General features: G+C 51.6%; 1 protein-coding gene and 1 long non-coding RNA gene across 2 annotated transcripts; both read left to right on the forward strand.

The window, feature by feature from the left end:
- Positions 1-25,502: 25,502 nt before the first annotated feature.
- On the forward strand, positions 25,503-83,984 carry PCDH19 (protocadherin 19). Its single transcript, XM_069015021.1, has 5 exons — positions 25,503-27,643; positions 30,617-30,944; positions 52,145-52,203; positions 55,613-55,782; positions 79,169-83,984. Exons 1-5 carry the CDS (start codon positions 25,503-25,505, stop codon positions 79,756-79,758), a joined length of 3,288 nt encoding a protein of 1,095 aa, XP_068871122.1. The 3' UTR covers positions 79,759-83,984.
- Positions 83,985-84,874: 890 nt separating this feature from the next.
- Positions 84,875-110,257, forward strand: LOC138110296 (uncharacterized). The gene is made up of 3 exons (XR_011150858.1): positions 84,875-85,038; positions 109,669-109,778; positions 109,876-110,257. It is a non-coding gene; the product is annotated as an uncharacterized lncRNA (long non-coding RNA).
- The last annotated feature ends 2,004 nt before the right edge of the window (positions 110,258-112,261 follow it).

Below are 112,261 nucleotides of genomic sequence, written 5' to 3' on the forward strand. Positions count from 1 at the left end.
TGGGGACAGCGACACTGCTGCACTGTTCATGCGTGTGTGGGAACAGCCCAGGAGCTGCCAGTGGGGTCCCTGCACGGCGGGGGGACAGGGCAAGGCGGGGGGACACGGGCAGGGCTGGGGGACACGGGCAGGGCTGGGGGACACGGGCAAGGCGGGGGGACACGGGCACGGCTGGGGGACACGGGCATGGCAGGGGGACACGGGCATGGCAGGGGGACACGGGCATGGCAAGGGGACACGGGCAGGGCTGGGGGACACGGGCAGGGCGGGGGGACACGGGCATGGCAGGGGGACACGGGCAGGGCGGGGGGACACGGGCAGGGCAGGGGGACACGGCAGGGCGGGGGGACACGGGCAGGGCAGGGGGACACGGATAAGGCGGGGGGACACGGGCAGGACAGGGGGACACGGGCAGGGCAGGGGGACACGGCAGGGCAGGGGGACACGGATAAGGCGGGGGGACACGGGCAGGGCAGGGGGACACGGGCAGGGCAGGGGACACGGGCACGGCTGGGGGACAGGGCAAGGCGGGGGGACACGGCAGGGCAGGGGGACACGGCAGGGCAGGGGGACATGGACACGGCAGGGGGGACACGGGCAGGGCAGGGGGACACGGGCACGGCGGGGGACACGGGCAGGACAGGGGGGACACGGCAGGGCAGGGGGACACGGCAGGGCGGGGGGACACGGACACGGCAGGGGGGACACGGGCAGGGCAGGGGGACACGGGCACGGCGGGGGACACGGCAGGGCGGGGGGACACGGATAAGGCGGGGGACACGGGCAGGGCAGGGGGACACGGCAGGGCAGGGGGACACGGCAGGGCGGGGGGACACGGCAGGGCGGGGGGACACGGATAAGGCGGGGGACACGGGCAGGGCAGGGGGACACGGCAGGGCAGGGGGACACGGCAGGGCGGGGGGACACGGGCAGGGCAGGGGGACACGGGCAGGGCAGGGGGACACGGGCACGGCTGGGGGACAGGGCAAGGCGGGGGGACACGGGCATGGCAGGGGGACACGGGCAGGGCAGGGGGACACGGGCAGGGCAGGGGGACACGCGTGTGCGTACGTGTGTGTGTAACGCATGTGCAGACACGTGAGCAGGGTGTGCGTGGGTGTGCACGCACTTGCAGTGTGCCCATGTGTGCAGGGCGTGTGTGAGGCCTGAGCGCTCTCCCTGGAGAGCACAGCCTTACCCCAAAGTCGGCCTAGCCAGGAATTTCCTGACTAATTTTTTTTTTCTTTTTCTATGTTCAAAAATTTCCATTTGTTGAAATCGTAGCATTTCTTCATGGAAATGAACCCATCTTAAGAAAGGCTTTCAGGAATCAGGCGTGAGGTTTCTAGTCTGAACAGGATGAGGCTCCCTGGTGTAGAAGAGCTGGCATGGACTCTTTTTCCAAGCTGTTTACTCTAATAAAAACCCAAAGTGCATCATGCACTAATTAAAATTGCACTGAAAAAAAGAAAATCCACATCGAGTTTTGCTCAGGATGAGAAATGGAGAAAGAAATTGCTTTTAGCAGGTCTGGCACTGGCTTTGGGATGTTGCTGCCTGCAACCTGGGATAAATCCTGGAGGGACAGAAGTGGAGATGCTGAATAGCTTGGGGAGAGCAGCGTGCCCATGTGTGTGCCCTGGTGTGTGCCCTGGTGTGTATCTGCTCCCTGAAAAGGGGTTTGGGCTCCCTGAAAAGGGGTTTGGGCTCCCTGGCCCTGGAGCAGCAAGAGCTGCTCACCCCACAGCCCCTCAGCAGTGCTGGGGGTGTAAAACACACTGTGGGGGTTTAATATTTGAGATAGTAATAGCAGAAGGGAATCATACTGATGAGGTTATTTGGAGGAGAAAAAACCCCTTTTTAATGGAAAGCAATTGCAGGCAGCCTTTGAAAACATCTGAGAGGTTTTGGAAATCTAAATGCAGCCAATCTGTGCAGACACCAGGTTTGCCTGTCTCCACTTCCCAACAGAAAGTTCCATCTCGGAAGCTTTTGTTATTCACTGGAAACTCAAGTATTTGAAAACATTTTCTTTTCTTGTCAAAATTAGAGTTTCAGAGGAAAACTTTGGAGCAGCTCTACTGAAAGATGGTTCTGATTACAGGAAAGAATTACAGCAGTGCTGCTAAGCAGACATAATTGATCAGCAGATCTTCACCATATCCCCCACTCAAGGCACAGGAAACACTGCAAATACCACTCATAAACCAAATTAGGCATTATTATTTTATTACTGTTGTAAGGTAAATGTCAAGCTTTTTAATGGCAATCACTGTAACCCCATCAGGAGCCGGGTGTCTGAATTAGTTGCAAGAGGTGAGAACCTCCCAGGGCTGGGAGTTAATAAAACTCAATAAATATCACAGGTCCCTTCCAGCGCTGGCAGTGCTGCGGATGGAGAGGCTGGGGTGGGTGGTGGGGCTGTGGGGGATACTGTGGCTGGGCTGGAGCCCTTGACCTGCTGGTCCTGCAAAAACTGGGCACTGCTGCCCGTGAGGGCTGGGGGCAGTGGGAGTGAGCACAGGCACCACATGCACAGCCGTGGGCACGCAGCCTCACGGCCAGCTCAGCCCAGAGTGTCCTGGCCCATGCAGGGCAGGGAGGAGAATGAGAGCCCTCCACACTGCTGCTCTCCACAGAGAGTGTTGTGTATGAATACCCAGCCTTGGATGGGGGGTTTGACAGCAGCAAACCCCTGTGCAACCCCAGGTGTCCTCCCCTCAGCACCTGTGGCTGTGTTACAGCCACTGCATCCTGACAAGGAGACAGATAGTTGGGATGCAGAGAAGGACAGAATCTGCAGGATGACAGTCACCAAAAGTGTTGGGGTTTTTTCCCCAATTCCCCAATGCTCTGGCTCAGACTTCAGGGTTTCAGAGGAAAAAAAAAAGGTATTTTTTATGAAAAGACAACAAGTCTGGGGGGAAACCCCTTAGTGTCCTTAAGATGACAACCAGGTTCTCTGTATAAAAAGCAGTTCTGATGAAAATCTCCCATCAGTGCCAATGGAGAGGGAACAATCACTAATTTTCCATGAAGCTAATGAGAGCGAGGGTATATGAGAGGGGAGAATTTAATCTGATATGAACTGAGGAAGAGAAGCAATACTGATATTAATGTGTGACTAATTGATACCCAGAAGAACATTTGAAATGATTAAAAGGCATTTGATTTTTATACAGGACAGTGAGAGGCTCATTGCCTATGACTGGTGCATCCTTTCAGTTTTCTACTCCTTGTTCCAATTTGTCCAGAAAAATCTATCACATCTGCAGCATAGCTTGACTGCTGCATAAAACCTCTGTGCCTGGAAATGTTATACCAAGAAATTCCTCCTGGACAGCACAAAGGATTGTACATGGTGTGAACGGGGGTGAGCAGCCTGGCAGAAATAAAATAGGTCCCCAAACCACTAAAAAGCAGCTCCCCAAAGCAGTGGAGCTTGGGCAGCAACCTTCAGCTGAAACCCCCTGTGATTAATATCGTGCTCTTCGTTATAATGAAAAACCCATTAAGGTCAGTGGCAGCATCTCTGAGCAGCACTAAATTGGAACAATGGAGACAGTAAAGTTAAAAATGAGCCATAATATTAATGTGGATAGTGAATTAATTGGGCAATTCCATAGGTAGTAAGTAAATCATACCATTTGCTGTGGGATGTGGTGCCATGCAGCTCTCATGGCTGGCAGTGGTGTCAGTGGTGACACCTGCTCCTGGATAGAGCCAGAGGAGCAACACAGAGCCACAGCACCCGGGGGACCCCACTGTGCCCACCTCCCCTGTGGCCCTTCTCCTTGCCTGCCAATGGGAGATCTCTCGGTAGGGAAAATGCCTCTTGCTTTGCTCTTTTCGGTGCTTCAGCCCCGAACATGTCCAGAATGCTGACTGACAGCATGGCTGAGGTGCTGCATCCCTGCTCCGAGGTGCTTTTCCCTCATCCTCAGCTGTGGTGTCTGTATCCCTTTGCAGTTGCACCCACAAAGTTTTACCAGACTGCTGGTAGACTTATGGAATGGCTGTTCCCCTCGTTTGGGTGGCTCCCTCAGGAAAGGCTTCCTTACCCCCAGGAGATGTGCAGGACCACCAGACAGGCCTTGGCTCTCTCCTGCTGCTTTTGTGCTTTGTGCTGGGGCGCACTGTGGGGGACAAGGACAGGGATTTGTACCATGGAGAAGCATTTGCACCATGTGGCTCGGGCTGATGGCTCCCTCTCCACCTCCAGCATCATGGACAGCAAACAGAGAAAGGGAAAAATCACGTATAAAAGAAAGTTGCTCATTAGCCAGTGCCTGATTACCCAGAACTGTCTTTGCTTCAAACCATCCAATTTTCAGTAACATTTGCCAGATGAGAGGACATGTACCTCCTCTTATCAACCAGCCACATACAGCCTCAGCTGAAGGTTTCAGTAAGGGAGGTTTCAGTAATTGGCCTATTCATCATTCATTGTTTATCTTAAGTTCACATCATCGTAGGGAACTCCAGAGACATCCTTGATTCAAGTTAAGGAACTTAATCATTATGATAAAACTGCTCAGGGAGCTGGAGTTCATGCTGAAGACGCACGTGGCCATGTGGCACTCCAGCAGCTGCTACTCACAGCAAATTACTCAAAACTGACAAAGCTTTGGGAGAGAACAGAAAAAGATAAATTCGTGGTGGCCGTTCTGACGGAGGCACTCAGAAAGTTATTACAGCAGACACGCGCTTCCCTTGCTCACAGCCCATGAAAAATCCCGCTCCTCCGAGCTCCGGGGACAGCTGCCTCATCGCTGCTCTTGCAACTCCCTCATCAACAGAAGTTATTAACAGCGCTGGAGAATTTTATCCAAATGCCAGTTTCATCTTGATAAATAACAATTTCATGTCTCTGTTCTACCAGATGACTACACAGTTTTATTTCAAACACTTAACTTCTTCCGAAATGCTTCCCCATGCATGAGGCTTAGCTATGGAATGTGTGCTGAGCAGTTTTTATTTTCACCAGGCTTTGAATACCTGTAATGCAAAGACCAAACCCATAATCCTGCACTATCGTAAGTCACTTTTCTCAATAAAGAGCTGCTTCCTACTGGGACAGCTAAAATGTAATTGAAAGCTATGTGTGTGTTGGTGTCACACCGAAATGCCTTTTATTAAAAATAGTTTGAGGGTTGTTAAGGAACAGTCTGCAGCTCCTCTGGGATGTGCAAGAAGGGAAAGCAAGAAGGGGACAACCTGGGGGCCATAGGTTGGTGTCTCCCCCTGCCCTGCAGTGATCTCCCCCCTGTTGCCCATCACCCAAAACCACCACAGAGTTATTGGGTTCCCTGCTCACGGCAGCAGACGGATGCTCGGAGTGATGCCAATGCTCTGCTGGCAGCAGTTAATTGCCAGCCTGCTTCATTAGGAGCAGGCAATTTTGTGATGACTGTGTCTGAGGGAAGGAGGTTGCTCAGAGAGGTGCAGGTGTGGTGCTGCAGGTGTGGGGGTGCGATGCAGGATGCAGGGATGCTCTGGGTACCAGCAACAAACTCATCAGCACGTGGAGAGGCACCAGGGTCCCCTCTGAGGACCTGCTAGGTCAGTATCTAACCTCAGCTGGGAACTTGGCTGTGGAAAACCTATAGGGAGAAGAAAAAAATTGGTAAAAGGGGCTTCATTGCACCAGGATTGTGTGAAGAGAATACCCAGCATTTTATCACTGCTTAGCAAACCTAAAGTATTTAATATTAACATATTGAACACTTCCTACTGAATCAGTGCAGTACCACAGTGTCTCCTGCCTTCTTCTACTGTCACCTGATACATGCATTAATGTTGTTTACTTCTACAGCAAGTAAAGAAAGAGTTGAGATTACTCCTACGTGCTATTAATCAAGAAAGGATCCATTAAACTGAAGAATTTCAACACAGTTAATTTTTCTTTGATTGTCATTAACTCTCCTATTGATGGCCTTTACCATTAATTGCCCAGTGACAATGCAAACAATATTTTCCCTTGTCCCTTGAGACCACATGCAGCTGCAGCCCAGTGATGGGAGCATGAATTCTCAGGTCTCCTGGGTGCACCGAGGTTCCTGGGGAGATTCTGAGCTCAGGAGATGAGGGTTTGCCTGGTTCTTTCCCTGTGTTGTCTCCATGCAGCCTCACCTGTTTCCCTGTGCCTCCAGCTCTGCTGCTGCCTCCTTCCCAGCTCTCATATGTACAGTCAAGCTGTTCACAGCCCCGGGGCCCTTTTGGAAAAAAGCAGCTATTTTAAAAATCAATAAAATAAATAAAATGAACCAAAGTCAGCAGAATTGCCCATGTCTGCCTCAAATACAAATAAGTGGTGGAAAGCTCTGTAACCCCATGAGTTTTGGGGCTCATCAGCTGATGCTGGCTCCCCTCTGGATGTTCCCTGGCAGCTGGGGGTGCCCAGACTGGGGGCACTCCTGACAGCCACGCTTCTTCTTTGGGCATGAGGTGTTCCCAATGAGCAAAGGCGGTTGGAGCCAAGGCTGCTCAGCTGCCTGGGAGGGTATATAGGGGATGGGGTGGCTGCAGGGGCGTTTGGGCTGTGCCCTTGGCTGGCAGAGTGGGGCTGCAGGGCTCCCAGCAGCAAGGTGTGCTGAGAGCTGAGCATCAGCAAGGGGAAATATAGACTGGAAAGGGAGGAAAGAGAGGTGGGAGCTGTGAGGGCAGCGAGGTGTGCACTGACCAGCCCTGCTGCTGTCGGGCAGAGGCACCTGCAGCTGGCTGGGCTGTGTGCCCATGGGGCAGGGATGGGAGGGGATGGTCTCCTCCTCCTGCTCTGCTTTCCCTCCTCCTCAGCCATGTGTGATGGCAGATGGGCTGCCAAGGGGGTGCAGAGGGGGCATGATGAGCACACCGGTGCTGCTGTACCGGGGCACATGCTGCCAGGGTGGGCTGGCTGCCGGGGCCATGGGCACGGTGCTGCTGCTGGGCTCTCCCTGCCCAGCTTTGGGGGCACCCACCTCCAGAGGCTGCTGCAGGGGGCTGGTGTCAGGCCAGAGGGCTCCCAGTGCTCCTGGCTCTGGGACAGGGAGATGCTGAGGGTTGTTCCAGGAGCTGGTGTCCCGCAGTGACTGGGGGTGTTGTTGGAACCTGGGTGACTCAGCTATTGCCCGCTGAGGGGGTGCCAGAGTCCCAGGGCACTGGCCCTGGGTGAGGGTCTCCTAGCACCCCTGCTGGAGTCTGCAGGAGGGCTGGCTTGCATCCCTGTGGTGCTGGGCCCCGTTCTGTGCCCCATGAGCTCCTTCCCCTGCAGCTGGGCTGGCTGCAGCTCTGCCCTTTCCTTGACGCAGCGAGTCTTTGCCTTTGGGGTCACACTCTCACCCACTTCTGCTGTGTGTGGTGTGTCTGCCCTCGCCTTCCACCCCGTGCACCCCCGAGGGGCTGCTCTGGGGGGTCAGCTCGCTGTCACAGCCCGGCTGTGCCTCACAAAGCCCTCTGAGACAGCCCCTGTGCCTCTGGAGCAGCCTGGGAATGCAGAGAGCATCTGCAGTGCCCTCTCTCAGATAACACCTCCCTCTCGCCTCTCTCGTTTTTTCCTTGACATTAAGGCTTGAAGCTCCATCTCACCCTCTTTCTCTCCTACTGCTCTGCTCTCCCCTTGCTATACCTGGCAGGTTCTTTTTTTTTTCCTCCCTCCCTGCCAAAGTGCTTCCCTTCTGTTGGATTTTTCCCTCTGCTGTTGCTTTGTTCCCACTCTCCCTCCTGGTTCCTGCTGCCTCCTCCTTGCTCTTTCCCTCTCTATGCCCCCTGCTGTGATCTTCTCTTCCCATTGCACCTCCAGCATCTTCCCTGCTCCCTGGTTCTGCAACCCCTGGCACTGGGGTCTGCACCCTGGGTCTGTCCCTGGTGATGTCTTGGCTGGGATGTGGAAATTCCCAGGAGAATCTGCTTTACTTTGCTGTCACCTACAGTGATTGGTTTCTACCTTTTTACAATTTTTTTCTGTCCTGTGAGAAACTGCTCGCTAAAGAAAGCACATTTTTCTTGCTTACTGGGAGTTCCTGTTTGTCATTTTTATAAATCAGTGTTTATTGGCCTAATTATTGTAAATGCAGAGCCCAATAAAGGTGACTGTGATTGCAATATCTGATAATGAATTTTATAACAAACCTGCTGAGCCTGAAAGCTGCCAGCAGGAAAGACATTATGTCAGGTTAATGACAGAGAGGAGAAATCCTCCTCGCTAAGCTTTTTTCCAAAGCATGAAGGATCTCTGCTGGAGGGTGCTGAGGGTCCTGCTGGGCTGGAGCTTCTCAGGCTGGTGGGGTCTGATGCTCCAATGCTTCATCCCAAAGCTTTTGGGGCTCCTTAGCTGCTCCCCTGCTGGGGGGATGCTTTAGGCATGCAGGATGGAGGGCTGTGAGGAGGTTCAGACCCTGCTCTGGGTGTGCAGGTTTCAGACACCCAGAGGTGCTTGTGCCTCTGCTCTCACCCCCCCCCCATCTGATTTAATCCCACCATGCAAATGATGAACACGAGGCACAGGGAAAGCAGCTTAAATAGCACCTAAAGCTAGCTCAACTCCAACTCTGTAAATAGATTAATTAAAAAAAAGAAAGAATTTTGCCCTGCAGGGGTGGTTACCCACAGAGATGTTGGTGCCTGCTCTAACCTCATGCCCTTATGGGTGCCCTCGGGGGGTCAGAATCCCCTCCCTGTCAAGCGTGGGAAGCAGCTCCCCTGCCTTTACTCAGCTGTGTGAGGGGCTGCCCCTCTGTCCCCCAGCCTCTCCTGCCCATGGTATCTGCAGGGGCGGTGTAGGTGAGGAGCTGCTTTTCTGGGAAATGTGATGCTGCTCCTGCAAGGCCCTGGTGTGGGGGATTTGTGGGCTCCCTCTGGGCTGTCTACCCAGGCTGGTGTGATGGCACTGCAAGTGCTCCAGACCCACCTCAGCTCGAGCGAGGGCCTGGGGCTGTGCTGGTGTGTGGTGCCTGCCCTGGCTCCAAATGCCGCCTGCCATGGGGGCCCCAGGCTCGTGCTTTGTCTCATGATGGTCCCAGGCAGAGTCAGTGACAGCTGCCCATGTGTCTGCTCCCAGGGCATGGCTCTTTCCCCCAGTCTGGCCCTGGATCTGCAGTTCCAAGCTGCAGGTGTTGGGCTCTGGGCTTTCAGTCCATGTGTGGCAGCCGTGGGCTCTGCCCAGACCGGGTCTGCCTGATCCCAGAGCTGGCTGTGGCCTGCTACAGGAACAGGGGTGGCTTTCCAGACCTATGTTAAACCCAGAGTGTGATCAGAAAGGCTTCATGAAACCTGGGCTTGGAGCATTTGATTTAGTTCACTTGCCCACAGCAGGAATTGAGCGCAAAAGGGAAAGAATAAAGACTAGAAGAGAACGTGTTTTCTCTTAAATAATGCAGAGGAATGTGGTGGAGGAGGATGTACAAATGTGATTTAGTCCTTTGCCCCTGTGTTATTTGCTGCCCGACACCAGTGCACCCCAGCTGTGCCTCGGGGGACCAAGGGAATTGTTTGCCCTCTGCAATGTGTGACGCCCACACGGAGCCTCTTCTCCCAAACCGTGAGCAAGGGGCTGGAGCTGCTTTTTTTGTATCTTTAAAATTTGGTTGGCAGCCACTGTGTTTGATGCGACTCAATACGAGAGCAAATTGGATTAACTGAAACATATTTACTGGGATAAGCGGGAGAAGAAAAACCTGCACAGGGCTTGTTTGCAGAAACTGGTGTCTGCAGATGTGGCTGAACCCTCCAGGGACTCCCAGCGCATGACAAAGCAGGACCCCGGGGTGGAAAAGGAAAATGGGGACAGAGGGGGGTCAAGAGGGCCACAAGCTAGGTGGCCCATCAGGGTCTGCCTGGCAGCAGTGTGACCCAGTGATTTATTGGTGTCACCTGCCACACTTACAGAAATGCTTGTCTTTAGCAGGTGACCCTTTCAATAGTGCAGTCAGCAAGAGGAGAACAGGGATACTTAGGAGGTGTTTGCTTGGATAGCTAAAAATCAAGCACTGGACTCATCACACTGAACAAATCAAGCTGGGTTCAGCGCTCCTGGTCAGAGTTACTGTGGTCTCTGCACCTGGAAATGACCCTCCCTTGAGCAGGAGGGGACAAGGCAGAGGAAAGATGCAGACAGAAGTCCTTGCTGCTGGAGGGAAAAGTTTGGGGCAGAAGGCTGGTGCCTGTAGTTTCCCTGCTTGGTGCTCAGCTTGCTGCCAGGAGCATTGCCAGGGCAATACCCTGCCCTGCTCCCTGCTCAGCCCACGGAGAATGATTATTTCATTAATCTCATGTCATCTCCTCCTTGGTTGATCCAGCTGCAATATTGCAGAAATAACTTCCCACTGCTCCCTGAGGAGAAGCAGACTTCAGAGGCCAGCAGAGCTCTTCCCTCGCCTCCCTGCTTGCAGTGGGCTGTGGGCCCCAGAGCTGCCAGACGGTTTGAAAGTCTTTGATTCCTTCTAACTCCTACAGTCAGGGATGCATAAAAAGCAGCTGATGCAAAAAAAAAAAAACAAAACCAACCAGTTATTGTAATCATCAAACCCTTCAAAATCCCAGGGGAGCTTATCAAGATCTAGATGAAGCCACGTCCCTATCCCAGGCACCAAAATGTCACCTGTGCCAGCAGATGCCGTCAGGCAGTGGTGCTGTGGGTCATTCCCCATTGTCTTTGTGTACCTGGCTGCCTTCTGCCCAGCCTCCCTCCCAGGCCTCGCGCTGCCCCTCTGTGTGCCATTGCTCTGCCGCCGTCCCTCTGGCTCGGCTGGGAGCACTCCTGGGCTGCTGGTTGGTAGAGCTGCAGATAAATGACGAGCCAGGTGAATCCTTACTCCAACTCTTAAAGTACGGTTTTAATGCATAATATATGTCTGGGTGTAAATCTCTGTTTCTATTTAAATGTGGGGAGGAGCGCACTGCTGAATTTTAAGTACGTTATCACAGAAAACAATGACAATGCTGACTGAGTGACATGTCTGATGAACGTGGCGAGGGGAGCAGGGCTGGCATTGCCACCCCCTCGTGCCAGGGCAGCCTCTGTCATCTGCACGGGGTGAGTTTTTCCCAAGCATAGTAGTGACAAATTATATGATCAATATGGAGGCTGATTGTGGTCTAATCTTGCTTAGCCCCAGTAAGCCTGGGATTGATCCAGATCTAATCTTGCTTATCCTGGACAAACCCAGGAGCAGATCCAGATCCTAAGGTAATGCATCCTATGCAAATCCAGAATGGCTCTATTGATTTGCTGGCGTGGTCGCTCTGTTTTGGCCTCCCTGCAGAGAGGTTTATCGGCATTATCTGCCCCTTGATGTGTAATGCAATCAGAGCGGTTGATGAATCTTGATGAATCTTGATTAACTGTTGGCAGTGAGTGTCAGCAGCTCTGGCTGCAGCACTGTGGTGCCTGCTCCAGCTGTGAGGCCCCAGCACTTCCTACGTAACTGCAGTACAATAGAGGGGGGAGGTTAAGTGCTGGCTGGGAACCAAGGCACCCTCTGCTCCTGTTTCACCTGAGCTGAGGGAGATTTTCTTTGCCGTGAGAGGTGGCCATGGAGCCATGCATGCCTGCAAGAGGCGCAGTCTGTGTCAGTGAGGCTCCTGCTCCCACCTAGAGTGCTCCTTGGCCTCCTCTTTGACCCTGGAGGTTTCTACCTGTGACTTTAGTGGGCAGAAGGGTTGTGACATCTGATTGTCCCCTCACTTTGCTGCATTGCCCTGCAAAGACTGGTACCTGCAGCCCATGCAGTGAGCTCCAGCACACACAGGGCTGCTGCTCCTGTGATCCAAGGTGCTTCTGTTGCAAGGCCTTCCTGCAACTCTAATAACTCCAGGAAGAGAAAAAAAAAAAGAAAGTAATTACCTTCTGGGTGGAATTTCTCCAGGCTTTACTCAGCCCACTGGGGAATTTGTCAGGAACATGGACTGTGGTTTTGTTTAGCGATTCTTGAGTTATACCAGCACAGGGAAAATGGCATGTCTTGCAGCTTGATGTTTTTGTGATGTCTTTCTTTGCTCTCAGGTTTGAAAGAAAAATACCAGACCCAAAAAAATCTCTCTTCAAAACGTAAAACTTGCCCTTAGCTTAATTCAGTGGAGACTTGAGCAGCTGCTCCTGCATCTCAGAGAAAAAAGGCCTTGTGCTATTAACATGTCTAAAGAAATTGGATGTAGAAATATGAAGGTCCCTCGTCTTTTAAGAGCTGCACTCCCTGCCTCCGGCTCCCGGCTTCTGCCTGAGCGGAGTGGCACTGTGGGATGCAAATAGGTTCCAGGAGCTGACCCTGCTGGGCTCAAAGGGGCAATGTTGTACCCCAGCGCTTTGAGGAGAGGTGCCGGGAGGTGATGAGGGGCTCTGTTCCATCCTACAGCTTTTGCAGCCCCATGCCAGGTGTATTGTCAGAGGCTGTGGGACTGAATCCTTGGTGCCAAAGCTGAGCTACAGCTGCATCTGCAGCCTGGACCCATATTTTTCAGAGTGCTTTGATCTGAAAAGTGCTTTAGCAGTGTAAATAGAACCTAGAAGGTTCTCAAATGCCCCAGAAATGTTCTCCAAGAAAATATGTTGCCTTTACCCTTCCTTTCCCTTGAACAGGAAATAATTCCAAATTCATCCAAATGTGCTTTTCTAATCAAAGGGGCCACTTTGTACTTCTGAATCCAAGGGGAGGGGATCAGAACACGAATAAAACAAAACTCCTTCTCAGTGCTGTGTTTGTGAGATTGATCTCCTGTGGCTAAATCCATCTGTGTTTCTCCTTTGACGGGAGCAGGAGGATCTTCCCACTGCAGCTGGGCACTTCACTTCAGAGGCTGAGCTGGTGCACAGGGAGGAGGAAGAAGTGCTGGAGTAGCCCAGGTTTCTATGGCACTGTGTGTAGCAGCCGCTCTCCTTATCTTTCTAACTTGATCGGGAGAAATTGCTTTTGTCAATTTTAATTTCAGCTGAGCTGAGCAGGATAAACAGAGGGAGGTGCAGGAGAAGCAGATGGTTTGTCACAGAGCACAGAGCAGTCAGGAAGACTGTGCAGCTTTTTATAGCCTATAATGGCCTTTCCTTACATCTAGCTATCCATCACCATGTAATTCCCGAAATAAACTGGGATTGTGCAACGTACGTGAAGTAACCCGAATGTCACAGCAGGTCTGGAATATTCAGCCTGCAGAAGTTTTGGCAGTGGCCGGGAGCATTCACACAAAACCCTTTTGCTGGTCAGTGTCGGCTCCTAGTTTGGAAACTCCCTGTGGTGGTGCTCGTCCCCCAGCTGGGGCAGGGTAGCTCTGCTAAGTCTGGTGGGACCTTCTGCAGTTTGGGAGGCGTGGCAGCGGCACCAACAGTTCTTGGTGTAACAGGATTAACAAGGGGTTTGTGTCTTACCCCACAGTTCTCTCTTCTGATCACACCAGCCAGGGGCACCTCAGACCTCCTGGCCCAGGTCAGGGATGGCTGAAGCAGCAGGGGAAGGAGAGATCTCATGGCCCTGCTCTGCCTTTCCTTACCTGTGCAGTAGGCTCACATTCATGGAGCTTTGTTACCCATACAGGAATTGTTGTGAGGGTGGAGAATGTGCGCTTGACCTTCTCCCTGGGCTTGGGTGCTCCCACCACAGGGAACATTTTGGTCATGGGGTGTGTCCCCTCTTGCCCTGTGGCACAGGCAGGATTGGCAGGAGGCTGCCTGTGGCCAGGCTGCTCCAAGGCTGCTGCCATGACACCGTGCCCAAATCAGCTGGGGAGCCGTGATCTTTCCCAGAGCTGGTGCTGCTGGATTGTGACGCAGATTGGTGGATATTTGTTTCAATAAGAACCATGCTGGTGTTTGCAAACCCTTTTAAATTGCTCTCAGCAAGCGCTGCTGCGTCTGGAGCAAAGTCTGCTTGCAGCAAAGCCTGCGGAAGAGGAGGTCTGGGGGGCGGTGGTAGGAGCCTGAATCCTTGCCAGGTTTCCATCCCGCGGAGCGTGTCGGGGCTGGAGCAGGGACGTGCTGCGGCTGCTGCCTGCCTTGGAACAACGGGCAGGCTGTCCCCACTCCAGAACATCCCCATTAAAGCATCCCTGTGCAATTTCAAATAATGAGCAAATATGAAGAAAATCAAAGTACGTTTGAACTTCATTAACGAACAGAAAGAGGGCTAAATGTTTCCAATAAACTGTTTGCTGCAAATTTGCTGAATACCTAAACCAGCTCTGTCCGTTCCAGCTCAGGTTCTGCGGTGCCCAAAGCCATGAAAATCTCAGTGCCGGAATGACAGGAGCAGCCAGAGCCTGCTGGGCAGAGCTGCTGGGGGTGGCTGTGATTTCTGGAGATAGGGGTCTTAGTCAAAATCCCAGGGAGACTGTTCCACTTCCAGGTGCGGGCAGGAACATCCCCTCGGGGAGGGCAGCAGGGAACAGCCGCCTGTTGCTGCTGGCCTCGGCAGCAGCCAGGAAAGGGAAGATACCGTCCTGGGCTTGGGAGAAAACAGAGTTTAAAGGAGGCTCCCTGAGGGGTGGGGAACCAGCTCGTATTAAAGAGGATGGTCCCCACGGCATTTGCATGCACTGCAAAAGACCTGATTAGCATTTATTTGGTTTAATTTGTTGTTTACAGGAGGCTGAGCGGGGCTGTCGCCGGCTGTGTGCGGTCCGCCCGGGTGCCCGGCTGTGCGGGCAGAGCTGGGACACCCAGCCCGGAGCAGCAGCCGGCTTGGTTTGCAAAGGCAGGCGGAATTTCAGCGAGCTGTGTTTTCGTTCTCCTGGAATCATTCTGCTGGAAATCCGATCTTGGTCACGGGCTGGCTGCTCAGGCCTTCAGCGGTGGGCAGACGGGTGGGGAAGGACGGCCGAGTCCCGCACCCGCACGCTCCGAGCTCTGCAGCGGCTGAGGGTGCCCGGCGAGGGGCTGCGCGGGTCTCCGGCCGGTGGCTGTCTCCGCTGGGACCCTCAGCTGTCACCCAGTGCCATCCCTGGCTCCACAGCGCCGACAGCTGATTAGCTCGCTAATTAAAGTGCATAATGCTGGCAGGGTAGGGGTATGCATTAGATCCCTACCGTGAAGGGCGTGTTTCACGTAGTGTATCACGTAACTGGCACAGGGGCTCGGCTGTAATTGCTGCCTTTCCCTTTGAACGTGGTGCCTGCCTTAACTTTAATGGGTGTTTGTTCCCTGGCTGCAGGAGAGCTCGGTGCCCTGAGTGACAGTCACGGCTCAGCTGCAGGAGGGCCCTGGACGGTGTGTGGAGAACCAGGGAATCACAGAAAGGCTTGGGTTGGAAACCAAAGGCCATGGGCAGGGACGCCTTCCACTGGGCGATTTTGCCCACTGCCACTTCCAACCAGGTCTTGGACCTTTCCAGGGATGGGGCAGCCACAGCTTCTCTGGGCAACCTGTGCCAGGGCCTCCCCACCCTCTGAGTAAAGAAATTCTTCCTTACATCTAATCTAAATCTTTCCTCTCCGTTTAAAACCATTTTCTCTTGTCTCAGTACTATCTGCCCAGGGAAGAGAAGTGTCAGGCGGATGTACAGGGAGAGCTGTGGGCAGTGGCTTTCTCTGGGATCCTTCAGTGTTCCCCATTAGTCCCAAGCCTGGGTCTGTGATCCCAGCTCTGCCCAGAGCCTGGGTGTCTGTTCCCAGGCTGCTGCCCGCCTCTGCTCCTTCACCAGAGCTGGGGTGATGGCAGTGATGTCTCCTTGCTCCTCCTGGCTGGCTGGCTCCAAGTGGCACTCCTGGGTGTGTCACATACAGGAGCAGGTCTCGCTTTAAAGGCAGCTCCTCCATCAGGTGGGGTGCTGTCCCTCCCCAAGTGCCACCCTTGCTTTCAGGGGTGACTCATGTCTGCAGAAATACAAAATTTCCCCAAATGCCCTCAAACAGGAGACAAGTCTCTTGGTCTTGCTTACATCACCTGTAAACGAGATGAACCCAGGGAACAGATGCACCTTTTACTGTTAATAGATTAAAATTACAGATGATCACAAAATAACAGTGTACTGAATACTTAGCTGATGTAAATTACTTTTTCCTCTATTTCCTTCCATTAGCCACCAACCATTTACCCCAGGCAGAGCTCTGTCCCAGGGAAACACCTGAGCTGGATGTGGAGCAGCAGGCTGGGTAAGTGCTGGGTAAGATAGCACTGCTGATGGACTGAGATGAGATGAAGGGTGAAAATCAGAGGGACTGGGAGATGGAAGATGCTACCTGTCATATTATCTCTATTTCTTAAAAAGAAACCCAGAAAGCTGTTTCTGTCTGATTTGTAGTCTTCTGTTCAGACTATTGCTTGCTCTAGGACAGAATTTGGCCTGCAGAGCAGTGAGGAAAGTTTGCAGCATTGGCAACAACACTGTGTGATCCAGGAGCGAGCCCTTAAACAAGATTATTACTCATTTTACCAGGCACAGCTATCCATTATGGTTAATAAAATACTGCATAAGTGATTCTCAGCCTGATCCATACAATATATCTTGTGGCCCAGCTGGGCTCACTTTTATTCTGAGCCTCACGATCAGGATATGTTGGCATCAGCAGACACTGAGAGATTGGTACCTGATGGCATGGACAGCCAAGATCTGCCTCTTCCTTTCCAAAGGGATGAATGATGTGAAATGCTGGATGAGTACTGCTGCCACCTCCCTACCACGTCCTTCTCTGAAGGACAGGGTCCATGTTGGCTGTGGTGGCACGTTTGCCCAGGGTTCTGGGGAGAAGGAAGGTCCTCCCCAGTCTGGGCACCCTGTACTCCTGCTCCAGGGCAGGTGGGTGGCCTCTCAAGGGACTGTGCTTTGTGCTTTTGCCCTGCTGGAGCTGCAGCTGCTGTTTTGTCTGCCCAGATGGGGATGTCTCATCATCCTAGAGCAAATGAGTTCTGCAGGCTGGGGAAGGGGAAGAAGACCAGCCTGGGCTGCAGAAGAAAGGCTTGGTCATGGCACTCCTGTTGGGAATGAGGCCCAGGAACTTGTTATGGAGGAGGACCTGATGCAGGGATGGTGACAAGGCTGCCTCCACCTGCCTGTGCTGCTCAGCAGCCTGTGCTGCAGTAGGACAGAGCCAGCAACCCTGCCTGCACGCTCCCCTTTGCATCCAGCATTCCACCTGCTCTGCCAGGCGCTGGGAACAGCTCGAGGAGTGCCGGGGCAGCAGCAGGAGCTGGTCCCTGCCAGGATGCTGTTATCCCACAAATAAGGAGCAAGCCCTTGCTCTGCAGCGTGCTGGTGGCTGGCTGGGGGGCTCTGCTCCAGGCCATCCATCTGGCATCTTTTTGAGACACTGTACTCATTTTTCTACCATGCCAAAACAAATCCTTGCAGACTATTAATCACTGGCTTGGAACAGCATCCACCCAGGTTCAGTTGTGATAAGATATGCCAGCCCTTGTCTGACATCATGTAGCCATTTCAAGAGGACATAATTACAGCAATTGTTAGGCATTTTTCTAGCTTTTTCTGCCTTCTCTCACAGGTAATGTTATGTGACGAATCACTTTCCCTGACATCCCCAGCTCAGCTCAAACATCTCTGCTCGCCCGGCTGTGCTGTGGTGCAGGAACATCAGGCTCACTGCAGACAGTGCAGGTGGGGAGCCATACCCTGTGACTCTCAGTGTGATGGGTGAAAATGACCCACGTGGCAATGCTGGGGGAGAGCTGAGGCTTTGATGGGTGCATTCTGCAGCTTCCCTGCGTCTGCAGTTGCAGAAGTGGCAGGGGATGCTGGGGAGGAGGGAAGTGCCAACTGTTGGGTGTGGGATATGGGCAGGCAGTGTGGAAATGCCAAAGCACGGGATGCTGTGAAGTCACAACCAGCGAGGAACCAGAGCCAGATTCCCTGCTGTGGGCACCTTGGTGGGATGGAGCTGGAGCCTGGTCTCAGCACCGTGGCTGCTTCTCAGCTGGTGTTGGATCTCCATCACCAGCTCCGGAGCCAGGACAAATTGCACCAGCTGAGGAATGCTGCCACAGTCCCCCAGCTGACGTTCAGTGCTGCAGCAGGAGGCTGTATATCCCAGAAATGTATCCTGCCTGTTGGCGCGCTGGGCGGGAAGCTTGTGGCTCAGGGGTAAAGGCAGATGAATGTCTGGGAGCTGTCAACATTCTGCCAGTGCCAGGGATCCAGTTTGTGCCAGAAGATGGAAGAATTGCAGCGTCTCCGACCCCTTGCATGGGGTCAGCAGCAGACTAAGTAGCATGCAGGAAAAAAGGGGGAGAAAAGTAGAAAGAGAAATGCAGAACACGTGATTTAGCTTTGTTCATGACTGTTTTGAAGGATGGGATGGGTGTTGCTGGAGTGGCTGTGCAGAGTTGGCTGGGCTCTCTGTGTTATCTGTGGAGCCGTTCAGACTCAGACACTGCACTGCTCTGTTTCACTAAATCACTGTCTTTCCCCAGGTGTCTTTATTCCCCGACCTTCACAATCTGTTTGTCCATGCGGGGACCTGGAGACTGAATTAAGACGTGCTCTCTGTAAGCAGGCTAGAAAGTGCAGAGATCGTCCCATCACCTGGGATAACCTTCCCCAGCAGGCGGGTCTCCTGCAGAGAGAGGTTTGGTTGCCTCTTAATTCATCCGTGGCATCGCTGCCTTGTAAAGCCTGAGGCCGTCTGTTCCTGCCCTGCGAGGGGACAGCCCGCAGGGTCTGCACCGCGGGCAGGCGGCCAACGCCGTGCGGAGGGCAGGTCCAGCAGGAACTGCCCGAGAGCTGCTCCCCGCGCTCCCTGCTCGTGTGCCAATGTCACACGTTCCAGTCTCCTTGTGCTCCATTTTCCACCCTCCCTCTTCTCTCCCCCTCGCTTTTAATCTTTGCTTAACTTGTTGTGCAGGCAATTGCAGGGCGTTTAGCACATGGTGATGTGTGTTTGGGGCCTGAGCTGGAAATATGGCTCATTATCTGGAGTGGGTAATATTAAGCACTTTTCTCTGTTGGCCATTTGATCACAAGGTTATCCTGTTTGATGGTTTTATACCCTGGAATTGATTGCTTGGGAAATATTTAGCCAGCATGGCTGGAATGTGTGTCTCCCCACAGGCTGCCAGGTGCAGGTGAGCTACTGCACTGCGGGGAGCCACTCAGGGGGTGATCAGCAGCCCTCTTCAGACCTTCAGGTCATCTTTTCTTACAAGATATGGGATTAAATCAAGCAAGCTGCACAGTGTTTTGGTGTGATCCTGCAGCAGCCAGCGGGACACAGCCCAGTGAGGTGGGGAAAAAGGCTGTATCACTTACTGCAGCCCCCTGAATTGTGCAGCATATTTTGCTTCATGTCTCAGATCCAGGGAGACCTTAGAGCACCTTCCAGTACCTAAAGGGGCTAAAGGAGAGCTGGAGAGGGGTTTGGACAAGGGCATGGAATGACAGAGCAAGGGGAAATGGCTTCACACTGACAGAGGGTAGATTTGGGTTAGAAATTAGAAAGACATTCCTCCCTGTGAGGGAGGTGAGGCCCTGGCACAGGTTGCCCAGAGAAGCCATGGATGCCTCATTCCCATGAGTGTTGAAGGACAGGTTGGTCAGGGCTTGGAGCAACCTGGGACAGTGGAAGGTGTCCCTGGCCGTGGGCGGGGTTTGGAACTAGATGATCCTAAGGTCCCCTCCAACCCACACCATTCTGGGATACTGGCTGCCCTTGCCTTGCTCTTGCCCCGTGCAGGCTGCTGAGAGGCAGCCACTTCCCAGCTCCTCGCTGTGCCCTGTGCTGCTTTTGTTCACACAGGATGTGCCTGCCTGGCTCCTCAGGTACCTTCAGAAAGCACCATCTGATTATTCCTCCCCTTTCCCCACGTTGTGCTGCCAGGCAGGCTGTGTAAATTGGGAGTGGGTCCAGCGGGCTTCTTCTGGACCGACACCAGTGTTTGGAGCAGAGAATTAGCCCTGCACCTGTCACTTTTTTAATATAGGCTTTAAATCTGATTATGACTGCCTGTCTGGCTCTGCATTATGTGCTTCATGATTATTCAGCATTATGTAACCTCTGATAAAAGATGCTGCATCGGTAAAAGTGAATTAAACTGTTGAGTGATAGGAGTTTATCGAATTCCTCAGAGTGATGTTGTCCTCTCTTTGGCACTTTAACCTCTTCAGTGGAAGGAGTGTGCCAGACGCTGCCCTTGCTAACAGCCAGGAAACCCTGCTGACTTGGGTGGAATTGCAGGAGTACAAATAAAGTTAGATTTCAGCTTAGAAAGACAGTTTTTTATAGTCTAAAGACTCAATATTTTGCAGCAGCGGTCTCTTATCTGCATTATGTGCAAACTGCTAACAGAGTTTCACAGACAGATGTCTGCAAGTCCTGAAGATGCTCAATAAAGTTTGGCTCTCAGAGGGCTGATGGGCAGAGCTGGCCAAGATCTCCTCACTCCAAACCCTCTTGAGAATGAGAACTGAATTCCTGTGAGATGAAAGAAAAAAAAAGTGTTGAAATCTAAGCTGAATACTTTGTCTTATTTTCCAAACACCCCCTGAATATAAAAACTTGTATTTTTCTCCGTTTAGGGCTTCCCTTTCTCATCACACAGTAGATGTTTCATGGCTGAATGGTCTAGGGATTTTGCTCTGAGTTTTCCTATTTCTTCATTTCCTTTTTCTATGCTACAGGTTTTTTCTTTTTCTACTTCGCTGTGATATTAGAAACATTGCTAGGGGAAGAAAAAGCACAAACTGAAACTGTAACTCCTGACACCAGATGCTTTGAAAAGCTTTCAAGTTGTGCAGAACCAGATAAGCAAAGAAAGGAAAAAATAAACCTACATCATTTGTTTTACCTCACCTAGTAGCTAAAAGGAAAAGGTGCTGGAAAGGGGAAAAACAACACTTCAGAACTGCAAAATTAAAAGAAAGGTTCTGAAAAATTAAAAAGATAAAGTTCCTCTTTGATGTTTAAAACAAATTTCAAATTTTCAAACTATTTTGTGTATTTTCTCTCCAGTTCTGCAGAGAACTGGGGTGCTGGGTGTGGTTTGCTCCTCCCTGGCTCTAGCAGATGATGAGTGGTGGCTTGGCTCCCAGCAGCTGGTGCAGGGCCCTGTGCGAGCCTTGGCTCTGGAGGGATGCAGAGCAGGCACTGAACCCCCCAGCCCACCATCCTCTGCAGTCCCACATTCCAGGAGAGGCAGGGACGGGAGCAGGAGATGTCTGTGAGCAAGGGCCATTCCCCTGCTTGTCCTTTTCTCCCTCTTCCCTGCACAAGGAGTGTTTAATAAAACCCCCAGGCTTGCCAGCCCGCTGATACCACAATTTTAAATATACATGTTTCAGATGCTGAGATTTACTTTTTGACAGGGATGAGAGAGACAGCTGTAAATGCTGGGCTGGAGAGGAGTCATCACATTAGTGCTCAAAGAAAGGGCAGCACCACTCGCCTACACTTCAAAGCTTTCCTTATTCTACAGCGTGGGCAGATCAGGATCTCTGCTCCGTGCTGCCCAGACCCAGCAATGAGGTGGGTGAGTGACAGGTCATGGTGCCATCCTGCTCCTCAGCCTCCTCCTGTGGCCGCCGGACCCCCAGCCTGATGCTGAGGGGCATCAAGCTGGCTCCAAGGGGGATGATGCAGCTCCCCAGCAGCTGCATGAGGTGGTGCTACACAATGGGCTTGCAGGGAGAGCTCCTGCAGGGGGTTTGGCCAAGGGGACATGGGGACCACTATGTCACCAGCTCCCTCCCAGCCAGGCCACCAGGCAGTGATGCTAAGGGCATCATCAGGTGCATTGCAGCAGGAGTGCTGGGCTTTGGATGAGCTGATTGTGTTGCAAGGAGGGGAGTGAAGCTTTTAGATTTCAGAGCCAACGTGTGGCATCTTTATTAATGTGCCTACTTGAGTTCCCTGGGACGCGATGTTTTCTCCTTACCCTGGCCATCCATCTGAACTGATAATAGGACTATTAATCCATTTTGTTGACAGCATGCACAGACCTCCAGTGAGGCAGGAGATGGGGAAGAGGTGGGGCTGCAATCGATGCTTGTTTTGTTCCAAAAGGATCCCGTCACAGCCTCTGACAAACTGAGCATTAGCTGGAGGTGAGAAGATGGAGTGTTAACCAAGGTTACAGGTGATGTGCAGCTGGCCAGCTGTGGCCTGGCTTCTCCTTGGCCAACTGGAGAGCATCCTGCAGAAAAGCATTGAGAGATGAGGTGTTCTACAGAAGCCAGACCTGGAGACCTTGTGCTCCAGGCCACGACACACTGTTCAGGTTCTACACTCAGCAACCTCATACCAGTTATGAACCCACCTCTAATCCCCCTCCATACCCATACAGAGGTGAAGTTTCTCTGATTTCAGGGCCTTTTCAGCCCTGCCTGGCTATGAGGTGACTGGCACAGCATCCATCATGTCAGTGATTTCCTTCATAGCAGCAGAAATACATATATGCAATAAACAAAAAAATGCAAGTCTTTTATAGGTTGATACATAAAGACATATTTCAGTGGAAAAAGATGTGGGAAATGAGGTGCATCCCTGCCCAGCTCTTGTTCCTCCGCACGGCCCCTGCCAGCGCTGATCCCAGGCGCCTTTATATTCAGGCTGATCCTGTCTGGTTTTAAATATCTCAAGCCACAGAACTTTCTCCCTCCAGGGAACCACGTTACAACCTCATAATTTTCGCTGTCAGCAGAGGGGATTTTTTCCCCGGTGACATTCAACCTAAATGCTCCATTTCTTCATTTCCTGTCATCCCTTCTGGTGATGCCCCTTGTACTCTATTAAATAATTCCTTCCCTCCCTCTCTATTTACTCCAACCAGATCTGTAAGGCTCTTAGTTTGTCTCCCCATGGACAGCTCTTAACCAAGCAATATATATATTTAAGCCTTTTAATCTTCTTTCAGAAATCAGTCTCTCCATGCCTTTGATCATTTGTGTGGCTTCCCTCTGAACTGCCGCCAACACGCCTGTGCCGAGGGAGCCCCGAGCTCCGGCTCCAGCCACACCTGAGCCCCCCAGCGCATCCCTGCCGCCCTCGGACGCGCGGGACCGCAGGCCAGGGGCTGACCTGTCCCTGCTGCCTCTGTGCACTGCAGTCTCCTGTGTCCCCCTTGCTGACCCCTGGCCCCAGGCTTTTCTCTGGGGCGTTGCTCTGGGTCTTGGCTTGGCTTGGCTCAGCCATCACTGCCTGTCCTGCTGTCGCTCCTACTCGCCTTTGCGTCCCAGCCGTGCTCTCTCACATCTGTCCAAGGCAGAGCTCCTTTCGCTGCTTCCTGCCCATATTTCTAATCTCACTAGGCCCTTTTTTTTTTTGTGTTAATTTTCTATGCTTGCTGGAGCTCACAGCACCTCCCAGCATAGCATCATCTGCCAAATTCATTAATGTGTAGTTTACTCCCTCTTTCCAGGTCATTAATGAGGGTATTAAATGAGAGCAGCCCTAACCTAGATCCCTGCAGTACCCCATAAACACCTCCCCCTGCTTCTAATTACCCTTTGTTTATGATCCCTCAGCCAGGTTTTCAATCCACATGGCACAGTTCAAATCATCAGAATTAATTTTTTCATGGAAGACTTCGACAGGGCTTTGCCCCCTCATGCCGTCCCCACCTGCCCCCCGCTCCCATGTCCCACTGCCTCTCCCCCGTGGGTTACAGTGACCTACGCCGCTGCTTTCCGGAGAGGAGAAGGAACACCTGGTGAAGGCTTTTTCCTCTGCCGGCTTTTGTCCCACTGCTCCAGGACACGGCAGCGGAACCAGAGGGGCCCTGCGTCCCTCCGGCGTCCTCCGGGAAGGAGGGGGGTCCCCTCGGCTCTCCCTGGGTACACTGTCCCTCCCCGGACGGGTGGCATCTCACGGGGTGGTGTCCGTGGAGGGATGGAGTCAATGGACGGATGCTGTCCGGGACAGGTGCCGCTGGAGAGGGGGTGTCCCTGGACGGATGCTGTCACGCGGGATGGGATCACGGGGACGGTGTCTCTGAAACGGATGCTGTCCCAGGGATGGTGACCGCGGATGGATGCGGTCCCTGGCGGCAGGCGGTATCCCCGTCCCCCTCTGCGGGCCCTCCCAGCCGTGCGGGGCCCGGTGCCGGGCCGTGCCGCCCGAGGAGCCCCGCCCGGGCCGGGTGTCCCGGGGTCCCGGAGCCCCGGTGCCGCCGTGCGCGGCCGGGCCGCTGCTGCACCCCGCGCGGCCGCGAGATGGCGCCCTTGTGCCTGGGAAGGCGCGGCGGGGCCCGACGGCGCGGCCGGGCCGGGGCCGGGGCCGGGGCCGGGGCCGGGGCCGGGGCCGGGGCCGGGGCCGGGGCCGGGGCCGGGGCCGGGGCCGGGGCCGGGGCCGGGGCCGGGCGGGGCGGGGCCGGGCTGTGCCCGCGGGGCGCGGCACCGCCGGGGCGTCGCTTCCCGCTGCCAACCACCCCAAGGGGGGCCTGTGCCGCGCCAGGTGCGCCGGACCCCCGACCCCTGGCCTCTCCCGACCGGCGGGCTGCAGGGTGGCTTGCCGCGGGCCTCGCCGGCCCCGGCCCCACTTCAACCCCGTGTTGGAAGGTTTCCGGGCCGCGACCCGCCGGGGCCGCGCCGTGCCCCGCTCCCGGTGACACCTTCCCTGGGCCCCTGTACGGAGCCCCCGGGACCCTGCGTACGGCGCGCGCGGACACAGGAGGTAAGGCACGGCACACGCACCAGGGACGCTTTATTTCACTGTCAGGAGGAGACGGTACCGCGGTGGCTCCTCCAGGGATCCGCAGGGTGCAGCGAGCGCCGCGGGGCTGGAGCCTCCCGGAGCAGTTGGGCGGTCCCGGGCCCCTCGCCGGCTCCCGGGAACACTGCCCGGCGGGGCGGGGTCCTCCCGCCCCAGAGGGTTCAGTCTCTACTGAACAGACTTGGGGCGCTCCACGGGACCCGGTGGTCCCCGCGCTGCCCGCGAGGATCCGCCGCCGCCCAGTGCGCACCTGCTAAAGAAGCAACCGCTGGTGACCGCGGCCGCGGAGCCAAAACACCGCTCCGTCCGCAGCTCCAGGGCAGCGGCGCGGGGCAGCAGGGGGAGCAGGGACAGCAGGGACAGCGAGCTCCCGGCTCGGGCAGCGAGTCCGGTGCCTCCCGTCCCGCTCCGCTCCGCGCGGTTCCGCGCCCGTCCGCGCCGCCCCGCCGGCCCCGCCCCGGCCCCGCCCCCAGCCAGCAGCGCGGTCCCATTGGCGGCGGCGCGGCGCGGCGGTCCCGCCCCCGAGCGCCCATTGGCCGCAGCTCGGCGCCGCCCGCCCCCGCGCCGCCCGCCCCCGCGCCGCCCGCCGGCGCTCCGGACTGCGGGCAGTGGCGTGCGGCCGCCGCAGCGAGCGCCGGCGGGAGCGGGCTCGGCTCGGCGCGGCTCGGCGCGGCTCCTCTCGCTTCGGCACCGCTTGGCTCAGCACCGCGCTTCTGCTCCCGCACCCGCTCGCCATGCCCGGCTCTTCCGCGGCGCCGCCGGCACGGAGCGCCTGAGCGGACGGCGTTGGCGTGTGCGCGGGGGACCGCGGCTCCGGTGCCCGCACCCGCCCGCCCGCCGCCGGGGCAGCCCGGCGGGCGCTGCCCGCATGAGCGCGGCGGGCCCCTGAGGCGCGCGGCCGGCGGCCGTCGGGGCGCGGCGCGGCGGGCGGAGGGGGCGGCGCGGCGATGGGGGCTCTCGCGGCGCTGCTGGGGGCCGCCTTGCTGTGGGCCGGCGCCGGGGCCCTCGTCAACCTCAAGTACTCGGTGGAGGAGGAGCAGCGGGCCGGCACGGTGATCGCCAACGTCGCCAAGGACGCCCGGGACGCCGGTTTCGTGCTGGACCCCCGGCAGCCTGCCGCCTTCCGGGTGGTCTCCAACTCGGCCCCCCACTTGGTGGACATCAGCCCCGGGTCCGGGCTGCTGGTGACCAAGCAGAAGATCGACAGGGACCTGCTATGCCGACAGAGCCCCAAGTGTGTCATCTCGCTGGAGGTGATGTCCAGCTCCATGGAGATCTGCGTGATCAAGCTGGAGATCAAGGACCTAAACGACAATGCGCCCAGCTTCCCCACCGACCAAATCGAGCTGGAGATCTCGGAGACAGCCAGCCCTGGCACTCGGGTGCCACTGGAGAGTGCCTATGACCCGGACTCGGGCAGCTTTGGTGTGCAGAGCTATGAGATCACCCCCAATGACCTCTTTGGTCTGGAGACCAAGACACGGGGTGATGGGTCCCGTTTTGCTGAGCTGGTGGTGGAGAAGAGCCTGGACCGTGAGACCCAGTCCCACTACAGCTACGTGATCACAGCGCTGGATGGTGGTGACCCGCCCAACTTTGGCACAGTTGAGCTCAGCATCCGCGTCATCGACTCCAATGACAACAACCCGCTCTTCGAGGAGCCAGCCTACACCGTCAGTGTGCCTGAAAATGCCCCACCGGGGACACCGGTCATCCGCCTCAATGCCTCTGACCCGGATGAGGGCACCAATGGCCAGGTCCTCTACTCTTTCCACAGCTACGTCTCTGAGCGGGCCCGGGAGCTCTTCCAAATCGACCCCCAGAGTGGCCTCATCACAGTGAGCGGTGCCATCGACTATGAGGAGGGTCATGTCTATGAGCTGGACGTGCAGGCCAAGGACTTGGGGCCTAACTCCATCCCTGCTCATTGCAAAGTGACCATTAGTGTCCAGGATGCCAACGACAACCCACCCGTCATCAACCTGCTCTCTGTCAACAGTGAGCTGGTGGAGGTGAGCGAGAACGCCCCGCCGGGGTACGTCATCGCCCTGGTGCGGGTCTCGGATCGCGACTCCGGGGCCAACGGGCGGGTGCAGTGCAAGCTCCTGGGCAATGTGCCTTTTCGACTCCAGGAGTACGAGAGCTTCTCCACCATCCTGGTGGATGGGCGGCTGGACCGGGAGCAGAGGGACCAGTACAACCTCACCATCCAGGCTAGGGACAATGGCATCCCTTCCCTGCAGGCCACCAAGTCCTTCACCGTCAAGATCACCGATGAGAATGACAACCATCCCCACTTCTCCAAACCCTATTACCAAGTCATCGTGCAGGAGAACAACACCCCAGGGGCCTACCTCCTCTCAGTCTCAGCCAGAGACCCTGACCTGGGCCTCAATGGCAGCGTGTCCTACCAGATTGTGCCCTCCCAAGTCAGGGACATGCCTGTTTTCACCTATGTCTCCATCAACCCCAACTCTGGAGATATCTATGCTTTGAGGTCCTTCAATCATGAGCAGACCAAGGCCTTTGAGTTTAAGGTCTTGGCAAAAGATGGGGGTAATCCCTCTCTGCAGAGCAATGCCACTGTCAGGGTGATCGTCCTGGATGTCAACGACAACACGCCCGTGATCACGGCCCCGCCGCTGGTCAACGGGACGGCGGAGGTGTACATCCCCAGGAACGCGGGGGTTGGCTACTTGGTGACAGTGGTCAAGGCAGATGACTATGATGAGGGTGAAAATGGCAGACTTTCCTATGAAATGGTGGAAGGAGACAGAGGATTTTTTGAGATCGACCAGGTCAATGGAGAAATAAGGACCACCAGAGCCTTTGGGGAGAACGCCAAAACAGCCTATGAGCTCATCGTGGTGGCTCATGACCATGGGAAAACATCTCTCTCGGCTTCTGCCTTGATTTTGATATACCTGTCTCCAGCCCTGGATGCCCAGGAGTCCATAGGATCTGTTAACCTCTCCTTGATTTTCATTATTGCCCTGGGGTCTATTGCAGCCATTCTTTTTGTCACCATGATCTTTGTGGCAGTCAAGTGCAAAAGGGATAACAAGGAAATCAGGACCTACAACTGCAGGTAAAGAGACCTTTGTTTATGTGCACCTGCGGGTCTGCTTTGATTTTTGCCATCGCAGTTACTTTTGCATTTGCTGCTGTATACCTGGGGGTGGTGAAGAGGGGTGGGTTTGCCTCAGGAACGAAAGTGAGGTTCCTGTCCCTGTAAGGAAATTTCTTGCAAAGCTTTAAGAAATTGTTCTCTGTGAGGAGAGCAGAAATCCCCGCCGAGTAACGAATCGACTTAATTGTGCGGCTTGACAATCTGTTGCAGCATCCCTGATTTTCCGTGCTCCATCACAGGAGAACGGTTTTATGGGGGCATGGCTGGCTCCCGTGGGCAGCCCCCCGTCCCCAGCACAGCTCCCCGGGCTGGGGAGGGGGGAAAGCCCCCCAGCCACCGCAGCATCCCCGCAGCAGACGGTGCGAGCGGCGCGGTGGCATCCCTAAGCCCTCGCTCGCCGTTCAAAGGAGCTATTGTGTGCCCGCTGCGGCTCCTCGCCACGGCCAGCCGTGGGGCCAACTGCATGGAACAGTGGCAAAACCGCCCGGCCGCCCCCGATGCGCAGCTCCAGCAGCAGGCATGGCTGGCTGGGCTGGAGAGATGGGGCGAGGGAGGATTTTTGCAGCGCTGTGTCATTTTGCCCTGGCTGGGTGAGTGCTCCAGGGTCCGAAATGCCGGAGGGGAGGTCAGCCCCGCGCCTGGAGCCGCTGAAAGGCTGATAGGGGAAATCCAGTCCCCTGAATATGTAACAGCCTGGCGATTATTGTCTCTCTTTTACTATTCTCTGTGTTACACAAGTTAGGAGACAAATGCTAACCACACATGAATATCAATCAGATGCCATAAAAGAGCAGCTGCAATGCCTCATAAATGGTTTAATCCTGTTACTAGTGAAATAGCCATGACTTCTCCATTCCTTCGGCACCGAGTCGTTTCAGAGAGGAGGGATGGAAATTAATTTTGCTCTACCTTGGAAACGCACGCTCGCCCCTGGCAATTCAGCGGCGCGGGGGGATGTGCGGTCTTTAAAGTTTTATTTACGCAGAAATAATGCCGGAGAGTTGGGGCATTGTACCCCGTTTTCACAGCGTAAAGTGCGTATATAAGCCTTTTTGCTCGATGGGGGAAAAATCATCTGCAAATAAAGGTCGGTCTGTGCTGTATTATGGGATGTCTAGCTTCAAGTGAAAGCTCATAGACCAGATTTCTTGCCAGCTCGGCCCATTAAAAGAGGATAGGACCTGAATGGATAAAAATCATGTTGTGGTGGTGCCCCTAACAGCTTCTCACATACGTGTAAGCCCTGGGTTTACTGTGACGGCTTAGGGATTAATGAAGTGCGGTTTAATTAAATAATTGGTCAATAGAGAAAGGACAGCAAAATGAATGCCTGCAGGAAATAATTGGGCTCTCGCATTGCCAAACTTAAACATTTAGGTAAACAAAACAATTAAAGCTTCATCAAGCATTGTTAGACGAGTCAGCAGCATATAGATTGTTGGCACAACAGAAATCCCTGCCTTCCTCTGATTTATTTGCACACTCAGGGGGTGCTCGGGCTGTTACCAGTGTGTGTCTGAGCAGAAGTCAGCTGCAGAGGTGAGGAAGCACCAGGCAGGCTCAGCAGCAGCAGTGACCATGGGGCACCCTCTCCCCATGCCTTTAGGCTTCACAGTGCCTTGTTTTAGAGATTCTTCACAAGAGCTGCTGGAGAGTCTTCAAAAAATGTGTTAATTTATGAGGCACATATGAGGGCTGTTCGACTTTGTGGCATTTTCATTCTCAGGCAATTAGCTTTCTGGAACAAGAATATTTGTCCAATATTTGCCTTTCCAGATAAACTATTATTTATTCATCCCATTATTTCTGTTGCAGCTATTGGATTTTTTCTTTCTTTCTTTTTTTTTTTTTAATGCTGTTATCATAACAAGAAGAGGAACAAAATCCTGACTTCCAAATGTGTATTTCTGACTGTGCGTAGCATTTGATGTGCTTCCCTAGGAAATGCTGAGCTCCCCAGTGCTGTGCATGTACAAATTCATGGCAGGGACTGTTGTGCTCACTGTGGGAAGATGAGCCACAGTCACTCTGAGCTGAGCAGACCCAGCTAATGCAAGGTGCAAATAATTTGTCGTTATTTGCTTGGGTGGTGTTTTGCAGTAACTTTTTTCCTCCGGTGTTTTGCAGAAGACAAACAAGGCACTTCATCAGTTGATTCTTTTGGCAGGTGGGAAGCGAAGAGGGAAGGGAAGGCAGAGAAAAACAAGCTTGCAGTAAAAAAAAGGTCAAAAAGGATCATTTTTCTTTGCAAAACACACGGTTGTTGTTCTCTGATTTCTAGAAGGTGAAAGCATTTCCCAGTAGAAGGGGATGTGTGTGTCAGGGTGAGGGAGGAATGGAATTCAATTGGAGAAAAGATCAGGTATGATCAGGAGACAGTCAAAACACCAGCAATTTAGATAAAGCATTAATAAACAAACAGCCTTTGGAGTGTGAGAGAATTGAGCTTGCCAGCTAGGACTGCTTCTGGGTCTGCTTTATTTATTGCTTTGGAAAATGAACTGGGAAAAAAATCTGCTATTTGTTTTGAATTTTCATTATGGGGACCAAATTAAATCACTTTAAAAATCCTTATTATGCATGGAAATGAATGCAGGTACCCTTTTCAGTTCATGGATTTTACCATCTCCATTTTTCTCTTCTGCAGGCTGGACTTTACTTCTAGTAACTAAATATCAGCAATTTCATACACTAGATCAAAACAGAAGCATTCTTCTTCCCATTTTTTTTACATATTTGACCTGAAAACATTATACATATGAAAATAAGCTGAAGACTGTGTCGTGCCACCAGACCCAAAACATGATGTAATGTGCATGACTAAGAAGCCTACATGGAGATGGGGGCCAAGCCCTCTGGGTTTCTGCATGGGTATTTAGCGGGGCAGGGTTTAGGATGCTCTCAGCTTCTCATTTTCCCTCTGACCCCCAGAATCGCAGAGTACTCCTACGGGCATCAAAAGAAATCAAGCAAGAAGAAGAAAATCAGCAAGAATGATATCCGCCTGGTACCGCGGGACGTGGAGGAGACGGATAAAATGAACGTTGTGAGCTGCTCCTCTCTCACTTCCTCCCTCAACTACTTCGACTACCACCAGCAGACCCTGCCGCTGGGCTGCCGGCGCTCCGAGAGCACCTTCCTCAACGTGGAGAGCCAGAACAACAGGAACGCCGGCTCCAACCACATTTACCACCACACCTTCACGGGGCAGAGCCCCCAGCAGCCCGACCTCATCATCAACGGGATGCCGCTGCCGGAGGTGAGCGCGGGCAGCACTCCGTGCCCCGCAGCGTCGGGAGCGGGTTTGTGCTGGACTGCGTGAGGGTCTGTTGGTGTCGGCACTGCCAAAATGGGGTGCTGAGCAAACAGGCTCTGGTGGCTTCTGTGTGCTGGACAGAGCACAATTCCGTGTGCTGGACACCCCAGGGGGAGGCAGTGGTGGAGGGTGGGCAGGAGGGAGCAGCAGGCACTCACCTGTGGGTTCTGGGGCAGCCCTGACGTGTGGCCATGGGGGAATGCTTCATCCCCAGACACTGCAGAGACCCTCCAAGTGCCCAGGTGGGGATGGGCCAGGCCAGGCTGCCTCTGCGTGTCTGGGAGGCTGGAGGTGGCGGCTTTGCAGGTGGATTCTGAGTGTGGCGGTGCTCAAGGGAGGAGACGCTTGCCTTCATAGAAGTTTTTTTAAAAGGTTGTTGAAAGTGGTGTTGGTGGCTGTTTCTCTGGAGGCAGCTGGCTGTGCTGGGGATGCAGACAGCGCAGGATGCTCCATTGTGACCACTTGCACACCTGGCCCAGTGCTGTTCCTTCACTGGGCAGGACCCTGGCTGGCATGGGAGGGATGTGTGGTACCTGCCAAAGGCAGGGAAAGGGACTGCTCTCATCCACACCATCCTCATCAGTTTCTTCTAATTCTTCAGCTTTCCTGTACATCACAGGCATCATTTAATGTTGCTTGTTTGTCTCTCTTTGAATTATTGTTTGGTATTAAGCAAAACAATCAAAGGTTTGTCATGTTTCCTGCTTTGAACAGAGTAACAAAGCTGAAAAAGCAGCTGAAATATTTATGGCTCACTCTGTTTTGTGTTCGGTGTGCTGGTGTAAATGCAAAATGCTGCTGCTGAAGGCAGTGGAGCTGCTTCAGATTCATCCTGGTGCTGCAGGGAGCCGAGCCTGGCCCTCTGCAGGGCTGCTGGAGAGGGCTGGTGCCGGGGGCCTGGTCCTGCTGTGGTTGTATTGGCAGAATGCTCACTGAATGCTGGTGTTTAACTTCCACTGAGGCAGAACCAGCTCTGAGAGGTCGTGTACCAGTGTTGGCCTCTATGAGTGACCATTGCTCTTGGCATGCTGTGGGCAGTGGTCCCTGAGGAATTCCTGTCTTCCTGGAGCAGTGTCCTTCGGAGAGGATTCTGGAGTGCATCTCTGGCTGGTGCCTTGCTATGGGCACTGGAGCAGTGGAGCATCCTGTCAGCCTGTGATTCACTGCCACCAGTCACAAAATCCATCACATGCTGGCACTATCCAGAAGTGCATGCCGGCAGTGGGAGGTCTCTGGTGCCAGGGAGGATGGAAGGACCATCAGGAACATCATAACTCAGCTGATAAAGTTAACAGGCAGCTGCAGGCAGAAGGCAGTGCTGCCTGTGCTTCTCTTTGATACAACAGCTGAGCTGGGGTCTCACAGAATGTGCCCTCCAGAGATTTCCCTGCCTTGTTCACCCTCTTGTGAGGGAGATGGGATGCTTGTTTATCCCTGTGGCTCCAACTCGCCTCATTTTTCCATCACTTGTGCAGGTGAGATGCACTGTGAAGAGCTGGTGCCTTGCCTGGAGAAAGAAGTTTGTCTCTTGAGTGGGCGGAGTGTCAGTGGAAGGTTTTCCCCCAGCAGCCCCGGGAGCTGGCAGGAGGGCAGCAGCAGCTCGCCTGTCCTGCGAGGGGACCGGCAGCTCTTGTGCGAGAGAAGCATGTCCTGGTGGGGGTCTGCTCACTCTCTGGAGGTGCTTTTGGACAAAAGGGCAGGGTCAGGGTATGGGGTGGAGAAGTCCCAACTGGAAGCTGTTTGGAAGTTTGGTTTAGGGTGGGAATGTCTATGTTTTTTGGCAGAGCCCCAGTGTTACGCTTCCAGCTGTTGCAGACAAAGCTATCTCACTGGTGGTGTGGGTTCTACTGGCTTCTAAAAATCCCAGTGACCCCTGAGAATGAGGAGGTTCATTGTTGCTAGAGTGACAGCCCTGTCCTGGCACACAGGGTGACACAGAAACTCCATAGAAGTTGTTTCCGTGGAGGGGCAGGGCAGCCCTGTACCCCCCTGTAGCCCGTTGCTGCCGGAGCAGGCGCTGTGGTGTGATGCTGTGGCTGTGCAGGGTGCTATTGGTACACCTCCAGGTGCTGAGGATTTAATAAACACAGTCCCTGCCCAGAGTTTACAGAGCCAAACCATTCCCTGCAGTGCTTCCAGTGGCACTTTGTCTGGGCTGGTTTGAATTGCCTCCAGTGATGAAGCCGCCGTTGTTTCCCCTGGGAAGCTTTATGAGGTGTCAGCATCGGGGAGATATCACTGCTGCTCCACCTAGGAGTGACTTTTCCTGATGGGAAGGCAAAGCATCGGTTGATAACAGATAAAATACGAGGTAAATGTGTCTCTGGCAATGTCACTTGGCATATGATGGTTGTGGCTGGAGGTAAGCAATTGCCTCTGCAGACATGCGCTGCCCCAGCAGCGGTGGGTTTGTGATGTAGCTGGTCTTTAACGTGAGCCTCATTTACTTTAACAGTCAGGAGCCTTGAAATAAAAGTCCCCAAGGAGGGCTTGTTTGTGGAGCTTCAGGAAATGTTTCTTCTAGTGCGGTGGCAGGTCTCAGGGCTGGGAATAATTGGGTTTGTTGGTGCTTCCCATCTTTCCCTGGTGATCTGGAAGGGATTAAAGAGTGGTGTCTGTGGGGGCTGCAACCCTGCTCTGATGGTGCAAAAGAAGTTTGAGACCACCCTTAAAAAGCTTTTCCCTTTGGGTGGGGCCAGGCTTGGCTGCCAGCTCTGCTTGTCCCAGGGCATGACTGCCAAGAGAGCACTGGGGAGGCAGTGGGGGATGTCCTGGGGTGTTCTGGCCCTGCTGGGATTCAGTGGTCTCATGGATGCCTGGGTACCACTTGGGGATGCCTGCCCACAGCCTCTCAGCATCCTTGTGGCTGTAGGCAGCGATGGCAAAACGCGTTTGTGAGCAGCTCTGGTGATCGTGGCTGACAGCGGGAGGCTTGGCCCCCGTTTGGACTTGTTTTGCAGCAGGGAGAGTGGGACATGTTGGAGCTGTGAGGGCATTGCTGCTCAGAGGCTTTGCTGCTGCCGAGGGCTCCTTTTTATCTTCCTTCTGAGCTGGAGGAGAAGTCAGCTTTGAAACCGAAAGGGCTTGTTGTCAGGTTTTGCATGTATATTGCTGGGAGTTGTACCAGGAGATTAAAAATCAAAATTAATAGGAGCCATTAGGCAGCTTCCTTGATAAAAATGCGTATTGCATTGGGGTGGTGTGGAAAGTGGTCTGAATGCTGAGCCTTTTAGGATCCAAGGGACATGACTTGCATGTAGAGTAGCCACCCTTGGGTAACACTTCCATGCCTGGATTTTGACTTGACAGTTTAAAAAGTAGCAATATGTGTGTGATGGCTGTATCTGTGTTTCAGAGGCAGTTTTACATCCCAGATTTGCACTACTTTGGGAATTGATGTTCGCTTGCTGCTCCAGGATGGGAAACATACCCTGAGGACAGCAGCTCACTCTGCCCCGGGGTCTCCCCTGGGGCCACCCAGTGCTGGCCAGTCCCAGGCAGGACCTGGCATGTGAGAGGCAAGGGGGTGTGACATGGGAGCAGGAGAGCCCTCTTTGAGAGGCTGGATGTCCCGAGGTGGAATTAGCATGGACGTTCTTCAGTGACTCTCTCTGGGGGTCGGGGTGGCTCTGCTGTGGCAGCGTTGGCAAGTGGCAGCAGTGACATTACGCTGTAAGCAGGGTGTGGATCAGGCGTGGTCCTGCTCTGGTGCTGCTTTGGTAGGGCCCACTGGAGAAGCAGTTCAAGGTGAAGCAGCCTCTGATCCAACAGGACCCGAGTCCTCTGGGGACCCGCACACCCAACAGCTCCCAGAGCCGTGTCCGGCACCGGGGGGGCCGTGGCGATCCGCCGCCTCCCGAGCTGATGGTCACCATCAGTAAGATGGGGAATTACTGGTTTTAGTGATAATCCTGGTCTAATCCCCCAACCTTGATACACTCCCACATAATCCTCACTCACACTGATTTAGTTTGGGCTCCGCGTGGCTGCAGGGATTATTTGAGGGAGCAACAGTTGCAGGATAAGGCCCTGTTGGTTTCAGATCTGCTTTGTGCTACCTGGAAAGCGTTCTCCTCTCTGTGGGAAATGGTTTCCTAAGCACAATAGAGCAATTTTCTTTCAGGCAGCACCAGCAGCTTTTGCTCTGGCTATCTGGTGGTGTTAACTAAAGCACATTTCTACAACACACAAAGATTTTTGTTTTGTAAGAAATGAAATCAGCGTGGCTGTTTCTCTTTCTCTGTCATTTCTCTACTTGTCAATTCTTTCTTCCCCTCCAGCTTATCCTCCTCTTCTCCGCTAGCCTTAAAAAGCCCCCAAAGTGTCTGTTATAATCACATTTTGTGTGTTACAACCAGAATGAATGTACTCACTTTAATATGCTGGGTTTGAGGAAATCAGTTTCTGTCTGGTATAACAGACAATTTGTTATAAACCACGCCATTTAGAAGTGAAGGGCCTTGCTTTAGTGCAGCGCTGGGGAAACGTCATGATATATAATTGGAAGGGATTTGGCTTGCTTCTGAGTAATGCTGTGTACAGAGCAGGGAAAAAAGGAAAAAAAGGAGATGATTTCCAACCCAGAGAAAGTTTGCAGTGTTGAGACGGGTCAGGCTGATGAAATAAGGCTTATTTTCGGGAGGGATAGTAATTAAAGCATTATCAGAGATGATGTTCGACTAGCGGGAAGGCTGACTTCGCAGCCAGCGTTGCCAGTCTTGTTTTCTCCTTGGGAGGTCACTGTAACTCAGCACTTTTTTGTGCCTGCAACGTGATGCGCACCACGACGGGTAAGCGCAGGTCACGGCTCTGCTCGCGCCTTGCCGTGCCTGAGCAGCCCCGTCTGGGAGCCAGCCCCTTCTGGGAGCCAGCCCCTTCTGGGAGCCAGCCCCGTCTGGGAGCCAGCCCCTTCTGGGAGCCAGCCCCGTCTGGGAGCCAGCCCCTTCTGGGAGCCAGCCCCGTCTGGGAGCCAGCCCCAGCCTTCACCCGGCAGGAACCCCCCGAACAGGAGCGATGCTCTCAGCTTTAGACATCCACTGGTTATCCCCTCCCTGGGGCAGCTCCTGGTCCCTGCCTGGGCAGCCAGAATCGCTCTGCGTTGCCAGGGACCAGAGCTTATGGGGCGGGGCCCCCAAACCTCCCCGTCTGCTGTCCCTACTCACTCCAAATCCCAGCAGATCGCTCAGCTTAACTACTCCCAAAGTGTTTCGTGTATCGCTGTAGGTTCCCTGACCTCTCTGAGCGTTGGAGGCTGACATTATGGAAATCAGCAGCTCTTTATTCCGTTCTGAGGTCAGCCTAACCAAATTATACATCTCTTAATGTAATCGCTCCAAGCTGTTGTATGGAGAAATTCACTTGAATACCTTGCAACAGAGACAAATACGCCAGCTCCCATTCATGTTTAACCATGCCACGCTCCCTGGGTCTTAGGCAAGCCCTCAGTTCAACACTCTTTGGCTTTTCCTAGGATCATCAAATCATTTAGGTTGGAAAAAGCATTTAAGATTGAGTGCAACTAAGAGCTGAACATTGCCAAGTTCCCCAGTGATCAACACATGTTTTGTGTTGGTGATTTGGGGCTGTCACCCCATCCTGGCGGCTCTTTGGGCTTTCCAACAGCTTTCTAGCCCGTGATAGGGTCCTGGTCGGGAGGGGCCAAAGGGGTTTGCTCCAAGGGTCCATGGAGGATTAGGGCTGGTGTGGCAGTAGCTGCTTGTGTTTAACAGCAAGGCCTGACTGCTCCCGTGGATGTGATCTCACTGTCACAGACTACATACTGTATATTATATCTTGTATTTGTGATCCACTACAGAATCATGAATCATTTAGGTTGGGAAAGACCTCTTAAGATCATAAAGTTGAAACATTAACCTAATACTGCCAGGCTCACGCTTGTGTCCCTATGCACACAAAAAGTGTGTATGCAATTATTACATACTGCACCTAATTATGTAAGTGAGTATACAGTATGTCATATAATCAGATACATCTCATTCGTTTTTATGCTACTGCTTTGGGTTTTATGATTTGCTTTTACTGGAAGTGGAGAGGCTCCTCTTGTTTTCATAGAATCATAGAATGGTTTGGGTTGGTAGGTTCCTTAAATATTTCCTCTTGGAAAATTTGAATTTCTCATGCATATTTCTAATGCATAACTCGTGAAGTCTATAAAAAAAGCTTTAGCAACTATATTTACATGGCAGATAAGAATTTTCTTTCAAATTGGGAAAGATTTCTAGTAAGTTTTTTTAAAAATTTCATCAAATGGGTAGTCTTGTATGGTACTTCGTGGGCTTTCTTACAGCAGTATCCAAGTGATTTGTGTTGTATTGAGTGGTTTGAACTCTGTGGTTTCTCCCTCTCGTGTCCTTTACATATAGCACATGCTCATGCCGAGGCATCGTTGAGGCCAAGTGCAGTAGCCTTTGAATAACCTCGTGTGCATCTGCTTGGCTGGGTGGAAGAGCTGTATTTTCCAGCTGCCATTTCCTGAAGTCCCTCCTGAGGGCTTTGAGCCAGAGAAGCTCCTCAGCCAGGTGCCCTTCCAGGTCCTTGGGCTCCTGCCCTCACTGAGTGTGCCCTGCTCCGGTCTTTCCTAATTTCCCATCAGCCAGCAAGGGCAGAGCCTGGCCCACCCATTGTGCCCTGCCTGCTTCCATCCCCAGGCTCTGCCTGCAGGCTCTCTAGGGATGAGCCCTCCATCTCTCCTGGCAGCCCTCTCTCCTCTGGCATCGGCTCCTGCTCTTGTGTGCGGGCTCGGATGGGTGGGACCCCCAGCCCTGCCCACTCTCCATCTCCTGCCAGGCTGTTTGTGGGGCTGGGCATGGCCTTCCTTCAGTAAAGTATTAGATATTGTTCCCAGTAGAGGCTATAGTTGAGTTCCAATCATTTTCCGTTAATTAAAATACGGAATGGTCTTATTTGTAGCATAAATAGTTGTAATCTGTGTACTTATAAGTGTAATTATAATTTAAATTAGAGTGTGCTCAGAATTGGCAATGGTGGGGTGCTCTACAGGCAGTGCTGCCCTGGCAGGACTGTGCTGGGACTTGTCCCCTGGAGCACCCCACAGTTCCAGTCCCACTGTCCCCAGGAGACCATCACCCAGGGCTTGGCAAAGGGACGCTGAGGCTGTTGGCAGCTCCCAGTTTCACTGTTCCTGCTGGGGCAGAGCTTGTCCATGGCACCTGTTGGAGGGCTTGCTGGAGTCTAGATAGCACAACATCATTGGTTCAGTGTCTCCTCTAGTTCCCTGTCTAAATTTGGAGGGAAGTAATGGCTTATGTCAGCTGGACAAGCGATTAGTGCTGAGCCTTGAAGAGTCTCCCTGTTTAACATGGAGTTACAGTGAGTTCTCCTAGGTCTGCTGAAGGCTGGAGTGTAGCTGATGCTGCAGCAGGCAGGTGTGTGACAGGTGTTGCACTTCCTACACCCTCTGATGGAACCCTGAGCACCCACAGGTGACTGCAGCACTGCTGCTGCTGACACCAGGACAGGCAGGTTGGTGATGAACAGTGTAGGTCAAAGTGTGTTGGAGCCCTGTAGATGAGGTTCTCATCTCAACACCTTGTTGGAATTTGGGCGTGAATCCTTCACGTTTCTCACAGGGATCTGGAGCTTGTCGAATTATACCATCTTTTGTAATGGCAGGTGTATGCCACAGGGCAGGTTTTAAAATTCCCGTGTTGGTGGATTGCATTAACCCATCCTAAGTCAGGTATGTAAAATTCCATTAAGCGAAACCCTCTGGCATTTTCTCACCCATGCTCGAGCTCTGCAGGTTATGCTAATGCAGTGTGTTTGCTCATCTATTAGAAGGATGATGGCTTTAAAATAATAACATTTATCTTTGGCAGCAGACCTACAATAGTGCACACCGAGTACAATTTTGTGAAAGGCTCTGCAGATGTTGCCTCATTCAATCTGGGTCAAAAAGAGTGCTTAGAATCATAAAGGTTAGAAAGAGATCAAATAATTCGGTGGTTTTATTGCTGAATAATGTACTTGGAAAATATCATTCACCATTATTAGACTAAGTGAGTACAGAAAACACAGGACTCAATAGTCATTTCTCAGTATTGGCTGATTTTACTGTTTTTATAATGTAGCTAAATTCCCTGTTATTGATTCTAGCATCGATTATCGATCTGGAAATGTAAATGTAAGTGATGGTGGGAGCACACGGAAGCTGGACAGTTAGGGAATTAGGCTGCCTCTTCCCTGCAGTGCCTGGTGGTGGGCCACACATGCTGGGACAGACTGATGCTGTTTTTGGGGAGCTGTCAGGGTTTTGGGAGCTGTTTTCAAAAGCAAAGATGAAAAAACAGGAAAACACCCATTATGTGTGTTCTTTTCCATGCCTGAGAGCTTGTGTAAACTTGCTGAGACAAACCCAGATGGGTTGGGACGCCGGCACCAGGATGGGGCTTGGAGCCCGCGCCTGCGCCTCTGTCACCTGCTGCCTCCTGGACTTTTCATATTCAGATTCACATCTGGATGCTCTGGCAGGGACCCAGCTCAGGCGACATTCAGTAAGCAGATCCACCCGGCTGTTGGCTTAGGTACAGCACCCGAACCTGTCTGCCCGGTGAAACTTCTGCAGGCGTTGGCGAGCGGCTCCTCTGCTTCCTTGTTCAGCGCCCAGCGAGGCTGTGTCGGGGGGAGTACCACGCTTGGGCTGAGAGCTCTCCCTGTGCGACAACTCATTATGGGGGTTGGGTTAGTGAGAGACCAGAGCTGTGTCCCATCCAGGCTCTGCATCCCATGGTGAGCTGGCAACGTCGCTGTGGGAGCCACAGGCTCCTGCTGGGCTGGGGCTTGCTCAGCCACACGATGGGTTCCTTTGTTTGGAAAAAAAAAAGATGAATTTTGGAATGTGTTCATCTCTTGTTCTCTGCACTTAGTTGTTGTCAGCATTAATATGCCATTAACACATGCTCATTAGGAGGAGAATGATTGTACCCTGCAGAGTATGGGGGAAACCTTCATTAGGCACTAACATATTGAACTGAGCTGCAGACTTCACTTGGGAGAACTGGGGAATGTTCTGCTCGGCATCAGGTTTCCCTAATCTCTCCTTTTGGTCTGATAAAAGCACCTCATCTTCTGGCATGTATTTTCATCTGCAACTGGGGAGGATGTGCAGGCGAGCCTGGGCTCAGCCTGGGCTCAGGGTCCAGTGCTGAATTCCTTGCGGGACCTCAAATCCATCTTCCCCCAGATCTAAGACTTCCTCATCAGCGCTTATTTTGCCATGCAGAGAGGACACGAGCCCACGTCCCCTCTCCAAGGGCTCTGTTGGCTCTTCGGGCTTAACGAGATGAATTCTTCACAGAGCTGGGAGATGCTTGGGGAACAGATTTGTTGAGAAAGGAGGTGTCATTTCTACATCCTCGCTTTTCACACTGTAATGACGTTTTAAGCGTTCATCTGGCCTTGCTGCCTCCAGTCTGAAGCCATAACCTGCCATGTGTGACAGGGCAATTGCTCGCCCTGGTAATGATTACAGCGGAGCCCGGCGTTGTTCCCTTGTTTGCTCGGCGCGTGGCAGCTCAAGGCATGTGCATGGTGCTCTCTTAAAGTCAATCAATAAGAATAATTGCAAGTTCAGGTGGGGGTGAGGGAGGAGGGGGCTGTAGCAGACAAATATTTGCCGGTTAAGACCCTGTTTACATGCAGATGCCTCTGTGATAGGTAACAAGGGAGGGACAATAAGGACCATATGTGGTATTTAATCAGAATTTATTCTAGATGGAGTGATTTCATAGATTTCCACAGAGCTGGCAGCTGTCCTCTATATTAGAAGTGAACGTCCTGCCTCTGTCCCTGCCCCACTGCCCTCTCTGCCCTGGGGTTTTGCAGGATTTTTCAGCATGGGCACAGTGCGCTCCCATGCCCTCTTGCCTCTGTGTAGGTATAGCCAGAGGGAATCCCACAGATCAGTTTTCACCAATAAACCTCAGCAGAGCTAAAATGACATTTGACTGGCCTGGGTTTGTTGTTATGAAGGTAGGTAAGAGCATTGCCCTGTCAGGAGCACGGGAAGGTCCTGGAGGAAGCGGCTCCTCCTGAAGCCAGCAGCAGCCTCAGGAGGAGCGGTGCTGGGCTGAGCAGTGCCTGCTGCCCGCAGGACACTCACTGATTGCAGGGGTGTGCTGGGGCTGCAGCTCCTCCTGGAGAGACCCAAACTGCAAGTTGGAGGGCTTCTCCCTGCAAAGATGAAGACAGAGAGGGCTGGGACTGTCCACCCCAAGCTCACGTTGCCTCTGGTGATCTAACCCCCCTTTTGTCAGTGATCCTAAACCTAATGGACATATGCCAAAACCAGAGAGGTGATCCGTGATCATGTGTTCTTGACAGGGAGGGAAGTGAGGTGGTGAGGTGAGATACCAACATGTGACAGGTCAGGCTTGGAAGCTTTTTGGTGCCTCCATTAGAGAACCATCTCCTGTGGTGGCCAGCCGGCCACTCCAGTGGTTGAGGAGGCAGGTTGGTGACTGTCCAAGCTCAACCCAGCTCATGGTTGTTTCTCCTCCAAGCTCCCTGACGTCTCCTTCTCATCCTGCCATGCTGTCTGCAGGCAGAGCAGCCACAGGCTCCCATCTAGTCACATCTCTCCATGTTGGAGATGTGGCTGTGTCTGTTTGCTGGATGCTGTGTGACTCATGTAATCACCATGCAAAATGCATCATTCATAAACTGTTTAGTGCGACCTTTTGTACAGTAGCACTAATTATTATTATCACAGAAGCCCAGTAAACTAGACTAGTAATTATCAGGGATTTATTTGAATGGACAGCTAAGCTATTCTTGGCAAGTTAGTCAAAGCAGTTGTCATGACAGCCACACAAATGTGTCTTATGAATTGGGTTAATTAGGGTAATTAATAACTGTTGTTTTGCCCTTTTTAACAAGGTATTGCTGAGACACTATCAAAAAAATAGCAATTGTACCTAACAGAAATAGTCTTCTTTTAGCAGCAACCCTTGCATCACAAAATAAAAGTAGTAAATACCTCTTGGGTTGTTGTTTCACAAAGAAATGTGTCATCCGACCTTCTCTTTGAGGAAAAGCAGGGGGTTGGAGGCTCTGTTGTAATTTTTCTGCTGTGCTTCCCCTCCTGGGCCGTATTACCAAGAGATTGATCATCATCCTTATTGATATTATCATTATTTATTGTGATGCTGTGCTGCGCCAAGCCATTGTCACGGAGAGGTCTCTGCCATGCCCAGCTCTGTGTGAGTGGGGAGGGCAGCCCCAAGGTGCTCCTGTCAGTCGGAGAGGGCTCCACAAGGACTTAAAGCCAATTTTAAAGTTGTGACCATAAATTATAGCTGTTTTGCTGATGCATCGTCACCATCGTCATCAGGACAGCAGGTGCCAAACCGCCGCATCCTCGCTCAGCAGAGCATCTGCTTCTTTTGAAAGGAGGGTTTTGCTGAATAAATGGATTTGGTTTTCATAGAATCGTAGAAGATCCTGAGTTGAAAGAGACCCACAAGGATCATGGAGTCCAACTCCTGGCTCTCTCCTAAAAACCGTGATTGTCATGGTTGTTGCTGACACTGAGTAATGGTGGTAACTAAAACTCTTAATAACCAAATAGCACCAAAAAGCCTCAAAAGGAAAAAACCCGTAGTCCCCATCTCAAGGAGCACCCTGGGCACCCTTGGCAGCCTCGTAGTGGGTTGCACACTGTGGTGGTGGTGGTCCTGTCCCACACCAGTGGGCTGGGTGCTTTCCAGCACAGAGCACTGTCTCCTCAAGGACTGCAAGATTTGGTGCTGATTATTAAAAATGACCCAAGATTATGGATGCAACTGAGGAATATTACGTAAGTTGTAGAAAAATGACCTGAATAGATGAGTGAAGGCTCTGGCTGGTTCTCCAGCTGCACTGAGCTCTGTCTATTTATATCACCTCTGGGCTTTCAGAGCCCTCTTTTAACTAAAGCTCATTTGATAACACATGTCTTTTAAAAAGAAAATAATAATAATTAAAAAAAGGGGAATAAAAAAAGAAAGAAGGAAAGGGGGAAAAAAAAACCCTAAAGAAAAACACCTCTATGGAGAAGGCAGGGTTTTAATGAAGAAATATTTTATACTATTCTCCTACAACCTTAGGGCTAATAGCCTGGAACTGGTACTTTGGCTCCTTAAAAAGCCCAACAAGACAAGCCAATTACGGCCTCTGAAACATTTTTATTTTTAGTTCCTTGTAATAGCAATTTATCCTCGGCTATGGTACATTAACTGGAAGGAACAAGAAGTAGTAAGGTTTTGGCATCTTTGTAATAACCAACGGGCTGTGTTTACCAGGCTGTTAATAATGTGGGGTGGCTGTGGGCAGGGGAGAGGGCAGCATGGGGATGGAGAAGGGCATCCAGCTAGTGCCAGAGAGAGATCCCTTAACGTGGTGAGCACTTCATTGTCATTCATTTCCCTACAGTTTGTTCTGGGAGAACACAGGCTCCTGTTAGCTTGAATTCCTCAGTTTCCCGCTGCCCCAGAGCTGGTAGCATGGCTCAGAGGGGAGGAAGGGCTATTCAGAGGGTGCTGCTGTGTCCCCAAGGATGCTGGAGCCAGCATGACACCTTTGGGAGGCAGTGGGTTCTGAGAGGCTGGGCTGAGCAGAGCCAGGCTTCACATCCACTCCCCACGCAGGGTGAGACAGCGATGGCAGTGGGAGGAAGGCCAGTCCCGCTCAGATTTGCTGCCAGTCTCATGGCTGCAGGGTGATTTTGTGGGCTGGAGAGCTGTGTTTTTCTGCCCAAGTAGGGAAAAAAAATTAAAATAAGGGAAAACTGGTTTTGATAAAGAGTTTTGTTGTGAGCGAAATCCCCTCGAGGCTTCGAGTGGGAGCTGCCTGAGGCTATCCTGATTGCAAGCCTTCCCATGCAATTCCAGATAAACAATGTGAATGATAAAACCATGAGCATGCAGGACAGTGTTTGTCTCGGTTTGATTATCTGCCAGTGCAGGGGGATTTTAGCTGAAGCCAGGCAGGAGCTGCTGGTGCGGAGGTTCCACTCCAGAGCTGGGTCTGGATGCCCGTGACCGTGTGCCAGGGCACACGTGGGACCAGGTGAAGCCGTGGGAGGAAGATGTCTGGGGGGTGTGTAGGCTGGGAAGCTCTGTCTGCTTGCCCAAAAATTAGGAGAAATGGGGCTTGCCCTGGAAAACGGGACAGGGCCAAGGTCCCTCCTGTGCCCCCTGGCACCCCGGGGCTTGTGCACGCTCGGGGATGCAGCCCGGGCATCCCATCGCTCCGATGTGCCGAGCTGGCAGCAGCATCTCACGCCTTCCCTATTTTTAACTCAGCTGCAATGATTTTTGCTTTTTTTTTTTTTTTTTTTTTTTTCCCTTTTTTTTTTCCTTTTTCTTTTTGCAGTGACAAATCTGTGATTTCTCCTGTTCCCTACAAAACGCATTGGTCTGACCTGCCACTCCAGAAGGTGAATGACAGGCAGTTTTATTTAGCCCTAGAGATGGGAACATTTAAAAAAAAGTTCTTCTGTTATATTTGTTTTCATTCCTAATGGCAGGAGGCAGGGAAAGGACAGTTCTGAAAGGTTTTTTAACAAATTTCTAAGTCGTGCCCCATCACCCTGGGGCTGCTGATTAGATCCAGATTGTTTTTCGCACTACTTAGGGAGGGGTGTAGTCTGTTCTGGGAGCTGCACACATGGGTCCATTACACATCTGAAAATCCCAGGTACAGGTGATGGGAAAGCCCTTTTTATTGGGTTTATTGGCTATTATATCCCTGCAGGGAGTTTTCCTTGGCATATCGAGGCAGGACCCCTGTGCAGAAGGCTGTGCCCCAGGGGCCTGGCAAGCTCAGCCCCCTGCCCATCAGTGGGCACATGGGAGGGAGGCATTGCCCCTGCTGCCCCCAAATCCCTCCTGTCCCAGCCAGGGGGGAAGCAGTGGGTAGCTGCCAGAGCATCACCAGCCTCCTGGCTGCTCTTGGTCCGTGTGAGAACATGTCTGTATGCTCCTCCCTAGAAAGCCTGCCCCACTTTTGGGTCAGTATTTTGCTTTTCAATAGATTTTGAGGGGTGGTACCAAGCAGGTATCTGCTGTGATGGTTCCAGTGGAGGGACCCCTGTGCCATGTCCCCCAAAAAGCTTTGGGGTTATAGATACCATGTGAATGTAATGCAGGTTTTTTAGGATTGCATTTTCGCTCTTCATAACCACACTGTAGATTTCTGTTCTGTTGACAAATCCAACCGGGTGACACAATTTGTGGCTTTGTGGGGTGCAGTTTTGGCTTTGTTGTGTGTTGCTGCTCCTGGATTCAATCTGGGTTTTTAATCCTATACCTTTTTTCAAAATCACATCTCAGCAGCAACTTTTCTCTTGCCTCCGATCCATTTTCAAACAAAAAATGACAAAGCCTGCATTTATTTGGGGAGGGGACAGGAGTTCAGCATGGATTAGTGGGATGCTTGCACTGTAACATGGTCTGGCTTGATACTTCTGCTTAGTCTGATGAGAGGAGTGATGCTAAAGGATGAACTCTCCCAGTGATTTCTCTGCAATGCTTTTTATTTCATCAAGAGAAAATGGAGGCTGGACTCAGTTCTTTCAGTGTTAATAATGTCCATCAGAACGAAATGCCCTTTATTTAAGCTGCAGTAGTAATTAGAGCCTTGGTGGTGTTAAGTAGCCATAGAGTCTGGCTCTGAGGAATGTTCCTTGTACCTCATTAAATTTGGAATTACTGCTTAAAAGGCCAGAAATAAATATTCTGTTTATATTTTGGGGATAGTAAATCTAAATGGATGCTGTGTTTGCACATCCTCATCTCTGCTCGTTCCTGCTGAAGCGAGCAAGGCACTGCTCCAGTAGGCTTAGGCAGCAATCAGTGTCTGCAAAACAGCCTAACCCCAAACCCAACCCTGGTTTCATTGATCAAGTGCAGGAAAATGATCTGCTGTATTACATCTAATTATAAAACATCAATATCAGATGCTAAATGCACTTACTTTTCCAGAGACGCTATGTTGGTAGTTCACAGCTTGCAGTCTCCTCTATGAGAAGCTTTGTCAGTGAGCTGGGTGTGGGGAGATGGCTGCAGAGGGAGATGCCAGAGGTCAGGTCCTTTCAGCTCTTCCAGGTGACTGGCTCCTAAATACTCCTTACGAGCTGAATCGCTTCATGTTTTCCTTCTGTCTTGCCTGGGGCTGTTGACAAAGGTGCGTCCTCTGCCCCCTCCCTTGGCTTGTGCTCCAGTGCCCGTGGAGTGGCTGGAGCTACTGCTGGACACCAGTGGCCAGATGGGTCCTTTCCAAGGGCGCTGGCCCTGCGGGGATCTCAGAGGCACAGCACAGCTTGGCTGCCAGGGGAGAGGGCGGTGGGTTCCTTGGTGGGACATGGGCACTGCTCTTCCCGCTGTCTGTCAGCGTTTGCTGATTCTCCCCCATGGTGGCAACCCCAGTAGCTATTTGGGTGGAGTTTGCACTGGTGCTTAACCCAAAGCCTCGGGCTGCTGCTCTCAAACCTCTGACACCCACCATGCCAGGAGGTGCGGATATGGGAGAGCCAGGATCTGGGGAATAGGGGTCTGTTTGGCGTCTCCGCAGCGGTGCTGCTCAGACCCTCGTGCGCGGCTGCGGATGCCGCAGGTGCCGTCAGTGCCGGAGTGGAGCTGGTGGTGAGCAGGGAGAGGAGGAGCAGAGCTCCTCAGGTGGGTCAGGCTCTGCACCTGGTCACAGGTCCTGGCAGTAGTGTCCTCGTCAGTGGCCATAGCATGGGGCTAATTATGTGCCATCGCACACAATGGGGGAAAATCTCTCCTGACATCCTTTGTGGTGTGATCCAGCCTGGAGCTGGATCTGATGAGTCTCCTGCCGGTGTGCAGAGGGGGACCAGCCGTGTTGCTGGGTGTGAGAGCATCAGCACCAGCCTGGCTGTTCCTCTCGAGCCGTGGGGCTCGATTCCGGTGTTCTGTGGGGTTGCCTACTGCACCTGCTCCCGGCAGGAAGGAGTCTCAGACTGCTTCCTTATTTCCCATGGGCTAAATAAGCAGCTTGCTAAATGATAATGGCTTTCCCTCATTGCTGATGCGTACTTCATTTGACCTGGCCCCTACTTGGAAATTTTCACTGTTGCCCAAGTGCAGCTGGAGCGTTCTTATTTAATTTGCATGAATTCTGTATCACCCGCAATATAATTCAAACCATAAGAATTAAATGCTGGTGAGATCTCCTAATAGGCAGCATCAGTTCTATTGCAGATGCTGGAGCCTGTGATTGAGTGGCCCATGGAGAACAGGACTGAGGATACAGAAGGACCAGGAGAAGCAGTCTTACAAGCTCTACCCTCCCCACCAGGGAGGCACAGTGGATTTTTGGGAACAATTTGCCATTTCTGTGGTCCCCAGTGGCGCCTGCAGCACAGAGGGAAAGTCAGGAGACTGGTGCTCCGGGTGGAGATGTGCAGCTTGATGCAGAGGATGAGGAGCCATCGCATGTTTCTGGAGGATTTTGTGACACCTAAAAGGAGAGATGCACATTGCAGCCTTGGAGAAAGGTCCGCTTTGTTTTCTAATAATAAAGGGTGACATGCAAGCTTTATTAACAAGGCATGTAGGGGAAAAAAAAGGCTCAAGGGATAACCCTGAAAAAGTGGTGCTAAATGTGTCATTTTTATGAAGCTGAGTTTGTGAAGGGTCCCTACATGCTTTGGCAGGAGGTTGCAGCAGGTTTACAATAATTTGTGGAAAGATAGAAATGTTTTCACCCTGAAGTGAGAAGAAGGGCAAAAAACCCTGTATTGAGATGCTTCAGAGCCGTCTTCTGAGGCAGAGGCTGGCGGATGGATGGATACCTGTCACTTTGGGTTGGGAGAGATGGGCCCAGCTCTGAACAACCATGGACTTTGCTGGGGGCTGGCTGATGTGTGGACTGAGGAATCAAACCCTTTATCAAGAGCCTGGATCCACATGCAGTAGAGAAAGCTGGATTTTCACCTCTGTGGAGTTTGCTTTGAAAAAAATCCCACATCTGAAATAGCTGAAAAGAGGGAAGAGTGATGAAGAACCAGATGCCAGGCATCTGCCCTGAGGTGAGCAGGCTACGGGGACATGGCTGTGCTGATCCCAGCCTGCTGGCATGGCCCAGGACACATCCCTTCCACCCTGGGGACTGACCCCAGCCAGCACCCTCTATTTCTCCAGCAGTCTGCAGTGCTGGTTGTGCCCGGAGTTGCTGCAGCCCGCTGACCTTTCTGCTGGCACTTGCATTAGTTCCTCTTAAACTGCCTTTAGATCCACCAGAGTTTATTTCTGTTTCTAAGGCAGAGAGTGAGCAGTCGTTAGAGCAGTGCCCTGTTGCTAACAGACCTTTTGCTGTCGGGGAAGTCACCCCATCGATATCCAGGTCAAGAAGAGTTGTACTGACGTTTGTACATCCTTTTTTTAAAATTTAATGGAATTGGCAGTCCTCAACCAAAAGCAACCGCAAGGGGGAAAAAAAAGTTTAATATTTCCCTCCTGATTGCTTGATTTGGAATGTGTCTGTTGTTATATTTATATTTGTGTTGCTAAGGCAGCGGTTGAAAGCATTTTTCAAATTAGGCACTGGTAAGTTGTATGCCGAGCCAGGGCTCCTTTTGATGGCATTGACACCAACACATCTGCATCTGGAAAGCAAATCCCGAGCCCAGAGGACAGCAGGGTTTCTCTCCTCCAAGAGAAATGCAGGCTGAGGCTACAGACTTTATGCAAGGTGTTATTCAGCGTTTCCCGATGTCTGGAATGCACTGTTTATTCATGGCACAGAGGCTGTGGGGCTGAGCGTGACAAGTGTGAACATCCTTTCTTCACATTACAGCGAGCAGGAGTTGGCAGCATGTTTGGGAGGTCCTTGCTGCGCCTGGCTCTGAACACGGAAAGGAGAGGCTGGACTTGGGGCTGGGCTCCCCTTTGATTTCTATAGGAGCAATGCTGATTAGTGAGAAAGTGACAGTTCATTTGCTTTTGCCAAAATAATGAAGAAGATGTGGGCCAGCCTCTCAATGATGCACTTGATGAAGAGCACACTTTCAATGGTGCCAGCCAGCCTTACCTTTTCCCTCTTTTTTGTTCTTTGACTTTGTTCTTTGGGTCTCATTAAGAGAGGGAGCGGATCCTTTCCCAATTAAAATGTTGACATGTTGAAGACACTCTCCTTTCCCGTCATTTTGCCGCTGTTTGTAAATGATTGCACCTTGCAGGATGAACTAGAATTAAATCAAGTGAACTTTGATTGAATAATGCAAGCTGTAAAGCAGCCCTTCTCCATGAAAAATCTGATTTCTTTTTTATTTTTCTGTTTTGATCCCCTAGTCTGCATGGAGATAACCTTGACAGATAATCCCATGGCAAAGTAAAGAAACTGGGCTGGAGGGAGTGTGCCAGTGCGGGAAGGATGGGCAGCCTGCCCTTGTGCCAGTGTGGGCAGCACAGGCAGCTCTCACCTCCGAGGGTGCAGACCCAGGGAAGAGGATTTCCCATCCCTGTGGCCGTGTCACTCCTTGTTTTGTCTGAAGTCTGGAAGTAATTATCATTACTTGTGCTGTGTCCAGCAGTGGGGGAATTCAAAGCCTGGGAACGGATGCTGTGTCCAGCCCCTCAGGAACCCTCTTCTCCATGCGGATGGGGGGGTTTCATCAGTGGCGTGGTGCAGAGCGTCCTGAGGAGGGGGGACACGTGGAGCAGGGAGTACACAGGAAGGACGTTACTTCAGTCCATCAAACATAAATCCCAGGGAATTTGCTCATCGGTGAATGAGTTGAGCCAGGATATGGTCTTTGTTTTTGGTTTGAAATCAACAGCAAAGCTCCCAATGATGTTGGTCTGAGGAGGATTTGGTGGCAGGTCTGTATCTGGGCTGTGGTGCGGTGCACATGTGTCATCTCCTCAGCCTGTGGGATTTTGGTGGCACTGGTCAGTCTTTCCCTGTGGATGACCTTGGGTATTCCTTGGCCCCTGAAGCCTGGGCGATGCAGTGTCCATGCTCTGAGTGTTCTAAAGCTCTTCACTGTACCTGTATGTATTGAAATTGGCTGTCTGCATCCTCTCACCCAGCTGGTCCTCTCCTGGTTTTCCTGGGGCTGAACTGTGCACATGCAGGGATGGAGATGATGGAGGTGGTGGTGGGTGCAGGGGGTCTCCCTGCTGCTGGGGATGCAGGGATTGATCCAGCTGAGGCTCTGGGCTTCTGGGAGCCCCTTCCCCTGTCTGCCAGTGCTGGGTGATAGAGGAGGCTCCCCCCTGTGCAAGGATTGTGCCAAAACTGGCTGCAATCCCTTCTGCCCCCTATTGCTTGGCTTCTCTCAGCTCATTTGGGGTCTGCTGTGAGGCTGCTTGGGGGGGAATGCTGTGGGGTGGCATCCACCCCCTTGGGATGGCAGCCCCAGGAGTGACGGACAAACATAGGATCAGGTATTTTCTGTGGTATTTAGGTTCTTGGGTATCATATGCTTTGAAAATATGTGTGTCTGTTTGCTCCTGAGCTCTGAGCATCAAAGTCGTCCAGCAGGACCGCAAATGCAGGAACTGCAGGGACCAGTAGTTTGTGCAGTAAATCTCCTGCGTGACTCTCCAGCAGTAATTACTGTGTGAAAGTAATAACCGAGCTGTGCTGAGTGCTAGGCCAACTCCCCCGGCTCGCTGCTCCTCGCATGTTCCTCTCTGGGAGGTTCCTGTTTGGTAAATTAGATATTGTGCTGTATTTCAGAAAAGGTTACACTTAACCAGTGCTGCCTCTGCTTTATTATCTTGGCAGAGCCGTGTAACCTCGGCTGGGGTACGATTGGATTTCACATTCGGCTCTGCTGCAGTGGCCCCACTCCCTGCATCCTGCCATTGTGATTACGTTAGCAGCAGACTCTGCTTTCCTTTATTTATTGAGACATTAAAGATGCATGCATTTATTTTTACCATGTTCATAATTGCCATGAAAACAGGCCATAGTATCCCAGAGCGGTTCTTTGGGGCTGGGGCGAGGAGGAGCGTGGCAGAGAGGAGGCAGGACAGGGCTGTGGGGCAGGTGGATGTCCCCGGTTCTGTCGTGGGAGGATGCTGCTGTTTTGAGGAAGGGGAGCAGAGCAAAGACTGCTCTTTCTGCTGTTCAGGATTTAAGGAGCATCCCCAGGGCCAGGGATGGTGCTGGTGGGAGCCGAGGTGGGATCCCTGCAGATCTGGGGGGACTTTGGGTGGATGGACAGGTGGACTGGGGTGCCTGACTTGTACAAGGTCCGGCATCCTCAGGGCTCCCTGAAGTGCAGGAAGGATCCTAGCCAGGCTGTGCAGATCCCAGCAGGTTGAACCACTGTGGTTATCCATGCACCTCCCATCACATCCTACCATGCACCTGCCACTGCATCCCACTGCACAGCTCCTGCCACGTGCCCCATGATGGCTCCCTCCATGGTCTCGTGGCTTTCCCTCTGCTCTCTCCCCTACCTTCTGGTTGCTTTTTTGTGGTTCCTTACCTGCTGGCAGCACCAGAACCCTGGAGCTGTGTAATCTGAGGTTAAAAGCGTTTCAATTGCAGAGAGAGTTAGTGGGTTTTGCTTGCAAGTAGCAACTCCTTTGACTTTTCTCCCCTTCTTTTACTCGCTTCTAACTTTTAAGCATGTCACCCATTGTTTGCTTTTTTATTAATAACAGAGCCCACTGTCTCTGCAAATGAAATGATGTAAAACAAAGAAAAATGCCCGCATTAAATTCTCTGGCAGGGGATTACCTTGCTGGCATTTACATATCCATGCAATAAATATTTTAACATGTTAATTATACACTAATAAGAAAAATACCTTTTGAACTTTCAGTCAAATTGACACACACAGAACTGAGTCCATCAGGGAATTAGAAGCAATTAGTTTTGTAACAGAGCATAGTCACATTGTTTCTTGTCTGCAAATTGTTCTGTGGTCACCAGCCAGCCTCTTTTTTGGTGAAAGTTGGTGGAAAGACTGACAGGTGTGGGAGTTTTCCACGCCTGGCTCTGTCCTGCACACAGGGGCCTGTCCCATCATCGGGTGCTCCTTCCCTCTTGTGGGGTTTCATCCTGGCCCTGCAAACCTGACTCTTCCCAGTCATGGAGAAATCAGACTTGTAACCATCTCCGTTTTCTTTTCCTCCTTCCAGACTGAAAACTACTCCTTTGATTCCAACTACGTGAACAGCAGAGCTCATTTAATAAAAAGGTACGTAGGCTTGCTTGAAGGGCTTGGCTTGGCCCTGCCAGCTCCCAAGGGTTTAATGTTCTTCCATGCTGCATTATATACTACTTGCTTATTTTATTATGCAAAACTTTTCAAGAGTAATAATTTGATTTTAAAACAGTACTTACTTTCCATTAAGTCCCATTGCTCGTGGTTTGCAATAAAGGAAAGTCTTTTTTTCCTTCTCTTTGGCTTTTTCATGCTGGGAAGGTGCAGTAAGTGAGGTGGAGTGCTGTTACCCTGACAACTTTCAAATTCTGAGAGTTTATTCCATTTGAATGCACAGGAATAAAAGGATAGATTTGGGTGGTGAGATCTCCCTGCCATGTGAGGTGGGGAGAATTAAAAAAAAAAACAAGAAGTTGTTTGGGGGCAGGTAATTGGGTTGGATGCAGCTCACTGTTCTAGCTCACTGTTTCAGTTTGAATACTGAGGCAAACAGCACTTTGCTAGGCTGATTTCTTCCGTGGGTAAAAAGGAATCAATCAGTTCAACTGCAACCTGGCAGTTACCTTTGGGGGAATTGAACCCTTTGGGTGAAATATCGCTATCCTCAGAGCCTAGCAGTGGTGAGGGAATGTCTCTGGCACTTTCATGCCAGGGCTCCCCAGCTGAACCCCACTGGGCTGTGTTAGCCCAGAGGCGAGCATCGCCGTGGGGGCAGGAGGCACTGACACAGCACGATCAATACCGCTCACCAGGAGCTGCAGGGCTGCAGGGCCAGCTCCCTGTGCAGGATGAGGGTGCAGGACACGGCCAGCAGCTCCTTGCCCACATCCCTCCTCTCCCCAGGGCCCAGCCGAGGTGTGTGGGGAGCAAACCATGCCCGTGCCTGCGCCCATGCCAGTGCCCAGTGGGGCTGTGCGTGGTGGCTCTGCAGAAGCCACCGCTGAACCAAGGGTTTTACAGAGAGCAGAAGCTGGCCCTGAACTGTTGAGATCTGATCTGAGCAGTAAAAATATCCAATTATCTGCCTGGCTGAGATCCCATTTGTTTACATCTTAAAAACCTGAGCAGTAAGGGAGCTGCGAGCGCATTGTTTAAGCAGTGCGGGTTCAGGCAGCGAAGGGCAGGTGTATTTGCCTGCGTGGCTCGTGGTGTTTAACGATGCTAATGTGACTGGGAGAGTTGGCTGGCCTGTGCCACGCTGCTCCTCGCCAGAGGTCTTCAGGCACACTGAAAAAACCCCAAATCTATTAATCTTTCCTCATTCACGTCTAAGATAAAGGCAAACAGCGCTCCCGCCTGCCGCGGCGGGGCTTACTCCGAGGCTGTATTGTTTGGGAAATGCTGCTGCTGCCGGTTCCCCCAGACCTGCCCATCCTTTAGAGAAGTGTCAGCCATGGAAACATGTCGTGTGGCTGCTGCATTACGGTCTGGCTCACTGCGGGGAAGATAAATGCCTGGTAACATGGGTTGTCTGCGCATTATGAACAGCAGCTCCGTGTAGGACAGCGGTTCCCCTTGCTTTCTACCTTTGTCTTGTATCTTAAGTACAATGAGTGCCAGGAATGCTGTGCAGACATCTGAGAACAAAAAATATTTTCTGTAACATACCGTGGCATCATTTTCATCCTTTGCCTTTATGAAGATGTTGTAGCTCTACTATCTTTGGTGAGTGAATCTTCTCAAATCCAGCACTTAATTAATCTATTTGTACTTCTCCTGTGTTGTCTGCCTGCCTCTCTTGCTCATCCACACACACACAAATGAATTGTAGATTTGTAGTGCTTTCTTAACTTAAAAAACTTTGATGTCACCTGGAATCAAAGTCAGTGGCTTCAACAGGGACATCTTTATTTAAAAGGTAATGTTTGAAGGTTTACCAATTTATATGTATTTCAGAGCTCCCCCCTCATGTGCTTTTGCAGAGCATCAGATGGTAGGTGGTCTGCTTGGTTTCCCTGGAGACACAAAAGGGCTTTTCAAAGTAATGAAAATCTCCAGCTCTTTGGGGCTTTGAGGGCTGTGTCGTTCACTGACGTTTCACACCGGATCAACCAGTGAGAAAGTTTGGAGAAGTGGGTGCAGGTGGATCCTCCCAGTGAGCGCAGTTTTCCCATGCCAAGGCTGGGCGTGGAAGGAGCACAGGCTGTGCCACATGGGGCAGGTGCATCTCAAGGTGTCCCTGCCACTTGCAGCAGCCCAGTGTCCTGGGGCATGGCCCCTCTCAGGGTGTTGGGGAGTAGCAGAAGAGTCCCAAATGCAGCCAGAAATGCAGCTCTTCATAGAATCACAGAATGATTTGGGTTGGAAGGGACCTTACAGATCACCCAGTTCCAACCCCCTGCCATGGGCAGGGACACCTTCCACTATCCCAGGTTGCTCCAAGCCCTGTCCACCCTGGCCTGGAACACTTCCAGGGATCCAGGAGCAGCCTGTGCCAGGGCCTCTCCACCCTCACAGGGAAGAATTTCTTTCTAATATCTAAGTCTCATCTCTCGTCTTTCAGTTTAAAACCATCCCCCCTTGTCCTATCACTGTCTGTTTAAAAAGCCACTCTCTTTTTCGTATGTCCTATCACTATTTGCCCACGTAAAAAGTTACTCCTTTTTATAAGTCCCCTTTAGGAACTGGAAGGCGCTCTAAGGTCTTCCCAGAGCTTTGTCCAGGATGAACAGTCCCAGCTCTCTCAGCTTGTCTTCATAGGAGCTGTCCTTCTTCCATCCCTCTGGCCTGGGGGCTGCGTTCTGTGGGGTGTTGGGGGCTGTGTTCTGTGGGGTGTTGGGGCTGCTCAGCCCTTTGGGGGAAATCTGGCAGCAGCTCAGTCCTTGGGTCCTCCCAGCAGTGGCTGTGCTTGCAGGGGCTGTCAAGGATGTTTGACTGCATATCAGATTTCCTTAAAGCTGCATGAACTTGGACCCAGAATCACTGGTTTATTTTTAAAAATAAGAATGCATCATCATGATTAAAAGAAATTCCTGTTTCTGGGAAGACTTTTGTTTTTAAGGTTTAAGTGATTAGGATTTGGCTTATAACCTAAAAAAATGGGGTTTAGATCTTGTGTAACTTCATTATGAAGTAGTACAACTTGGGAGAGCCAAGTTGTAGAAGCAGCTCATTTAAAGTATATTTTTAAAAATTTTAATTCAAATCACGCTTCGCTCTGAGCTTCCACAAGACCCACGGCAGCCTGACTGTACCCACGGGCTGACCCCACACCCATGGGCAGGAGCAGGCTGTGGGGTGGTGCAGGCTGGACGCTGTGTTTCGGGGTGCAGAGGTGCCAGTCGGGGAGCATTCCCCCCACACTCCCTGCCCCAGCTCTCCGTGGCTGGGCAGCATCACTGGGTGCTGTGGAGGGCAGGGACCTCCCATCCCCGCAGGTCTCGCGGGGTGTCGGGGGCCACCTTGTCCCACCCAGTAAGTGACAGCTGTGTTTCCCCAGCAGCTCCACGTTCAAGGACTTGGAGGGGAACAGTCTGAAGGACAGTGGCCATGAGGAGAGTGACCAGACGGACAGCGAGCACGATGTGCAGCGGGGCCTCTACTGCGACACGGCCGTCAACGATGTGCTGAACACCAGCGTCCCCTCCATGGGCTCCCAGGGCCCTGAGCAAGGTGAGCCACTGCTGCACCCTGAGTGGTGCCCACTGCCCCCCGCGTGCCCCATCTGCTGGCTCTGGTGCTGCCCAGGTGGGTGTGCAGTGAGGATGCTCAGTGCTCGCTGGGGATAATGCCGTACATCGTCAGAGCGCTGCGTTGATATAAATTAATCTTCACGCCACGCCTGTCAGGTAAGCGAGCAGTTGGGGTTATCCTCTACTCACAGGCAGAAAACACAAGGCCCTGAGCATCTGCCTGACAGTGAGTGGGTGTTGGGATTAGGGCTCCCCTCCGGAGCGCTGGTGGTGTGTGTGTGTGTGTCCTTCCCGGCACTCCTGGCCCAGCTCCGGAGCTCCTACGCAGGCCCTGTCCAGGCAACTTGTCTCAAAGGTCAGCAGAGCATGTAGGCAATTAGTCAGGCATCCCACGAGGGATTAGCTCAGGCCACTGGGCGAGGGTTTGTGTCTTCTCTCCTGCATAGGTGGCAGGTTTCAGCTCTTACCGTCCCCACGTGCAGGGATGAAGCCCTGCTCTGGAATCAGACTGGTATTAGCTAGAGGAAGGAAGTCAGAGGAGTTCAGCTGAGCCCAAGTGTCGTTTGTACTTGGGCATGAATGTCGCTTTTAATGTCTGAGGGATGCAAACATCCTATGCAAACATCCTGTCTTTTTCAATTAAGGAGCCTGAGTGCGGCTTGGTGCTGCGGCGCAGGGGAGCCTCGGGGCACTTGGCTATATCTTGAGATAAGCTGTAGCTGAGGCTCAACTGGAAGCCCCACTGCTAAAAGACTTAAGGATATGAAAACAAAATGTTGTGATTATGAACTGGTCTTCAGCTGTTTAATTCAATTCATGGTAAACATCATTAAAAGCCTTTGTTTTGCTGTCATAAAAGAGTCAAACGGGGGAGAGAGAGTTCTTGCCATCTGCGCCTCCGAGTGTGGGATTTTTCTGGAGAGAATCTGATCGCTGTATTAATTCTCGATAGAGTCTGTTAAATGGCCGTAGTTAACCCTGTAAGACTCCACGAGGAGGGGAACACAGAGGTCACCTACACATTCCACGCTGCCAGCCACACTAATTGGAGAGGGATGGCATCTGCAGCGATAATGTATTTCCAGACAACCCTACTGTGGCCAAAGATGAAAAAAATTAAACATTTATATAACTGTACAGTGGCAGTTTAATTCTCCGCGGACCAGCACCGTGTCAGAGAATGCAGGCTGATAGCTATCATTTATTATTCTTCCATTACAAAGAAATGCTTTTTCATTTCGATCAGGAGAGGGTTTCCTAAGATGCATTTGTAGTAAGGGATGACTGCAGGAGCAAAAATGTTCATAATTGATTCCCATCCTGGTGAATGGTCTGAGCAACATCTGTTAATTTTTTGTCACATTTCTTCAGCAAAAAACCCAATCTCAATGGACTGAAGATAGGGTTTTACAGGGATTACATTCCTGATAAGTCTGCGTGCTGGCTCTGATAACAATGCAAATAAGTTAAAGAGGCTGAGCTGGAGGCAGAGCTCATCGGAGGAGTCAGATGGAAGTAAATATGGCTCAGTCCACTGTAGCATGAACTTCTCACTGCATGTACAATACACCCCAAAAATCAGGTGTGTTTCCAGAAAGTGACTTCTGAAAGCAACCTGTCTGTCTCCTGGTCCTGCTGTGGCCAAGGGGGTTGGTGCTCCTGGGTCTGGTTTATTTTTGGGAGGAAAGCAGCATGCCAGTGCTGCAGTGCCATCCAGCTGCACCTGCAGGCAGGTGTGCCACAATCAGCTCTCTTGTCCTGCGGGGCCCCCACTGTCTCGTGTGGAAGAGCTTGGGGTAACCCTGTGAGGTTATCGGGGTGTTGGTAGAGCAAGGAGAGGAGCAGCACAGGTGGGGAAGTTAGTGGTTACTGTCACAGAAGCTGGATGAAAGGTTAAAGAGAGTGTTGCCTGAGCTGATTTGTCAAACAGGTACTGCAGAAAGTAATCAGGAAAATCAAAATGCTGAGGTGATAGTGATAACAGCAGTTCCCACATGATTAAAGTGATCATTTTGGCTTGGTAATTTTTAGCGGATTTTGGGGCAGAGTGGCAGGGTGGGGAGGAAACACAAGAAATTCAATGACAAGGATGTGCAGGACTGTTGGCTGACTACTGCTCCAAACACACAGTCCTTGTCTGAAGAGCAGCCTGGCAGCTCATGTACCCATGCTTTGCTTTTGCTTGTTGTCCCTGCCCAAACTGCCTCTCATGTAATCCAGAGAAATGGGGTGGGGGACTTGTTGTCAGAGTTTGCTTGTTGATGGTAATGATCTCCTGTCTGGGAGCCTGGCGTGGTTCCCCCGTTGCCAGTCTCTGCTGGTCTTGGACCTCAGCTGGTGACACCATGAGTCCTTCATGAGTGGCCAGCTCTCAGACTTTATCCCAATAATTTGTGAGTCTTTATCTGCTCAGTGGGTAACCCAGGATCTGCCAAGGTAGACTCTGGTTGGCAGAAATCCTTGTAGCTGGATAGCAGAGCATGATCCCTCTCTGGTGGCTCAGGGTGGTCAGTGTGGACCTGTCTGGCCAGTCTTTGCCTACTGAGATGCTAGATTTCCTGCAGAGGGAGGTAGGCTTGGATGGGTCCAAGCTCCTTTGGCTTCTTAAACCAGTGTGTGAGCTGGCACCAGTGCTGAGTACTTGGGTGTGGAAGCCCCAGGGAGCTGCTGGTGTTTCGCTTTCCTGGTGCCACTCTTGGGTGGGAGTGACACCAGCTGCCAGTCCTGCTGGCAGGAGCCCTTTCTCCTCCTTTGGAAATGACCTAGATTTCTAGAAAAATGGCAAACCATAGTGTGGGGAGTGTTGAGCTTTAGTGGGTAGCAGCAGGTCATCAGAAATACTGCCTGGAGCTCAGCCACATTGCGTATTTTGGGAGCAGGACTTCTGCCCAGTCCCTCTTTACCTCAGGATCTTAATTATTGATTATAAATTCATCTGATGAAAAGATGGCTTTAATTGCTCTAATATGTACCCAATTTGGAGTTCATTATCGCCCAGGATTGTTTTCCTTCCCTTGCTAATTGACACCAAATGGGATGCAGAGGAAGGCGGGCACTGGTGCCGTTCCACTTTCCACAATTGCCTGGCTGCTGTTAATTGTTTGTTTATCTGTGGAGGTGTAAAGCGCTGCTGGAAGTTTATCTGTACTCTCTTCCTAACGACGTCCTCAGCTGAACTTCCAAACGGATTTGTTTGAGAGAGGGGCGCTTTCAGCGGCTCTTGGATCTCAGCGATGTTTTGGGATGGCTGGAGAAGTCTGCTGGAGGATGGGGGTAAATCCTGGGGTCCTCTTCGTGTCTTGGCCTATTTCACTGCAAGATGTGGTGGGTTTTCTCTGTATCCTGGTGACTCGAAGTCCAGCACTGGAGGAAACCCTGATTTCCAGGAGGAGCTGAAGCGTGCGGGGCTGCGGGGCAGGGACCCGCCGGACACGGCCCCTGTGGACGGCGTGGGGGATGGCAGCACTGTGGGCTCGAAGCTCCTGACGCCTGTTCCTCCCAGCAACACGGGGAAATCTCAGCGTGAAATGTTTCCCAACACTGCAGACTGTGGTGGTGGTTTTCCCGGGAAATGGCAGCACGGACCAGATGTTTCACAGGGTAATTGAAAATTCCATTTTATCAGAAAGCATTTGCTGTCAAAAAGTTTTATCTTTACTTCAACAAAGAGGTTGATTAGATCCCTCAGGACCTGAATTAGCATCTTTGAGGCTAGGTACTCTGTTTTGTGATTCAGGTAGTTATTCCTCCCTTGGTTTTGCTCATACTGGTGCTTTTTTCTTTAAATCCCTTTGCCCTCTTCCAAACATAGTGTTTGTGCAGGTTTGGCTTGTTTTCTTTGTGTGGATGTGCACCAGCACCTAGATTTGCTTAAATGTATTCTACTGCCTTTTTCACCTTGCCTTGAGCGAGAGCCATTCTCGTACTCTGTAAGTCATAGGAGCTCTTTCCAGCATAGAAATCAGAAAGGCAGTATTTCAAATATAAGTTTTTAATGTTAGAAGCAACAGATTTCACACTTATCTTAATTCCCAGTGCTGGCCAGTATTTTAACCATCAATTGTAGAAAGAAAATCATTGGTCCAATGAAGCAGTGATTCACTGTTTAAGATAAAAATAAAAATAGAAAATACGAAAATAATAAGCACACACTAATCATAAAAATGGCAGTGTTAGAAATAGTCACCACAGCCATAAAATAGTGAAAAAGCTTTAAAATCAAAATGAGAGGGTTTTAAGCAATGTCAGTAATGGATCTCTACAGAGAATTGCTTCTAAAAGCATCACTTCCACTTTTCTGGTGCCAGATCAGCAGTAAAGGTTCATGTGAAATGTCATCTGGAAAGACCTGATCCTGCATACATTTCCACATCTGTGTAACTTTGCTCACAGGGGAGATTTAACTGTGTCTGAGTCCCATAAACTCCAGCAAGATGAAGGGTTCTTTGAATAGAAATGGGTTATATTTAAATAGTTATGTTAAGTCTTCCTTATACTATCACACAGTATAGAAATAAGATTTGGATGTAAAGGAGAAATGGGCCCATGATATTCACTGGAACTTCTCTTGCTGGTTGCATTCCAAATTATTCAGATGTATCATCATTTAGGGGATCAGGTTTTACCTAGAGTATTCCAATTGGTTCTTATGCTCATCTCCATAGTATCTGGGTGTATTTCAGTTGTGAATTGAGAACATGACTAATGGTATTAACTGGAGGCAAACACAGGTGTTAGAAGCTGTTGATTTTTTTAAGCTGATTTCCAGCAGTCGTTCTACCTACAACCCCCTTTTACTCTGCAGAAAAGCCTTTCTGTAGGGCTGCAGGTACCTGAAGACCTAAGTGACATGTTCTAGGGCTTTGGAGGCTTCATTTCTCTGGAAGTTTCTACAAATTAATAAAAGTGCCTACTTTCTTGTATTCATATATGCAGCACAAGACATAAAGTATAGCATTCATATGTGAGTGACAGCACATCCCTTAAGATGGATAAATGCTGTAAGCTTTCTTTATAGGGCAGTGTCAATTACTACAGCTCCTCTGATTTCTGTATTATTGCACAGCTCTCTGGTAAAGCAGGCACAGTGAGCTCAGTGTACTCCTGCAGTGGCCAGCATGGAGGGAGCAATCAGCTTCTCACGGTACTTTGAAAGCCCAGAGAAGGATTTTCCTGATGAGTGGGTAAGCTGGCCTTTGGGAAGAGGAGTTGATTGTCTTGTGATTCCCACACTTCTAAATGATTGCATGTTGAGCATCTAAGTCAGCTCTGCCGGGAGGTTACTGATGCTTTTGTCCATGTTCTCTCCATCCTCCCCAAGCTCCTGCTGACGTTGCCTAACCGGGATTGTGGAGGGGAGTAATATCTTTTGTTAGACCATCGAATGTAACTGGGAAAAGTCTGTGGGGCTCAGTCTAATGAGCCTCTCTTCAGATGACCCTTATCATTGCCAGGAGCATGATGATCCCTTATCATCCTTATAAGGACGACCCTTATCATTGCCAGGAGCGTGATGATCAGCTCCTTCTTCAGAGGGTGATGTGGACAGGCAGAACCGGGCAGAGGGGCAGGCGGCCCTGCCTTTGGGCTCAGCTCCCTTCAGCTCCACGCCACGTCAGTGCAGAGCAGGGCAGTGGTCACTCCAGAAGGTGTCATGATCCATGCGTGGACGTGCTGGTTGGCACGGACAGATCCCTCGTGCTGCTCTCCCTCAGTTTCTCAGTAACATCGAGCACAGCTTGGAGAAGTCCTTGCTGGGAGGTGATGGGGGGCAGGGGTGACACTGAAGTCATCTCTGTAGCAGTAAGTGTAGCCAATCCGTCTTTGCAACAGCAGAACGAAATAACAAACAGATGTGCAACCTCCTTTGTTTGCATAAGAAGCATTATCCTATATCCCACATTCCTGGCACCCTTCCTTCTGTTTTCAAGTTCCTTCAAAGATGGTTCTCTCAGAGACTTCATCTCTGAAGTTACTCCATTCAGGGTCACGGGAGTTATAACCTTTAGATCCTCAAGTTTTTTCCCCCTAAGCACAGAGAAAACTCACCAGATGTGAACATTTTGGCAACTTGGAGAGGAAAATTAAAACTTGAATCCATGCCTCGTTGTGTAGGTTTGTAATGGATGAATGATCAGCCCAGAAATTTGGAGAGTTTCTACTGTTTTATTGTACTTTTTAATGAGATTTTGTCAAATTCAGTCACTGCTTACCCATATTTTTGCTGGGTGACTGGAGAGCAATTTATAGGAGATATGAAGAAGAGGTATTTCTGATTAGAGAATTTCAGCTTCTATTTGTGCTTGGTTTAGTTAACTGTTCCTAAACTCCAGCCCAAGCAGAACCTTTGCAGAGAAGATCTTTGTCTCAGGCTTCAGCTGAGGGATGGGGTGGTTCTAACCCTGGCTCTTCCAAAGCAACCTTTTCCAAAACCACTACCCAATACTTGGATTTCAAGATATTTTAAGATAAATAAACAGTTCAGTCAAGCTTGCAGCTTCCTTTTGCCTTATAAACAAGTCAAAAAAAGGCTCACATGGCCTCTTTTTTTCCCTTTGCCAGTAACTTCTAAGGAAACCTTTAACACTTTCCTTCTCACAGCAGTTAAGACTGGCAAAGTGGTCAAGGTAATGGCCATCAGATTTTACAGTAGGGAAGGTATATGAATAAAACCAAACCTTCTGCTAACGCAGCAAGCCAGCACTTCCCAATCTCCTCCTGTAATCAATCTACATCGTTAATGACTCTGAAAACAGACTGAACTGCTGGGGCTGGCACCGGGAAACTTGCATTACAAACTAACCATCTCTTATTAACCTTTCGGTGTTCCCTTCACAACACTGATTAGAGCCAAATAAAACTACTGTTTGTGAAACTCTTAAGTTAAAGTATAATTTTCAGAGAAAATATGGGAAACTCCAGAGCTCCTGTTTGCTTGGCCTTTCTTTTTAATTATGATGGAGGATGGCTGTTACTTGTTTAACAGAGGCTTACATGATTAATGCTGCAATGTTACTGTAATTAAAACAGGAAAAAAAGGTGTGATTGGGGCCCATATAATTTACAGACATCTCGGCATTCTGGTGGCAGAGCTGCTCTAAGTGTTGCAAAGAGGAATCATAAAAATTTATTCTAATTAAAATTGCCAGATTGACTAAACAACAGGTGACTTATGTAACTTGAGCGACTTGTGCTTGGGGTGCGAAATCATCTGAAATCAGTGAATTATACAAAGCTGCCTATTATTCTGCTAAATGGGAAAGTGTGTGCTTACCATGGCAACCCGCATCAATTTTGCAGCCGCTGGAAAATACAGGGCCCTTTATTAAAGGAATAATCACCGCAAGCAGCGCAGTGACCCCCGGCTCCGCGGGTGCAGGCACACGGCGGGCTCGGGGCGGCCTCCTGGGCAGGGTGGGGGCCACAGGTGGGAACCTGCTGTGGCACCAGGACACGTGCCCGGCAGCCTGCGGCGTTCTGGCGTGGACCAGCATCTCCAGAGGGGCTGCCACAAGTTGGGTGCCTGTTTTTTTTTCCTCCAAAACGTGGTGCAGTTACACTGATATGCGCAATAATGACAAATCGTTTGGACCTCTGTTAATTAGGCTGCATGCTGCAGAGAGCTGTAGGGCAGGGACTCTGTCTCCCCTGGGTGCAGGGGAAGGAGCCCACCCGTCTCTGAAATATGGTGATATGGGTGAGTGTCTGAACTGCTCCAGTTCCTGCAGGAATCTGCTGAAGGGAGACACACCACTGGGTTTGTATGTAGGTTGTTTTACTAAATGATCTATGTAATAATATATAAGTCAAAACTCTGTAATAATTGGCACCAAACAGCAAAGAGAACTCGCAGCTTTTATCTGTCTTGAGGGAAGCGCTGCCACTCAAAACTCGTGAGTGCTATATTTTATTTCTCATACAGCATATATGAATGTAAGAGTAGATATTTTTAAATGGGTCACAGAATTATTAAGAAGTTTGGCAGCCTTTCCTCCTGGTGCACACAGGTACGCAGGGAGCAGGTGGGCTGGGGAGCAGGAGCGTGGGCTGTGCCAGCCTCTGGCTGGGTGTGTGTTGCCTTTGCGCAGTCATTTCCCCTTCCATCCTGCATTTAACCCCTGTGTCTGTTTGGAAAATAAGTTCTTTATAGCAAGTATATTATAGATCTGTGTTAGTCACGATGTGTATAATCAGAGTACACATAATGTGGCCCCTATTTTTGCTGAGTATCTGTAATGGAAGTGATCAGCCTCCCCACTCTCAGCATTAGCTCTCCTAGTGTTTTTATTTTCCAGCAGAAACCCCTTTTTGTTCCGTTTTCTTTATTGCATTTTCACCCTTTTTAAGTGTGAAGAACGACTTGGTTTGTAACCAGCTTCATTAGCTACCAGCACCTTGTGTTTCATTACCAACATCCACAGCTGGCTGGGGGTGCTGGCACATGGCAGCTGGTGACAGGAGGTCACTGCTGTGTCACCTCACCTTCGGGCAGTGACAGTCACACCTGGGGCAGGGCAGTGGAGGCAGGTCGAGATGGGTCGGGCTTAAGGTCTGGGTGTCATAAACAGGGGGACATCTGGGTATGTGGAATGTCTGGCTGGAGTGAAACCAGAACTGTATCCCAAAGAAATCCTGGGTTAGCATCAGTCCCTGCAGGAAAAGGAGTAAATTGAACCACAGAAAAAAAAAAAAAAGAAGAAAAAAAAGATGAAAAACCCCCTCTCTGAATTGAAGCAATAGGAAATGAAAATTGCTGAGATACACTGTCATGTGGGTAGTGGTGCTACCAACCTTGTTCTGCAGTAATTACCTCTATGCATGCAATTTGTGCTCGGCTACGACTGATTTCCCACATCATCCGGCGCCCAGGCTATATTCAATCAGTCCCAGCTGGAGAAAGCTATCTTGGATCGTTTGGTGAGATTTCACCACAGATGCTACCTTGCATCCGGGGGAAGCGCCGCGGAGCCGCCCTGGCACACAGCTGGAGGTGTGGGGACGGTCACGGGAGGGTCCCTCCAGCCAGGGACACGGGCTGCCACGTCCTGTGGGCTGCTGGGGACCTGCAGCTGGTGGGGGTGAAAGGCAAGGAGCTTCTGGCACTTCCTAGGGAGAAGAGTTGGGTCTGCTGGGTGCGTGCTGGAGAGAGAGCAGGTTTTGTGGCTGTTCCTGCTCTGTTTTATGTGAAAAATGAAAGAGTGAAGAGCGTCGGTTGGAAATTCTTGCAAGAAGCCAAGGGAGGTGGGTGTCCTCATCTCTTGCAAACCAATATAGGTCGAGCTCTTGATTTCCTCTGACTGCTTTGGAAGTGTCGGCTTCACTAAAGAGATGAGGCAGAGGAGGAGCTGGGGCGAGTTCAGCACACGGCGCTGCCTCGTCTGCTCGGGCACGTTCCCAGTCAGCTGCTTCAGTAGGCGAAGGGCTCCCGAGCCAGGCGAGGAGCCCCCGGGTTTGCCCTGGGAGAGGAACCTTCTCAACTCAACTACCTGCAATCCTGAATTAGGCACAGCTTGGTGAGAAGTTATAAAGGGGCAGCTCTTGTGTGGGAAGAGGAATTTGGCTAGAAACTTGAAGCTATAACTGTGCATAGTAGTAATTCAGGAACAGTCAGAGAGAGAGTGTTTTTTGGGAACAGCAGCTGCATTATTGGAGGGTATAAATACATTTGATGAGGGTCTGGCACACGCAGGTGTGTCCTGGAAGGTTACTGTGTATATACTGGACTTTGATTTGTTTTTACTCTCTGTGTTTACCAGTCCATCACCTTCATAATCACAGAATGGTTTGTGTTGGAAGGGACATTAAGGATCATCTACTTCCAACCCCCCTACAATGGGCAGGGACACCTTCCACTATCCCAGATATCTCAGAGCCCCATCCAGCCTGGCCTTGAACACTTCCAGGAGTGAGGCACCCTCAGCTTCTCTGGGCAACCTGTGCCAGTGTCTCACCCCCCTCACAGTAAAGAATTAATTCCAAGTGTCTTATCTCAACCTGTGAGTCTAAAGCTATTCCCTCCTGCCCTATCACTCCATGCCCTTGTCAAAAGTCCCTTCTGGCTCTCGTGCAGCCCCTTTATTTGTTATTTGTGCCACTGACACTGTGGCACTGCTCACCAGCACATTTCAGTGGGAGCCGTGTGTTCTGGATGTCCCGCCGTGTGTCCTGTGGCCGGCTCCCAGGGAGCCACCCCTGGAGCCCAGGAATGCCGAGTGCCTCACAGCGCTCCCCGGGTGACTTGCACGTCCCGCATCTGTTCTGACAGGCAGTGCTTTTTTGGTCCCTCAGATGCATTGATTTACAGACCTTTCCTGTGCAGTACAGCTTTTCTCGATGACAGGCCATGAAGCACATGATAACTCAGCAGCCTAAATTATTCAGGCAAATTGAATGTGTTTGGCTTGTTCCAAACTTTTGTTTCCTTTCAGTGCTGTCAGGAGCACAGGTAGCCCTGATGCTTGTATTGCAACTCGTTCAAGTGCCAAGGAGACACAAACAGCTCAGGTATAACCCATGTTTTACCTCGTTTGTCACTTACTTCCACCTTGTTGTGCTTTTTCTGGGCACTTCTGTGCCTGCTAAAAATGTTTATCTTGCACCTACGGATTGCTCCCCTCTGGTATGCTGCTGGGTTCTGGGAATTCTCTTCATCATGTGGTGGAAAAGCCCCTCTAAAATCCAAAGAAAATTCTGTGTCTGTTCCACCGTTTAGTGGAAGTATATTCACTCATGCAAATATTTTGACCCATTACTCATCACTGTAGGATCCAGAAACCTCACCTTAATGAAGACAAGTAATTAAAATTAACAATTCTACCTGCAATTCCCTCATTGCCTGACCTCTCCTTTGTCAGTCTTCCTCCATTGTTTCGAGGTGGATATGTGAAATTAATTCACTGTAAAAATCCACACAATCCCTTCTTTGGGCAGCCTTGCCTTGCAGGGACCACCGAGCTATGGCAAGCAGATGGAGAGGAGAGGCCTTGTCAGTGCAAACATGTCCCCTGGCTTTCTGGAGACTGTTCAGGAGCTTCTGGGTATAGCTGAACAGATTGGCTTTCACCCTCCAAACATGTGTCTGGAGATTTAGGACCTCACGCAAAGCCTTTTGAATCCAGCAGGATTCTTTCAGCTGAGACCATTGGGCTTGAAATAGGACCTGAGAAAGATGGCATCCTCGGGGGACGTGCTCTGAACCTTACTTGAGGCATCGGTCATCTAAGCCTGTGTTCAGAAGTGACTGAAGGAAGAGGAGATCTCTGCTGCTGAGCGTCTCCCTAATTCAGTGAACAAGACAGAGCCTTGGGAGATGGAGGTTTGCCTTGGAAAATTCCAGCTGCAAATGAGATGCATGATTTTAGGAATTAGAATAATTACCCCCTGGAACAGGTTCCCAAGGGATGTGATATATTCTGTATCACTTAGAGTCTTTAAATCACATTTGCATGTTTTTCGGAAAAGCGTGCCTAGTCACTCAAAGTGAAGGGCTGTGCTTGAGAAGCGCAGCGTGACAGGGCTGAGCTTCCCCTGCTTTGCAAGGGAGCAGGGCAGGGAGTCACCGTGGTCCTGCATGGATTAAGCTCTGCAGATCCCTGGAGCAGTGGGTTCTGGCACATCCTCAGGAAGAGCTCATGACTGTCCCCTTAGCTGTGCAGGAATGTGCAGAACTGAGCAAGTAACACTGGGGATGATTCAGGAGTGAACTCCCCCAGCCAAAATCTGCCTTCTCTTTCCAAAGACATGCAGTCCCTTCCTCTGAATCAGATGTCCCCAGGCGCTGAGCAATCCTGGCTGTATCAGTGTTTCCAGGACCTTCCCTCCCACCACTCCCTGAGTGATGAGAATATTTTTGAAGATCTCATTTCCTGCTCTTTCCCTTTCATCTCTCAAAACAGCAAGTAAATGAACAGCCATTTAGTTTTTAGTTACTGCTCTGCACCCAGTGAGCTATCAGAGACTGTTGACAATGACTTTTCTCTCTTCTGTGCTCCTGCCTGCAGGATTTGGGGAGATAATTCATTTGGTCCTGGTGCTTTGTCAACTTTCAGCAGTTGTAATTGCCTAATGATCAGTGCTGATGCTGTTGTTAAGCCTGTTAAAACTTTGTCCTGCTGAACAGCCAGACTGTGCGTGTCTCATCATGTTGTGCCTGCTGTGCTGACTGGGGCTGCCTTTGATGCTCCCACCCTGGCCCCGTCTTTGGTTGATGCTTCCCACCCACCTCAGGCGCTGCTGAGGCGATGGATGGATGCAGCAGGGTGCTACCCACGCTGGGGAACTGCACCTGGAGTTACAAATAGCTGAAGAATAATCCCACAGAGAGCCAGATGCTTTCCAGGATGAATCCCCTCTTGCCTGTGCCAGCCCCAAGGAGCCTGGAGCTGGTCGGTGAAGATGGTCTGGTGTCTGTGCCCTGGTGGGGTGGGTGGGAGCAGCTCTCTGGAGGAGGCTGTCACTGGTAGAGCACTGCTGTTTAGCAACCTGCTGCCATTTCTGCTTTTCCATCTCTCGGGTGCCTTTTCCACCCTCATTATAATTTTTTAGGGCTCTAACTGGCCACATTTTGGGCTATCACCTTTTCTGCTGTTCATCCGAGGTGCCCAGCTGGCTGGTGCCTCTCTCGAAGCCCCCGTCTCTCATCCTCGCCTCTTCCAAGCCTGGTTCTTAATGGCACACACTGAACATTAGTGCATTACCATCCCTTTTCCAAGAACAGTCTCCATCCACTCTTCTCTCGTCCCCCAGTGCCTCATCCAATTTAATTAATTATACTTAGTATATTACGCATCCTGTCAAAGTTTTTCCTTTCCGAGGTTTAATGGTTTTTTAATTCTAATGCATGCTGCATGTGTAAGTGTTTCAGCAATGAGGCGAGCGTGCAGTGGCAGAGAGGGAGCATTACATCCGTGTGCTGCAGACAGCCAGGGTGGATCCCTGTAGAGAGGCTCCAGTGGAATTGCTGCAGGACCGTGCTGCCTGCCTTCCCTCTGCATCCCCCGTCTCGTGCTCAGGGAAAATCAGGCTGATTCCATTGCAGAGGGGCACGTTTGGGTTGAACCCACTGGCTTGTGGTGCATCTCTGTGGAACAGGAGCCCGGCCGGCGGCTCAGCCCCAGCACCGGCTGCGTCCTCTCTGCGGCTGCGGCCCCGTGCTGAACTCCAGTGTAATGAACTTGACTCTTCTCGTGCTAACTCTGTCTGAAAGCACCAATTACATCAGTCATTTCAGCCTTGCTTTATCCCTTTGAAGAAGGGCGGTGTTGAGGATGCGGTGGGGACTAGAGTAATCAGGTAACGCTGGCTGGGGCTGGTACCTATCGCTCTGTATTTCCCAGTGACACTTAAAAGGTTTGGTCAGGAAGATGGTTCAAGGAGGAATGACTTTGTGGGGTCTTGTACTGACTAGCTTTGGGTATTTCCAGATAAAACCTGCTCAGACTAAGAGGGTTGTGGGTTGGTGGTTGTTTTTTTCTTGCCTGTCAGTGTCGCAAAGTGCCTAGGTTTTGAAAATCCAGCTGGGCTCTGTCTGTCTCTCACACCATCACTGGGAGTAACAATGCTGTGGTGCAATTTAGCTGACAGCCCCGTGTACCAGGGCCAGGAGCCAACACAATCCAGCCTGACCTCGGGGCAGTGCTGCAGGAATGTGCCTCGGGAAACCAGAAATCCTTGGAGGCTGCGCCGGCAGAGGCTGGGGCAGAGCCTGCTGTGCTCCAGCAGTGCTGGAGCAGCCCGTCCTGGGGACCAAGGGCCTTCCACCTCTGCATTGGAGCCACAGTAAGGGATGTGTGGGAGGATCCCAGTGTGCTGTGCAGCCCCCCGTCTGGGACTCAGAACCACTGCCCAGGTGCCCATGGGTTGGCAGCAACTTGGCCGGGAGGGCTGGAGCTGAGGAGCTGACTGCTTTCCTTGCAGTGCCTGTGCATGAAAATACTTTCATTTTCCATTCTTCTTGTTCAGTCATCTCCCTGTGGGGTTGTTAACAACCCCAGACATACTGCAGGACTCGTTGATCCCATGGTTGTGGGGCCAACAGAACGGGATGGGGTGGGACAGGATGGGACCCCAACTGGATTGCTGGAATTGTGCTTGTCTGTGGCTCACGGGTAATGTGGTTTCCCCAAGCTTATAATGAGGTTTTAGATTTAACTATTGACCTTATAGTAATTTTATGTGCATGTTTATCTGCCCTCTGGATTAACGAAGGTTAATCTAATTGTCAGAACAAAGTTTCATCTAATTAAATGGACCAGATTCCCAGACTTTGGCAATTCTGTCATCTCTTCTGTTGGCCCGGGGGCCAGTGTAACCCACAGCTGGCATTTCCCTGGCATTGCCATTATCCCTCGCTGGTGTGGAGCTGGAGCCTGCTTTGAGCCCTCACTGTAGCTCCGTGGCCATGCAGAGAGAGCAGGAGTGTGCCTGTGAGTCATGGTGCTGCATCAGGCACTCTTGAGTGCCGGACAATGTAGAGCAGCTCTTGCAGACCTGTCCCTGTGGCTGTCCCAGATCCCTATGGGGTTTTCTGATGCACCCACTGCCCCAGGCAAGCGTCTCATCATGGTACATCCCTGTACTTCAGAGTAAAGATCCACCAGCATGGAAAAACCCCCGTGTTCATCTGAAAAAGACTTAAAGTAGTGCACCAGGGAGAGGATAATGCCGAGCTCCAGGGTGGAGGCATGAGAGGTCAATGTCATGATGAGAGATGGCCAGCAACCAACATTTCGGTTTCTTAAGAAAAGGCAAAAAATTCCCTAGCTCTCTCTTGACGATGGGGAACGCCCCATCGTGCTGGGAAGCCTTCCAGCTCCCTCCACTCTTCAGAGCTGCACACTTTTAGAAAGTACAAAGAGCTTCTCATAATGTTTTGCCTTGTGGGTACGTCTATGATTAATTCCGTGCAAGCATTACTGGTGCAATAACAATACTGGAGGTCCTAAAACTGAAAGAGGAAACACATTTGGCTCGTACTTCATACACAATCACTTACACTTAAGCTATTGATAGTTGATTGGGATCTGTAGACTGCTGGGCTGGTGCCACTGGGTTTCTGAGCGCGTTCAATGGCTGGAACAGACAGCAAGGCTGTAGGTTTTGGCAAGCTGTAGGTCTCATTAGTCAGGCTGACTGTATCTGACACGAGAGATTCCCATCCACCAAGATGAAGCTCACTTCCCTAGGCTTTGGCTGACGTCCCAACAATATTTACATGAAGGACAACAGAGGATCAGTGTTAGATTAAGGCTGTGAGTTTCCAGTAGGCAGACAGTTAAATATTCTATTGAAATACTCTTTTGATTATTTAGATAATAATGAAGTTTATGCATGTCCTTGAGAAATCCGGGGAAAGGCAGTTGTTTTATGCTAAGCATGCAAAGATGTGTTTAATCTTGATAATAGGAGTAAATTATGTATCAGCGTTTATAACCTCGGCTCCTTTATTTCTCACTTGTTGTGTGGAGCCACCAGAAACCTCGCAGGGAAGGGGCAGCCGTGCGGGGCGGGTGGCAGGAGGAGGGGGCAGGCAGCATCCCTGCAGCACCCTGGCCTTTGCATCCCTGCGGGAAGAGGGTCAGGATGGGTTGTTCTGTTGTGTCCTGGCTGAGGGAGGTGCTGGTTGAAGTAAGACATTAACCATGAGCCCCCCGAGGAGAGGGCAGGGAGGCTGCTCCAACAGGCGCTGGGCCAGGAGCTGGCCCAATACAGACATCCAGGAATTGCTTCTTATCTCCCCCAACTGTAATTTCTGTTCGGTTGGATTTTTATCAGAATCACTGAGTTGCCATTTTCTGACCGACGCCTAATTTTGAATAGGACTGAGTAGTAATTCGATTTATTGCTGCCATTGGAATGCGGCTGCCTGGCTGGTCCCGCGTTACCCTGACAGCATATGTGAATTTGCTTCGTCTGTGACAATAGCAGAGAACAGCAACCTTTGGATTAATTTGTTTTAGCGACTAAAGTCCCATTAAACGGAAGGCAGCTGGTGTCAGAAGCATAAACGGAGACAAAGTTTTGCTCCCAATTGTGGGAAATGTGTTTAAACAGACTAGAAATGTTTCCATCTCTGCAGGGTATAATATACTCAAATGGTTGCATTAACATGAAAAAAGTATAAGAAAGAGTGTATTTAGGACAATCCCTCTGTATCCAGTGCTAATGAAATTGAATTCCAGTAATGAAGTCGAGGGTTGTATTCTGCACCGTGCAGGCGGTGCAGGAGCTGCCATCAGCATTAACGGGAGCGGTGCCGAGGAGCTGTGGAGCCGTGGTGGCTCGAGATGGAAGAGGTCCATCAGAGCCCAGAGTGCTCTCCTCTCGCAGGGCTGGATCCTGCATCCCAGATCAGTTAGGATGCTAATGAGCCCTGGGTGGAGGGAGGCATGAGTAGTGGAGTTTCGGAGGTGAAATCCCTGCCGCTCAGGGGCCAGCACGAGCTCCACGGACCACTTAAGAAATGGATTAATTGGAGTTTAAATGGTGTGTTCTGCTGGCCTTCTGTAATGGAATTAATTTTTCCTTGTGAATGAAGTGGGGATTGGCCTGCGGTCCTGGATAAAGGGGAGCAGCCAGCATTAAATTGCATTCCAGCCCATAATACCTTCTGGGTCTGACTCTGCTGTAGTGCATGGCATACCCACACACCAGCTCCTCCTCCTTCTGGTGATCACCCTCCTTCCCACAGCCTGCTTCTCATCCCAAAGGCGTCAGCATCCCCAGAGGAAATCCTTCGCATCAAGTCTGTCCTTGCCCTCTGGCATGCAGCACCCAGGCACCCAGCTCTGTCTGTCCTCAGGTCTCTTTGATAAAACAGGGACAGTTCTGCAGAAGAGAGGGAGTTATTAATGGCAATACAGAGCAGGGGAAGAGGTGAATGGGCCAGCTCTTGGCTGGTGTAAATCCGTGGGAGTCCTCAGCATTTCCTGGGTGCTGTCTGTGTCTGCAGCAGCTGGGAATGAGCCCCCTTGCACACCTCCATTGACCATTCCAGAAGCACTGTCCATGAGCTGCATGCAGCCATGGGTCCTTATCAGCAATTGCCCAATAAATTAATCTAAATCACAGCCCTCATTCCATTAAAATAATTCCAGTGCTTTGTCCAAGCACTGTTGACCTTCTGTGTTGGGACAGACAATCCAGGATTAAAAACACAGTATTTTTAGCTTGCATAAATCCCGAGTAATGGTGAAAGAGAGGAAAAGAAAGGCTTCTTGTTGCGGTAAAGAGCATTTGTCACTGTCCCTGGTTATTAGTATCCTCTGAGCATTGTGGAAGGGAAGCCACGCCAGGATTACATTGCTGCATTGACTGGAGATTTCTTATTAGGAAAGGCGAGGAAGGCTCTGTAAAGCCCATAGGTCAAAAATATACTACACTATTCCCCACCTCTTGTTTCCTGATATTATGCTATTAGAGGAGATAAGGGAGAGGTGCAGAGTCTTAATTTACAAGCAAATGATGAACCATGGCTGGGGACTGTTTGTATTTTGCTGGAGCTTATTATTTTATCCTGAGTGTAATGCGGTGGATCGCTGGCCCCGAGCCGGGAACAGCCACTCCTGTTGAGGTGGAGGGGGCGTGGGCTCCACTGGTGTGCTGAGGGTGCTGGGTGCTGCGCAGGGGCTGGAGGACCAGCCTTGCACCTTGTGCATACACCCCTGAAAAAATGAAGGTGCTGGAGTTGAAAAGAAACCCTGAAGTAGCTGGAAGAGAAGTGTTAAATAATGCAGTTGCGCATTGTCCATGAAAGATGGCTAACCATGAGTAAACATCCACAACAGTGTTTGATCCCTTCGTGTTTACTATTTATTCATATTTATTATTCATAAATTCTGTCACAAATGTTGGTCCCGCACCCCAGTGAGACATTTGCATTTTATTTTAAGTTTGACTCCCCCCCAACCCCTCAGTTTCATGAACTGAGATTTAATGATTTGCTTTTCCACATTGCTCCTGTGCTGGCTCTCCCTGGTTCTCTTCTTGTTTCAGGAAGAGATTTCTAACATGGCAAAGTGATATTTGAATAGATTCCCCTAAGGCAATCAATTTACTTCTAATTTGTCTGGAACTAAGCTTTTCTTTGTTGCAATGAGAAAGGATTGAAACTGCTGTAAAATTTATTAGCTTCCAGGAAGATTTTGAAATGAATTTTTTAATGATCGTGCTGTTTGCTGTACCCAGGAGCAGTGTCATCGCGATTACAGTATAATCATACGGTTGCTGAAGAAACACCGAAATGTGGAGCTAGAGCCAGGCTCCTGCACGAGGGGACCTGTGGCACCGCCCAGGTGTGGGCACTGCCCGGGTGTGGGCACTGCCCGGGTGTGGGCACCACCCACCTGTGGGCACCACCCAGGTGTGGGCACCACCCAGGTGTGGGCACCGCCCAGGTGTGGGCACTGCCCAGGTGTGGGCACTGCCCCAGTGTGGGCACTGTCCAGGTGTGGGCACCGCCCAGCTGTGGGCACCACCCAGGTGTGGGCACCGCCCAGGTGTGGGCACTGCCCAGGTGTGGGCACCGCCCGGGTGTGGGCACCGCGGCCGGCGCTGCCACAGGGCTGGGGGCTTTGGGCTGGGGCCGCTCGGCACGGCGCTCCCCCGCCTGCGCATGTCCCAGCAGGCTGGGATTCTTCCAGTCACTCTTTTTCTCCCCTATTTTTCATTTTCAAGCAACTCCTCCGCTCCTCTTCTTTGCTCCCCATGTAATAGCACAAATGAGCTCTACTCACCTCGGCAAAGCTGCTCTGACATGGATTGGATTGAACTGAGCGGCTGTTTGGAAATGGAAACTCCAGGGACTATTGTCATCGCCCAAATTGCACCTTGGATTGTGTAACAGCACATGTCATCTGGCCATTTATCAGGAATATTACATTCCCAGGCACTTGCACCTTGCTACGATTTAACTTTGTCTCTTTGGCCAGCGCTGCAATTCCACTGGAGATAATTCAATTGCTCTCAGAGCTGAATGGGCACCTCACGCACCCGCTCCGTGGTGCTCTGCCGCAGCTGCGCGGGTGTTGGGCAGGAGGCTGGAGGATTTGTGCAGCATGGACATGCCTTGATCCCTCCTTGTAATGAGGGAAGAGCCTGTGCTGTGTGGAGCTGGAGGCTCTTCAGCTCCAGTGCCCACCACGTGTCCTCTGCCAGCTCCTCCTGGGCTCTGGCCTTTGGGCATCCATCCTGTCTCCCTGCTCCTCTGACCAAGAGCTTGCACGGTGGGATTGGGAAGTGCTGAGGGTCTAGGCTAGGTGGAGGATTTTTCTCTCTCCCACCAGGTCCTCCTGCAGCTGCTGGCCCTTGGCTGCTGCTGCGTGGCTGGGACCCACAGCAGTTGCCTTCATGCTGGTGTTCTGAGTTGCAAGTAGAGCTGTGATTTGAAATGTGGAGCTTAACATGGATTTTGCTTTGCTTGTTGAGGAGCATACTTATTCCAGAGGTGGCTGTGGATTTTATGTTACTTCATATTTGCTATGCGAGAGCTTATGTTTAGTAATGACATACTTTTTCCTGCCAAGTCTGACTTCAGGATAGCTGCTCACCTCTTGATGAAAAGACTTCTGCCAGGACGTTTTGTACCTGGGGAACATTTTAAAAAGTGACCCTGCCCTAAGGTGCTCTGAAACAAGGTTCTGGATTTGTGCTGGGTGAGGGCAGTCTGGCTGAAATACGGGTATTACTGCAGTGGGACCTGCACGTCACTGGCACAGCCGCTCCCATGTAGGGCTCCTGCCCTCGGGCGAGATGCTCAGCATCTCTCTGGGCCACCTGGGTGCTACAGGGGTGTCCCCACAGCCTGACTGGCAACAGGACTATCCCCTCAGTGTGTGCAGTCCTCAGCTCCTTAGGACGCCCAGCCCAGGTCACACCCTGGGCCATGGTGGTCTCCATCCCAGGGCTGTGGTGTTCTCGGTTCCCAAGCCGTGGTGTTCCCTAGCCCCAGCCCACGCCAGCTGGCAGGTCCTTGCCAGGCTGGTGCGTTGGGGCCCTTGGAGACTGCGTGTCAGGATAAGCTGCTCACTCCATGCCCACCCAGAGCAGTGCCAGAGCTCAGTGGCTCTCACCCCGCTCTGCCCCTCCCTTGTTTCCCCCTTCCTTCGCCTCTGTCCTGGCCTGGTCAGGCAGCAGTTTCCCTCCAGCCTGCTCAGCCCCCTGCCATGAGCACAGGGGTGGGGAGCTGCCTGTTTTGGCTGCCAGGCACTCACCATGTCATGTGTGTGTGGTAGTTATTAACTGGGCTTTGCTCCTTGCATCAAGAACATTTTATTAGTGCAGACAGTAATGGTTGTATTGACTAGGGCAGGTCTGGGGCTGTAAAAGAATTTCCTGTTGTCCTATTTCTGATAGTTAAAGACAGAGCAGTACAGTAATGTGAATGTGTATGACCGTCCTGGGTGCTGTCAAGGCTGGGTGAGTCAGACTGAGCTGCAAAGGGCAGCACCAGCAGCGTGCCTGGTGGCTCCCTGCCTGCCTCGGCTTGGGGCAGGAGGAGGATGCAGAGATCAGCCCTGGGATCAGCCAGTGGAGGAGCCCAGACCCTGCTGTGCATGCCTTCTTTGCATCTGGGATAGCAGGGGAATGGTGTTTGTGTATCAACAGGCCTTGCTTGTGGCATAAAAATAGTACTTTATATCAGCTACAGGGCTAAGACAGTGATGGATGGGTGAGTAGCTGAAGGTCCCCATTCTGCCGTGGAGAAGAGGCTGCTGCATGGGGTTCTGTGCTGAGCCTTGTGTCTGCTCCAGGTCAGGGCTGCTCTGGGCAGCCCAGACACATGTTGTCCCCAAGAGCAGGGCGGTTTCTGGCTGCAGGACATGGTCTCAAAGCTGAGATGTGTGCTGAGCACAGAGGCAGAGTGACGGAATGTGCCGTGGAACTACCTGTTGTCTCAGGTCTATGGATGATGGTGACTTTTGCCCCTCTGCCTGTCAGCCTGGCCTCTTTGAGACTTGTTAACATTCCCTTCCTAATAGAAAAGATTGAAACAGTATAATTTAATGTAATGCTTTTCAGCTCCTCTCCTCCCTGCATTTCAGCTGCTGCTGGTGCAAGTTCTAGACAAGCATCGTCGTGTCCAAAGCTGATCATCCCCCTGGCAGAGAGGCACCGGGCCAGTGCTCTTTAATGAACTGCTCTTAAAGCACAGGTCCCTTTCTAGGCTTTGAGGAATATCCACTTGCAGTAACCAGCGAAGTCCTCCAATTGTTTTTAACTGTGACATGTGCCAGTTTGGAATAAATGGGTCAAGGCAAGACAAACCTGCCTGTGCTCCCCCTCGACTGAGGTTTGCCTTGGCTGTGGTGGTCCCATGGATTTGGGGCTGAGCCGTGGTGCTGGGCAGGGCAGGTGAGGAGCAGCAGCTGCCCTGTGCCTGTGCTGGACCAGCCAGCCCAGCACGCTCCCAGATCCAGCCTTTCATGTTTGTGGAGATGCTGAAGTGATGTGTGCTCCAGCAATGCGCCCAAGGTCACACAGCACAATAAATCAGTGTCTCATCGGGGATGAGAATCCAAGATATTTCTGTAGCCCCTCCGGCCATTACCAAGTCCTCTGCTATCACAGCCAGACTACACAACTCTGTATGCCTGTAGCACCCTTTTGAAGTTAAGCTGTGGATAAATAGGGAGACAGCAACATTTTCTGGGCAATTTTTCTTTTTTTTTCCTTTCTGTTTTGCTCAAGTACTTGAAATTAACAGAATCAAAGTATAAGATCATGAGCTTTTAGAGTTTGTTGCAGGTTGTTCTGTGTGTAGGGCTCAGGGCATCCTTCTCTCAAGCTGCTGTAAAGGCAGCTGCCAAAACCCAGACTTCCTCCCCTCCACCCAGCCCTGTGCTCCACATCACTGGGTTGCTGCTCTGATGTAGAGAAAAAGCTGATATTTTACCCATATATTTTTCAATTAATTGGCTTTTTCTCTTAAAAAAAAAAAATCCTTTCTTGGTGTGTTTTTTGGTGGGTTTTTTTGTTGTTGTTGTTTTTTTTTTGAGGTCTGCCTTTTACTCGTTTATTCTGTGTAAGTGTTAAGCTGCTCATATTTTGGTGCATTGTGTTATGTGCTGAGAATTTTTATCAGCTGCCCTAGTGCTCGCATGTGGTGGAAATACCAGTGTGTCTGAGGAGCGGAGGTTATGCACACAGATGTACAGAGCATCAAAATGAACCGTTTGCAGACGGACGGGAAGGAAACCCAGGCTGAGTCTGCACCTTTGCCGCCTTCGATCCATCAAACCGGCCCCGACCGAGCGTGGTCTCGTATGGGTAATGGCATTAGAGCTTTAATGCTGCTCCGAGTGTGTGCAGGTTATGAGAGGAAGGAGCCACGTCTTTGCGTGGGGAGAGGTTGTGCTTTATGAGGGCCGGCTGCAATTACGAGCTCTTATCAAATGAAGGAAAAGCTGAGACTGAAAAGCAGCCAGGATCCTGCGGTTTTCAGTGGGAGCCACAGTCGGATGCTCAGCAAAGGCTGGGGATGGTGAAACTGCTGAATTTGATTTCCAACTTTGCACTTGGCTGAGCCTGGCTGCTTCCCTGAGCCCCAGTGTGTCCATCTGTGATGTGGGGGTGAACTGTTCAGTCCCCTGCGACTGACTGACAGTGCAGGAATCATGCAGGCCTGGGCACAAGGGTTTGCACTTGCCTGGGAGCCCTTGGACCCAGTCATGGAGGGTCCTTGGAAAGGGTTAAACCACCCATCCATATTTCAGCACTGTAAAGTGGTGTTGGGACAGCCCCAAGTCAAGTGAAGGGAACTTTATTGCTCCTGTATGAATAAAGCCCCAGCACTGGGAATGACACATTTAATCTTCAGTGGAGTGGACAATCTTGGAGATTTATAAAGCCTCTGTTGTGTGAGAGGTCAGTGGGGATTAAGCAACAAGTTAAAACACACATACAGCAGAACCAAAAAGAACCTTCCCTCCTCCGCCTTTTCTTTCCTCCCTCTGTTCCTTTCCCCTCTCTGCAAAAAGTCAAGCTTAAATGTCACGTCAAACCAAGCTTAAAACATGGTGGCTTTTAACACTGGTCACTAAACCCAGGAACCACTGGCTCTGAGGGCTTGACACATGGACAGCCCTGTTGTGATGGATTTGCTGCCGTCTCTCCTTCCCCAGGCTTCTGTTCTGGTGGTGACAGGTGACACAGAACCTGTTGGAAATTAAAGTCCAGTCTGTAGAGCCTTAAAACCGATGGCTGTTTGAGGTACAGTCGCTGCTGTTTGGGGTAGGATCAGCTCTGCTCGGGAGGGGGGCAAAGTGCAGCACCCAGCTCAGGGTGGTCTCCTCCAGCCCGGGCAGGCTGGCGGGTGTGGGCGCTCCCGGCCGGGCTCCCCCGTTCACCATCCTTGTGTTCTGTCCCCACAGAGCAGAGCGAGGGGTTCCACTGCCGGGAGGAGTGCCGCATCCTGGGCCACTCGGACAGGTGCTGGATGCCCCGCGGCGCCGTGCCCAGCCGCGCCAAGTCCCCCGAGCACGGCAGGAACGTCATCGCCCTGTCCATCGAGGCCACGGCGGTGGACGCAGAGCCTTACGCAGACTGCAGCACAAAAAGGACCTTCGCCACCTTCGGCAAGGAGGGCAGCGAGCCCCCGGCCGAGGAGCGGCTCGCCAACCCCAAAGGCAAAAGAACGGTGGACTCGGCCGCCTGCAGCCCCAAGGTGAGCGGCGCCGTGCGCGAGGCCGGCAACGGCTGCGAGGCCGTCAGCCCCGTCACCTCGCCTCTGCACCTGAAGAGCCCCTTGTCCGGCAAGCCGGCGGTGCCGTACGGCGCCGGGCACTGTACCGGCAGCCGGGAACGGGAGCCCTTTGGGAACAGTGGCCCTTCCCGGCCCACGGAGGCAGAGCCCCGCGGGGCGGACAGCGAGAGCAGCGGGCAGGAGGGCAACCCGCTCCTGCAGGAACGCCGGGACAAGGACTCGCCCGGCGCCCGGAGACTAAAGGACATCGTCCTCTGAGCAGCACTCGGCGAGAGGAGGATGAGGATGAGGGACCGCACGACTCCCAGCGCAGATTGTTTTTATTGCTTACCAATGGTTCACAGATTGCTGTATTTAAAAGCTTTCCCTAAATGTATTGTTTATAAATGAAGCTATCGTTAGTGTGACAATCCCACGTGTCTCGACAGGCGGCAGGGGTGTGCAGCCGGAGCGGAGGAGCCGGTGTTTGCTTTTGCCGGGAGGCGGCGGGTGGCGGGGGCAGAGGCGAGACCCCCCCAGGCCTCAGGAGCGCTCGGTATTCCCTCCTCGGAATTTATATATTTTTATATCTCAAAACGAAGATAAATTTCCATTCCTGGAAAGAATTGAGTGGCAAATTCCTTATTCGGACATCTTTAGTAACCACCCCGGCGGTTTTGTAGTGTGGACAAAGTAGCGGCTGTTTCTTGTGTGGGACTGTTCAAAGCAACAGTCGGGTGAGTTTCAGTTCCAATTCACCCAGCACGAGGTTGTTTGTATTTTAAGGTGTTGGTGTTTTGCTATGGACACCCCTGCATTTATGAATCCTTTTGCTGTCACATACTTATCTGTACTATTATTGTATTTGATATTGCAAATTACTGTATGTCTAGTGATGGCAAAAGGCTTTCAGGCTTGAAAAAAAAAGAATAAAAAAAAATAAATCACAATCATCTTACTTAAACTTTGGGGAACCTGCAGTTTGCAGCCCCGGTGGAGCAAGCGCTTCTTCCGGCCCCCACCATTGCCTGCAGCCTCCCCTGGCTCCTGCAGGAAAATGACAGGGCATTATGGGAAGATGTTTTTGGGGAAAATCCTGCCTGGATTGCAATTGTCGGATGCACTGTGCTGAACTTTTCCCCTCATCCGTTTCTTTTGCATAATTTCAAGGCAATGCATGGAAAGGTTTTTTTCCAGAAGTTGGTTATTTTGGTTTTTTTCCAGTTCCCAGATTTAGATATCCCTCGCCTCCAGTCATTTCCAAGTCAAAGAGATGGAATTATTTTAAGAGATCTAAATTACCTTCTCAATTAGACACACACACACTTCCAAGTCAGCGTTTCCCAGTCGTGATTACGCCAAGAGTGTGTATGTATGTATGACATCATGGCATGGATTTTAGACTGTTCTGATTTCTTTCTATCCCTGCATCATAAATAAGTATGGGATGAGCAATAGTGATGTTAATTTAGGGGCAGACAGGTGATATGTAACAACGCTACTAATTCAATTAATGTGCCTTCTTAATGGAGAAAAAATTAAAGCAATTCATTATTTTTTCTCATAATTAAGGACTTTTTTGTGTGGGTACAAATCTACTCATATAAAATTGATTTGAAAATTGAGCTACTTTAATAGCCATTTTGTAGAAGGGAGAGAGGGAAGGGATTCCACAGCTCTCTGCTCTCTTGGAGTGATGATTCCTCAGTGAGGTATGAGTAAGGTAGGAGGATTTCAGTTAGTGCATTATTACTATTATTATTATTGCTATTATTATTAACCCTTCACTGAACAGATTTTTCCTACCCTCAATAATGTTTCCTAGAATTTAAAATTGATTACGGAAGGAAAAATGTATAGCTCTTGCCAATGTTTGCTGTACCAGCAAGTTGAAATTAGTGGTTTCTAGAGAAAGAGTCTTTCTAGGCCTACATATCATGATAAAGTATTTGTTACTTGATTTATTTAAATGAAAAACAACAAGAAAACAAGTTCCAGTCATTATTATCCTCAAAATAAAATTAAACTCCAGCCATTTATTTCTTCAGGGCAGACTGATCTTGCCTGAAGCCACAGACGGTCTGAGACAGGTCTGCAGTCATCCTGTTCCCCCTGCCACTTGCTAGGGTCAGGAATTGGGAAAGAATCAACAAAAAAACAGTTGTCTAATGAAATTTGTGATGCTTCCCTCACTGGTGTGATGACTACCTCATTCAGCTCCCATCCCACGCGTTAACATGATGTCCTGCATCCCTCCAGAATGCAAACTGGGGATTTTCTCCCCTCTTCTGGATTCTGAGCCCATTTTTCAGGGATGTTTTGTTTCTGTTCCCGCCGTGTTTCCTGCCTGTGTACTGTTACTGCTGTCATTTATTTCTGTTTTTTTTTCCCCAAATGTGTGTTTTATTATTACACAAGTGAAGAGGAGAGGGGCTGGCTCAGGGCTGTTGGAGTTACTGGGTGTTCTGTAACTGTTAAGCTGAGTTTGTTCTGATGTTACCTGGTTTTGTCATCTCTGGGAGGTTTTTTGTGGGGGGAAACTTCTCCCCTGTGTTTGCTGAGAAGAACAGAGCCTGTGATGCCCCGTCTGTCAGATGCTCTTGGCTTCACAGGGCAACGACTCCATGTGGCCCCATCACCACCCCACACCTCTGCTGGGAGGGGACCCAGCTTTCCCATAGCCCATTGTGGGGTGGGGAGCGTGGGTCCCCCCCAGGTGCCCCCTCATCCTCCCCAGCTGCCCGGAAAAGTGCCGGCCGATAATTCCTGCTGAGCGTTGCCCTCTGCCTGCGGAGCTGCCACCACCAGCCTGGTGTTTCGGATGAAAAATAGATGCTAACTGAAAAGGAAGAGAGAGAAAAAAAAAAAAGAAAAAATAGAAACACTTCTCTAATTTACCCAGAGGAAACGTTCCTTGCCACTCTGAATAAAAGCACAGCTGAGAAAGAATGTGAAATAATTCTGTATTAAAAGGGGGCATTAAAGAGGTCAGTAAACCCTTATGCCTCCAAGAAAATCATTTAAACACCAGTTTTCTGGGCTGACCCAGGCTGCAGCAGGGGATGTGAGCGAGGGGCCGTTCCCTGGTACAGCCTTGCTGCGCGGGGCCAAGGCGAGACCCAGAGAGCAGCCCCGGCTTCGCTGCCTTGGCCCTCTCCAGAATATTTTGGTACTCCTGTCACTGTCCCTCTGTGTCACTCGAGATGAGTTCAGGCTCCTGGGCAAATCGCAGTCTCTTGTTTTTTTCCTACTTGCATCGAAACTGGCCATGCAAAAAATGTTCCGAGCTGCAGGGCGGGCAGGAAGGCTTTTTGGAAGGGTTCCAGATGTAATTATTGTGCTTTTTAATAACTTAAACCTGTCCTCAGATTTGGTTTAGGAAAAATCGCTGGGATCTGTTGGTTTCCTTCAGGCAAACTTGCTCTGCTCCCCTGTTTATCCAGGAGAGCAGCAAGCACCGACGATTCTCCCCCGAGCATGACGAGGACCCCATCTGGAGCAGCTTTGGGGCTGGGGGCCGGGGGCTGAGCTCTTCCCTGCTCCCTTGGGAGCCCCGGCCTTTCCCACCCTTGAGGCTGCAGGGCTGTGCCGGGAGGGATGGTGGAGGGCTGGGGGGCACAACTGATGGCTGGAAAAATCCTCCCCCCCACCAAGCACTGTCTGCTGAGGTTGTTGCCGTTCCCTGTTTGTTGTGAGCTGGAGGTGGCCTGTGGATCACACTTTGTGCAAAAGTGAATTCCTTTCTTTTTTTATTTTTATTTTTCCAAATAGGAAACAAGTTGCTTTTGTGAAGAACACACTGTCTGATGAATATGTTGAAATTATTCTTGGGGGGGGGGGGGAGAAAAAAAAAATCTAATTATCAGTGGAAACACATTTGTCTGTCATTGGGGAAAATGGATGGTCTTGTTGCTACAGCTGCTTTTGCAGCTATGGGTAATCTCTGATCCAACCTGTGAGCTGCGGTACCCGCCGGGGAGAAGCCTGGCCGCCCCCGCTGCGAGCTCTGCTGAGACTGAGACGGAGCCTTCGCCGGCGTCAGCTGATGTTCAGCTGATCTAAGCTGGGGTAGAGTCTCCAGACACCCCTCACAAACTGGCTCTCAGCAGCACCGGGCCCGGCAGCCCGGCGGGCGGCGGTGGCTGGGCGGCCGCGGGACTGAGCGCGGTACGTCTCGTCATGGTGTCTCCGTTGCCGAGTGTATGAAGAATAAATTGTTGTATATGCTGATATGTATGTTATGTACATTTTCACAGTGATTGAATCATTGTAAACGACAAAATGGAAAAAGGAAAAAAAAAAAGAATCACCATTCTGTCTATTTTATGAAGATGATAAAGCAGCTTTATTAAATTATTATGATTCTGTTTCCAAATGGTGTACCTGCCACATTGGGATTTTTTCATCTGATGAGAACTTTGTTTTCCACCTAAATGTGATTTTATTTTCTCTGCTTTGAGCATCTAATGCATTTTAGTATTAAAGCAATTATTGAATAAAATGGAAAGTAAGTGTTTGGTTAAATATGCCTCAGTGGGTTTGCTTTGATGGGCTCCAGGTGCTGGTCCTGCAGAAGCCAGCACACAGCTGGGTGCCTCCCCAGCCCTGTTCCTGTCCCATGGCTGATCAGCTTGGGCACCCAAGAGGCTGCAAACCTCAGGGAGAAGTTTCCTGGTCCTGAGGAGGGGTCATCACCATCCCCACAGGTGATCAGCTGGGACAGGCAGGCTCTGAGCTCCCGTGAAACTGGGCACGGTGCTGGGCCTTTGCACTGCCACCTTCACCTTTGAGGGAAACACAGCCGTGAGAGGGATGAGCACGGGTAGGAAACACCTCCAACACGCACTTCTCCACTGAGGCATGGCAGAGAGGACTTATTTTTTGTAGTTTCTCAGGAGGGTGCTTTGGAGGAGATGGTGAGGAGCATCCACTGCCTCTGAATTAGCAGTGGTTCATGGACCACATCTACACACGGAGCATCTGAGCACTTTGTGGCTACAAGGCCAAATGCCCCCCACAAGGTCTCTGGCTCAGGGTGACACCACGGTGGAACTGGAACAAGAGCAGCGACACGGGACGCCCTTTCCGTGGGGTGGGAAGATGCTTGAGCTGCACACCGAGTGTCATCCTGCATGACAGAGACACACAGGGACAGAGGCCAGCTGCAATTAACCACACCTGGATGAGCCCCCGTCGCTTTAAACCAGCAGGGGCTGACCGTCTGGCCTGGGGTCAGCTTTGTCACAGGTGTGTGTTGGCACGGAGAGCACAGGTGATGGTTCACAGCCAGCCCGGTGCCAGCACCTGCAGCCTGTTTGCGCTCTCATTAGTGAGTCATTTGGCAGGTGGGTAAAAGGAGAGCAATCCGGGCTGTGGGAGGGAGGTTGGTGCTTGTTTGGGGGGGTGGTTTGCAGCCGGTCTGGGGCGCAGCGGTGCCGCAGCAGAGCAGCTCCCGTGCCCGAGGAGGCACTGGGCTGTGCAGCGTTGCCAGGCTGTGACCCTGCCTGCACCGAGGACCTGGAGCCAGGGCTGTGCCAGCACCACGGACTCGTCTGCCAGGTAGGAACTGGCCCTGTCTGGGGAGGAGGTGCCCCGGTGAGCTGCCCTGGAGCAGAGGCGGTGGATGGATGAGGGCAGCAGCTGAGGTGAGGGGCTGTCCAGGCGGAGTGGGGTTCACTGGGGGGCAATGCAGAGCCCCACCCCAGGGCTAGGCATGGGCTGGCTGAGCGGTGAAATGGGGCTGAAACCCCCGGAGAGAAGACTCCTCTCGTGGCATCCCAGACCAGCCCCATGCAGAACCTGCCGGAGCCGTGCGGATGCTGGGCTTGCTCCCGATTTAATCATCTCCCTCCGCTCCAAGACCAGGCAGCTGCGCTGGCTGGGGCATTGGAGGTGCCAGGCTGGAGACGTGTCCGTGCGGTGCTCCCCGGCCATCTGTCGCTGTCCCCCGTGCCCCCGGCGCGCCCCAAGGAGCCGCAGCATCTCCCGTGCCGAGACAGCGGCGCTGGGCTCCGCATCCAGAGCAGCGCCGGGAAGGGCCGAGGTGGGCGGCCCGAGGGAGGGACTGAGCGTCTGCTGCAGATAAAACCGGGATCGCTTCTGTCTGGAAACGCCGCTGGCCCCAGGGGTGTGCTGGATCTCGCTGCTTGGCGGCTGCTGGGTGCCGAGAAGGATCCTGCTATGCAGCGATCCCCAGGGAAGTCCCTGGGACTGGGGGCTTTGGCCAGGCAGGTCTGAGCCTGGCACTGCTGGGCTGCGGGCGCTGGTCTGTGCCCCTGCTGGTAACAGCAGCCGTCGGTGTGGAGAGCTGGGTGCTGCAGGTGGGCTGCACTCCCCAGGGACCTGCGGGAATCCATCACTGGTCCCCTGAGCTCCCCACCCCCCCTGGGAGGGGGTTCCTGGGGTTGGGCAGGTGTCTGGCTGTCCCTCTCCCATGGGAGAGGGTTTCTAGGGGTGCTGTCCTGCACCCGAGGTACAGAGCCCCCACCCTGCTGTGCCTCCGGCTGCAGTGAGGGGCTCAGCCGTGAAGACCAGCTCAGTGAAGCCAGTGAGAGAATAAATTAGCAAAGAAAGCAGGCAGCCCTCACCAGGCAAGGTTCAGAGATGGTTCAGAGACACAAATCTTGTTTCTGTTTCTTCTGGACATTATTCTATATTACATTTGATGATAAACTGGAATATCTAAATAGATCAAAATTGGATTAAGAAGCAATGACTTATTGTACACTCTGATTGTTAAGCCCACAAAGACATGAATAAATAAATTGGAGGAATCAAAGGCGTGAAACCACAGAGCAAAAGTGTATATATATAATATATCTCTGTTTGAAGCAGGGCCCTTCTCAGGGAGTGCTGTGGCACCAGAGGGGTGAGTGATGGTCCCTCTCCTGCCTTTCTGTTGTCTAGGTACAGGTTCTGCTCCCATGTCTGGTGCTGTGGGGAAGGTGCTGCACCAGCTGCCTGCTTGCCTTGGGCAGGAACCAGGGTGCAACTTCCCCAGCAGCCCCAGCGGGCTTCCACTTGTTTAACTTGCAGCTGCTTTTTGTTTTGTGGTGTTGTCCTTTCCTTCTGAATGTGATGTAAGTGAGCGTCCCCAAAGAGCTGTGGCAGAACAAACACAGGCAGGTGCACAATTATAGAGCTCACCTCTGCTGCTGCACACAGCCCTGCTCAGCTCCTCCTCCCCGGCCCTCGCCAACAGAATGGGCTCTGCAGGAGGGATGGCTCTTTGGGGACAATCTCTGGGCTTTAGGGTAGACATCACGCCACTGGCAGGGGTGTCTGGGCAGCTTCTGTGGGGACATGGCTGCAATCTGCTGTGCTGCAGAGTGATCAGTCACTGCAGCCCAGCCTGAAAAATAAAACAACCCAAGAAAGCAGCACTGTGGTGCTGCTGTGGAAAATCCTGCTGTGGCAGTTTCCATTAATACAGATAAAAAATTGAGACACAGGGCAAACAATATTAACCCCATCACTGATCAAGCTTAAAAGCTTTTCCCAAGAAAAATTGTCTCTGGATTGCAGTTAAATAATGGGCAGGGGGGTGGCTGCCTGCAGAAGCCTCTGCCATGGTGCTGGCAGGTTCTCCTGGCCACGGCAAGGGAAGGTGGCTGGGATGGCAGCAGAGGGTCAAACACCAGGCTGATCCCTTGCAAAGCTTCAGGATGTAAGAAGCTCCAAGTTGGTCCTGTGCTTCAGGGGGAAACGGCACGGAAGCAGATCATCAGCCTTGACAGAGGCCAATCTATGCTGCCTGAGGGTGATGGATTGTCTTCCAAGGAGAAAATAAAAAGGAATTATGATAATAAAACCTCCAAGAGAGAAGCTTAGTGTAAGGGTCTCCAGCTTCCCAGATGGGAGGAGTGGAGGTTGTTTGGTGGGAGCTCATGTCCCCCAGATGTGGTGGTAACTGGAGCCGGGACTCCCTGTACCCTTTGGGCTGCCCATCACCTGTGCCAGCCTTGGAGGGCATGAGACCCCAGCATGCCAGACCTGCTTGGCCACTGTGGTGCTGATGCAGCTTAATGGGGCAGGGACCACCTCGGATATGAGGGTGGGATCTGGGTAGGAGGCTCCAAGGATAGGGACTGCAGCAGCTTCATCCTGGCACTGCTGTCAGAAACCCTCTGCTGCTCCACTCCTTCAGTGCCCATGTGGAGAGCAGGCACAGACAGGGTTGTTTTGACTGAGAAAGGGAAAATGAGCAAACAACCTTCTCCGGGTTCTTTTCTTTTTTCTTTTCTTTCCTAACTCTCCTGATAAGGAAAGAGCCTTTTTTTAAACTCCCCTCTCTGCATCTGCTGCACACCAGCTCAAAGGCTGTTCTTTATGTATTTGATTCTCTGTAAAATTGATCTTATTCTCTTTGGAGGTGTTAGGTTTAAATCGCAGGATGAAATTCTGGCCACAGTGAATCAATAACAAATCTCCTGTCAACCTCAGCTTGGGGTAGAGACTTTGGCCATGGAGCTGAGGTTCCCTGCTTCCCAGTGGGAAATGTCATCTGTTGATGGAGGACATTCTCTCCTTGCTCAGCGAGCGAGTCCCAAGGTGTCCATTAGAGCACATTGTTTCTTCTGTCTTTCTGCTCCAGCCCTGCCTGCCTGTGCTTGGGCCTGAGAAAAGGGATAAGTCCCCAGTTCTAAATTCCAATGGAAAGCCTCCAACACATTGCCAGTTGCCTCCCCTCCTCTGGCTCACTCCCCACCTCTGTCAGGAAGGTGCTCATGGGTGTGAAGGCACAGCGCAGCAGTGGCTGGGTGAGGCAGGAGTGTTGCTCAGCCAGCACTGAGCTCTGTCTGTGCCATCCCTCCTCCATCGTTTGCCCCAGTCTCCAAAGCCTAGCATGGCTCTGCATGCTGCAGTGCCTCCTCACTGGCTCATGGCATAGGGAAGTCATCCAGCATTGACACCCAGAGCCTTTCTGAGTGGGTGTCCCAAGAGGAAGAAAAAAAATTTTTTTTTTTTACTCTTTTTAGGTTATTTTTTAGCTGTTTAATTCTTTGTTCCTGTTGCCATAGTAAATTCATCCCACCTCTTGGAAGGTGATGGGGGCTGGCTGGACAGCCATGGGCAGGATGCAGCCCCTCTCACGGGAAGGGTCATCCTGAGCCCGGCAGCCCCGGTGCTGCGCTGGATGGCGGCAGGGTCCCACCTCTGCAGAGATGTCCCCGCGGCAGCCCCGTCTCCCCTCCCCGCTGCCGGCGGAGGGAAGATCCCCCGAGGCAGATGGTACAGCAAAGCTGTGTCTTTATCGGAGGATACTGGTAGTGTTCAGCTGCTTTTGAAGTCTCCAAAGAGAGCTGGGATATTTCTTGATCTGCTCTTAAATAAGTCATTGCCAGCGCTGTTAACTCGCATTAAGCGCTGAAGATGCCGGCGGAGGCGGGCGCAGCCGGGCGCGCCGGGACGGGAGCCTGCCTGCACGGGGCGCGCAGCCGCGGGCCACAGCCCCGGGAACTGACCTGCGGGTGTTAAATATTTGATGGGAAAAGTTTATTTTAGCCTGAGCCAGGCCGGAATCGCTGTGCCTCCAGAATGCAGTTAGTCGGAGGAGCAGCCTCTCACGGTTTAGCGTTGGGTTTGCACCTCAGTTTCTCATTTCTACCTCACCCGCTGTCCCTGCGCGTCCCTGGCCGCGGGGGCTGTGCCCGAGCCCTGCCTGCTGCCCACAGAGCTGCTCCCTGGCAGCACCCTGGCCTCCCTACACGTGCCCGCATGTGCTGGGGCATTGCACCCCTTCCGAGAGCCCTGACTGAGGCAGGAGTTGCTTTTTTTTGCTTGAACACGCAGTGGCTGATACCCGGATACCCTTTTTTTCCCGGTCCTTTGCTTGTGCTTAGCTGTGGAAGGAGGAGGGCTTGCAGGAGGCTGAAACAGTGCCTGGTGTCCAGGAGGTGTTCAATGTTAACAGAAACATTGACAGGTCAGACTGTGTTTTTTAAATGCTACTTTTTCATTTTTGCTCGTTCCCCTCGGACTCTCTTCCCACCAGCAGCACCTTTAGCATTTATCTCATTCGAGTCCTCTAAGCAAATCTTATCTCTACGTTTATTGCATCTTTGGGAATAGTAATTTTCAAGTCAGCTTTCACATTACTCCATATTTGTTACTCATCCTCTGTCGAGGGAAATCCTGGCTCTTTATTAGTTCTCTGCCTGATACAAAACATTTAATTTGAACAGAAACCACCAGGAGAGAGAGACATATTGCTTTTCATAACCAAAGTGTCAACATCTTGACCAGACTGTAGCTGAAGCAATCTTTACCATATGGTGGATTTTTATACTTTAACATCACATCTGCATCCCCGCTGCCTCTCCTTTCATTCCAGAGATGCTGTGCTGGTGATAAAAGGCGCTGTCTCCTTGTCCTTCCACAACACAATCACAAAAGGACCCCTCAGCAGATAAGGAACTAAACCAGAGATACAATAGCTGTGGCTTCCCACTGGCTTTCTGCTCAACAGCTTTCTGCTATGCAGTTAACAAAAAAAAAAAAAAAAAAAAAAAAAAAAAAAAAGAAAGAGGAAAAAAAAAAAAGGAAAAGAAGAAAAAGAATAGCAATGAAGGAGCATGTGTTGGGAAAATAAACCCCAATAAATCCCAGGGAGGGCATGGCTGCAGAACATGCTGGGAATAGTGACTAGAACTGGGCTGAAACAAGATGAAACAGTTTTTTCTTTCCCAGATTCCTGGTAAATGGGATGCTCCCCACAGCTTCACTGAAGCTCTGGGGCCTTCTGAGTATTCAGACTTGGTTTTCAGGAAAATGGGGCTGTGCTAGTGCTGAGTTTTATTGCAAGGTAATGCAAAAATCTGTATTAACCTCTGTTGGATCCTGATAGGAATAGGATGTACAAAGTTTCTTGCTTGAAAACCTGTTCAGAGCCCAGTTCAGTGGGGAAGGACTTGTCTGTGGCTGTCACTGAGCAGCAGGCAAAGGCTGTGCACAGACCTCTGCTGAGGGGGGTCAGGGCCGTGCCCGCGGTGCTGAGAGAGCTCCAAGCATCGCCTCTGATTTCTGCCTGCTCGGGCACTGCCTGGCTCAGCTCCCCGCCAGGCACTGCCTCTGGGCTGCTCCCCAACCCTCCTGAAGGATGCCAGGAGCTTTGTTCCTTGGAGAGTGCTGTGAGCATCCGTCCCCTTCCTGGCAACTGAATTTCTTGGCATGTTGTCTAAATTGGCTACAGATGCCCAGTTTTATTGTATTGAGGATGCACAGGCTCTGTCACCAGCTCTTCCCTTCTCTCGCCTGGGCTGGTCCAGAGCCCTGACCTGGGAGCCACCACACCGTGCTTCCACAATGGATATTTTCACTCTGGCATTTTCTCAGACTCTTGTCTGTCCTCTTTCCTACCCCTGGGGCCTCGTGTTTTGCCCGCCTGCCTTCCCACACCACTTTCCACATCCCCACTTTGCAGAGCCTGTGGGCTTTGCCTGGGTGCAAGGAATACCAGGGTTGGGCTCTGTGCTTGGCACGTGCTCCAAACGCTTGCCTCAGCATTTTGCATGCCGCAGAGGATTTTATTGTATTGCTTTAATGGGAAGTCATGCAGGTCTGAACCCCAAATACACAGCTCTGCAAGAGTAGTGGCTGGAGGAATCCGCAGATAATTCAGTCCTGCCTCCCTTAAGTGAAATAGGATGTTAATACAATACAGTGGAGAATCGCTAATACAATCCTATTTTTATACTAGCACTTTCATGTCATATTAGAAGAAGATTCGACTTTTAGATCTTTTTTAGCAATTTAGCACAGTGAGGATTTCATTATACTGACAGAACTATTGACAAAAAGAAACACATTAGAATTGGGAGGATAATGGTCCTGGGGAAGAGGAAGTTTTGCAAGGCTTTTCATTTAAAACTGGACTGGGCAAAGTAACAGGCACTGTGCTGAGGGGAATAATCCTGCATTAGCAAAGGGGTGGACTGGCTGACCTTTTAAGTCTTGTCACAGACTAATAGAAGTCGGAGATGGAAGAGACTTTTAGGTCACATCAAACGCTTCTTCCAACCCAGCGCAAGATTATTTCTTGATATATTTGGTGGTGTTTTTTTCCACTTCTAAAAGTTCCAAGTCACGAAGCTTTCTCTCCTGAGGAGCCTTTTTCACACTGTTTTACCCAGTAAGCGTGCGCTTAACTTTGCGCACTATCATTAATTCCTCTGAATTAAAGTTGTTAAATCCTGCCGAGACTTAAATTGGATTACTCGCAGCCTGCAAAGTTAAGCACCTGCATAAGACTTTGCAAGAGGGAGGTTTAACAGATCTTAGCATTAAGTTCTTCTCACTTTTCCACCTTAATCTTTATTTTACTTCACAGTCCTCTCACCTTTCCCTTGCCTGGTTCAGCTCAGCCTCTCCTCCTCCCTCCTCCTGATGTGCAGACAGTTCTCACCTTCCCCGAGGTCGGAGACGCCGATCTCTCCTCCCCAGACTGACTGTGGCTCTGCGGGCATGTGAGAGATCGGGAAATGCCTTGCCAGCGGCGGCGTGGCTTCTGGCACGGGATTTAAGCTGGGATAGCCTTGCTGCAGTGAACAATTAAAGTGCTTTTGCCACCCCCTGCTCCACGGCTGCTTCGGAGCAAGAGGAGAGGGAAGCATGAGGATGGGTGGTGAACCTCGCTTGCTGCGGGTCTGTGACAAGAGGAGGAGAAACTTTCCTGTTCCATCTGCTCCCAGCCTCCTTGACTAGGTACCCACTTTCCATGCCGAGAGCAGATGTTCCTGCTGGAAATAGGCTTCCCTTCAGAAGTTGGAGCCATCACTTTGCATTAGAACCTGCAAGCCTGCTTTCTGCCTTATAGTGCTTTCCCTGCTGACAGGGTGTGAGGCACAAAACATTTTAAATGAAGATCTTTACAATTGTGAACATGCTGTAATAAATATTAATGCTAACTTGTTAAATGGCGAATCAGCAATTTATGTAATGGCTGGGGATGACTCTCCTTAAGTGACACACAGCCCTTGGGTGTTGCTGTTCCCCAGCCTTGGCTCCTGCTGCCTTCCAAAGATGGGTGTTGCCCGTTCTCCTGCTGCCCTGGGGATGTGGTCGCTGCTGCTGTGCCACGCTTGCCACCTTTAGGGACTGCAGCACGAGTGGCTTGTAGGGAGGGCTTGAAGCTGCTCTGGCTGGCTCCAGGCATTTTTCTGTGTGAACCATCCAGGAGGGTTTGGGGGCTTCCCTGCAAAGCCCACTTCAGCCCAGATTCCCTCTTCCTCTGTTCCGTCATCTCAAAGGGACAGACAGGACACTTGTGTACCTTGGTTCTGGGGGGTGCGGATGAGCATTGGTGGAATGGTTATTATCATTGAATAAAAGGCTCCTCAGAGGGCGACCTGTTGCTGTTAATTAACATATTACATTAATATGATGGAGATTTGAATATACCAACCAAAGCAAATGCTCGGGTTCTGTTGTTCCCCTGTTGAGCTCTGGGGTTGTAAGCAGAGCTTGTCCAGGCTCCAGCCCAGCTCTCTGTCTGCCTCTTGCCTCCTGAATAGCCATGTATTGTCCAGGCAGGAGGTGGATTTTCAGCAGAGACAAAAGCAAGACAAGTTCCTTTTTTAGATTTTAAGCTTGAGTTCATCCAGAGGAGACAATTTACTTCTCTTTGTTGTTTCTAGCATCATTCATCCCTTCTGTTTGTGCTCTGTAGACGCTGAGCCCGGGATATTATCTGAAAGAAGTTTTCCTTTCAGGATCTTTGATGTTAGGTTTGTTATATGTATATTTGAAAAGTACTTCTGCAGTGACAAAGCTCGGTACTGCTCCTGCTGGGCTGATGTGTGTGTGAACCTCGCCAGTGAGTGGCAGTGATTAATCCAACAGCACCGTGTGCTTTTGTTGCTGAGCCGCTCTCAGTGCGGACAGAGCAGCAGCACGCTGGATATAAATTGGTGACAAAGGGGAGGGAGTAGTTTTCCTTCTCCTCAGGTGTGGAGGAGTTTGGGGTGGGGTGTTGGTGCGACCCCACGACCTGCCTGGGCTGTTGGGGATGGATGAGCTCCTGCTCTGTTCTGCCAGGGGGGCTTCCAGCCCTTTGTGCCCGGCGGGGCAGGTCCAGCCACGGCCTGAGAAATGCTGCAGTGCCCCTGATGAGCCTGGGAAGATGGGCTGAATTGTGGCACAGTATTCTGATTTTAAACAAAAAAAAAAGCTGCACACCCTCTGCAGGTGGCTACCCCCAACCAGGAGGGCTCTGCTGAGGCCTGAAACAAAACCATCCCTCAAACACCTGCAGAGCACAGCTGGAGCATTTCCCAGCTCCTGCCAGGGTGCCACTGACTCCAGGTTTGCTCTTTAGCACCTTGCTACCCGTGAGCAGAGCAGTGGCTGTGCCAGCCCAGCCCAGGACTCAGCTCTGTGCACATTCTGGGAGAAGGTCTTGGAAGCAGGGTTTGAGCTTTCCTACAGCAGAGCCTGCTGGCTTCCAGCAGGGAGAGACATGGGATGCCCCAAGCCAGGGATGGCAGCCAGGCTGCCAGGCCTGCTAGCCAACTGATCCACTCCCCTGTTTATGCATGTTGTCTCTTTTGAAGCAGCTTGTGCCCTTGGCTACCACAACATCTGGTGGTAATAAGCTGTACCATGTACTTGTGCTCTGTGTGGAAATGGGTTTCCTCTTTTTTCAGTTTAAATTTACTGATTGTGGCACTGGTGGTAATTTGCGGGGTGTTCTTCTTGCCACAGCCTGTGGTGCTGTGGAAGACCTGACACCCACGGGGACACACTGAGTGCACCGAGCAAGCCAAGGTGACCCAGCACGTGGCCCTGTCAGGCTCTGTGTCCCTGTTAGATGGGGCTGAAATCTGCTTTTGTTTGCTAGATGCTACATAAATAAAATCCAGATATGTCACATTTGCTGCTAATTGGCTTGCAAGGGCTGCTTGTTTGAATTGTGGAGCTCTCACAGAAATGGGTGACCTTTGGCAGTACTAATGTTTCCAGAGAAATCCCCAAAGCTCAGTGCCTTCCGTCACTCCTGCTGTGAAAATCTGCTGAGAGGAGCTGCTGCCCTGCTCTCCCATGCCTTCCCCCACTCCCCTGCTCTCTCATGCCTTCCCCCTCTCTCATTCTCCCAGGCCTTCCCCACCACTGCACTCAACTCCTCCTCAATGACACATGCCAGGAATGCTGCTTGTTAATTAACAACGAGTTAATTAATGAGCAGCAAAAGTCCAGTGCTCAGAGTTGTTAGGAAAGGGCACTGAAGAAAACATTGCCAATTTTTTTGGCTTCTGGGCTGTTTCTGAGGCAGCATTCAGGGCACGGGCACATCTGTAGGTGTTTCCCAGGCTGGGATGAATCCTGGACAGGAGCAAAAACTTCCCTGCAGGAGAAAATCCTGATGTGGCTTGGACTGTGATCTGCAGAGGACCCTGATGTGGATGGCTGTGGGGACAGAGCTCTGCTTTGTCCCTTCCCAGCCCTGTGCCGAGCCAGCGGCACTGCTCCGTGCAGGGATGGGGCTATATGCCTCTGGAGCAGCCCGGCTCTGTCATCCCATCAGGCTCCACTTCCTAGGGTTTTGGGTTTTTTGCTGGTTCAGCTGCTTGACTCAGCTCAGCAGCCCCCCAGCTAATCACCAGTGCTGGGCCAGGGCAGGGTGAGTAGCAGGGTGGGACAGCGCCCTAAACGTGCCCCACAGCACCCTAAACCTACTCCATGGAACTGCCTGGAGCTCAGCAGGATTTGTGCTCTTTTTCTAGCAGAGCAGTTGGCTATTTCTTTCCCATCCATCCTTGCAATGTCTGTTCTTATTATTCCTTTATTTGTATTGATTTTAGTTCACTGGAACCTGAATTGCTGGGTGTGTAAATTGCTGGAGTCTGACTCTCTCTTCCATGTGGCTCTGATTTGGGGTGTAATCCCCAAAACAAAATCCCCCCTGAGAGGTAAAGGCCCCCATGCCAGCCCATCCGTCATGTCCCTTCATGCCTGCATATTCTCCCAAAATGCCCCTGGGTTCTGCTGCTGGCAGGGAGTTTTGGGTGATGCATGCTCAGCCTCTGCTATTTGTGCTCTCAGTTACCAGCTTAACCATGGTGATTTACATGGCAACCCGATGAGGCCTGGCATTTCAGTGCCTTTATGAATTTAGCGGCATCAGCTCCCATGTAATTTAATTGTCTGTGTTTTAAACATAAATCAGCAAACTGTGGGCTGGAGCAGAGCAAACTCCTCGCCGGGCATGGAGGCTGCTCCTGCTGACTGCCCCTCCGGCGAGCTACGGCCCATCCTGGTGTCCCTTCTCCTCAGGGATGTGCCAGGGAGAAAAATCAGGCTGTGGGTGTTTCAGCTGGCTGAGCCTCCCTTCGAGGCTCCTGATGTAGGTCAGCGTGGAGCTGCGTGCTGGGAGTGCTCAGGCTGGGAGGTGGTTCCTGCATCCCCCTTCGCAGCGGGCTCTGCAGCCCCCCAAAGCCCCTCAGAATGTGACACCTCAAGGACTCCCCTTCCAGCCAGTTTTTGTTTGAACTTGGCCAAGGGGCTCAGAATTCATTAGGCACTGTGACTAATAAGTGTGACTCAACCAGCCTCATTTCCTGAGGAAATTGGGCTAACTGCTTCCCCACAAGTTCATGGAGAGCCGCGCCTCTCAGCAAGGCTTTGATCACCCAGTGTCAAGCATCTGGGCAAAATGGTGTTTGGGTTTCACTCCCCTTCCTTTGTGCGGTGGCTCCCTGATTGAACAGGGTGAGAGTACCACCCTGCTGCCTGCTGCTTCCCCAGCGCCCGGGAAGAATGTGCCAGCAGTGTGGGAATGAGAACGAGGATGTGCTAATTGGACAGTGTTTGGGCTGGGGGACAGGCTCCCCCTGCACTCCCCTTCCTGTATCCTGGCTGACACCGGGGATTTCTGCCGGCACATTCCCACTGCCACAGCTGTGTCCCTGCTAGTGATGCTGGGAAGCAGCGCCAAAATCCTCGAGGGCAGTTGGCCCTGCTGTCCTTCCATCCCCAGGAAGCTGCTGTGCTGGCCAAGGCCACTGCTTCCCGTCACAGCCAAGGCCAGGGATGAGCTGCATCTCCCTGCCAGGTCCCTGGGCTGCAGGGAGCAAACCAGGGGGATGATCCCATGCTGGGCAAGTCACAGCTGCAGGCTTGCCCAGCCAAGGTGATGCTTTTCCCAGACATCCCCCAGTCCGTCCTGCCATCAGTGCAGTACAGGCACCGCAAGGTAGGAGGGGAACTGGGATGGAGCTGCTTGTGTGGCCACCCCAGCAGCCCCTTGCACTTCTCTCGCACTTGCTTCCTGCACCCCTGGCTGGCCATCTCCAGCCCACAGCAACAGCAAATATCAGTGCTGTTTTACCCTTCTTTTGCCCTCTTCCACAAAGCATTTTGCACGCTCTTTGGAATGTATAAATCCTCCCATGCAGGGTAAATCAAGGACCAGAGGGAGGTAAAAAATAACTTAGGGAAAAAATAAACCTTACACTGCCAGGTCTTAGCAGATGTATGTCAGGGTACACGTTATACTCCTGCTAGGTTGGAGCTGCGGCAATAAGGACCTTCTTGACACCAGCTTTTTGTAAGCCTTTTTGTATGCGAGTGCTCCCTGTAGGGTAAAGCAGCTTCCCGGAGCAGTTATCTCCTGTGGCAGCACGGCATCTCCACACACGGCACGGGGCAGCACAGCCGGTCCCAGCTGGGCAGGGCGTCCTTGCAGACAGGGCTATCTCGGCGAGGAGCCCGGCTCTGCAGGCGACAGGAGCTGAGCTGCCTGCGCGTGGTAGGAGCAGTGTGTGGAGCTGATTACCATAGTTAATTCAGCTCCGCGATTTTCGCTGGGGGAGGTTGGTATTTTGGGATGCATCAGGTGAGGCGGGGTGAGCCAGGCGGTGACCCGCAAGCATTCCCACAAACACCTTAGTGGGCTGGGGCCAGGAGGGCACAGGGTAGCTGGGGGCAATTTGTTCCCTTAACTGCATTCACAGTCTGCAGGCTTGAACAGAGAATTATCTATTTTTGTGTGCTGGGTTTATGCCCATGGAAAGACTTGTCTTCTGTCCTTAACACAGAGCAGTGCAGGAGCATGTGGCTGGCGCAGAGCAGAGTCGCTGTCTCCCAGGATGGGCTGGAGGTGGCTCTGCTGTGTGAGAACACACCTGTGCTACAAACCCTCCTCTTGCTGGGGCTCTGCCCCTCACAGCTGGTGCCAGCTGAGTCCCTCCTCGGTGGTGCCCAAGGTGCTGCTCCCCTCCTTTGCAGCAGAGCTTGGGAGGGTGATGCCGGCTGGGGCTGCTCCACGCCGGGGAGCTCCAGCCAGGGAGCAGGGTGGATGCTGGAGTCAGCTCGGCAGGGCCCTGCTGCCATGTGGGCATGAGGAACTGGCCTACAGCAGAGGGATTATCCTTGCCAGCAGTGGGACTGGAGTCCTTGTGGCCTTGTGGAGCCAGCATTAGGGCAGAAAGAGGTGGCACTGGTTTTGTTCAGACACTCACGGCTCCGGACAGTGTGAGAGCAATGCAGAACCTGCATGCCCCAACAGACAGTGCTGCCAGTCACACAGCAGCTCTAGATCTGGGCTGGCTGTGGCTTAGGGATGCTCTGAGCCCCCAAGTATAACCTCTGTCTCACCACCCAAGTCAGAGCCATTTTCCAGACGGAGCCTTTGCTGCTTAGCTCGGGCCCTTGCACCCTGGGAGCGCAGGGAGGGCGGTGGGCACGGCTGCTCACACAGTCCAGCTGCTCCTGGAGCCTGGGCATGCAGCAGAAAACACTTGCCAGGCTCAGTGCCCTTCTCATCCAGCAGCTCCTGGATAATTTACGAGGAGCCTCCACTGTATGAGTATTTCCCATAATGAACGTTGGGCTCATTTTCACACTTTTGTTCTGTTTGTTTTATTTAATTTGATTTCATCATGGGAGATCCACTCTTTGCCTCCTGCCTAGCCCTGCTCCGTGCTGTGGTGCTCCGTGTCCTGGCTGGACTGTGTCCCTGTCCTGTGCAGGTTGTGTCCCTGTCCTGTACACGCTGTGTCCCTGTCCTGTGCACGCTGTGTCCCTGTCCTGTACTGGCTGTGTCCCTGTCCTGTACACGCTGTGTCCCTGCCCTGTGCACGCTGTGTCCCTGTCCTGTGCACGCTGTGTCCCTGCCCTGTGCACGCTGTGTCCCTGTCCTGTACTGGCTGTGTCCCTGTCCTGGCTGGGCTGTGTCCCTGCCCTGTACACGCTGTGTCCCTGTCCTGTACTGGCTGTGTCCCTGTCCTGTACAAGCTGTGTCCCTGTCCTGTACTCGCTGTGTCCCTGTCCTGGCTGGGCTGTGTCCCTGTCCTGTACAAGCTGTGTCCCTGTCCTGTACTCGCTGTGTCCCTGTCCTGGCTGGGCTGTGTCCCTGTCCTGTACAAGCTGTGTCCCTGTCCTGTACACGCTGTGTCCCCGTCGCTTTGTTGGCTCCTTTCAGAGGTCAGCACGGGCTCGCCGTGGCTCGGGCAGCGTGGGGCAGGGACAGAAACAAAGAGAAGCAAAGAATCCTCTTCAAAAGGCCGGGGGGGAAGGCAGGTGGCCAGTGGGCATCGGGCAGGAGGACAAAGAGCCGGGAACAATGGAGCTCCGCGGAGCACAAACACTCGCCCCTCTCATTATCCCCCCTGAGCCCAGACGACTCACAGGCAGCGGCCGAGCTCCGCATCCCCGGAGTCGGAGCAGGGGAGGGATGGCTGGGTGGAAGGGGGTGCTGGGTGCTCAGAAGACAGCACCGTGGGGATTATCGGCCGCTGCCAAGGCACAGCGCTGCTCCCGGGTGCAGGCACTTGGACAAGGACAGCCTCGGTCACAGGAGCGCCGGGGCCACCGCCAGGCTGTAAGGACGGGGCTGATCCCGGAGGGCAGATGCTTATCAGCAAAGCCAGGAAGCAGGGGCTCCTCAGGGTCACCGCATGGTTGGGTAAAAAGGGAGATTTTTATTTCCCAATGGCTCTTAAATGGTGTTGGAGGCTGCATATGCAGGTCCCCAGCGAGAGGAGCTGAGGTGCGATTCAGGCGTTTCACTGGAGAATCTTCCTGAGCGGCTCCTGTCCTCAGCGGGACCGTGCTAAGCTGCTTCGAGGGTGGAGAAACGCGTGCCTGTTGAAAGATGACTCTGTCAGGAGTGAAGTAGAGGAAAATAAACCTCTTAGCCAGAAGAATTCCGCAGGCCAGGCATTGGCTGCCGGCAAATACAGAGCTAATGACTTGGGTTTTGTCATGTATCAGGCATAACCATTCCAGGGGCCTGACAGTAGGAAGGTGGAGGGCAGGGGCAAGTTTCATTTTAGCACTCTCATATTTAAAGGTGCTACTTTGTGATTATGTCAATTTCTTCTGCTTTTCCCATTCATCTGTCACTCTGTGATGAGCATCTGTTTGTGTCAGAACAAGGAGTTGTTGACGGCACTCGAGCTGAGCTGCTTTGACCTGCACTTCACGGTGCACAGAGGCTTTTCTCTTACGGTGATTAGCTCTGTGGTGCAATATTACGGCTCCGTCTCCCTCCCTACGTGCCTTTTGCAGAGTCTGTTAGGTGAGGAGCTTCAAAGAGCCTTGCTGGAGGGTCCTGCGGCTGTCTGACTCAGATCTGCTGCTGCCCTCATTCCTCCTGGAGCAGGAAACCATCTGACTCAGTATGACTCCATCAGAAATGTGCAGAGGGAGAAGAGATGCAGGGAGAGATTACCATGTGAAACTAGGAGCCACGGACGGTGCAGCGCTGTTCTGGGTGAGATTGGATATTTACAAGTGCAGCAGCAATGCCGTGAGTTAGAGGAACATGGAAGGAGGACTCAGGAGGAGGCATGGAGGTGCCTGTAGGCAGCTTGGAGTCACCAGCACTCCCCTCTCTGCCTGTCCTTTTGCTGGCTGCTGCTCTCTTCCATCCTGCAAAACAGCAGCTCTGGGCCCTTCTCAGCGCTGAATTAGGTGGGAAAGAAATCCAGAGGCTCCCAGGCTGTGAAGGGAAACTGTTCAGTGCTTGAAGGTCCTTCCGAGCTGTTTCATAGACTCTCCCATAGATGGGGAGAGTATTTTTCCTAGATGGAGATCCTTTCCTACATGCAAAAACCTTGATTTCACATTGTTTGGGACTCCAGCTTTCTAGAAACACTTGTGAAGTGCCTTGTATAACCCCAAATATCTTCGGGCTTTGCCGCTGTCATCTGAGCTCCTGCTGCCACATGGACCAGAGCACAGGGTGTCCATGGGCTGAGGTCCCACTGGGCAGAAGCACCGGCTGACCCTAGAACCTGAGTTTCAACACCCATTTTGGACTTGGGTATCACACAGAGAAGATGTGTGGGCACAGTGACCTCACAGGGACCACTCTCACCCCACTTATGTGTGACCAGAGAATTAGCCTCATTTCTTCCCAACTCTTTGGTAGAAATCTGAGAAGGAAAGCCTTTCCCTCCATCCCTTTTCTTTGATAATTAATTAAATAAATAGAACCCTTGAGCAAATGAAATGTCATTTCCCATTCAGGCAAATACATTTGGGTTAGAAATCTAGGTCAGAATGTAAATTATCTTGCTGCCTTCTTGAAGGTGAAGTCCCTGAAATGCACTCAATTTAACTGAAATTGGGGATTTCCCAGTTTTTGCAAGCACTTTATTTTCCTTCTAATGAATACAAGGAAAAAACTTTTCTGAAACTGCCAGGGGATACAATCTATCTCGAATGGCGGTAATATTGTATAATAAAATAAACCTTAACAATACATGCCTTATTCTCTTAGAAGCTCTATTTTGAGCACGACATGTAGGGTGTTAAATTTGGTGGAAAATCTGACCAGAAGTCAGAAAATCAATTGTATTTTTTTCAAGACTGCTGCTTGACAAAGAGACTTTCATTTTGGTGCCTTAGTGAAGAGGGACCCGTGGGTGCTCCTCATGCAGGGCCAGGGATGCAGGGGGGCACAGAGCATCTCCCAGTGCTGGTGGCACCTCCCCATTCCAAGGTGTGAGGAGGTCAGGGACAACTGCATGGAAAACTGGAGGGAGAGGGACTTTTTTCCCACTGCTTCCATCCCCTGGATGCTGCTCTCCCTTTGCCCAGCTGAAGTGGTCCCAGCCTGCCCAGTTTAGCTGCACGTGAACCACCAGTGGAAGCTGCTGCAGAAGGGAATGCAGGAGGGAACACACAAATTCAGTCTTGTGTTTGATAGGAAAAGAAAAACTTCCAGCGTTACACTGGGGCTGAGACCATTTGGGCAGCAAAAACTGTGTTAGCGCTGTAAATTATTAGTAAGAAGGTACAACCAGGAACACGAGCTGCAATCAGTTCTGAGGAATTCTATGGCAGGAGCTCTCTGCTCTCACTGCCCCCTCCCACCTCTTATCCAGGGAATTAAATCCTTGAGTGTTTCTATTTACCACACAGTCAGTGTTTGTTTGTCTCAGTGGTAACATTTCCTTTCTTTTTTGTCTTTAATCAGCTGCAATTATTCACTTATATTCATGGGTAGCACTAAAATTAAAATAGGTGCATTATGAATATTAAACTCCTGCAAACAAAGCCCTGAATTAGATGATTTGTGTGCCCTGTGTACGTAGGTTTTTCTGCTTGGAGTATGCAGTGAGCCATTTGTTTTTCCTCTTCTTTTCTCTTTCATGCGACGCAAACCCTGAAGGGTTCACAGGGGAAAGGAGATGGGGAAATTCTGGTGCCCTCAGAACATCGTTGTGAGGTGCTGCTCACAGTGGAGTCTGCAGAGGGGAGGCTGCAAAGACGAGCTGTAACTTGCACATCTGGATTGCAACTGGGGGAGTGAGGGCGGCGGGAAAACCCCTTCTGCTGCCCTGCCCAGAGAGAGGATGTCTGCGTTAGTTCCCATGCCTGAGCCCTGCCCAGGGGAAAGCCAGGCTCCCTCACGTCCCCAAAGACATGGCAGAAGGATCAGTCCCTTGGCATCCTGCCTGCATTTTCAGCAAGTCTGATTTTGAGGGTCCTCTCACAATCAGGTCCTTCAGTGCGGTCTCTTGTGAGGAACTCGCATCATCCCTGGTGTGGCGCAGTTGTAGAGTGTGGGGCTGCATAGGGTGGAAGTTCTTTTGCTGTAGATCACTAGAAGACAGAGTGGGATACCTGGGACCAGGCTTTAGGAAATTTGGGATCTCTCCCTGTTGCCGTGAGGCGCAGCACCACGTGCTCCCTTTCTCAGCTGCACTGGGGAGGAGTTGGACCTGCTGCTCTTACATCTCACCCGGGCTGCTGCCCTTACTCCCCTGAAACGCTTTTGTGGGCAAAGTCAGGATTAGACACCAGCTTTGTCTTGCTCTTCTTCTGCCTCAGATTCCCTTGGGTTTGTTGAAGGGGAGCTGGGAGCCAGTGCCGCAGCCTGCCGATGCTGCCATTCCTCATATGCCGTGTCTTTGTCTGGGTGGCTGGCTCTTTACATTTTTAATGGTATTTTGTATTGCTTTTCTTGTACTGCTCCTGGATATTTTGCAGTCGGCATCTTTGTGGATGGATGCAATGAATCAATAGCGAATAATAATCTGAGTCTAGAGGGAACAGAGTTTGCAAAGCAACTCACCATTCACACTTGCTGGAAGCATGGTGAGAAATCACCAGCATAAGGCCGAGTAGAGAGAAAATTACCTGGGAGAAGGACAAGAAGGAAATCCAATCTCTGAAAATGAAAATAGATTTTTTTTTAAGTGCTGTGTAAAATTATACATTTAATTCTTTCTCTTTTAGCATCAAACCTTACTGCAGATTGTGCCACAGCAGCTTCCTTGCTGTTCCCTTTTGCTGACTCTCAGGAGCTGGGGTGTTAGCCACTTATTTTTCCTGGTACTGCTACAGTTTTCTATCTTGTTCCTTAAAGGATTGGATTTGGGAGGCTTTTAAATCACTGCAGTCATCTGGGGTGACTGTTGCCTTTGCCATTTCAGACCTGCTGGCTGCCCCAAGGGGAAGGCTGCCATCCTTAGCCTGGCTCTCTACAGCCCTTGACACAGGCTCCTTCCCAGGGCTGTGCCTTCCACCACTGCTCCCCCTTGAGCTGAAGATGGACTGGCCTCTCAGGCTGCTGTGCCCTGATGAATGTCCCTGGTGTAAATAAAATCTGTTACAGGGGCTTGAGCCGCTGTCCGTGTTTATCCCCTCTCCCTGCTGCTGCCCACTGCACAGCCGGGACGATTGTCTCAATCGATCACAATTACGGAGAGGCTTCAGCTAAATAACTTCGTAAAGATCCACTGGGAAAATTCATTGTTTTGAGGTCTTAGAAACAGGTTTTATTTACAGAGAATCCTAGAAAAGAGCTGGGCCCATGGGCTGGGCCGTGGCCGTGCTCGTGGGCAGCCCAGCCCCATTGGGCAGGTCCCTGAGTCCTCACCACCCACCAGAACTGGGAACTTGAAAATCTTCTTGGAAGAGGATTCAGTAACAGAAGATCATAGAATGGTTTGAGCTGGAAGGGACCTTAAAGATCATCTAGTCCCAGCTCCTCCACACCAGTCCATATAGGATCACAGAGGGATGTTTAACCCCACCTTTGCTGAGAATAAAGTGACAGGAGGGATTTTATGTCCTGGAGGATTTGATGGCAGTGCCTCTGTCCTGGGAGACATTTTCCAAAGCCTTTCCTGTCTGGACTGCCCATACTCCATTTTCAAAACTAATGTTAGCATCGGAGGGCTGGCCGGAGATAGGATCGTGTTACGGCAACATAACAAATTACCTGCTGTCAGCCGAGCCCGATAGCCGGCTGTGGATGTGCTCTTCCCAGGGATTTAAACTGACATTTAAACTAAGCTGTTTTAAGGGTTTAAGAGCAGTCATAACAGGTCATAGCAAAGGGCCAGCCAGCCTGGGAGGGGCTCTGGCCACAGCCCTGGGAAGCGCGTAGGAAGAGGCAAAACTGCCCCGCTGCCTCCCCGAGGGCTCTCACCACCCCCAGCGCTGAGGTGGGATGGAGGAGCTGGAAAGTGATGGGTTGGAATGGGATGGGTTGGGTTGGGATGCTTCAGCCCACGAGGGAATTTTCTCCTACTCATTTCCTTTCTTTTCTTGAACTCGAGTAAATTTTAATCATCTGTAAAATCCTGTGGTGAGATATTTCAAAGCTTAACCCCATGCTGGGCAGAGGGAAGTTTCCTGGTTCAGTGTTTGATGTTCCATGGATCATTCATGCTGTGGTTTGGGGTGTACATACGTAGCAGAGGATGTGCTCCCATATCCCAGCCCACATCCCTGGGCTCAGCAGGGCTGAGGCTCCTAAACCCCACACATTTTGGTGCCTAAGCCCTGTCACTCCAGGAGACTTTATGCCCTGGGCGAGGACCAGCAAGCACCCAGCAGGTGCAGTGAGATGCCCGTTCCCTTCCCCACCACGTGTTTGGCTGCATCACTGTGTGCTGCTGTGGGTGTGCTGGTCAGGACCAGGCTGACTCCGCTCCGGCCGTGTCCTTGCTGCCAAGTGTCCAGGCAGAGTGGCACATGCTGGGGATAATCATTTGCAAAAAAATTATGTGAGTGGTAGTAGCTGGATAAATTGTGCTCATTTAGTGCTGTCTGAGGGAATGCGCCTGGCTGCTCTCTGGGAGGGAGCTGTGCACGCTCTGTCAGGGATAGCGCTGGTTCCAAGAACTAAACACCGATTTGGCTTCCTTCACCCGTTCCCTTTTTACTCCAGTTAACTGTCTCTGTGCTGAGTGTGGCTGGGGCAGTGAGTCTGGACACTGTCTGGGGCCTGGCTCTGCTGGGAAGGGGCTGGTCTGGGCAGGGGTGATCAGAGAGTGGGGCTCCCGCTGTGTTGTCCCTGCTGGATGGACCTTCCTTCCCCTGTTAATTTAAATACGATAATCTTCGTTTAGCTACTGCATGTAAATCCCTAAATATCGTAATTTTGATTGCCTCTCTGGCAGTTTAAAGGGTTATATCTAGGTTATATTTAGCACAGATCATTTCCTTGATCTGATTTCCAGGCTCTGCCCAGAAGGAGCGTGAGGCAGGTGGGATGCAGAGGGAAGCCGTGGGGGCTGAGCATCCCAGGCGAGGCTGCAGCCGCAGCGGGGGTGAAGGTGAGGCCTCCGGGGTGTAGGCGCAGAATTTCCACCGCGTGGAGAGTGATGAGTTGCATCATTGCAGCCCAGCTGGGCCTGAGGAGGTGGACTTGGTGCTGCAAAGTGGTCCCTCATCTCTTCATGGGTTTGGCAAAAAACTCTGTGATTTTCTTCGCCTCCCTCTCAGAGCATGCTTAGGACAGACAGGAGGTGCAGGGCACCCTTTGGCAGCTCTAGCTGCCTCTTGAGCACCTGTCCTCTCTCCTCCACCTCCATCCAGCTGGCGCAAGGTCCCCAGGCAGTCTCTTCCCTCCCAGTCTGAGGAGGAGCGTTACCTCCTGTGCTTCAAAGGCAGCATCAGCTGCACAGCAAGCCCCCTTGCTCCTTTCACTGAGGGATTTAGCTAATGCTCTCTCCAATCCATTTTGCTTCCCTGCAGCTTAGTGTGGATTTCCATCCCCATCTCGTCAGCCCACTTAGGGTGTGCAGCCCTCTGCCAGCCCGGAGGCGGCTCAACCCCTCCTGTGCTGAGGGCTCCTCGGGGCCCAGGCAGGGCCGAGGGTGCTGAGCACCAGACAAGCACATTGTTGAGCAACTCCAGAGCCAAGAGAAGGAGTTAAAAAGAGAGAAAAGCCTATTATGTCATGTTTAGGCTCCAAAACCCCTGCTTATCCCTCCTGTGTGTCTGCACATCCTGAGGGGCTCTGGACAGGGAGCCCACGCAGGAGCAGCAGCGTGGCAGCACCAGCTGCGCCATCGGCCCAAGTGATGGCTCTCAGGCTGGTGAGCCTTCCCTGGTGATGGAGCAGGAGGTCTGGATTCATCAGTCATGTCACATTACATTATGGGATGCAACGCAACATGGCATGACTGATGCAACCCAACGTTAAATGTCATAGAGCAATGGATCAGCTCAAGGCTACGGTAATTTTATGTGCCCATTTAATCTGGTATTTAAAAACAAACACTCATAGCAATCTGCATCACACGCTACATTTTGCAAAATTGAGCAGCAAATCTGTACCAAGCAAATTATATAATTCTGTCATCTCTCAGCCCTATGTACATGTGTGTAAATACTGCAGTCGGGTTGAAATTGGTGTCTGACTTCCCTCTCACACCACGAGCGTCACCAGAGGTGTTGCACAGTGCCCAAGGATGGGGTGTCCACTCCTCAGCCAGTGCTGTAGGCAGGTACTGGGGCAAGTCCCACTCTGCTATTCACTTCATCCAGCTGGGCTGCTGCTCCCATCACCTGCAGATGGAGCAGCCCCTGCCACCACCCAACCCAGGTAAATCAGCCAGGCTGGTTTAGATCTGCCATTTACTCTCTCAAGATGAAGATGATGAAGGATTTTGCCTGGAGGTCATTTCGGGCATGCTTGCCTGAGCTGAGGTGAGTGCAGGTGTGGGGGATGAGGTTGTGCCCCTGCAGCACAGCTGCACCCACATCTGTGTGCAGCTGCACAGAATTTCGGTGCTTCCCTCTCCCTCGTGGCCTGCAGATGCATCTGCCATGTGTCCTCTCCTGTCCATGGCACAGGCTCCCCTGCAGACTCAGTCTTTCTGTCTTTCAAAGCATCTTGGTGCTCTGAAAGGGAAAAGCCTTCCCTGTTGTTTTTCCTCCCAGCTCTGTGTCTGTGTGGCCTTGGTTTGTCTCCGCTCGGAGAAAAAAATCCCTTAAGTGCTTGCTTACTCCAGCCCAAATGAGGGAAACACTTTGACATGAGCTGAATTTTAAGCAAGTGCTTAAGGGCTGTCCTGGGATGCTTTCCCAGATCAGACCAGGGCAGACCTCTCCAGAGGAGAGACCATTCCTCCTTTTAATGGCCAGAGCAACAATAATGGTAATTGATGTTTCCCCAGCCTGTCGTAGCACCATCAGATTTTATGACCAAAAGAAGTACTTCAGTCCTTTCGCCTTGTCGGGCTCCTTTCCTGTGTCCCTGTGCTGGGATGGGTGGGCAGCGACTCTGGATGCAGGTTCCACTGCCTGCCCTGCCCAGCCTGCTGGGCAGTGATCCATGACAGGGAATGCTGCTTTCCCTAAAGACAAAGGAAGGAAAAAACAGTCAAACCAAGCCAAAGGAGCAGACCCACATGGTCTGCCAGGTGTCCCTGCACGTGTGGGTGTTTTCTAGTGGCATGTGCTGAAGACCTGCCATTGGCATCAATCCATGTGGATTCCTGCTCATTCCATCCCCAGTCTCTCACCATTTCAGTGCTTGGTGTGTTTTGCAGGGCTCGTGTCTGAATTTGTGAAACACGCTCACGTCAGAGCATCCCCTTTTCCAGCCAAAGATGGCCTGCTGAGGTCTGGAGGCCAGCAGACTTGGGAGAGCCCGGGCTTTCCCATCAAAAACTCTCCCTTCCAAGGCTGGATGTTCCCTAGACAGCATGGCTGGGGCAGGAGAGCTCAGCACAACACAACTCAGAGCCAGGCTGGGCTCAGATGGTGCCAGGCACGCTGGCTGCTGAGCCGGGATCTGTGTTTGTGCACAGACCTTTCCACGGGGGGCTGTGTTTTCAGCATTTGCCAGGCTTTTTTCCCTTTAATTTCTGAAGCTGCCTGACAGCGTGCAGCCAGGTAGGGATCCGGAGCCGGGCTGGAGCAGCAGCTCCAGAGAGGCTCTGCAGCAGCCGACAGCACAGCCAGACACCGCGGCTGTCTGCAGGGTGTGTGCTCAGCAAACACATCTCCAGGGCTCTGGAGGTGGGGGAAACAGGTAGAGGCTCGCAGCCTCGGAAGTCTGTTTTTACATCTTGAATCAGAAACATGCAATGAAAAATTCATATTTTGGTTCAGATCTTATTTTTGGCTCAAGATCAGAAAAAAAAGTTAAGTGGGGAATCTAATGTGCATTTATATTTGCGTAACTCGCTAGCAGTGGAACTGCTTTGTGTCTCACACAGCTCATGCCAAAGTGAAGGATTTGCTCTTTCATTTTCAGCCTGGGGTGAAATTTTACAGTTGAGATTATAGGATCCTGAAAATAATTGTTGCCCCAACCTTAACTCTTACATTATAAATGAAGATGCATCATACTCAGCATGACTGGGAATTACAGAAATTAAGGATGAAAAAGACCTCATCTTCCAGCCAGTGTAGGATTATTTTGTACGGTGCATTTGATTTTTTAAAGCATTCTCTCCTGTCGTGATGGCCATTTTCCTTGCAGAGCAGTGCTGTTAATGAACACCTCCATTTCACAAAAGACACAACGGTGATGTCCTCATGCTGTTCTCCAAAAAAAGGCAAGAGCAGTTTCTTTACCTCGCTTTGATATTCTTCTGGCCCAGGGAGCTCAAACACACTCAGGGCTGAGGTGAAGCTGAGGTTTGCTGGATGCCAGGGCTGCCAGCACGGGGCTGGCACCGTGTGCCACTGTCAGTGTGTGAGCCCAGGAACAAGGAGACTCCAGCTCCATCCCCACCAGTGACCCCTCAAACTTCCTCCTCACGCTGCCTCTGACTGCCCTGACACCCTCCCACCACCATCCCCACACCCTGGGCTCAGGGCAGCAGCACTGGCGCTGTCCTCACCAGGTGCCCACTGTCCATCCTGCAGGACAGCACCAGGGAGGAGGACAGTCAGAGTGCCACAACTCTAACAGCACTCGTTTTCTTCCTCAGCTTATCAGGACAGATTTTTGCCATGGAATGAACAACCAAAAGCTGTAAAAAGGAAGTTTTTCTTCTGTGCTTTCTTTTTCTCCCTCTTTGCCCATCCAGGCTGGCTCCTTTCCACCCTCCTTCCACTTCTCTTTGTTGTTGCTAAAAAGATTAAACTTGTTTGACCAGGTTCTGAGTCAGCACAGTTGTAAGAGGAAGATGAATGAGGCTCTTTAACCCTGCTTATCCCTCCAAATGCCCTCCTCCTGGAAAGAAACACACACGTGTGCTCCAGGAAACATCAGTTTTAATGTTTCTTTTATTTTTAAGTCATTCTTTTCCCCAGTCTTATTTCTACTTCTGTCAGATAATGGGGCTGCTCTCACTCCTGCTGCTCTCTGTGCTGAACCTTTCTCTGCTTTTCCACGCTGAAAGGGCTCTCCCTTTCTTCTGGATCTTCTGCAGTAAGACAGAGCAGGGCGCGTGATCCTGAAAGGCCAAAGTGCCTTTGTTCTTTTGTCCCCAAAACCTTTCCCCTCTCCCCTTGAGTCTCACATCTTGATCCTTTTTTTTCCCTTAGTCCTCAGAGGAGTCTGCTTTCAAAACCCTTTCATCCTGGCAGTAAAAATTGGAAGTGTGAAGAGAAAGATGGAAGATGGTACAGAGAGATGGGGCTTAAAGCCAGGGAGGGTAGGTTTGGGATGGGCTGTGATGCTGCTGAGCAGTGAGGGGAACACACTGGGGTACACACTGACCTTGGCTCTTGCATCTCCTCATGTGTGGTCAGACTGGACGTGTCCCATCCGTGTGCACTCACATGGCGAGGCCCTGGCACCTGCAGCATCCCAGTTTGCCAGCACCTGGACCCAACCACAGAGCATCTTCATCCCCCCTCGGGTGGAGCCAAGGTGGAATGAAACTGCAGGGCAGGATCTCAATCCCGCTGTGTTTATTGCTCCCTGCATTCCTGTTTGTTTGACAGCCTGCCACCAAAGTCGACAGAGCTCCAGGAAATTTCTTAAGCTTAAGGCTTGGGACAGGCAAATATTTTCCTTTCCTGTTTGGGGGGTAAACAGAAGTAAATGGTGCATCCATAATCCTGAAGTCTGCTTTACAAATGCCTTGTGGTGGTACTGTGTGTCATTCATGTAGGTGACTTTTACAATGAAAAATCCCATTTAAGCCTGACCTTTCACGTTCTGGAGCATAATAGACTGTGCAACCAAATCGTATCCTGCTGGCGGGGACACCAGTGAACTGGAATATTAGTTTTGTAAGGGAAGGGGACATTGGAATCCTGGAAATCCATTTGTCAGAAGTTGTGTTTCAGGGAACGCTCAGGGGGAGCTCTGTGGGCAGTGCAGGGTGCAGAGGCTGCCCCCAGCCTGCCAACACCATGGTCTGGAGGGGGTGAAAATCTCCCTGATGAAAGGTGATCTGAATTTGGAAACCATCTCCTAAGAGCCCTCTCTGCAGGGTGTCTGCTTGTCCCCCAGGGACCAGGGGAATGAAAATGCAGAGAAGGTAAATGAGGTAGAAACAAGATCTGCTCTCCTGCAAGCACAGGGTGATGTGTGTTCTGCCAGGATGAGATGGGATGGGAAGAGGTGTAGTTCTCACTCCCAGCACCACTCCCTGTCCTGCCTCTGCCTGGGTGCAGGGCAGGAGGGGCAGCTCACGCAGGTGGGCCTATTTTGGCCTATTTCTGGCCAAACATTTAATTATTGCTGCCGTGCTCCTCACGGGGCTCTTTGTGCAGCAGCTCCCCATGTTGGCTGACGAGGTTGCGAATTCCCCCCGTTCCCCCGGCTCACGGGGCTGCAGTGGCTGCTACTTGGAGCATTTATGTTAATACTGTCAGGCACCCTCGTCTCATGGCTTATCATTTTCATCAAGTCTTGGTTTTATGGTTGAAAGGAATTACTTTCAAAAGACCATTACCACCTCCCTGTTTCTCATGGCCTTATGCCTACCTGCTGTTAAGCTTTTATAAAGGCATATTTTTTTTGTGCAAAGCTCATAAAAGCTACTACTCAAGTCCCATCCTTGAGTCCGCTTCCCTCACTCGCTGCCTGGGACTCTGACTCGGCTGATCCTGGCTGGTGCTGCGGGGAAGCTGGGCAGTGCAGGAGAGAGCTGCTGCTTCCCTGGGGCTGCAGGGCTGAGTGGTGGTGCCAGCACAGCGAGACCAGGAACTCTTCTGATGAGGATGCCCTGGGTCCTTCTCAGCGAGGACAAGGGGGGACACAGGTGTGCTTGGCCATCTTCAGGAAGGAGAAGGCAGGATGCAGCTGGCCCTGAGCCTCTGTGGTCCTGCTCATCCCAAGCACAAATTTCAGCACCTCCTTTACCTCTAGGTCCCACCTTCCTTTTGGAACCGGGCTCCTCATGGCTGTGGTGGGCAGATGTTCCTGCCCTCGGGCTGTGCCACAGGTTCTGGGGCTGGGGCAGGCACCGCTCTCAGAGCCTGCTGGCAGGGCAGCATCTCCTTTAGCATTCCTGCCACATCCACTGCTGCTTTATTTTTTATTTTTTCACTGGTGAGTTGAAAAGGGGCAGGCAGCTAGTCACACTGCCTGATAGTCACTTGCCAGTAACATAAAAACTCTTATGCGCCAATATATCAATCAGTGTTACGTGTCAGCCTTGACTACTGCATTCAGCTTCCATCACCCAAACAAAATCATGCTGTAGCAGCCAAGGAGGAGGCTAACACCGATGGCTGCAGGCATGGCTGGGCATACAAAACATGGGCGAGGAGCTGGGTGGCCGAGCTGACTGCTGAAGCCAGGGACAAAAGCTGGGGAGAGGCAGGATGCAGGCAGGGATAGGGTTTGCCCAGCAAAACCTGTGGTGCTCCCTACCCCATGGGGACAGATGTGATGGTCAGTGAAAGGTGAGGGTGCCCTGCATGCTCACTGCCCACTGAAAGGTTGACACCACTTGGCAGCCAAGAAATGCCCGTGGCTCTAGGCAGGAATGGCTGGGGGTCAGTACTTGCAGCCCACCCAGCCTCCTGCTGAGCTCCACACCTGCTCCTCCTCTTTCCATCCAGTTAGAATATTTGCAGCTATATAAAGGAGGTAATGGTTTCCAGAGGGGCACTGTGTGCTGTCACCATCTCCCTTTCCATGGAGGCTGCTGTGAGGCATTTGCTCCTCCTTAGAACCCTC

The sequence above is a fragment of the Aphelocoma coerulescens genome, chromosome 4A (assembly GCF_041296385.1).
Source record: "Aphelocoma coerulescens isolate FSJ_1873_10779 chromosome 4A, UR_Acoe_1.0, whole genome shotgun sequence".
NCBI classification, from domain to species: Eukaryota; Metazoa; Chordata; class Aves; order Passeriformes; family Corvidae; genus Aphelocoma; species Aphelocoma coerulescens.

Bases quoted from the DNA above. Each gene is read 5' to 3' on its own strand.
- PCDH19 (XM_069015021.1), top strand. From the start codon at position 25,503: ATGGGGGCTCTCGCGGCGCTGCTGGGGGCCGCCTTGCTGTGGGCCGGC. The intron at 30,945-52,144 runs GTGAGCGCGGGC...TCCTCCTTCCAG, and splicing joins ACGGGATGCCGCTGCCGGAG to ACTGAAAACTACTCCTTTGA. The intron at 55,783-79,168 runs GTGAGCCACTGC...CTGTCCCCACAG, and splicing joins CTCCCAGGGCCCTGAGCAAG to AGCAGAGCGAGGGGTTCCAC.